Below are 121,541 nucleotides of genomic sequence, written 5' to 3'. Positions count from 1 at the left end.
AGTGACGACACCAAGTGGAAGTGAGATGGATAGACTAGTATGACGGAGGATCATGCGACCACCACATTTCCCGATCTGAGCTCACAGATAGTGACGATGATGTCTGGACCCCCACCGGCCGGAAGTGAACTCAGTGCGGCTGGGTGGGAAGAAGAGACTGAGGAGGAATAAAAGGCAGTAGGAGTGACATCCACACACCATCCTGAGGAAGCCTATTAATAGGCGAAACAGTGGAGGGGGACCCTTTGAACGTCTGCAGTATGTAAGCTACCCACTAGTTTGCCGCCAAACCATTTCTACTGACTGTACCTTCCTTGGTAATTATCATTTGGAGGAAAACCATCTCTAATACGGTGAGAATCCGTTACATGTTTATTTGGATTATCTACATTTATTCGGGGAAGATACCTTCTTCATTCTATTTCCTATTTGGATTATAAATTCTGGAGAACAGAGTAAAACGCTCAATAGCGTGTCTGCCTCCTTTGATACACCTGTATGTTCTTTGTTACATGTTATTAGTGAGTGTGTCCTAATATACTGGTACTAGCAGATTTTCTTACATTTTTATATTGTTTTACTATGTATTTTAATAACTTCACACAATTTTAGTAATAGAACTTGCTTTATTATATCTGGGTCACACATGGGACCTATAGGAGGCACCAGAGGATGTCTCTCTTTTTTTATATGGATTCCTGAGTTTGGTCTCAAGGAAGGCACCACAACTAAGTGACAAGTTTTTTATATTTTGTATTGCTAAGAGTGCCAGGCTTAGGCTTTGGAGATGTTTTTCCCAGCCAGATTCATTATATTGATCCTATTGAACACATATATACTTAAGGAGGAAGGGCAAATATTTACCAACCGCCCATGATGCTGCTTGGGACTACAATCCATGATAATTGTCTGTAATTTCAAAGTACTCAGCACCAAAAATAATACTCTTACATGGTGACCCCTGGATCTAACACCTAAACATTTCATGAATAAAAGTCACTTGTAGATACCTATATTATAAGCGAGAAAGCGTGTCTGTCTGTTTGTCCAATTATTTGTCCGTTATGCACGACCAGAGTTTTTGACCTAGCTCCACTAAATTTGGCATGGTGGTGTAGTTTGACCAGGATTAGGGTTTTGCTCATGTTTGAAGTTCGTCAGGGCCACATACTGTCACAATCCCTAAAAATGGGGACATGCTTAAATTCCACATGTTCTATGGCTGGCTCCAGTAGAAATTGGCAGTCTGAGAATGCAACAAAAGTATCATTTTAACCTCTGCCTGAGCAAACTTGATGACTCATGCAAGTTCTTTATAGATTGTAAGCTTGCGAGCAGGGCCTTCCTACCTATGTATCTGTCTGTTATTACCCAGTTTTGTTCTATTAATGTTCCCATCGTAAAGTGAAATGGAAAATGCTGCGCTATATAAGAAACTGTTAATAATTCATAAAATAATAAATAATATTATACCCAGAGCCTATGTGTTTGTATGTAAGGGTGTAACTAGAACTTTGTGGGCCACATAACAAGATATTACAAGAGCCCCCCAGAGGTAAAAAAAAACACATACATTTTCCCCCACACAGAGCAAATTTATGTTATGCCACACAAACCCCATTCAAGTTATGCCACACACAGCCTATGCAGGTTATGCCACACAGTAGTACCTCTTATATACCTTATGCCATGCAGTAGTAATGCCCCTTACACTACAGTAATACCCCTCATACATTATACCACACAGTAATGCTCTTTACAGATTATAACACCTTATTTCACACAATAGTAGTGCCTCTTACACATTGTGTCACTCCAACAGCCTCTCGCCTCCCCCTGTGTGCCGTCAGCAACCAGCAGGTGTGGATTTGGGGCTTGGGTCATCAGCTAATTACAGCTGGCACACCAGCAGGCAGACAGGTAGCGTGGTACAATTTGAATTTAGTGCTGGTCTGCGAGCTTCAATTGCCTCATGACTGGCAGCACTGTCTATCCATGATGGCCTGCCAGTGCACCAGCTGTGAATAAACTAAAATGAAAATGGTCACTTAATCAGAGAATGTATTTAGGTGTATGTATATCTTATCTATACATAAATATATATATATATAATTTTCTTGTATATAGTGGGCATATATATATATATTGTCGAAGTCAGAAAATATTTAAATACACTACAAAATAACTCATATACCAGACATTAACATTAACTGGCATATTCTCATGACATATTTCAAAAAGCCATAACCTTCATTCAGCGCTGGTTGCTGTATATATTTGTATGTTATTTCCTCAAACGGACTGACTATCCCTTTATTACCAGCTGCTTTGTGACAACGCGTCCATCCCCCCCTTATTTACCTTCCAATGTCTACATTCCCTAACACATAAATAAAGAGTCAAACTAGGGTCCAGTTTAATCAGTAGCTAACCTATCAGTAATTTAGATTATCACTAGATAAACTTTTCTTCAGAAGGACCTGTCATTTAATACACAGGATAATGAGGTCACGTGTTACTGCACTAGGCTTTTATTCTGAAGTGCACTGCAGCTTATTCAGAACACAGGGCTTGCCAGCCTCAAGCCAACAACACACAGAGAATTCTGCTGATGATGATGTACAATTGAATCACCTCTCGGTGCACTGCATCCCTTTATGTTTTATCCAACAACCATCATAACTTCCCTCTGCAAATAATACATTCTCAGAATCTCCCATGGATTATGTTTTATCTGCGTTATACTACATTCCAGGTAAGGTAAATTATTGAAGCTTTGAATGATGCTGCTGTCTCAGTGACACATTATATGTGAGCTTAGTGCTAAATGGGAATTTGTACAGGTTGGTTTGTTAGATACAGTATCAGTTTAGTAGAGTATTTTTCAAGGGTTGCACTAATTTGTTTTTGTAATAATGATGGTTTGTGAATATGCTGATCATGGCACCATTTGTAGCCTGTATTAGGAACCTGCTAATTCATTTTTAGACAATACTGTAGGTACAATAATAGTGGTTAGGGTAATCACACAGGAATACTGGAAGTGCCTGTTTATATTCATTTTACATTTCTAAAATACCTAGAAAACAAATAACACAAATGCATTATTTTGTATTATACTATATGTTTATTCTGTACTACTTCTGTGCCCTTTTAGCTAAAAAGTTTTATAAAAAAAAATAGATATCTAGAGTGCATAATATGGTGGTGACGTACATACTAACCAATACATAAATGTGTTTGGGCATATATAATAATAATAATCAAAGTGCTTTACATTTGTATTAAATGCAAAATAAGCAAAGAGAGACATTAGTGAAGTGACTTAGTGAAATGCTGAGTCTGTTTTTGAAGGATTCTAGAGGGGGGGGCGGGGGCGGGGGCATCAGAGGGAAACCCAGGAGAGAGGAAAGAGTAGTGGTGAACCACCAAGGGAGCAGTTGAACAAAAACAAATCTCTCACCATATAATTAATAAGTTATTTGCTGCAGTCACTGCTGACTGCTGTCATTACTCAGCATCCCACCTTGGTAGTCCCTCAACAGGGCCTTGAGCTGAAGAGTCCTGGAATGTGTGAAAGTACAGTAGCAGCACAGGCTCAGCAACAGAGTGTAGAAGATAGGCAAATGCAGGGGGGGTGTCTGTCTGCCTGGAAACCCCCCTCCCCAGCCCACACCATGACCACAATAGAAATAGTAGTATAATAGAATTTTACTAGTGCTACATGTTCTTCTCAGTATCACAAATGAAATAATTAGCACCACCTGTGGATCTTTTAACATGTATCAGCCAGTAATAAATAACTTGTGCATCAACTAGGAGATCTGGAAAACATTTACTGTTACTTAGGGATGTGCTGTTATAGAGCCCAATATGTATATATATGTCCAGGGCAGTGCTAGGTTATTCTGCTGCTCCCAGACTCCTGGACTTGTTCTAATACTCTGGGATGGTGCTCACATCTAAAATAAATACATTCAGCTCAGGCAGAATGGCCCTACTGCTGCATCTAATGGCTTACTGTGATCCCTGGTTCTGTACATGCTGGAATTATGACACACAATATACTTTTACAAAGAAAAATGGTAGTTGCTCAGATCAGCTTAATTGCATAACACAGGTGCTTGTAAAGGGTGGGGTTTACGTCTGAACACAGAAAAAAAGAGAGATTTGCCCTCCAGCGCACTGCAGCAAGAACAATACTTAAATCCTACATAATAATAGAGATTTAGAGGTATTGGTTACACATATTTGCAAATATATGAATAAGCGCCAGGCCAATCGTCAAGGCTCCTCTATACTGGTGTCCCTAATATTAAGGGGCTCACGTCCGAGAAGCAAGGCACCCCAAAAAAATTCCAACCAAGGGCCATCCCCAGGGCATCACACGAAAAAGGGAAAAAGGTGATAGTGAAGTATGTAGAAAAGATGTGTAAAGATAAATCAATAAGTGTTAATGAAATGATAAAGAATTAAAATGACATATATAATGTACAAACAAATAGAGAAGTGATAAAAGTATTCTATGTGAATTAAGTGGTGATGCCATGAGAAAGGCCCAGTCAGAACCCCCCGGGGGCCCCACTCCCAAACGCTCACCCCAAAATAATTATTGCTACATAATGGTAGCACCCACTCTGGGTCATATAATTACAATTGATGTACTGCATGATAACAGTACATATGTGAGCTGAGAGCTAACTTACCTTGGAGGTACCCCAAAAAACCTCCACATGGCACTATAAGCATCAGCACCTCCTCCTAATGCTGACTGCCTTCATGCCTCTCCAAATTTACAAAGAAAAATGGTAGTTGCTCAGATCAGCTTAATTGCATAACACAGGTGCTTGTAAAGGGTGGGGTTTACTCTGAACACAGAAAAAAAGAGAGATTTGCCCTCCAGCACACTGCAGCAAAAACAATACTTAAATCCTACATAATAATAGAGATTTAGAGGTATTGGTTACACATATTTGCAAATATATGAATAAGCGCCAGGCCAATCGTCAAGGCTCCTCTATACTGGCGTCCCTAATATTAAGGGGCTCACGTCCGAGAAGCAAGGCACCCCAAAAAAATTCCAACCAAGGGCCATCCCCAGGGCATCACACGAAAAAGGGAAAAAGGTGATAGTGAATTATGTAGAAAAGATGTGTAAAGATAAATCAATAAGTGTTAATGAAATGATAAAGAATTAAAATGACATATATAATGTACAAACAAATAGAGAAGTGATAAAAGTATTCTACTTTGTATGACACATATTACAGCTGGTTAAGTGCTCTACCCTCTTCATGGACTGGTCACACTAACTCTAAAATCAAACATTTGGAAACCGCCCTCTAGAAATCCTGTGTTTGCCACTGTACATGGGGACACATGTCACATAGGGAGAGATTGCACAGAGATTGCAAAAGTCTTACAGGCATTTATGATGCTTTACAAAAAACAGATACTTTCTAAGCCGTAGGCTGCTATAGTCAGTGTTAGATTCAAAGTGTTAGATTATAAGTGTAATTACAATTTGATAACTAAGACAGAGTTACGCTGGAGTTATACTGGAGGTAAACTGAAAGAGAACATCCTGAAAGACAGAACTCCTTCTGAAGGACATCATACAACATACTTATCTTAATTAGGAAATTCACCATCACTAACTGCTGTATGTATATCCAGGAAACACCTTACTGCTTGGACATTGCAAGTACTTCCCAATCTATGTGCTACTCTTATTGATTGCTTTTATTGTTCAAAACACCTCTGATTGGATCGGTTCTGTACAATGTAATTTTTGCCTTCATACTACAGAAAACCCTGTTTGCATTGCTTTTTTGAATTGCATCACATCTATCCACTTTAAACATTCCTTATTTTAGCAATTAATTCCTGCACGCACTACTCATACACTTCTATTTATATTTCACTTTTGTAGCTGTGTTCATACATTAGCAGCACTGTTCTTTTACCTGTATTTTTGAACATTTAACAGCAATCTCCTTGACTCCCTGAAGAGACTAGCAATCTCCCTGACTCCCTGAAGAGACTACCAATCTCCCTGACTCCCTGAAGAGACTAGCAATCTCCCTGACTCCCTGAAGAGACTAGCAATCTCCCTGACTCCCTGAAGAGACTAGCAATCTCCCTGACTCCCTGAAGAGACTACCAATCTCCCTGACTCCCTGAAGAGACTAGCAATCTCCCTGACTCCCTGAAGAGACTAGCAATCTCCCTGACTCCCTGAAGAGACTAGCAATCTCCCTGACTCCCTGAAGAGACTACCAATCTCCCTGACTCCCTGAAGAGACTACCAATCTCCCTGACTCCCTGATGATACTAGTAATCTCCCTGATTGCACCTTACCCACATTATGAAGCTGTTATAGTAAAAAAAAAAACAGAGATATACACATTCAAATGGGATCATTAGTATAATTTCCCTGCATTGGTTATACTAATGCACAATGATCCCTATGGCTACAGGCATTTTTTGAAAAGTATCAGTGTGTTTTCATCAACACGTAGATCTTACTAACTGCTTCGGGGCTCATTTACATTTAGATGTAAGTCAGATTTATGACACGCCTCTCAGATGTAGCAGTACACCTCCACATTACCGCCGCGCTCATACAGTAGGTGCTGCTTTCACAATCTCCCTGAAATGCTTTTCCAAAAGTAGGCAAGTATGTTATTACCTCATCCACACTATGAACACCTTAACATCAACCACCCCCCTTATTCAGTGTCTACATAATCCTCTGCTTTACCTACTCTTTCCACCCTTTTCCCCTCCCTCTTGTCTCACCCACTTGCTGTTCACCATTTTTTCTCTCCCCAGTCACCATTCCAACCCACTACTTCTCTCCCCCATCTTTCCTGTTCCTCCACTGACTCTCAACCACCTCCCTCCATGGACTTGCTACTCCACAACTAAGCCCCATTTCCTACTGTCTCTGCCTGAGATGCAGTCAGGAAGCCGACGGTCGAAATGCAGACCGCCGACTTCCCGACTGTCAAATCCTGGCAAGGTACTAATGACAGGTGTCGAAATCCCGACCATTGGACCTACGACGGAAGCCCAACTCCCGGCAGGTAAGCCAGGCACGGTCAGCCACGTGGGGGGGGCGGGTTAGGTTTCAGGGCTCCCCCCTGACTTAGGGCTAGGGGAAGGGGGGGTTAGGGTTAAGCACCCCCGAGGAGACTTAGGTTTAGGCTGCGGGGATGGGGGGGTTAGGTTTAGGCACTTAGAGGGGGTTAGGGTTAGGTGCTAGGAGGATTAGGGTTAGGCACCCCTAAAGGAGGGTTAGGGGGGAGAATAAGGTTAGTTATACTTACCTTTTTAGCTGTCGGGATCTTCACTCCTGCCGGGCTTCCGCTGTCAGGATTTGAACCATGCGGCCGACGGTATTACATACTGATTCCCTCTGCCTGTCACTTCCAGGGCTGCCAAGACAATTCCTGGGCCCGAGTACAGCAACATCCTGGGGGCCCCCCTGGAGGCCACAGCATGTTGGGCATGGCTGTACCGCTTTGTGGATGGGTCTGGCATGTGAGAAGCACCCATTTACAGGAGCATGACATAGCTCCCAGCAGCTGGGACTAAAGTATTCACTATTAGGATGGCGGGACAGTCCCATAATAGCTGCATTTTTAGCTGGATGTATTTAGATGCTATAATGTAACTGACAAAAATGAAAGTGCAACAACTTTATGTTATACATTTCTCATGTAAATAACACATAAATAAAATCTATTTTTTTGTTATAGAGATAGATGAACGAAGAACTTAATTTTGACATAACATTAGGTCATCTGGAAACACACAGATTCCGCAGGATATATCCTAACAGGGATGTAATGGGTATGCCGGCGGACAGAATGCTGGGCGTCGATATACCGATGCCGGAATTTCTATGCCTGGCAAAATGCTGACGCTGCTATCCTGAAGTGGATCAGGATATCGGCATCTTGACCGTCCGAGTCTCGAACAATGGATCCGGGTAAGTATGCGTGGTTAGTCCGGGGAAGTCAGAGTTAGGATTAGGGACCCCCAGGGTGAAATTAAGATTAGGCACTCCCCCCGAGGAGGTTTAGGCTATGGGGAGGGGGGGTTAGTGTTAGGCACCATCAGGGGGAGGTTAGGGTTAGCCACCCCCCCGAGAGTGTTAGGTTTAGGGTGCAGGAAGGGGGGGTTATTCAGCCGCCGGTATTTCATACACAACCCATCCTAACCCACTGCTCCATGCTCCTTCCTCACTATCTACCCCATCTGTGTCACCCCTTTCTGTCTGTCCCTCCCGTTTAGAATTACAAAAAAAAATGGATTCCGCACAGAAATTAAATGATAAATAATGAATAATGAAAATCAACTAATTAATATCTAGATACTGACTGTATCATTTAGCTATTGTTGGTGGTGCTCCCAAAGCCCAATGATACATAAGTTTAGACAAAAAAAGAAGAAAAAAGAGATGGCTTGTTGCTGGGGCACTCTTAACGACTAATATCCAGTTAAAATATAATCTTTAATTGTATATTTAGTAAAAGTAATAAGTACACCACATAGAGCACAAACATTAAATAGACATAATACATAAATCTCCTATCATAGGCAAATATATTTTGAAAAAATAGATTAGGGATTATATCACCAATCTAGTCAAAAAAATTTGGCGAAATATTATAACATACAAATTAAACACCACATAATTATATATCAATCATATGGTGACCCATCACAAGTACTAATTCGAGCACAACTTATTAAGCTCAAAAATTGGTCCATCGTGTGTGTTTAGGTCCCAATAGTTCTTTTTTACCTACAGCACCAGGTATTCCCAGGTGGTCTCCCATCCAAGTACTAACCAGGCCATTACTTTATAGTAGGGGTGAGCGGGTTCGGATTTCTGAAATCCGAACCCCCCCGAGCCCCCCCGATCCGAGTCCGATCCGAGTCAGGCTCGACTTTTCCCGCCTGACTCGGATTCTGAAATCGAGGCAAAACGTCATCTTCCCGCCTTCCGAGTCTCGCGGGTTTTGGATCCTATATAAGGTACCCACGTCGGCGCCATTTTCTCACTCGGCTGTGGACAGTGAAGAGGGAGGGTGGGAGTTAGGGCTGTGTAGTGTAGTGTAGTGTAGTGCTGCTGTTGTCCACTACTTCAAAGTCCATAGGGGCTGGCTGTGTTGTGCTGTGCTGCTGTTGTTAATAGGGGCTGTGCCCACTACTTCAAAGTCCATAGGGGCTGGCTGGGGACTGTGTTGTGCAGGTCAGTTCTCCATAGGGGCTGTGTCCACTCCAAAGTCCTGTGCAGTGTCCCAGTCCTAAAGAGGTGCTGTAGTGTTGTCCAGGGGGTGCTCTGTCCATCAGGGGTGCTCCCCCCAAGTGCTAAAAAAATAATATATTTTCTGTGTTTGTGAATTGTGTGCGCAGTAGCCGCACGTGCATCAACAAAGTAGTGCCAAGCGTGCGCCTGTGTCATAAGTAAAGGGCCGGCTGGCTTGACCGTTAAAGGGTGCTGTAACCCCCGAAAGTACACTCCAGTCCAAACCAAAAAAAAATTATTTTCTGTGTTTGTGAATTGTGTGCGCAGTAGCCGCACGTGCATCAACAAGTAGTGCCAAGCGTGCGCCTGTGTCATAAGTAAAGGGCCGGCTGGCTTGACCGTTAAAGGGTGCTGTAACCCCCGAAAGTACACTCCAGTCCAAACCAAAAAAAAAAATTATTTTCTGTGTTTGTGAATTGTGTGCGCAGTAGCTGCACATGCATCAACAAAGTAGTGCCAAGCGTGCGCCTGTGTCATAAGTAAAGGGCCAGCTGGCTTGACCGTTAAGGGTGCTGTAACCCCTGAAAGTACACTCCAGTCCAAACCAAAAAAAAAATTATTTTCTGTGTTTGTTGAATTGTGTGCGCAGTAGCCGCACGTGCATCAACAAAGTAGTGCCAAGCGTGCGCCTGTGTCATAAGTAAAGGGCCGGCTGGCTTGACCGTTAAGGGTGCTCTAACCCCCGAAAGTACACTCCAGTCCAAACCAAAAAAAAAATTATTTTCTGTGTTTGTGAATTGTGTGCGCAGTAGCCGCACGTGCATCAACAAAGTAGTGCCAAGCGTGCGCCTGTGTCATAAGTTAAAGGGCCGGCTGGCTTGACCATTAAAGGGTGCTGTAACCCCCAAAGTACACTCCAGTCCAAACCAAAAAAAAAATTATTTTCTGTGTTTGTGAATTGTGTGCGCAGTAGCCGCATGTGCATCAACAAAGTAGTGCCAAGCGTGCGCCTGTGTCATAAGTAAAGGGCCAGCTGGCTTGACCGTTAAAGGGTGCTGTAACCCCCAAAGTACACTCCAGTCCAAACCAAAAAAAAATTTATTTTCTGTGTTTGTGAATTGTGTGCGCAGAAGCCGCACGTGCATCAACAAAGTAGTGCCCAAGCGTGCGCCTGTGTCATAAGTAGAAGGGCCGGCTGGCTTGACCGTTAAAGGGTGCTGTAACCCCCAAAAGTACACTCCAGTCCAAACCAAAAAAAAAATTATTTTCTGTGTTTGTGAATTGTGTGCGCAGTAGCCGCACGTGCATCAACAAAGTAGTGCCAAGCGTGCGCCTGTGTCATAAGTAAAGGGCCGGCTGGCTTGACCGTTAAAGGGTGCTGTAACCCCCAAAGTACACTCCAGTCCAAACCGAAAAAAAATTATTTTCTGTGTTTGTGAATTGTGTGCGCAGTAGCCGCACGTGCATCAACAAAGTAGTGCCAAGTGTGCGCCTGTGTCATAAGTAAAGGGCCGGCTGGCTTGACCGTTAAAGGGTGCTGTAACCCCCGAAAGTACACTCCAGTCCAAACCAAAAAAAAAATTATTTTCTGTGTTTGTGAATTGTGTGCGCAGTAGCCGCACGTGCATCAACAAAGTAGTGCCAAGCGTGCGCCTGTGTCATAAGTAAAGGGCCGGCTGGCTTGACCGTTAAAGGGTTCTGTAACCCCCAAAGTACACTCCAAACCAAAAAAATATATATTTTCTGTGTTTGTGACTTGTGTGCACTGTGGCTGCACGTGCATCAACAAAGGAGCAGCGCCAAGCGTGCGCCTGTGTCCCATAAGTAAAGAGCCAGCTGGCTCATTTCTTAAAGGGTGGTGTAACCCACAAAGTGCACTACTCTCCAGCAAAAATAAAAAAATATTTTCTGTGTTTGTGTGCGCTTTAGCCACACGTATATATATCAATATAACATAAATGGAGGACCAAACTTTCTCTGATAAAAATAAAATAGGGAAAGATCAAGAACCACTTCCTACTAGTGCTGTTGCTGCTGCTGGGAGTTGTTCATCATCCCAGAGAGGAAGTAGGAACATCACTACTTTTACTAAACAATTGACCCTCCAACAGTCCCTAGCGATGAGGATGAAGTACGACAGCAGTCATCCTGAAGCAAAACGTATAACTGAGGCCTTGACTGCTATGTTGGTGTTAGACGTGCGTCCGGTATCCGACATTAGTGCAGTGGGATTTAGACAATTGATGGAGGTAGTGTGTCCTCGGTTCCAAATCCCGTCTAGATTCCACCTGCATCCTCAAAGCAGCAGCGACAAGCGTGCGTCTGTCTGTTAAAGGGTGGTGACACCCTCAAAGTGTGCTACACAAACAATTAAAATATTGTTCTTTTTTTTTCTGTCTTTGTGAAATGTGTGGGCTGTAGCCGCACCTGCATCCTTAAAGCAGCAGCGACAAGCGTGCGTCTGTCTGTTAAAGGGTGGTGACACCCTCAAAGTGTGCTACACAAACAATTAAAATATTGTTCTTTTTTTTTCTGTCTTTGTGAATTGTGTGGGCTGTAGCCGCACTTGCATCCTCAAAGCAGCAGCGACAAGCGTGCGTCTGTCTGTTAAAGGGTGTTGTAACTCTCAAAGTGCTCCAAAAAATCAAAAAAATTTTTTTAATGTGTTTGTGACTTGTGTGCGATGTAGCCACACTTGCATCCTCAAAGCAGCAGCGACAAGCGTGCGTCTGTCTGTTAAAGGGTGGTGACACCCTCAAAGTGTGCTACACAAACAATAAAAATATTCTTCTTCTTTTTTCTGTCTTTGTGAATTGTGTGGGCTGTAGCCGCACCTGCATCCTTAAAGCAGCAGCGACAAGCGTGCGTCTGTCTGTTAAAGGGTGGTGACACCCTCAAAGTGTGCTACACAAACAATTAAAATATTGTTCTTTTTTCTGTCTTTGTGAATTGTGTGGGCTGTAGCCGCACCTGCATCCTTAAAGCAGCTGCGACAAGCGTGCGTCTGTCTGTTAAAGGGTGGTGACACCCTCAAAGTGTGCTACACAAACAATTAAAATATTGTTCTTTTTTTTTCGGTCTTTGTGAAATGTGTGGGCTGTATCCGCACCTGCATCCTTAAAGCAGCAGCGACAAGCGTGCGTCTGTCTGTTAAAGGGTGGTGACACCCTCAAAGTGTGCTACACAAACAATAAAAATATTCTTCTTCTTTTATCTGTCTATGTGAATTGTGTGGGCTGTAGCTGCACCTGCATCCTTAAAGCAGCAGCGACAAGCGTGCGTCTGTCTGTTAAAGGGTGGTGACACCCTCAAAGTGTGCTACACAAACAATTAAAATATTGTTCTTTTTTTTTCTGTCTTTGTGAATTGTGTGGGCTGTAGCCGCACTTGCATCCTCAAAGCAGCAGCGACAAGCGTGCGTCTGTCTGTTAAAGGGTGTTGTAACTCTCAAAGTGCTCCAAAAAATCAAAAAATTTTTTTTAATGTGTTTGTGACTTGTGTGCGATGTAGCCACACTTGCATCCTCAAAGCAGCAGCGACAAGCGTGCGTCTGTCTGTTAAAGGGTGGTGACACCCTCAAAGTGTGCTACACAAACAATAAAAATATTCTTCTTCTTTTTTCTGTCTTTGTGAATTGTGTGGGCTGTAGCCGCACCTGCATCCTTAAAGCAGCAGCGACAAGCGTGCGTCTGTCTGTTAAAGGGTGGTGACACCCTCAAAGTGTGCTACACAAACAATTAAAATATTGTTCTTTTTTCTGTCTTTGTGAATTGTGTGGGCTGTAGCCGCACCTGCATCCTTAAAGCAGCTGCGACAAGCGTGCGTCTGTCTGTTAAAGGGTGGTGACACCCTCAAAGTGTGCTACACAAACAATTAAAATATTGTTCTTTTTTTTTCGGTCTTTGTGAAATGTGTGGGCTGTATCCGCACCTGCATCCTTAAAGCAGCAGCGACAAGCGTGCGTCTGTCTGTTAAAGGGTGGTGACACCCTCAAAGTGTGCTACACAAACAATAAAAATATTCTTCTTCTTTTATCTGTCTATGTGAATTGTGTGGGCTGTAGCTGCACCTGCATCCTTAAAGCAGCAGCGACAAGCGTGCGTCTGTCTGTTAAAGGGTGGTGACACCCTCAAAGTGTTCTACACAAACAATTAAAATATTGTTCTTTTTTTCGGTCTTTGTGAAATGTGTGGGCTGTAGCCGCACCTGCATCCTTAAAGCAGCAGCGACAAGCGTGCGTCTGTCTGTTAAAGGGTGGTGTAACTCTCAAAGTGCTCCAAAAAATAAAAAACTATTTTTTTTATGTGTTTGTGACTTGTGTGCGATGTAGCCGCACTTGCATCCTCAAAGCAGCAACGACAAGCGTGCGTCTGTCTGTTAAAGGGTGGTGACACCCTCAAAGTGTGCTACACAAACAATAAAAATATTCTTCTTTTTTCTGTCTTTGTGAATTGTGTGGGCTATAGCCGCACCTGCATCCTTAAAGCAGCAGCGACAAGCGTGCGTCTGTCTGTTAAAGGGTGGTGACACCCTCAAAGTGTGCTACACAAACAATTAAAATATTGTTCTTTTTTTTTCGGTCTTTGTGAAATGTGTGGGCTGTAGCCGCACCTGCATCCTTAAAGCAGCAGCGACAAGCGTGCGTCTGTCTGTTAAAGGGTGGTGACACCCTCAAAGTGTGCTACACAAAGAATAAAAATATTCTTCTTCTTTTTTCTGTCTTTGTGAATTGTGTGGGCTGTAGCCGCACTTGCATCCTCAAAGCAGCAGCGACAAGCGTGCGTCTGTCTGTTAGAGGGTGGTGTAACCCTCAAAGTGTGCTCCACAAACAATAAAAATATTCTTTTTTTTTTTCTGTGTTTGTGAATTGTGTGGGCTGTAGCCGCACTTGAATCCTCAAAGCAGCAGCGACAAGCGTGCGTCTGTCTGTTAAAGGATTACATCGGTGACAGCATCCAAGTAGGCATGTCAGACAGTCCGTACCTGTACTGGCAGGAAAAAGAAGCAATTTGGAGGTCCCTGTACAAACTGGCTCTATTTTACCTGAGTTGCCCCCCCTCCAGTGTGTACTCCGAAAGAGTGTTTAGTGCAGCCGGGAACCTTGTTAGCGAAAGGCGTAGGAGGTTGCTTCCACAAAATGTGGAGAAGATGATGTTCATAAAATGAATGATCAACTCTTCCAGGGAGACCAGCCTCCAGAACGTACAGAGGGACCTGTGGTTCCAGCAGGAACGAATTAATACTCTGTGAGGATGAGGATGTACATAACACTGAAGAGGGTGAGGAATCTGTGGATGAGGAGGATGAGGACGACTTCTTGCCTCCGTAGAGCCAGTTTGTGCAGGGACAGATTAATTGCCAGCTTGTTTTGTGGGGGCCCAAACGAACCAATCATTTCAGCCACAGTTGTGTGGCAGACCCTGGCGCTGAAATGATTGGTTTGTTAAAGTGTGCATGTCCTGTTTATACAACATAAGGGTGGGTGGGAGGGCCCAAGGACAATTCCATCTTGCACCTCTTTTTTTTCTTTGCATTATGTACAGTTTGGGGCCTAGTTTTTCAATGCCATCCTGTCTGCCACTGCAGTTTCACGCCTAGATGGGTCACGTGTTTGTGCCGCCCACTCGTGTCGCTTAGCATAGTCATCCAGCTACCTCGGTGCAACCTTTTGGACATAAAAACACTATTGTGAGGTGTGAGGTATTCAGAATAGACTGGAAATGAGTGGAAATTAAGGTTATTGAGGTTAATAATAGCATAGGAGCAGAAAAACCTACAAATTCTGTGATTTTAGCTGTTTTTATGCTTTTTTTCAAAAAAATACAGATCCAAAACACAAAACCCAGAACCCAAAACACGGAAGGGTGGTTTTGGCAAAACCAATCCAGATCCAAAACACGAAGAAAGATCCAGATCCAAAACCAAAACACAAAACACGAAAAGTGGCCGGTGCACACCCCTACTTTATAGCTTCCAAGATCAGACGAGATTGGGCAAATCAAGCAAGGTATGGCTGTAGGTATATTCAGGGAAATGGTGTCCACACCTACACATGGTGCGAGCAAAAAAATGTAGGACTATTGCGATTGATTAGTCCATATAGTGGAATACAGTATTTAAAGAAGATTATGCATCAACATACTTACTTCCTTATTAATGTCAACATATACATATATTCATAGTCTACATTTGAGAATGGGAAATATATAAGGGAGAAAGTAAAGGCTATAGCTCAAGATTGATTGAAATAAAATAAAATATATATATATATCACACATCTGTGTGTTTCATCCTTGTTAGCTGAGCCTAATGAACTCCCTTAATTTGTTAAAAATTAACAGCTATCACATGAAATCCCAGTGCTCATAGTATTTTGAGAATTTTGTAATTGATTAATTCATGTAATAGCATATATTATTTAACAAGGACTGTATATCAACATACTCCCTTAAGTAATATATCAAACATCTGTGTGCTTAATCCTGGTTAAATAAACATCATATCCTTCCTTGATTGCTCAAGAATATTTGTGCTCATAATAATTCAGACAATGTAATTGCTATCTGGGTCACACCATACAAGTTCACTAGATATTAAATCTAAATGGATAATAAAATAATGCAATATTATTTATCATGAAAGATCTTATATGTATCTTACACACAAGGCAATATTCAAGCAGCATATCATAACAGATAAGGCTATATACAATCCTATAGTCTGCTATTGTGCACATCATATCTGACACAAAAATAATAAGTATGTTGTATCATACCCTCAATCATATATGTAACAGATAATATGCGGTCACCCTGTGCCTGCTCTTGGTGTGCAATGAAATAATTAGACCTTTTGTAAATCATAGTGCACAGCCACACAGTGCCCCCAGTATTGGCAGGCAGAGCCGCCCACCAGCACACGTCACCTCCAGGAAGTGTATTAAAACTAGGGGTGTGCACCGGCCACTTTTCGTGTTTTGTGTTTTGGTTTTGGATCTGGATCTTTCTTCGTGTTTTGGATCTGGATTGGTTTTGCCAAAACCACCCTTCCGTGTTTTGGGTTCTGGGTTTTGGATCTGTATTTTTTTGAAAAAAAGCATAAAAACAGCTAAAATCACAGAATTTGTAGGTTTTTCTGCTCCTATGCTATTATTAACCTCAATAACCTTAATTTCCACTCATTTTCAGTATATTCTGAACACCTCACACCTCACAATAGTGTTTTTATGTCCAAAAGGTTGCACCGAGGTAGCTGGATGACTATGCTAAGCGACACGAGTGGGCGGCACAAACACGTGACCCATCTAGGCGTGATACTGCAGTGGCAGACAGGATGGCAGTTTGAAAAACTAGGCCCCAAACTGTACATAATGCAAAGAAAAAAAAGAGGTGCAAGATGGAATTGTCCTTGGGCCCTCCCACCCACCCTTATGTTGTATAAACAGGACATGCACACTTTAACAAACCAATCATTTCAGCGCCAGGGTCTGCCACACAACTGTGGCTGAAATGATTGGTTCGTTTGGGCCCCCACAAAACAAGCTGGCAATTAATCTGTCCCTGCACAAACTGGCTCTACGGAGGCAAGATGTCATCCTCATCCTCCTCATCCACCGATTCCTCACCCTCTTCAGTGTGTACATCCTCATCCTCACAGAGTATTATCTCGTCCCCACTGGAATCCACCACCACAGGTCCCTCTGTACGTTCTGGAGGCTGGTCTCCCTGGAAGAGCTGATAATTCATTTTGATGAACATCATCTTCTCCACATTCTGTGGAAGCAACCTCCTACGCCTTTCTCTAACAAGGTTCCCGGCTGCACTAAACACTCTTTCGGAGTACATACTGGAGGGGGGGCAACTCAGGTAAAATAGAGCCAGTTTGTACAGGGGCCTCCAAATTGCCTCTTTTTCCTGCCAGTACAGGTATGGACTGTCTGACATGCCTACTTGGATGCTGTCACCGATGTAATCCTCCACCATTCTGTCAATGGTGACAGTATCATATGCAGTGACAGTAGACATGTCAGAAATTGTTGCCAGGTCCTTCAGTCCGGACCAGATGTCCAAACTTGGTCCTGCCTGCCCTGCATCACCGCCAGCGGGTTGCTTAGGATACCTACGTTTTTTCCTGGCAGCCCCAGTTGCCGGAGAAAATGAAGAAGGAGCTGTTGACGTGTCACGTTCCGCTTCAGCTGACAGTGTGTTCACCAGCAGGTCTTTGCACCTCTGCAGGCTTGTGTCGGCCGGAAAGAGAGACACCACATAGGCTTTAAACCTAGGATCGAGCACGGTGGCCAAAATGTAGTGGTCTGATTTCAACAGATTGACCACCCTGGAATCCTGGCAAAGCGAATGAAGGGCTTCATCCACAAGTCCCACATGCCGAGCGGAATCGCTCCATCTTAGCTCCTCCTTCACTTTCTCCAGCTGCTTCTGCAAAAGCCTGATGAGGGGAATGACCTGACTCAAGCTGGCAGTGTCTGAACTGACTTCACGTGTGGCAAGTTCGAAGGGCTGGAGAACCTTGCACAACACGGAAATCATTCTCCACTGCGCTTGAGTCAGGTGCATACCCCCTCCTTTGCCTATGTCATAGGTGGATGTATAGAGTTGTATGGCCTTTTGCTGCTCCTCCATCCTCTGAAGCATATAGAGGGTTGAGTTCCACCGCGTCACAACCTCTTGCTTCAGGTGATGGCGGGGCAGGTTCAAGAGTGTTTGCTGGCGCTCCAGTCTTCGGCACGCAGTCGCTGAATGGCGAAAGTGGGCAGAAATTTTTCGGGCCACCCAAAGCGTCTCCTGCACGCCCCTGTCGCTTTTCAGAAAATTCTGCACCACCAAGTTTATTGTGTGAGCAAAACATGGGACGTGCTGGAATTTGCCCAGATGTAATGCCCGCACAATATTGGTGGCGTTGTCAGATATCACAAATCCCCAGGAGAGTCTAAGTGGGGTAAGCCACTGGGCGATGATTTCCCTCAGTTTCTCTAAGAGGTTGTCGGCGGTGTGCCTCTTACTGAAACCGGTGATACACAGCGTAGCCTGCCTTGGAACGAGCTGGTGTTTCTGAGATGCTGCTACTGGTGACGCTGCTGCTGTTGCTGCGTAAGGTGATACATCTACCCAGTGGGCTGTCACAGTCATATAGTCCTTAGTCTGCCCTGTTCCACTTGTCCACATGTCCGTGGTTAAGTGGACATTGTGTACAACGGCATTTTTCAGGACACTGAGGACACTCTTTCTGACGTTTCTGTACAGCCTCGGTATCGCCTGCCTAGTGAAGTGGAATCTAGACGGGATTTGGAACCGGGGACACACTACCTCCATCAATTGTCTAAATCCCACTGCACTAATGGCGGATACCGGATGCACGTCTAACACCAACATAGCAGTCAAGGCCTCAGTTATACCTTTTGCTTCAGGATGACTGCTGTCGTACTTCATCCTCCTCGCTAAGGACTGTTGGAGGGTCAATTGTTTAGTAAAAGTAGTGGTGTTCCTACTTCCTCTCTGGGATGATGAACGACTCCCAGCAGCAGCAACAGCAGCAGCGGCAGCAGTAGGCGTAGCAATGCAGGATCCTCCGGAGGAATCCCGGATAGGAGAGTCAGTCATGCCAGTGACATGGCCTGCAGGACTACTTCCGATCCTGACTAAGGAGGAAATTGACGAGGAGGGAGTTGACGGTGTGGTTTGCAGGCGCTTGGATACAACAGGACAACGGGATTTAGGTGTCCCTGGACTGCTTACGGTCTTAGCCAAAGTTTCTGAACTTGACAGTAACTTTTTATGAACGCGCTGCAGGTGCCGTATAAGGGAGGATGTTCCTAGGTGGTTGACGTCCCTACCCCTACTTATTTCACCTTTACATATGGTACATATGGCAAGACAGTTGTTGTCCGGATTTGGATAGAAATATTGCCAGACCAAAGAGGTGGAATGTTTGGTCTTCTGCCCAGGCATGACCGTGATGGGCTTTTTCATCCCACGGACAACAACTGTCTCCCCCGGAGCCTGATTTAAACAAACCACATCACCATCAGAATCCTCCTCGCCAACTTCCTCCTCAGCGCCAGCTACACCAGTATCCTCATCCTGTTGTACTTCAACAGTGACATCTTCAATTTGCATATCAGCAAGTGGACTGTGGGTGCTCCTTTCAGCACTTGCAGGGGACGTGCAAATGGTGGAAAGAGCCACCTCTTCCCGTCCAGTGCTGGGAAGGTCAGGCATCGCAACCACCACCACACTTGGACTCTCCTTGGGGATTTGTGATATCTTCTTAGAAAGCACAGTTCTTCGCTGTGCTTTTGCCAGCTTAACTCGTTTGATTTTTTTAGTGGGAGGAGGGCTTCCATCGTCATGTGAAGCTGAACCACTAGTCATGAACATACAAGGGATCGACCTTAGCCGTTCCTTGCCACTCCGTGTCGTAAATGGCATATTGGCAAGTTTACGTTTCTCTTCAGCTGATTTAAATGTTTTTTTCAAGGTCATTTTCCTGAACTTTGTCATTTGGGATTGTATGTGCCCTCTATTATGACATTGGGCATCGGCCTTGGCAGACGACGTTGATGGCATGTTATCGTCTATGTCATGACTAGTGGCAGCAGCTTCAGCACTAGGAGGAAGTGGTTCTTGATCTTTCTCTATTTTATTTTTATCGGAGAAAGTTTGGTCCTCCATTTATGTTATATCGATTTGATATATACGTGCGGCTAAACACAGAAAATATTTTTTTATTTTTGCTGGAGAGTAGTGCACTTTGTGGGTTACACCACCCTTTAAGAAATGAGCCAGCCGGCTCTTTACTTATGGGACACAGGCGCACGCTTGACGCTGCTCCTTTGTTGATGCACGTGCGGCTACTGCGCACACAATTCACAAACACAGAAAATATATATTTTTTTGGTTTGGAGTGTACTTTGGGGGTTATAGCACCCTTTAACGGTCAAGCCAGCCGGCCCTTTACTTATGACACAGGCGCACGCTTGGCACTACTTTGTTGATGCACGTGCGGCTACTGCGCACACAATTCACAACCACAGAAATTTTTATTTTTTTTGGTTTGGACTGGAGTGTACTTTGGGGGTTACAGCACCCTTTAACGGTCAAGCCAGCCGGCCCTTTACTTAAGAGACAGGCGCACGCTTGGCACTACTTTGTTGATGCACGTGCGGCTACTGCGCACACAATTCACAAACACAGAAAAAATATTTTGTTAGTTGGTTTGTAGTGTACTTTGGGGGTTACAGCACCCTTTAACGGTCAAGCCAGCCGGCCCTTTACTTATGACACAGGCGCACGCTTGGCACTACTTTGTTGATGCACGTGCGGCTACTGAGCACACAATTCACAAACACAGAAAAAATATTATTTTTTTAGCACTTGGGGGGAGCACCCCTGATGGACAGAGCACCCCCTGGACAACACTACAGCACCCCTTTAGGACTGGGACACTGCACAGGACTTTGGAGTGGACACAGCCCCTATGGAGAACTGACTGCACAACACAGTCCAGCCAGCCCCTATGGACTTTGAAGTAGTGGACACAGCCCCTATTAACAGCAGCACAGCACAACACAGCCAGCCCCTATGGACTTTGAAGTAGTGGACACAGCCCCTATGGACAACAGCAGCACAGCGCAGCACAGCACAGCACAACACTACTCTGCACTACACTACACTACACTACACAGCCCAGCCAGCCCTAACTCCCACCCTCCCTCTTCACTGTCCACTGCCGAGTGAGAAAATGGCGCCGACGCGGGTACCTTATATAGGATCCAAAACCCGCGAGACCCGGAAGGCGTGATGATGACGTTTTGCCTCGATTTCAGATCAGAGTCAGGCGGGAAAAGTCGAGCCTGACTCGGATCGGCCTCGGATCGGGGGGACTCGGGGGGGTTCGGATTTCAGAAATCCGAACCCACTCACCCCTAATTAAAACATTGGTACATCGAGTACAATCGGAAGTGATCGCAGCGCTTGTGGTTGCCTTATCCTACCGCAAGCACTGCGAGGACTTCAGTGTAAAAAACAGGCATGAGACGTGTACTATGACGCTGCGTGTTAATTATGCACGCCTCTACAATGGTGTTGAAACACTCGGGGACGCCTGCGTTCACACCTCCACTCCCCCGTTATTAGTGTCCTGCCCCTGTTACCACCCACAAACGGCCTCTCCTGTCACTCATTTCACTGGGCTGCCTTTGCTGGGTGAGCATGCGGCCTGCGATCGCACAGAGTAGTTCGCGCATGCGCAGAACGAAGCATGTGCGTACGCAAACCATCGGGCCACTTGCGAGCGCACAGCGCTAGCGAGAGACACTGAATGAGGTCCTAAATCCCTATCATTTGTATTGTGCCAAATTTCAAGTAGTTTTTTTCTATTTAGTAGAGTGATCATTTTTCTTTTCGTTGTCCTCAGGTCTGAAATATTTTTTTAGCCAGGAGAAAAGACAACAGCACATATCTGCCCCAGAGGACGGAGGAGATAAAGAATGCATCGCTCCCCTATTCCACACTGTGGAAGAGACTCCGCAGCCCATCCCCACTCGGATTACTGGGACGGTCCCTGAATGGATAGAGGGCAGCCTGCTCCGCAATGGTCCCGGCAAATTTGAGTTTGGAAATGACAAGTGAGATCAGATTACATTTTATGTTGTTCCCTTACAGTCTGACATGAAATGTTCCAGTATTTGAATCATCCAATAAATGATCAATTTAAGGGAAAGTATACAGATACATTTGCCATTCATTATGCACCAAGTTGAAATGACAGTAGAGTATTTTTTTTTCTATATATAATATCATTAATGTACACACTGTAGGACTGATCCAGAGCTGAAAGCAAGTCGGTTAGAATTGCTCCCGCATTGCGATAACGGTAATAACGTCATATGCAGAGATGTGCACATCTATGATAGTGGACAGCCCCTATCCATACTCTACAATGATACCTGTCATCATCAGCCTTGGTGCAATAAATTTGAATGTAAATAGGTGTATTTATGCTTCCAGCCAACTCTGCATAGCCTGTAATACTGTACCATTCACACATCCTGACCAATGGCTGAGGGAGAACTCTCCATTATGCCATAGTTGCTGACTTTCTGGCTGTTCCTTCCGGGAGGGGGGGTGTGGCTGGCAAAAGAGGGTGTGGCCGGATGGGTGACATGTCTGTAGGCATGACAGGGGTGGGGTCACACGATTGCGACATTTTGGCCATGCCCCACTACACAATGCCGATAATACAGGCATTGTGAAGCAGGGGTCGGGGCCAAACTGACGCAATTCAGTATGAATCGCGTCACTGCCGCTCCCCCTGCTGCGGGGGTTTAACAGTTATTTGCGGGGGGGGGGGGCGGGGGGGATCGGTGGCTGCCGGGAGGCTCGCCTGCCTTTCCGGGGGGCCAGGAGTTGCACTCGTGTATCGGTAGGCTCCAGGCTGAATCGGGAGGGTAGGCAACCGTGCATTATGCCCCTTCAGATACATGTGGAGATGGGACTGAAATACGTACAACTCAGCATCTCTTGCACCGGTGTGCGATTGTTCCGGAGCATGCGCAGTGCGATAACACACAAGGGGCCTGAATCAGCTTCAGATGGAATAACGAAGATGCTCGAAGCAGCTTAGTTATTCTGCCTGTGCTGATATGGTAGTGCAGCAGGAGATGATCACGCCTCCTGCTGCATTACGTTGTCTAACACAGCATCAGATACTCTGTGACCCATCGGCCGGCTAAGATGACCCATGGGGTCACACAGCCGGCTGTCGCAGCTGCGAGGAAGAGGCCACAAAAATCTCCATCATACAATGGAGATCCTGGCCTGTTTCCCCCCCCAACGGCGGCAAAACGCCTCCGTTTCAGGAAATGGAGGCCATCGCTGCCCCCTCCCCGCCCCCAAACTGCAGCAGACTGTCATCACAGTTTAGGTGCGGGTTCACAGACCCGTTCTGCACATGCGCAGAACGAGTGTGGCACCTGTGCAGATTCCCATACATCGGGGATCTGCGTTCAGCAGATCACTGCTGAATTAGGCCCAAGATAAGGTAAGCCAGGTGGTGGGCGCGGGCAGCCGTGGGGGGGAGGGTTAGGTTAGGGGCTCCCGGGGGGGACTTAGGGTTAGGCACCCACTGGGAAGGTTAGGGTTAGGCTAGGGAAAGGAGGGGTTAGGCACCCCTCCGGGAAACTTAGCTTTAGGCTGCGGGAACAGGGGAGTTTGGGTTAGGCACCAGGAGGAGGAGGATAGGGTTAGGCACCCCTAAGGGACAGTTAGGGTTACGGGGGGAAAAGATTAGGGTTAGATAGTCTACTTATCGATTGGGATTTTCGATGCCTGCCGGTCTTCTGCTGTCGGGATTTGAACCGCCGGGCATACATCCGGCAGTCATTCATACTGATCCCCTCCCAACCATACTGCAGATATAAACTGGCTGCATGCAACTACTGCAAAGTACCATGATGCATGCGCCGTGCGACTTACACGCATATGCCATTTACTGATAATCCCTAAAATCCGTAAACATTGGCATTACGTACAACCCTGAGTCATGCCCACAGTCATTTGATTTAATGTGGCAATTAGTTTAAAAGGCAAATAAGTTTGGTTTTGTCTTTAAACTACTGTAATTGCTGCTTTAAACCTGTTCACCGGAATCGCGCCAGTTTCCCCAAATAGACGGCTATTACATTTGCCTGTGTAAGCTGCTTGTGTTTCCCATGTATAAATGCATTTCACATTGCTATGGCATTGTGACGTGTAGTATTTCTTTACTGGAACATTTATTTAGGGAGCAGCTGGGAGTTCTGCAGTTTATGCTGGTTTCACAATAAGTTTAGTTAAGTACGGGGATTTATTTGGTATGTAATAATTATGTCGACATTCAGACTGTAGAAGAATGTTGACAGTCAAAATGTTGAAATTACATTCTAGTGTAAGATTCAGAGTTAGGCTGCTGTTAGGGTAGAGTTAGTGCTTAAAAAGTGTAAAAACGCTGTGTTGACCTGCACAATGGTGACATAATGATCATGTCAACATGTCATATTGACATAATGTCGACATTTTGTATCACACTTATTTATTTACCATATAGGTAAACTAACACCATATCTAGAGTAACGTAGAAAGTACTTTATTACTTTTTTTCTGCCTTTGCTACTTTGTATAGTTATTTATCACCTACTGTATTTTTCTCAGTAAATGAAGATAGAGAAACTAGTCGCATGCATTGCTCAGGTGTGATTTTGGCCCATTCTTCCACACAGCGCCATGGGCATGTTATGGGAGCGCCATGGGCATGTTATGGGAGCGTCATTGGCGTGTTATGGGAGCATCATGGGCATGTCATGGGTGTGTTATGGGAGCATCAAGGGCGTGTTAAGGGAGCGTCATGGGCGTATTATCGGTGTGTCATGAGCGTGTTATGGGTGCCTCATAGGGCGTATTATGGGAGCATCATGGGCGTGTTATGGGTGCGTCATGGGGGTGTTGTGGGAGCGTCATGGGAGCGTAAGGGCGTATTATGGGAGCATCATGGGTGTGTTATGGGTGCGTCATGGGCGTGTTATGGGTGCGTCATGGGGGTGTTGTGGGAGCGTCATGGGGGTGTTGTGGGAGCGTCATGGGCATGCTATGGGTGCATCATAGACATGACAGTGAAAGCAGCTGCATTCCCAAATACACAGCAGCAGCCATAGAGGCCATTTTCAGATGGAGAAACTGCACCTGCCAAAGGGCTGGTGCAAGTGTTGATGGTGCGCCGATGATCAAGAATCACCGGTGGTGTTTGTGTGCAGAGATGCAGAAAGTGGGCGTCTCAGTGCTTGCTTATTCAGAGGTGGAGACGTAGCAGTCTCCACCTCTGAATCAGGCCCTATAATATCAACAACACTAAAGCATGAAGTGCAGCTGGAGGGGTCACTACTCAGCCAATCAGAATCAGCTAGTTTGTGTTGCTGGTGTCAGCATTATCGTGTGTCAGTACACCCTGAATCCTATAGATATGCATAACGATATTGTATGCCTCCTAAGGAGTGTATCTGAGGATGCATCCACGTCTTAATGGGTCACCTTTCTAGGAGGCGTGCTACACTTATGTGATCACACCCATACTGGTCTTAGGTTTGCCTGACCCCATTCTACCTCACCAGGTGTAAGGGGATGCCAGTCTTAGGTCTACAGTAAAGGGGTAGACAATACAAGTTAGACAGGCAATAGGTCAACACAGAAATGGTCGTAACATTTTTTTTTGTTAGGGTTATAGTTAGGCACTTACTGAAGGGTTAGACACTTACCCTGACGGTTAGGCACTTTCCGGAGGGTTAGGGTCAGGCACCTACCCTGATGGTTAGGGTTAGGCACCAGGAGTTAGGGTTAGGCACCAAGGGGAGGGTTAGGGTTAGAGTGAAGATTAAGGCTAGAAAAAAAACCAACACATGTGTTGACAATTTCTGTGTCGACCATATGTGTATCAACCTAATGACCCTGTTGACCTTCTGTACCTGTCGATCTTCTTAAAAGTTGACCTTTAGTGTGTTGACCTTCAAACCATGTCGACCTTCAGACCCTGTCGACCTATTGACTGTCTAACTTGTATTGTCTCCCTAAACATTGTCTACCTTTTTATTGTAGACCACACCCATCTAAAGTATCTGCAAATCTAGTGATGGATGCAATTTGTTATGCGAAACGTCCTGCTCGAAATGGGGCCCATTGTTTGTATTCTATAGACTGATAGCTGAGAAACAGATATACCCGATCATACTGCATCTGATCTGAGACTGACTGCAATATCCATGTCTGTATTGGCAGGTATAACCATTGGTTTGATGGTATGGCCCTCATGCATAAATTCACAATTGAAAATGGAAATGTGACTTACATGAGCAGGTTCCTACAGAGCGACTCCTACAAGTCTAATGAAAGTCATAACAGGATCGTAGTCTCAGAGTTTGGAACTGTAGCCATGCCTGACCCCTGTAAGACCATGTTTCAGCGCTTTGTGTCTACGTTCCAGTTACCAAGTAAGTGGTTTTTAATGGTATTTTATAATTTATTAAAATGTCTTAGCATTAATTGACTATATGTTTTCTTGTCAAACCTAAATTAGATCTTCTGTTGCTCTCTGGAACTCGGGGTGGGGTTACCGGTTACTGGTGTCTCTCAGAATACCTGAAATAAAGAACATATAATCAGAATATTGCAGGAGAGAAACCTTTACTATGAATTAATCACATTTACTCCCTAGGAGCACCACCACCAACAATCCCTTCATGTATAGACTGGAATGACTATATCTAGATATACACAGATACATTGGTTTTCTCACAGTTTTTTTTATACGATTGTTTGTCCTGTGCAGAATCATTTCCTTTTGGTGATTATTAATACATAAGGGCCTAAAGCTTTTATCAGGTATAATGATGAGCAACGATGTAGTCATAGCATCCATGCAATAGGTTAGCAATAGGAATTACAAGGCAAATCAGTATAGAACCCACAATTAGGGACCTTGGTAAACATTTTGTATTATTACTATTATTATTATTATTATTACTTATTTATATGGCACCACAAGAGGTCAGCAGCAGCTTACAAAATGCATAAACAGAAACAGTAGGAACAAAGAAATAACACAGTGACATACAATACAAAGCATAGCAGATCATGGACACGGTTTATAAACATTGCTACAGCAGTTATAAGATTTACACACCTCAACATTTATGTTCTTGAAGTCGGGACAAAGACAGGTCATGGGGTATTGCCATGTCGCATAGGGCATATTGTCATAATAATTACATTGCATACAGACTAGGGATGTGCGCTGACCCCCGTGTTTTGGTTATGGTTTGGGATCTGTATCTCTTTGGTGTTTTGGATATGGATTTTGGTTTTACCAAAACCGCCCTTGCGAGTTTTGGTTTTGGATCTGTATTTTTTTCCAAAAATTGATAAAAACTGCTAAAATCACATAATGTGGGCTTTTTTTTGATCCTACAGTATTATTAACCTCAATTACATTACTTTCCACTCGTTTCCAGTCAATTTTGACCACCTCACAGCTCACAATATTGTTTTCATCCGGTTTATGCCCAAAATTTGCACCAAGCTAGCTGGCTGACTAAGATAAGCGGCAGCAGTGGGCGGCACAAACACGTGGCAGTTCAACTTCCAACATGGCACATAAGGAAACATATGTTTTCATGAATCAAGAGGCCTGAGGTAGATGGAGTATGTATGTAGTTGAAGGAAGGGAAATGAAGGGTTGATTGGTAGTAAATTTAAATTAATTTTTTTTATTCCGAAGCAAATTTATGAGGGAGGAGGGGAGAGCATGGGTTAACAATATGTCCCATGTTTTGCCCACAAAATCAACTTGGTGGTTCAGAATATTTTTTAAATTAAACGGGCATGCAGGAGATGTCTGTGGCCATAAAAATTTCTGGACATTTTTGGCATTCAGCAACCGCATGTCAAAGATTGCAGCAGCTGTGGCAGTTCAACTTCCAACATGGCACATCAGAAAACATATGTTTATATTATTCAAGAGGCCTGACGGAGTTGGCGTATGTATGTAGTTGAAGGCGGGGAAAGGAAGATTTGATTAGTAATAAATTTAATACATTTTTTTTATTCCGAAGAAAATGTATGAGGGAGGAGGCATTTGCAAAAAATATTTAAATCATTCTCATCAGTCCTTGCCCCAGAAGAATCCTTGAGCGCTATGCCTGCTGCTGCAGGGAGTGGATTTTCATCCCAGAAGGGGACCAGGAAGACTAGGAAGACTACTAGTAGTACTTTAAAATGTTTTTACTGTTAAACAATCCTTTGCAAGGGGGAGCAAGTATGACAACAGTCACCCAGTTGCACAGCGGATCACTGACACCATAACATATATGCTGGTATTAGATGTGCGTCCAATATCCGCCAATAATGCAGTGGGTTTTAGACAGTTAATTGAGGTCCTGTGTCCCCGCTACCAAATCCCATCTATATTCCACTTCATTAGAAAAGCAACTCCCATCCTGGCAGCAGCCCCTTGATGAACAACACAGCAGCCCTTTATGGACAACAAAGCACCTCTGCAGAGTGTGGATGGACCACCTGCAGAGTCACAAATACGTGGATGATAAACTGGCAGTGTCACCAAACAATAATAGCGTAGCTAACACACACAAAAAAACTGAAAAAAATATTTAATTTTTTTGGAGTGATAATTTTATTTAACTTTTATTTTTTTTACACTGGGGAAAAGCACCCCCCTGGACAACACAGCACCCCTTTATGAACTGCAGCCCTAGATCCTTGATGGACAGGACAACACAGCAGCACCCCTTTATGGACAACACAGCAGCAGTCCTTTATGTACTGCATCCCCAGCCCCTTGCTTGACAGGACAACAGTGACACAGCAAAACCCCTTTATGTACTGATTACTGAAGTCCCCCTTTATGTACTGCAGCCCCAGACCCTTTATGGACAACACAGCAGCAGCCCTTTATGTACTGCAGCCCCAGCCCCTTGTTTGAGAGGACAACAATGCCACAGCAGCATCCCTTTATGTACTGACTACTGAAGCCCCCCCCTTTATGTACTGGAGCCCCAGACCCTTTATGGACAACACAGCAGCAGGACTTTATGTACTGCAGCCCCAGTCCCTTGTTTGAGAGGACAACAGTGACACAGCAGCATCCCTTTATGTACTGACTACTGAAGCCCCCCCTTTATGTACTGGAGCCCCAGACCCTTTAAGGACAACACAGCAGCAGCCCTTTATGTACTGCAGCCCTAGCCTCTTGATTGACCGGACAACAAAGTGACACAGCAGCACGTGCAGAGACAGTGCAGCATGTCTGTCCTTTACACTCTCCACAGCCGGAGTGAAAATGGCGCCAATCAGCGGGAGGATGACGCGTTTTTCACATAAGAAACAATCTCCTGTTGTTCCTTTGACAACTCTGGCAAGGATTCGGCCAACGGTTTCATCCATTCCTCGATGGCCCTATCCACCCAGGCTGTAGCCATCGCCGGCCGAGTAGCTGCCCCCGAGATTGAAAAAATCATTTTGAGGCAGCCCTCTAGCCTCTTATCAGTAGGGTGTTTAAGGGAACAAGCTGATGGTACCGGCAAAGTGGAAGTTTTCATCAAATGCGCCACATGCGCATCAACTGACGGTGGAACCTCCCACCTAGAACACTGCTGTGAACAAAACGGATATAAAGCCGTAATCATTTTAGCAATATGAAACCTTTTATCCGGAACTTTCCATGCCTGCCCCAAAAGTTCTGATAAATGCTCCGACCCGGGAAACTCTTTCTTCTGCAGCGGCTCTGCCTCATCAATATTCAAAATCGCTTTGACTGCCCTAATTAAGAAAGGGACATCAGCCACTGGAAAAAGATCTCCCTCCTCTCCGGAGAGAGACCCCTGAGAGGATACCTCCTCATCTTCTTCAGAGGAAAAATCAGAGTCCGTATCCTGATTTCCCTGCGTAGCCAAATGCCTTCTAGCCCTTGGCTGAATAGACTTGGCCATCTGAGGCTGCTGCTGAAAAGCCACTGATGATGAAGGTCCTACCTGCGCATGCGCATACATATCCATCCAAGATAGCATCATAGGAGGCATAAACATGGCCGGCTGTAATGGTTGCTGAAATCTCATCACCGGGGCAGCTGGAACTGCCAACCTTTCGGCCACCTGGGCCATGATCTGGGAAAAAGAAGCCCAAGGGGGTTGTTGTCCAGATGGTGGCAAATTTGATTGCTGAGGAGACGCTCTAAAACAATGAGCACATAGCCCATTTTGTGCAAAGTCCTGAGGGGACAAGCCCGCCTTACAGGCTATACACGATATTAACAGAGGGAACTCTGCCACCTGTCTCTCAGGTTCTTTTGACATAATTTCTAAGTCTGGAACTGCACATGCATGTGACCCCCCCCCCCCACACACACACACACACACACACCAGCTGCAGAGGGAAAGAAACAGTAATAAAAATGTCAGTAACACATACACACAGTTTCAATAAGTCACAAGCAATGCATATATAACTTAGCAGAGCTTATGCCATTGTTAGGCTCCCCTGAACTACGAACAGCCCAAAGCCTAGTAGCATATATGGAGCTTCTGTATAACTGATCCCAAGGGAGAAGTATACAGGGAGACTGACCCAATACTTCCTGAGCAACAGCCATGGAGAGCACCCAGAGTGGTCTGTAGCTGACTCAAATAGCTGGAAGGCTGGGCGGAGCAACCCAAAGGCGGGGACCTCGGAAGGGCCGTAGTTCGGGTTGGGGGAGGGGCCACCGGGGAAGCGTACCTCCAATATGCTGCATGGACCACCCAGCAACTGACATGGCCGCCGCCGCCGCCCCCCCCGGCTGTCAGAACCTTAACTCCCGGTGGTCTTGTGAAAGCAGACCCAGGTAAACTGGCTGCCCACACAGCAATCCCCGGCCAGTCTCCATGCCGGAGGACGGACCGCTCGCGACGGTGGGGGTAGGTGAAGCAGGAGACCTGTGGTTACCACAACGGGGAACACGTGCCGCCTGCTTTAAAGCAATTAAAAAAAAAAAAACTTGGTCTTCGGCACTGCCCCGCAGTCCCACTGCTAACTACGGTGCCTTCTCGCACCAAACAGTACACTGATGCCCTGTGACCAGGGGCGGGGTATATGGGGAGGACCTGGTGCATCCTGGGAGCCGAGAGCTTGGATTAACTGTTTGGTGCCTGGATGAAGCCATATACCGCAAAGTGATGGCTGTGGACCCCATGGACCCCAAAGAAGAAAGAACTCACAATAAGCAGCCGGGAGTTGGCAGTCACGTGTTAGGTGCCCTTATGGGGAGTAAGGAATAGAAGAAATTGTAAAGAGAAGCACATGAGGGAAGAGGTTCCTGCTCGTGAGAGCTTACATTCTAAATTACATAACTCCTAACATTGGGGGCCAGTGGGTCGGGACCCTTGGCATGCCTAAGGTGTGCTTACGCCAGGAAAGGGGGTGGGGCCTACGGAAAAGGTGCAGAGCCTTGCGGAACCTCAGTTTCAGTCACTGTGTGGGTGTTCCCAGCACTTTCCGCGATGCTGGGTTGCCCCCAGGCTCTCTCTGCTCTGTGAATAGATGTTGTGCGCATGTGCATATTCACTCGATGCTTACCCGCTGCTTTGCCATGCAGAGCAGCGGTGTGTGCTCACCCCAACTGCCCCCCCCCGCACACTGCGGGACACTGATGTGTTTGCTGCTATTTAAAGTGTCTTGATCATACAAATTCGTCCCACACCTTTTGCTGTCTTACATCCCCACAGCATAACACTAACTGGATGCTTCACAGTAGGTGTTGTGCACTCAGGTAGCAAATGGTCTCCAATTCTTCTGTGGACATATTTCATTCCATCAATACCAAATATGGATATTTTGGTTTCGTCACTCCAGATGACACTGTTTCATTGTTCTTCTGACCAATTAATATGCTTTTTAGCCCATTCTAATCTTTGTTTGAGAGATAAAAGCGGCTTTTTCCTTGGAATTCTGGCGATTAATCTAAAATATTGAATTCTGCGTCCTGGCACTGATGTTTACGCCACATTCACGTAAATCATTTTGAATTGCCTCAGACTATTTTCTACTGTCACTCAAGCACAGTTTTTTCATTCTTCTATCTCAGCATGGTGTTGTGGATCTTTTCCTACCTTTACTAGTTTTGTTTTGAATCGACTGAGGCCCTGATTCAGAGCCGGACGCCCTGACAGAGCGCTCGCTCTGAATCAGGGCCGTCCTTCTTGATTTTTAGAGCGGCCTCCTGGCCGCTCGTATAGCTGTGGGTGACCACCCACAGCTATAGCGAGTGGCCAGGAAGATGGTTGCAATGGTCAAGACCATCGCGACCATCGGGCTTGCGAGGAGACCCTTGTGGTAGGGTCTCGTTGCCGCAAGCCCTGGGGTGCTGTCGGCTCAAACATCACTTGTGATGTCAGTGGGGCCGGCCCCAGACGGTAGGCGTTCTCATGGGAACGCCTCCATCTGGGCAGCCACGCCCCCAGCACGCCCACCAAAGGGGGGCGTGCTGTCACTCAACATCTACAGCACGCCCCCTTTGGTATGAGATCCGGAGCGACGGTTTGCCCGTCGCTATCCGGGTCTCGCGCATGCGCACAACGGAGCCGGCTCCGTCGTTCGCATGCGCACTGGGCCACCATCGACCCGCTTGCGAGCGATCAGCGCTCGCGAGTGGGTCTGAATCAGGCCCTGAGTCTGTTGATACTTATTCCACAGTTTCAAAATGCCTCCTTTGGTTACCTTCTTTACATAAAATAGTCAACTCTTTTTACTTTGCTTGTCATTTAAATAAGATACACAGCTTACATCAAGAAATTAAAGTAAAAAAAATATAAAAAACAGCGACCAACTTAGTGATCATCAAACAACACATTTTTTAAAAAGTTTCCACAATTTTGGTCACTAGTGTATATTGGGCAGGATGTATCAAAGGGAGAACTGCAGTCAAATCCCGAAAATGCGAGTTTGACTGCATTTCTCATATGCACCAAGCTCCAGAATGTGATGCACTCTGGGGTTTGGTTGTAGTGGGTAATGAAATCTCCTGATTGGCGTTACCCAATAGAAGCCTATGGGCTTCTATCGGGAGAGCAATGTAAGAGGGATCCAATCCCTGCACACCCCGCAGAAGGACATCAGATGTGCTTCTGGGTCACAAACCCGGCAGTCAATCCATTGCAAAGGGCCACTCTTACCGAGAGAGCGGTCCTTTGCGGTGTTCTTCATCCATACCGGCGTTGATAATGCCAGCATGCATGCGAAGGGTGGCAGGATGCATCACATCCCATATGCATTGCTTCATGCATCACACCCTGACATAATTTGGTGGTTTACTTCACTCTGTACCTGAGGTCTTTGAAACTGTTCCATCTGCAAGAACTGTTTAGGGACGTCACATAGGACATATGGTATCAGGGGAGCGCCATTAGAAGACAGTATTATGGTTTTAAAAGGTTTTAGCTTAAACAAGACATAAAAAAAAATACTCTTACAGCAAAATAAATGCTATGATATTTATACAGATCTAATTTGCCTATTTTACTTGGTATAATGTCCATCTAAAATGTTAAAATTTACTGAATATTGTTATTTTAGAACCAACTGACAATGGGAGTATAAACTTCATGAAATACAAAAAGGATTATTACGTCAGCACAGAGACAAACCTGATGTATAAAGTGGATCCAGTGATGTTAAAAACTGGAGAAAAGGTGATTTTGTTTTGTCATATTTCATTAAAATACCAGTTTCATGTTTAAAATGGGAAGACTATGACCTTAATATCGGCAGACAGGGAGTAAACATATTAACTCACTGATATTTGAGAATAAAGCCGGGTACACACTATACAAATATTGGGCCAGTCAGCCGATAATTGTATGATGTACAGTATATGCAGGAGCGTTAGCCGATAAACAGCTTGAAACGGTCCTGCAGTGGTCAGGTCGGGAGGACGGGATCTGATGTGCTGTACATGCTATCTTGTTCCCGACCTCCCAATCCCATTGTAGACATCTGACATTATTACCGATCCCAACTGCGATTACACACGCAATCAACAGATTGTTTCGTACTGTGCATGCGTATACACCGCAGTGTGCGCGTGTGAACCGGCCACTGCTTTCGAGGCTGCGATCGCAGTGACTACGCAGACTGATTGCAGAGTGATTGACAGGAAGTGCCATTTGTGGAAGGTGACGGGGGGGTGGTCAGCCCCCCGGCGTTTGAACGCCAGGGGCATGTATAAATTATCCACTATAATGCCTTATGCAGCCTGAGCACTCATAAAGTGCGATGAAGTTAGCAAGTAAGGTCAGAGCTTGTGCAAGTGTGCGTGAGGCTGCAATATTACTTGATTGTATCGATGGTTTCGCAGTCTTGCTAAACTTTACGGATGTGTGTAAGGTAAAGTGGGCATCCTTATGTTGTGCTGCAACGGCATAGCAATCGCAATGGATTAGCATACTATTGCAGTGAGACTGCGTGCGTAATCGCTGTTGCAATCACAGTTGCGATCAATAGTGAATCAGGCCCACTGATCTACAAATTGCTCAGTATGTACGGGTGCCCTGTAGGCTCACAGCATTTATCGGATCTGCAGTATTTATCTACTGGTGTGTATGTGGCTTAAGAATGATTAATATTTGCCACATTCTTAAGGCTCAAATAAATATGAATAGGAATAAAATTAATTTTTTATGGTCCCTGATCTGAACTTAAATAAACTGGTGGCCTTTATCAATTTAATACACAATCCCACAATCCCAATGAAGACATGCTGGCAAATCACTCAACTTTTGGGGGATATATAAGAAAATTGTCTATGGGGAGATAAGATGTTGCCCATGGCAAGCAATTACATTCTATTTGGTTGCTACGGGCCACAGTATAGGGAGATTTATACAACCATTTAAACATGACAAGGGGAAGTTTCGCCATAGCAACTGCATGCCTCCTATCATATTATAAGATGTACTAGATAAATAATAGCTAAATGCCAGAGCCGTAACTAGACTTTTTGGTGCCCTGTGCCAGAGATAGCATTGGCGTCCGCCCTCCCATTTTTTAAATAGGGACATAAGAAGTGCACCTGAAAAGGGGCCATGGCCTCATGGGGAAGGGCCAGGGAAGAGATAGCGGAGGCCAGGAGATGCAGGGGATAAAAGAAGAGGAAGCTACAAGTAAGAATGATAATAAACAGGAAAATTGGCAGGCAAGAACAGTGCCACCTGCCCACGGTGCCCTGTGCTATGGCACAGGTCGCACCACCCTAGTTACGGTCCTGCTAAATGCTGATTGGTTGCTCTGGGAAACACCTCCACTTTTCTCTTTAGAAGGTGTGATACACAGTAGGAATGGCCATCGGAGGGGTGTCCATCAATGGGTCCATCGGTGGTTACCATCAATAGCACAAAAAACCATCTATAGTGAACCATCGATGGTTTGCACCCCTTGATGGCCACCACTTCAGCGGGGAATGGCAGGCCGCAGGCCAGTCAAAACAGGGGTGGGGCTTAGCCAAGAGATGGAGTTAAGGGCCTTGCTAGAAGCGATCGCTCGCACGATGTGTATGTAAATTGTGTAGGCAGTGCTATCGTAACAGCAATGCATTAGCACGCCCAGTATTTCTTAGAGAGCGATTACATAGTGTATGTAGACACCCACCAGCCTGTTTTAAGACGTCCACTTGTGCACGTCATGTCCAGGAAGTGTATGCAACCATCGGTACTTCGGATGCTATCGCAGCATTTGAGGTTGACCATACCCTGCTGCAAGCACTACGAGCACTTCAGTGTAAAAACAAGCCAGGTGACGTCTACTATGATGCTGTCCTATAATTATGCACACCTCTAAAAAGCCGTTGAGATGCTCAGGCACGCCTGCGTTTGCACCTCCACTCCCCCGTTTATAATGGCCAGCCCGTTACCACCTACAAACGGCTTCCCCTGTCACTCACTCTGCTGGGCTGTCTATGTGCAGCGAGCAAATGCATTGTGTACTTTTGCTAAGGTATGCACATGTGCACAATGCATACACACTGCATACCATCGGCAGCAGCGAGAGTATGCATCTGAGCGAGTGGGTCTGAATCAGGGCCTAAGCTATGTCCCGTTCAGAAAAAAAAAATCATCTGTCACTCATCCATTGATGGCAGAGATGGCACCATTGGCACTCTGCCATCAGTGGTAAAGGTATTGACCATCGGCCATAAACCATCAATGATTTTGAATCATCGATGGTCGATGGCCATCCTTAATACACAGTACCGTACACATCACAGTTCTTTATAAATGTTCCCAGTTGTGTTCCTGCAGACTGATTATGATGTTGTGAAATGGTAATCTTAGATGGGCAGGGTTCTTTACTATTGTATTGCCAGATGGCACACTGTGCATGCCAACTGCTTTCACTCTGGCAGGAATAAGGACTTGTCATTTATTGCTTAACCTCTGCATTGTGATCAGTGCTATAATCTCTGTCCATATGAACAACGCTTAGAAGTCCTTTCTGTCTAAGAGGGACGTCACAGAACATGGTATGATGGGAGAAGTACCCATGTTAGGGAGATGAGACTAGATAGAGGAGAGAGCAGTGTTCACAATAAAAAACATCTGCATAGATCTCTTTTATGTTTTTCATAGTTTTTCATCATTCTTAGGATGAGGATTATGGTTAGGTTTATGGCTAGGCATTTGGCAGATGGTTAGGGATCTATTCATCATTACATGATTATCACTTGTGATAATTATGTTTTAAACTCGCTGCGAGTTTAAAAACTGTTCGGAGGCATTCATCGTGCCTCACTGCCTAAAGTATCACTTCCGAAAAGCGGTTCCTACAGTCAGGGATTGTGCATTCAAAAGACAATATATTTTTTTCAGTAACGCCGTGGGTGCCGCTTGGGGGGTTTCTGACTGGCGCATGCGCGGATGCACTACAAGTGCCGGTCAGAAGCCGAAAGAGGGAGAGTGCACTTTGGCAACCAGGTGATTTAACAGTCACTCTCCCTCTTCAGCAAACCTACTGTTCATCATGCATGCAGATGGTGACTGTACCTACTTCCTCATGATAAAAAGGGGAAGCAGGCCCAGGCATTTACCGTAAAATAGCTGCCAGATTAATACATATCCCCCGCAGTCTCCAATCCCTTGTTATATAATAAAAGCTGAAATCTCAGCAGTCTTTCTATTATCTTTTATATATATCCTCCATCACGTTCCCAGTGCTGTCTGATTTGTTACCACTATACTGACCCTTTATAAATCACATTTTGCAACCAATATCCATTTATTTCAGAATTACTGTGCGCACTTTCCATATGCTGCTATTATTGTAACCTCATGTGCTGTGTATGGGACAGACTTTAGGAGATTATTATATAAAGTAGGTTATTATTATCATTATTATTGTTTTGTAATACAGTGCTGCACAGACAATAGGGAAATCAGGGCATTGGGCAACACATGGCATTGCTCTCTCACAGCATTGGGATCACGAGTTTAATTCTCCTTCAGGGCCCTATCTGTATGGAGATTGTGTGTTCTCCCTATACGAGATTCATTCTCTCTCTCTATCTCTCTCTCTCTCTCTCTCTCTCTCTCTCTCTCTCAACCCCTCCCCCGTAGGACAGGGACGGATGTGAATGACAAATATTCTCGCAGTATAACGCTGCGTAATATGGTGGCATTATACATAGTAACTGTAATGATAATACTACCTGAAACAGGGACATACAAGGTTATCAGAATCCAGAAAGCAACGAATAGGGAGTGCCCTACCCATGAGACAGCTTATAATGTAATAAATTACTTTAATATGTGTTGTTCACACCCGTATGCAACTTGTAGCATTCAGCATAACATCTAGCTGTATATATTTCTTATCCTTGTACTGTACAAAACTGCTGTTCTCAGAGTAGAGATGTAATCAATGTAAGAGCACAAAGCTGAGCTCTGTCATATCTAAAGGCATCAATAATAATCTCTGCCTAGATTATCTAATGGGCTTGATAAAACATCTCAGAAAGGAGCCGGATAGAGGAAGCAGTGTATCTAGAATAGTAAGAGAACATGTACAGACATTACATTAAAAACTTCAGAAGATCCATTGGCTTAAAATCACCAGTCAGTTCCAAAAACAGTCAAAAATAACCCGACTCCTTCCTTGGCTGCTACTATACCTTCTGATTGCAGGTTACCTGGCATGATTATATTGCTGTGAATGCGGCGACAGCTCATCCTCATTACGACCCCAGTGGGACAGCATATAATATGGGAAATTCCTATGGGAAACAAGGTAAGAGGTTTATTTTTACATAAACTACCAGCAATAATGAGAAAAAAAAGCAGCTACAGAAATTCAAGCACATATACTGTATACATATATACTGTATATACAGTATATTTATGTACACACACATATATATATATATATATATATATATAATGGCTCCCTTTATCCTTCGGTTTGACAGAAGTATACATAAGTACAGATTAGTATAATCTGCACAGTTCAGCGCCCTATGCTTGAGCCTACATTACCTAATGGATGATTCGGCCTTGCCTTTATACGGATCCACTAACTAGCCTTGATGTCAGATTTCTGTGGTTATACAATTATACATTTGTGTTATTGTTACTGTATATTGTGATTCCTTGTAATCGCTGTCTTTATGGTATTTGTTGGTTAAAAAATTGCTAAATATATTTATGGTTAAAATGGTTAGCTATACTTTACAACAAATGTTTACTGCATGTATTAAAGCATTTACCAACTCTATGCACAATAGTTAGTTAATACATTTTATTTCACTTACACACAATGGGCCTCAATTAGAGTGGGTTATACATCAGTTTCATTGTGTGCGTACCAACTGTTGATAGTAATGTTCATTAGCCTTCAGATTATGGTCTGTTTACTAAGCAGTGTTAGGAGACAGAGTGAAAACTGATAAGGTACCAGCCAATCAGCTCCTAACTGTCACCTCAGTTGAGAGCGGATTTGCTGGCACCTTATCACTTTTCACTCTGTCTCCTAACACTGCTTAGTAAGTAGACCCCTATATTATAATAAATAATTGCCGTTTATTACGGCTTACAGATATGTTATTTCTATTTAGACTACTGCAGTAAGAAGATTCCCATTGGAGTTTTTATTCGATGTAGGGGTTCATGTATTTGCTTCCATTTTGCATAGAACATGTGAATTTAGCATGCATCATTAACACTGTCAAGGCACTATTTTCTTCATTACATTATATTGTGGTCAAATATGGTAATGTGACTTTCCCATTGACCATTAGCATGGTAAAGTTTGAACTACAGTATATGCAATCTTGGGGGCATAAGTATATACATTTGTACACCTGACGTACAGCTTACTTAGAAATACTGCTGGCTTTGGACAAACAAGGAGCTTAAGACATGTGCAACTCAACATACGCAAACTTTTTTGTGACAGAATCTTTACAAATACTTTTAAAATTCCTCAAACTCTAACGGGTAGATGTACTAAGCCTTGGGGGCCTATTCATCATGTTAATTATCGGGGTCCTAACAGACCCCGATAATTAACATCCTAACTCGCCGCGGCTGCCGGAGCAATTCATCATTGCTCCAGCGCGGTGACAGCTAATGCGAAATCAGCTGACCCCCCGATCGACTTCACTGCTCCTTTCCGGAGCAGTGAATCCATTCACTGCTCCTATCGGAGTAGTGACAGCAGTGCGCATGCGTGACCTACAGGTCACGCATGCGCACATGAGCCCCAACGTCCGGTGAAAGGAGCCGGACAGCGGCGGAGAGATCCGAAAGGATCCCTCTTCGCAACTCGGACCTTCTTTCCATAGGGAAGGAATGGGTTGTGTTGCCGGAGCATTCACCATCTGAAGATGGTGAATGCTCTCGCAGTCAAGCTCCGAAAATATAATATTTTCGGAGCTTGATGAATACTCTCCCCATACTAGTGTATGGGGACAGCGGGCCATTCCGCGAGAGGAAGGTAAGTAGGAGATATCTTTTATACTAGTGTATGGGTACAGTGGGCCATTCCGCGAGAGGAAGGTAAGTAGGAGATATCTGCGATATCTCCTGCTTTACCATCTTGATGAATGGCCCGATAACTTAATTTTCACAATTGCAGGTGAAAATTTGCATTTTCACCTGCTTTTGTAAAAATGAAGGGATGATGAATAGGACCCTTGGGGAGAGATAAAGTATAGAGATATAAAATACCAACCAATCAGCTCCTGTCATTTTTTAAACACAGTCTGTAAAATGATAGGAGCTGATTGTTTGGTCCTTTATCTTTCTCAAAGGCTTAGTACATCTCCCCTTACATGACCCAGCCATTTTGTGTGTCCCTATTCCAGTCTATCACTACACTAGTAACAATTCCTGCTTCATGCCTCAGTGATGCCACCATTTTCTAGTGAATGGAAAGGCTGCATCTTCAGCTGTTTGTGTAGCTCACAAAATGGTTACTGCCACTGTATGTAATGGTTAACTTTAATGCTTTGTTATTATAGTGGATATTATGTACATTTTGCATAAGGATACATAAGGCAACATTCTTATTTCATTATGCTTATTTATGTATAGGCACATTTTACAACATTATTAAGGTGCCTGCCCAGGAATCAGAGGATGAAGACACACTGCAAGGTGCACAAGTAATCTGCTCCATACCAGCAAAGGACAAATGGAACCCATCTTATTACCATAGCTTTGGTAAGTTCCTTTCTAATGTTACAATATTGTGCATTTAAACTTAGTGACTACAGTGGCTATATATACACATTATGCATCATCTGTGCCTGTAAGCAAATCATTGCAGTAAAATGTGTCTGTATATCTGCATTCATTTCAACTAGATGCAGTATGTAATGTTAGTCTACTTTTTACAACCAGTCTGCAGCCATGGAGAAAATGATACACCGCTGCCACATGTACTCTATGTGTATTCTCTCTGTTATTATCATATTAAAGATACATTGTGAGTAAATGTATACAACCTGGTACAGCTACTACCTCAGTAGTAACACTGGAGGTCATCATACACAATGTTCTATGGTACCAGCCATAATCATGGACAATTCACAGCTATCCCTTATCAATAATAAAAAAGGACATCTGTGAGTACAGGCAAAGGTCCAGTAATGAGGTAGAGCGTTTATAATGTCAGAGCACTAACCACTAAAGAGACCCCAGGTTACCAACACTCCTTAATGTCAAGGATGAACCCACCCTTACCTGCCCGTTAAGTGGTATACACTTACATCAGTTCAGTGCCTCCACCCAAGTATCGATAGTATAGGCCTACTTGGGAAAACCCTATTACATCAGACTACAAACATTAGATGTTATCTCCTGCATATAATTATATCATATTGGGATTCCTCTCCTTATCCCTTTATTAACCATCTCAAAAAGATGGTCACTCAATCTGCCATTTTTGCATCCATTCTTGTGCTTTAAGAAAGCACAACATTAAAACAGGAACAAATACACTGGCGCGCGGGATGCCAACGGTCTAAATACCAACCCCGAAATCCCGACAGCACTGGGATCCCGCCACTAGTATCCCAAGCAACGACATCCCAAAGGTAAGTATCGCCAGAAAGGGCAGGGTTAGGGTGCGGGGCTAAGGTTAAGTTCTAGGGAGAGGGTTAGGCACCGGGGAGGGTGGGTTAGGATTAGGGTGCGGGGAGGGGCGGTTAGGTTTAAGCACTAGGGGGGAAGTTAGGTTTAGGCACCGGGGAAGGTTAGGTAAAGGGTTGGGGAGGGGGAGGTTAGGCTTAGGCACTAGGGGGGAGGAGGGACGGATTTACATCTAGGCAACCTAGGCAGTCGCCTAGGGCCCAGTGGGTACCAAGGGGCCTGTGGCTGGGCCCCCCCAGAATCTGGCCCTGCAGAGAACATGCAGCTGAGCAGTCATCTCCTGACATTCAATAACGCTGCTCAGCGGGCGCGGGCACGCTGTGACGTGATGTCACATGACCATGCCTGCCAGGAGCTGAGCAGCAGTGCCGGATTATAGGGAGGTCGACAGGGGTGGTCGTCCCAGGGCCCCCACACAGTGTCCCCGGCACTATCCCCAAAATGAACAGTGGGGTTTTTTTTTTTCAATGGACTTAGAGCCGCGTGCAGCGACCCGCGATTAAGCCCCGCCCCTCTCTGTTTTCAGCTCCGCCCCCTTCTGCTGCTGCTGGCCTGCTGCCTCTGAAGTAAGTAGTAATTTACATATGTATATATATATCTGTGTGTGTATATATGTGGGTATATATATATATATATATATATATATACAGTCAGGTCCATAAATATTGGGACATTGACAGAATTTTCATATTTTGGCCTCTATTCACCACCACAATTATTTTGAAATGAAACAAACAAGATGTGCTTTAACTGCAGACTTTCAGTTTTAATTTGAGGGTAATTACATCCAAATCAGGTGAACGGTGTAGGAATTACAACGGTTTGTATATGTGCCTCCCACTTTTTAAGGGGCCAAAAGTAATGGGATAAACTAAACAATCCTAAATCTAACTTTCACTTTTTAATACTTTGTTGCAAATCCTTTGCAGGCAATTACAGCCTGAAGTCTGGAACGCATAACATCACCAGACGCTGGGTTTCATCCCTGGTGATGCTCTGCCAGGCCTCTACTGCAAATGTCTTCAGTTCCTGCTTGTTCTTGGGGCATTTTCCCTTCACTTTTGTCTTCATCAAGTGAAATGCATGCTCAATCGGATTCAGGTCAGGGGATTGACTTGGCCATTGCATAACATTCCACTTTTTAGCCTTAAAAAACTCTTTGGTTGCTTTTGCAGTATGCTTCGGGTCATTGTCCATCTGCACTGTAAAGCACCGTCCAATGAGTTCTGAAGCATTTGACTGAATATGAGCATATAATATTGCCCGAAACACTTCAGAATTCATTCTGCTGCTTTTGTCAGCAGTCATATCATCAATAAATACAAGGGAACCAGTTCCATTGGCAGCCATACATGCCCACGCCATGACACTACCACCACCATGCTTCACTGATGAGGTGGTATGTTTTGGATCATGAGCAGTTCCTTTCTTTCTTTTCTCTTCCCATCACTCTGGTACAAGTTGATCTTTGTCTCATCTGTCCATAGGATGTTGTTCCAGAACTGTAATGGCTTTTTTAGATGTTGTTTGGCAAACTCTAATCTGGTCTTCCTGTTTTTGTGGCTCACCAATGGTTTACATATTGTGGTAAACCCTCTATATTCACTCTTGTGAAGTCTTCTCTTGATTGTTGACTTTGACACATATACATCTACTTCCTGGAGAGTGTTCTTGATTTGGCCAACTGTTGTGAAGGGGTTTTTCTTCACCAGGGAAATAATTCTTTTGTCATCCACCACAGTTGTTTTTCGTGGTCTTCCGGGTCTGTTGGTGTTGCTGAGCTCTCCGATGCGTTCTTTCTTTTTAAGAATGTTCCAAACAGTTGATTTGGCCACACCTAATGTTTTTGCTATCTCTCTGATGGGTTTGTTTTGATTTTTCAGCCTAATGATGGCTTGCTTCACTGATAGTGACAGCTCTTTGGATCTCATATTGAGAGTTGACAGCAACTGATTCCAAATGCAAATGTCACACCTAGAATCAACTCCAGACCTTTTACCTGCTTAATTGATAATGAAATAACGAGGTATAGCCCACACCTGTCCATGAAATAGCTTTTGAGTTGATAGTCCCATTACTTTTGTCCCCTTAAAAAGTGGGAGGCACATATCGAAACTGTTGTAATTCCTACACCGTTCACCCGATTTGGATGTAATTACCCTCAAATTAAATCTGAAAGTCTGCAGTTAAAGCACATCTTGTTTGTTTCATTTCAAAACCATTGTGGTGGTGAATAGAGGCCAAAATCTGAAAATTCTGTCAATGTCCCAATATTTATGGACCTGACTGTATATATGTATATATATATATATATATATGACATACACACATCTTGCAGACAGCCCAATGTGTCCTCATACACCTTTCCTTTTTTTCTACATTTGGCACAAGATGCCGTCACGGCTAAGATGCACCACGACGAGTAGCAATTAGATAGATCCCAAATTTTTTTCTCCTGAAAAAGTATTCATATCAAGTATCAGATTAAAGAAGCAAATTTTAAGAAAAATCACAAGGCATGGATAATACACAAATTCAAAGGCATGGCACATTTGGTGGCATGGCATGATTTTAGGAAAGGTGTATGTGGGCACATGTATGTGTGTGTGTGCATATTATATATATATGTATATATATATATATATATATATATATATTATCCTTGTATTTAATCTGACTCCTTGAAAAACTCACACCCCCTGCCATCTCTCAGCACCCCATAATGTCTGATAACCTGTTTGTTATCCCACAGTGCAATCATCATGTCTAATGTATACAATATCTAGTACAATCTCTGGTAGCATGCTCTGTGATTATTCTACACTAATGTACTCACCTCCCTTGTTCTATCCCACCACTACTCCCCAGTGGTCCCCTTCTTTCATCACCCTCTTTCGCTATACTTGTTTCCCCCTTTACAATTAACTCTTCCCCCATTTTTGCCACTCTCTTTACCTCTCTTTTTTTTGGTCCTCACCCTCATTTGCTCCCTCTTTAACATCTTCACCTCACTCATGGCAGACTGTCTAGTATCGCCTATGGCTAGCAGGGAGGGGAGAAAAGTGCTGTTCTGTGAGAGGTGAGGGGAGAGGGGTCTGTGCTGTACGGGGAGAGCGGCCTGAGCTGAGAGGGGTCAGTGATGTGAGGAAGAAGGGGTCTGTGCTGAGAGGGGTCAGTTATGGGAGGAAAGAGGGGGTCTGTGCTGAGGGGAAGGGTGGGCCTATGCTGAGAGGGGTCAATGATTTGAGGAGAGGGGGTCTGGGCTGAGAGGGGTCAGTGATGTGAGAGGAGGGGGGTCTGTACTGAGAGTGGAGAGGGGTCAGTGATGTGAGGAAACAGGGGTCAGTGATGTGAGGAAAGAGGGGGTCTGTGCTGTGAGGGGCGGGGGGGTCTGTGCTTGGGAGGGGTTGGGTTAGACTGCTGGGGGGAAGATTAGGGTTAGGCTGCGAGGGGGAGGATTAGGGTTAGGCTGCGGGGAGGGAGGGTTAGGTTTAGGGGTAGAGATAGGATACTTACCATCGGTGTCCTAACTTTGTCGGGATGCCGGCATCGGAATTCTGAGAGCCGGCATTCCATATCCAACCCATACATACATAGCCGACGTTTGAAGGCCGCAGTTGACCTTTCGTTCAAGGTGCTGTACAGGGGCATGAATCAGATGTTAAAATGTGGTTTATTTTTTAGGCGGGTGTGTATTTATTTATTAGGCTGGTGTGTATTTGTTAGGCGGGTGTGTATTTGTTAGCATGTTGACAATTTTTGCCTTGTATAATTGAGTTGCTGTTTTTGGTAGATTTGGGATACTTTCTTTTCAGTGTTGTTACATGATATGTTAGTACTGTAGTATTTATAATATTTAAATTTATTGCTCTGCAATGTTTATCTAAAGAGCTGATGAGCCACAGATTGCAATAGTGGTGGGAGGGAGGCCCCAAAATTGGTATCTTGCCTAGGGCCGAATGAGGTCTAAATCCGGCTCTGGGGGTGCGGTTGTTTATTCACCGGGGAGAGAGGGTTAGGGTAGGGGATAGACTTCCCTTGTGTCCTTATGGGTGTCAGTATTCTGACCAGCGGAATCCCAACAATCCATACCTAACCCGCCTGCAACACTCTCATAACGTGCCCATAAGATGGACCATCTCCGTGCATCCACATAGCCACCTCCATGTCATTGCCCAGGAACGTCCAATACATTATGAAGACATATTTGAGACTTGTGCGTCTCAATTGCAACTCCGACTCTGTACGCCCGGACTCTGAACACATGGGCAGAGCAACTTACACACATGTGCAGGAGAAAATGATCTCAACTATTGACATTGCGTTACCACAAAACATGAGAGCTCTAAATATAGTAAGAGACCTGCCTTAGGAGAGTGTGAGGCCAGACAGTAAGGCATAGTTGTGATTTTTTAGATAAATTACTCCAGAGGGCCTCATTTATCAACAAGTATTATCATTCACAACGAATGAAAAAACTTGTTGCGTATGATAATGGTGCTCCAGCCAATCAGCTCCCAACTGTCATCTGTTGGGATTTGATTGGCTGGAGCACCATTTATCATACGCAATGAGTTTTTTTCACTCGTTGTGAATAATAAAGCTTGTTGATAAATAAGGCCCTCTGTTAGTTACAGTATGTTACTGTGGAAAACATTTTTTCCATACTTACTTACTAGGCCATGTATCACTACTCTCAATATGACAGCTTGAAATGAAAGCCTCTGTTGACCTTATACTGTCCAACCTTACTATATATTACTATACATTACTATACATTATTATGGAGATGAAAAACATTTACTTCTTCTTTTTGCTTCTCTATATTTCTTAGGGATGACAGAAAACTTTGTTGTGTTTATAGAACAGCCAATAAAAATGAATGTGATGAAAATGATTATTGGCAAAATAACTGGCACCCCTATATCTGACTGCTTGAGTTGGGATCCAAGATATGACACAATATTCCATGTGGCAAATAAACACACAGGAGAGGTAAAGCTGCCTTTATACCGCAGGGAGGGTGAGTGTCCAGAATTTCTAGGGATGTTATGGCTGAAGGTTAGCTTTTGCTATTGGAATGATGGTGTGGGTACGACTTGCGTGCAGACATTGTGCAGATGAGGGCAAGCGATCTCTTGGAATATTCCTTAGATTAAGTAGCACCAAGAACAGATCAGATGTCATCTCAAGGTGTTTGGCAGAGCTAACTGCTTTTTCAGCTAGTCCATTGACTGTAGGTATTGAAGACTGCTGGTTGATTGTTTAATGTCTCATTGTCTTGTGAAACTCTGAAACTCATTGCTCATGAACTGCATGGTATTGTCTGTAAGGGGTTGCTGGGGTATACCATGCACAGATGCCATTTCAATTTTTTGATGACCATGGAACTGATGAGGCTGGGCACATAGTCCATCTCAAACCATCCAGAATAGGAATCCACTAGCACCAGGCAGGGCTGTCTCTACCTATAGGCTAAATGGGCAGTTGCCCAAGGGCCCCAGGATTCCAAGGGCCCGTGGCCGATAGCACCCCTACCCTCATCGCATAGCTACAACCACTGATATTCCTGCATGGGGAGGAGGCAGTCAGGGGGGGAAATAGCGGCGGTGCAGCTGGTGCATCGCACTGGGGCCCACTGTGGTGCAGGGTCCCATAGCAGTCACTGCACCCCCTCTAGTGTGCCCCGGGCCCCAAGTGTAGGGCAGACCACAGTAAGAGCGGTCTGCCCTACACAGTTTACAAACACACAGCCACCAGTGGTGGCTGTGTGTTTATTATAGCAGCCAATGAGAGTTAACAGACTCTCATTGGCTGCTGTGTCGTCCACAGAGGGAGCTGGCTGGAGCTCACTCATGAGCTCCGCCTTCCGGCTCCCCCCACAGCGGGTGATGGGAGAGACGTTTTGACATCTCTCAATCCTATAGTGCAGAGTGAGAGTGGGCCCGGAGGAGTGGACAGCGGCGGTCATCTGCAGGAGCGGGGATCAGGTAAGTTGTTTTTTTTGTGTTTTTTTTGTGTGTATGTAACAGGGCACGGAGACTCGCAGAGCATAGAGGGGCGTTACTGGGGGCACTATATAGGGGGGGCACTACTGGGGGCACTGTATGGGGATGGTGGCTGCTACTGGGGGCACTGTATGGGGAGGGTGGTGGCCACGACTGGGGCACTACTACTGGAGGCAATGCATAGGGGGATTACTACTGGGGGCAATGCATAGGGGGATTACTACTGGGGTCACTGTAAAGGGGGACTACTACTTGGAAACCTTGGAGGGCATGAGGGATAACAAACAGGTGACCATGCAAGAAAATGCCATCAGAAAGTGTGAGTTCATCATGGATGGCAAAGAAGAAGCACGTGTCACAAGGCAACTCTCTTGGAGAGGAAGTCATCCTTCAGTGTTTCCTGATAAAATCAGGATGGCAGGGTCCATTATCATATCAATATAATAGGTATCATATAAATTGCTTACATGGGGCCTGATTCAGAGTTATAAGCTGTGGCTGTGCAACCATATGCTAATGCCACAAGGAGGCATCTGGTGTCAATAGACTCTGCGTGGACAGTGGTCATCTGAGAAACCTTAAAATTATTCAGGATGGCCGGTGTTTTCACGCAGCTGAAGCTGTGTACAAGGACGCAAACACTGGCTTCTGCACGCTCTAGAATACAAGGTCTGACAAGCCCCCGTTTTCTGGGACGCTGCCTGACAAACATGCCACGGCGTCTGGGCACTGCAAGTGATCTCGCAGAAGGAGATCTGCATTTGCGCAGTATAGATCCACCGAGGTGGCTGCTTATGAAAATCTGCCAAGGGGGCAAAAATTTTACTTCTTTTCTAACAGCTTTATCAAAATGAAGAATCAATGGAGTAATAAAGGGATATTAGATAAAATATGGAAAGGGAATTTTTAGATCTGTAATTAGAATTTGCTGTTATTTTGAAAAAATGTTTACAAAAAAATGAATATTACCTTTCTACTCCACTGTTATATATTAGATTGCAATATGATATGCTACAAAAATAACTATTTAGTTTTGTTAACGTTATGAAATGACTGGAAATATTGCTTTTTTTGTTGCAGCTGCACGCCGTAACTTACCACACTGGCGCTGTTGCGATGTTTCACCAAATCAATGCCTATGAAGATCAGGGTTGCATCGTGCTCGACCTCTGCTGTCAGGATGATGGGGACAATATACATCTATTTCAGCTGCACAATCTGCGCAAATCTGGGAAAGCTCTGGATGAGGTATTGCATTACTCAGCATGTACAACATATTGGGGCATATTCAATTAGGTGCGAAAAGTCGTACTTTTTGAATGCCGGACTTTTTTCGCCAACATCGGAAAAAGTATCGCGCTCGTCCCCGATTATCCCCGTATTCAATTAGAAATTGGCGAAAACGGGACCCGGCAAATTCGGACCTGGCAAATAGTGCTGTCAGATTTTGGGAAATCCGCCTAACAACCCCCAATAGATGCACTGAGATTGGGGATCACTATAGATACCCCCGAATAGGCCTGCTGAAGGTATTTGGGGTACAAAAGTCTCCCTGCACGCAGAGAGCTCTCATGCTGCATAGGCAATCACAGTGGCTAATTTATGCATGCCCATGAAACAGCATTAAACGGAGAGACACGCCTGCGTTCTTCCGACCACCCCCTATTCACACTCCCAAACGGTGACAGCCTGTCAATCACTTTGTGATGAGTTCCTCTGTGCATCCATAATCGTAATGTAATCACTGCGCACGTGCAGTGTGGCTTATATGCATGCGCATTGGCAAACAGTCACTCTATTTGTGTCTGTAATCTCCATTGTGTAAGCTCCTGAATCAGACCCTCATTTTCCGATTAAAGTTAATGTCATGTTTCATGGAGATACCTTACCAATGCTAGTGTGATGTAGCATGTATGATTCTGGTTTCAGCTCCGTTTCAACATGCCCGATCCATCTCTGCTCCAATTACGGAGATCCCGAGCAAAAGAGAATCTTACTCAGGAGTGACCAATTATGTACATGAAAGAGTAAATCCCATAAGGTTTTAGAATGCAACCTGGAATTAGTCAAGATTAAGTTGGTTCAGAAAGCTGTAATTCCATCACTAAAATAATTACTCTCTCTAAAAAGTGACTAATTGTGGTGCCCCATAAAAAATGGTGTAACCACTCTGTTCACTGCAAACTTCCCCAGATCCCTGCTGGTTATTCCCAATCCCACCATTTTTTTTTAATATTGAGGAAAGAGCCCCGCTGGTGTCCTGTAGCCCCTATAGGGATGTATTTATTAATAGTGGTATCTACAAGGTTTTTTTTCATAGGACTGTATTTTAGCATAGGGTGAACTTTTCATGAGCCCTGTAGTCTGGTGGCTGTGCAGAACGGGCATACTGGACCCTGTTCTGGCCGGCAACAGTAAAACACGCAAAATAGCAGCTGCTGGTGATTGGCGACAAGCATTGCTTGGAGGAATTCCCTAGGGGCCGGCTGTCTTCGGGGTACAGCAACCAGTGAGGAGTCACGGACCCAGGAGCCCAGCAGGGAGAGGTGGTCCAGCCCGTGGTACGCTGGATAAAAGAGCAGCTGCAGCGAGAGACCAATGGGTGCTGATGCTGTTACTGCTGTATTGGAGTTGTGCTGATAGGACCAAGGGAGAAGATCCTGGGGATATCCCTTCGGCTGCCAGACAATGAGGACCTGTGTCTGCCGGATGAAGTGCAGATGCCGGCCGTAGAATTGTGATTGTAAACTGGACTTGGAGGATCAGAAGGAGGAGACTGCAGCTGCGGATCACTTGTGAGAATCCCTGCGGATGGAACAGAGGGCACAAGCAGCAAGAGGACCCTCAATTGAGGAGATGGCAGTAAATAAATAGACAATGAAACAGTCAACAGTGTCTAGGTAGACACCAACTGGTAGACAGGCAATAGGTCGACAGATACAAAAGGTCGACATCAGAATGGTTGAAACAAAGATGCTTGCCGCATTTTTTTATTTTGTTAGGCACTAGAAGGGACGGTTAGGGTTAGGTACTTACCCCAATGGTTAGACACTTAACCTGATGGTTAGGGTTAGGCACCAGGAGTGAGGGTTAGGGTTAGGCACCAAGGGGAGGGTTAGAGTGAAGACTAGGGTGAGAAAACATTACAAAAAAAACCTTTCAACTATTTTTGTGTCGACCATTCCATTGTCAACCTTTTGTACCTATCACTCTTCATCCATGTCGACCTTTTGTGTGTGTCGACCTTTTGTACCTGTCGACCTATTGCCTGTCTACCAGTTTGTGTTGATCTTTTGATTGTCTATCTAAATAGTGTAGATCTTTTAAACCACAGCCAGTTTAAGGACCCGGACATACTCCTCTCTTCTTTTAGCGTGTCTCTGACACTGCCGGTTTGCAGAGGAGCTGTAGAGAGGAGGCGGGGCTCCCGGGGGAAGATCCCAGTGATGAATGCAGCAGTGACCAATGGGTAAACGCCTGCTGGAGGGAAGTACAACCCAGTGGTACTCGGGAGCTACTCCGGTAGTGCAGCTGGTACCCCTGCTACTGGACCTACAATGACCCGGTGTCATCGAAGCTGCATGGTGCGCCGAAGTCCTGGGGCAGTGGAGGAAGTGGCCGCTGGTATGGAGGACAGAGGAGATCCACGGTGGTGAGTATTGCAGTGTTACTATTGTCCTAAGAGGAAGGGAAGTTCTCAATGCTCTTAGGGAAGTGAGTAGTGCCGAGCCAAGGGCAACCCCTTTGTCAGCTAAGGGCAACCCCTATGTCAGTACTTTCTTTTAGTCTAACTTCAGGAAAGCATGGCATAAAAGTGCTGCCCATATTAGATTGTAGGTATATCCTCTGGCTGCCTAGAGAGTAAAAAGGAGTTTAGTGGTTCCTTCACCTCTAGAAAAGTGAATCCCTAGGCTCAGGGGAAGTTAAAGATCCCTGGTCTCTCTGATGCTGGCTGTCCTGTTTTATAGCTCAGTGGCTATAGGTGCCCATACACGGTGTGATATAGCAGCCGATCCGACGGATTGGTATAATATCGCTACTATATCGTACCGTGTGTGGGCATGATATCGGCCGGTGCGCGCTCCCATGGGATCGTACTCTAAATCGCACCTCTAGATCTTACTGCAGGTTCACTTGATCTGGGGATGCAATGTACGATCCCATACAGCGCTATGCGGGTGGGGGAGGGGGGTGCCTGCATATCGGGCGGTCGGCCACCCGATCGCTCTGTGTGTGGGGACCGCCCGATATGTCGGCCGTTGTTTTCCCCTCGTAAGGTGCATATCGCACTGTGTATGGGCACCTTAAGTGTCAACATACTGTAGGAGGTGCACTCCCACCCTATTGCATATTCTGGATAATTGTATGTAATTGGCTGATCTTATGAGCACCATATCCTATAGAAATGCTTGCTGAGTGTTCAGTATATGCTGTCAATACTTGCTAGCTGTTTCAAACAGTATGACGCTTTTGGGCCTGTGTTTCCTGTTAGAAGTGTATGTTAGGCTATTGTTTTTTGAAGCTTAAAACTGTTTTTGGTACCCCACATAGTTTTGCTATTGCATTTTGAGGTCTGGGAGATTGTAAGAGACTGTCATTGCAATTTTAACTCTGTGTAGCTATTTGAAAACCTGTTACTGTCTGCTTAAATAGGATGGTGCTATTCATCTTGTGGCTGTTGAAAAGCACTGTTTGGCTATTTTACCCTCATTCATGTCTGCATGCTAATTGCTGTGGCCGGAGACAGGCATTTAATGCTAACATGCATGGTGATGCTTATACATGTATGTTTCACTTTGGGCAAACTCTTCCTGTTAATGAGTTATGTTGAGATTCACGGTGATGATTGCAAATGTATAATTTACATTGAACTGTTTCTGTCTTCTGAGTTATGCTACAGTTCATGGTTCTGCTGGCAAATGTATGGTTGCATTGGGCTAGTTCTTGTTAGCTCAGCTGGTTATAATTGCAAGCTCGCCAGTGACTGCCTCCAGTATTTAACCCAGTGCAACATAGACATTTCTCCATTACTCCACATAAAGGCTTGTTTATTCAGCATCTGCACCTGTTGGATATATTTGCATGCTCGCCAGTGACTGTCTGCAGTGTTTAACACAGTGCACTACTACTCGATATCGACCAGGTTGGCCTGCATGCAGGGGGGATGGTCAATATCGATATCCGTGCCTGCGCATCGACCATCGCTTGGTCGTTGGAGGAGTTAAAAAAAAGGACGATATAAACGATCAAATGATATCGTTATAGTTTATATCGTCCTTTTTATCTGACCGTGTGTATGCACCAATACTTGCCAACTCTCCCTGATTGTCAGGGAGACTCCCTGAAATAGTAGCAATCTCCCTGACTCCCTGATTGCACCTTACCCCCATTATGTAGCTGTTATATACTTGGGAAAAAATAAATCAGAAATATATATATTCACATGGGATCATCAGTGCCTGCATTGGTTATAAGGCACAATGATCCCTATGGCTACATGCATTTTCACATAAGGTATCTCGTGGCCACTTATATGGAACTACTTGTAAAACACAATACATGAGCAAGCCCTGAAAAGTATCAGTGTGTTTCATCAACATGTAGATTCTACTAGCCCACTTTACCGCCGCGCTCATAGGTAGTGCTGTCACAATCTCCTGAAATGCTATTTCAAAGTATGCAGGTATGATTCAAAGTGTTACACTTGTGTTTTCTTTACCAGCTGAGGTTATAGCTAGATTTGCAGTCCACAAGAAATTTCAGGTAGTTTCAGGAATCCTGTGAGGTTCGTTTCACTAAGGTCCCATCTTAAATAAGATTGCATAATAGTACTGAATTGCTATCCTGCATATTGTATATTTGTTTCCTTTCATTGCTTCATTTTAGTCAGAGCTGTATTTGAGTAACCGCCTGCTGTTAGTGTAATTCCACGTATCCACTAGCAGATATTAATGAGCGAGTGCACGATTATGACATCGTAATCGTGCAATCACTCATTAATTGTGCACAAATCGTGCATCATAATGTCGGAAACGACCAGCGATGCGCGCTCCCGCTGGTCGTTTTCGACATCAATCATCGGCTGAACATGCAGGTCAATCTGCCGATAACGACAGATTGGTCGTGTTCAGGGATGATGGAGGGTGCCTACACTGAATGACTAATCATTCAGTGTAGGCACTGCAGGGGCTGGGGAACGATGGTATGATTACGATGTCGTAATCGTACTGTCGTTCCGCTATCTATTAGTGCATACGCACCTTAAGGGTTTCATTGATACTCACCAATCACATTTTTGTCATCTGTAAATCTTTTTTCCTTTTTCCTTCTGCAATAACAAGAAAAACAAGTCTGGTCGTGTTTGCTCGCAATGGGAAATTCTTTGTTAAGGGCCTGGTTCAGAGATGTACATTAATACATACATGCTTACCCTCCCGGTTTTCGCGGGAGGCTCACGATTTTTCGGGTAACCCCCCGCACTCCCGGAAGGGTAGGCACTTCTCCCGTATTCTGCCCACTTCCTAGTGAAGTGGGCAGAATGCGTGAGAATTTCTGCAGCGATTGCGGGTCCTCATGTAAGGGGCGTGGCTTAATGACGCAATTCTTTGTGATTCACGTCATTTAGCCCCTTCCCCTATGTAAATGTGCCAATCACTGCTATTTACCACGAGGGGTGCGTGGATTAATGACGCGATCCATCAGGCCCCGCCTCCGCCACAACTCATTTGCTTCTCCTCCCCTGACATCTCCCGGGCGGATAAATTAAAAGTTATTTGCATATGCATATTGGGTCCTTTGATCTCGCTTGCAGATCCCCAAAAGCTGCAGCATGATTGACAAGTTGCTGTGGTTGGGGGGCAGAGCAGGGACATGCCTGGTCACCATTCCCGTGAGCTTCAGCTCCCGCTGCTTAACCAAAGGAGCAACAATTGGGACCATCGGTTGCGATGGTGATCCCAGTCTGTGACGTTGTTGTAGTGCTGGGATCGCAAATGCAGCAAGGAAGTGTCTGACAGCTCCTTCTGCATTTTGCATCTGAAATGGACGGAATTCCTCAGCCGCTTGTGTTCGACTCTGCAAATTCATCCATCTCTGAATCAGGGTCTCAGAGTATTAACCAATTCACACCTGAAACCTGGTACTTAGCGGCAAGTGCAAAATAGCCCTACATTAGTTTGCAAGAGTATCAAATGACAAAATGCCAAGGGTCTTGTCCGCTTACAGTCTACAGAGAACAAGAAAAACTGGGGGAAGCTGGTGCTTGTAGTGTAGTCATTATAGAAATCACTTAAATGCTGATAAGCTAGAGGGCGATCTAATAGAACGAGGGGGGGGGGGGTTCCAGAAAAGAGGAGTCCTGGAGAACTCCTGTAGCTGTATCATTACTTAGCCGCAGCAGCAAGTCAGGGTATCTCCATGTTACATGTATGATCATTTACATTTGGGTTTTACTGATCATTTTAGCAGTTTATATATCACTGAAGCATTTACTAAAGTGAATTTATATATTTTTTTAACAGGTCTATAGTATGGCTGCAAAGTCTTTTCCTCGCAGATTTGTGCTTCCTCTGAATATAACCAGTGAGACGCCACCAGGTATAAACATCAATCCTCTCACGTATACAGCAGCCACTGCCGTGCAAAGAGCTGATGGGACGGTAAGATCACATGTGAGGTCTTTAGGCAAGAGTCACAATTGGCTTCACGTTTAAATACCACAAATCACGGTTTGCGTTGATATTTAAAATGGGAAATGTCCTGTCTTATAAAATAACACTAAGGGAGTGATTCTGAGTGGGATGCAGGGAAACCATAGCGTTTTCCCTCTGCGCTGTAAAAACGGCTGGAAAACATCCGTCAGTCGTTTTGCTCATGCGCAGTACAGGGGAAATGGCGCCGCTGACGTTTTCCCGGTGACCTGCTCATGCGCTATAGACTCTGGGCACACTCTAGTGCCCAGAGTCTATAAGTGCGGCGCTGCCCTCGTTGCGCTCAGTGCACTGCCAGCCGCCGTCCTGAGAGGATGGGGCCCGTGACTAAGACTGCTCATCTCTTGAAACGCCCCTGCGCAAAGGGCACTGATTTAAACACTGGAGATGTGAAGAATGAGGACATGGTTGGTAGTGGTTGGTGTGGGAAGTGAGTCAGAATCAGTTTGAAATGGACGACCTTGGCAAGAGAGCGCAATTTTCTCCAGAGGTGCTCAGCACAGCGAGTGCACTCAGGGTTGGATTGGCCGACAGGTGTACTGGGTAAATCCCTGGTGAGCCCCACTGCCCTCCTTTAAGGGTGGAGCAGGAGCATTAATAAACCTGGGTGCTTGAATTGTTTCTATGGAAACTATACCAAGATGAACCCTCCTGCCAATCAATGTGGGTGGTCCTGACACACTCCTGTTCACTCCTGTATAAAGGGATCCTGTTCTTTACATGTCATCTGTAATGGTTGGCCAAGTCCCTCTGTGGTGCTGGCCACACCCCCTCTAGTGGCTGACCACACCCTTTAAGCTTGGGCCCCTATCACTGCATTCCCTGGTGGGCACTTCATGCCCCAGTCCAACACTGAGTGCACATTTGAAGAAGTGGATCAGAGTAGAGTGTAATTGTCAGTGTGGACCAATGATCCCTTTAGCCTTTTTCTTTTTAATGTATATCACTTATGTATGTGCTTGAATTGTACAGATGTGGAACAGATTTTCTGAAATATATATCAGCCATAATATTAAAACCATATTTAACACAATCTTTTAGTCAATGTTAAAAAAATCAATGAATGATATACTGTAGGTCGTAAATTAAAAAAAAAAAAATTGTACACAAATTGCACCATATATTGGAGTAGAAACATTGTTGGTACCATAAACACAATATTACCAGTATAAGATACAATGTTTAATTGAGTTCTGTGAATTCACAACAATTATCAAACAATTGGATCCTTTATCACAACTCCTAATAAAAGTCTAATTGACAATATCAGAGGAGATCCTTGGCCTTAAATACTAATAAAGAGAAATCTTCCCCAGATAGTATTTTCCAAAATGGAATGTGGCAACAGTACTGTTCATATACCCAATATGTAGATCTGTAGGATTACTCTCATCAAATATTTTTCAATTATGGAATATGGGACCAAGGACCTGATTCAGACCCGGTCGCTAAGTTGCGCTCGCTCGCAGCGATTTTTTCGCCCTTCTGCGCATGCGTATAATTCGCAGTGCAAGTGTGCGTGCGCAAGCCAGTCTTTGCAATCTGATTTTGGTTGCTCGTAAGCCACTATCAGGTCGCTACTTTGAGTGCCAGACAGTGCCGTTTGTGGGTGGTAACAGGGGAAGGTGCTCGTGAACGGGGGAGTGGTGATACGAATGCAGGCGTGTCAGGCGCCATAATGTTTAAAGGGCGTGCATAATTAGCAATGTAGCATCATTGTACACGTCACCTGCGTGTATTTCAGCCCTCACTGATCGCAGTGCTTGCGGCGGGGAAAGGCAACCTCAAGAGCTGCGAGCAGCTCAGATGGCTCTCGATATTACCGATTTATTCTACAGTTCCCAGAGATGACGTGTGTTGCGAGTGACAAGGGGGCGTCTTTATACACTTGCGAGTGCACTTTGCCATATCTCGCTAAGACATAGAGGGCTTCCTTACGCAACGCAGTGTGAGCGCTTAATTAAAATATTCGGCCCTTCTTTGCCAGCCAACGACCGGAACTTTTGCGAGCGGGTCTGAATGAGCTCCCAAATCTGGTAGCTGTGCCACTAATGGCTCCACACAGGTGAGTGAGGATGTCAATCCGATGATGTGCGGTGCTGGAGAGAAAATCCCCGCTGTATGGTGCAACATGCGCTGTGAGTGTCCTGTTAATAACCACCCGGTAACTACTGACCTTCTGCGTATGGCGCTGATTTAAATCTTGTAGCAGCATAGTCGTTAACTCCTGTATTGAATAGAGATCGCTTTCCAGCTCCCAGTACAGTAGCACCGATTGGCGGCAGTAGGTATCCAGAGAAAGACAGCTGGAGCAATATGAGTAGGGCAGCATTCATTCTCTCTTATCAGAAGACAGTAGTACTACATGGCTCGAACTTGTTTTTCCAGCACATTTCACAGATGCTCTGTCAGATTGAGATCTGGGGAATTTGGAGGCCAAGTCAACACCTTGAACTCTTTTTCATGTTTCTCAAACCATTTGTGAAGAATGTTTGAGTTGTGTCAGGGCGCATTATCCTGCTGAAAGAGGCCACTGCCAGCAGGGAATACCATTGCCTAAAAACAGTGTGTTTGGTCTGCAACAATGTTTAGGTACAGTAGGTGGTACATTTCAAAGTAACATCCACAGTACTGGCAGGACGCAAGGTTTCCCAGACGAAATTTGGCAGAACATCACACTACCTCCACCGGCTTGCCTTCTTCCCATAATGCTCCCTGGTGCCATGGCTTCCCCAGGTAAATGATTCTCACACACCCAGCCGTCTACTTGATGTAAAAAACAAACAAACACCTGATTCATCAGACCAGACCACCTTCTCTCATTGCTCCATGGTCCAGTTCTGAAACTCATGTGCTCATTGTAGGCTTTTCAGCAGTGGACAGGGGTCAGCATAGGCTCTCTGATCGGTCTGCGGCTACGCAGCCCCATACGCAGCAAACTGAGATGCACTGTGTGTTCTGACACCTTTCTATCATATATAATGAATATATAATGGATGTTTACTATAATGAAGGAAGAAACAACAGCACCAGTTCTTGACCTTCAGTTATAAATTATATTAATATTTTATTATTTATTGTATTTTGAATTGGTGCTTCCCGCTATAGTTGAATACCAAGTATTGAAAAGCTGAGATAGTGATATGGTGCACTGGTCACACAAATTAATGACATATAACTTTTATTAATTCACATAAAAAATTATGATACTTGCTTAGAACACACGGTATCTATATAAAATGGTGGTATCCATAAATTGGTGACAATTTACTGTAACAATAAAATCGAATATATTTTTTTATATACGGTACGAGTGACCACACAGAATCTACATAGGCAAACGCAGGGGGGGGGGGGAGTTCCGGCTGCCTGGAAACCCCCCTTCCTAGCCCACACCATGACCACAAAATAAATCATATATAATACTATTTTGCTAGTGCTACATGTGTCCCTAAGTATCACAAATGGAATAATTAGCACCACCTGTGGATTTTTAACATGTGTCAGCCAGTAATGAATATACTGTACATGTGCACCAACTAGGGTTGCACTGCTATAGACAATCTATAGGGTTAATTATTAATACCGTTATCCAGTGCATAAGGAGACCAATATGTACATACCAGTATATGTCCAGGGTAGTGCTAGGTTCTTCTGCTGCTCCCCAGACTCCTGTTTTGATCCCATGCTCTGGAAATGTGCCCACATCTAACGACTTACAGTGACTGTTGGTCCTATATATGTTGGAATTATGACATACACTACACCTTGTATGACACATATTAAAGATGGTTAAGTGCTAAGTATTCCCTCTTCATGGACTGGCCACACTCACTGTAAAATCAATATAATTTTATTGTAACGGTATAGGAAATAAAGTGCATATACCTTAAACAGTTAAAAGACAATATATAGGATAAGAAAGGAAAAATAATCATAAATAAATAAATATGTTTAAATACTGTGCAGACTATCAGCTGGATGTCATTTTTGAAAGGACACAGTGAAGCCAATGAGCTAGAGTAGACAAAGTGCAACATTGTATAATCTTATTGCAATGTCCTTATACAGTTGCCAATTGTAAATAAATGGGTTGGGTATGATATCCCGGCGGCTGAGTGAAATACAGACGCCGGAAGCCCGATAAGCCGAAATCCTGACAGGAGAAGGTAAGTAGGCTAAACCTATCCCTGTCCCCCCCCACCCCCTAACCCTCCCTTGGTGGTGCCTAACCCTAAGTCCCCTAGGGGGTGCCAAAACCTAACGCCCCCTCCCCGCAGCCTATCCCCAACACTCCCGGGGGGGTGCCTAACCCTAAGTCCTCCCAGGGGTGCTAAAACCTAACCATCCCCCCCCACGGCTAACGCTAACCTGTCCCCACTTACCTTCGTTCGGGATGCCGGCTGTCGGTTTTTCGGGGTTGGGCTAAAGATAAGCGTCGGTATTCAGACGCCTATCTTTAATCCTGAGTCGGGATTTCGGGATGCTGGCCGTTGGTAAAATGACTACATCCCAAATAAACACTGTATGATGTGACAAGAATATACAGATAATCAATAAAAGCATCTCAGTACACAACATACAAATATCAGCGTATACACCATATACTGTAAGCTTATTTGCTTATCCTCCTGGTTTGTCTATAAAACAGTCCCCAAACCCTATATTATATTTCACTAATTTTCTTTCTCTACTTTTTATGGATAATGTGTGTTCTAATCAAGTGTTATATTTTTATATGTGAATTAATAAAAGTTAGATTTTATTAATTTGTGTGACCAGTGCACCATATCATTATCTCTGCTTTTCAATACATTTCCATCATAGCCAGCATTCCAGAAATTTGTGCTTCTGTTGGACCAAATCAAATCAGATGAGCTAGCCTTCACTCCCCACATGCATCAATGAGCCTTAGGTCCTTCCTTGGACTACTTTCGGTAGGTACTAACCACTGCATTCTGGGAACACGCCACGGAAACCTGCATTTTGGAGATGCTCTGACCCAGTTACCTATCCATCACAATTTGGCCCTTATCAAAGTCGATCAGACCCTTACACTTGTCCATTTTTCCAGCTTCCAGCAAATCAACTACAAGAACTGACTGTACACTTACTGCCTAATATATTATACCCCTTGACAGGTGCCATTGTAATGAGTTAATCAATGTTATTAACGGCACCTGTCAATGGTTTTAAGGTTTGGCTGATGAGTGTGTCCCTGAGGAAAGATTAATAAACCTGAAACGTCAGACTCGTTATTGGGGTCTAATGTACAGGTATTTAAACCTGTCTATGGCATTTGTCTGAGTGACCTACTGTGAGCTAGTTGGCTGGTGGCAAGAGGTGATCTCTGTTAGCTGGTGGTAGGGCCGTGGTGAAGATCCTGTAATGTTTGATTGTTGGTCTCAATGTCATTCTGATGAATAAACCATGTGGATTGAACCGGAATACTTAGTGTGTGCATCCCTTGTATGGTGTCCTTGCCAGAAGTGGTGTCAGAAGGGGATGCTAAGGGAAGCCCATTTCCACTTCCCAACTCACCAAGAAAACAACATGGAGGAAGTATTGAGAGCTCTCGTGAATGTAGCAGCTGTGCAGCAAGAGAAACAAGCCCAGGTTGCCACGCCTGTATTTGTTTGTGGGTGTGGGCGGGGCAGAGTAAATGTCTGTTTGAGCAGTGGAAGGTGTGTATGCAAAGCTGGCCGGCCTGAGGAGACCTCCTGACATGTGAATAAGAGCTTCCCTGACTGAGAATCGAACCTGGGTATGGGCAGAGAGATGCCGGATCATACCCACTATACCACAAGGGACTTCAGTGTTGTAGATGGTATGATGTATGTAGCAGAGGAAGAGTGTAGCAGTAGATTTACCAGGCTGGACTGGGTTGTTACTTGATAATAATAAAAGCACTCTTCTTACTTGATTCTATAGTCCAAGATACTTGAGTGGCAGATCTTGGAAGGAGTATTACCAGGCTTGGACTGGGTTTTCTCTGTAGTCTGGGAGCACTCTAAGGATGATAGGACTGGATACAGATTGAACACCGGAATGGATACTAACTGTGGTATAGTCTGGCACTGATATACATGAATGGAATAACATGGAGATTTAGTGCAGTAAATACAAACGGAACTGCATCAGCAGGGTAACAAACGAATGTAACCGGAGCACAGTTAGCTTCACTCAGTAGGACTTAGCTAGACATTGTACTGGCAATGAATGAGAGCCAGAGGCTGGAATATATACCCCAAGTATAGCCAGGATTGGACGAGTAGCATCAGATGGTCCTGGCTGACTTAGACTGGTTAGAGATTGACCGGATTGATCATGTAACCGGGAGAGCAGTACTCCGGGGCTGGCTGAATGCGAGCTGCGAAGTCTGCATCTCACTTCGATGGCAGCGGAGGCACAAACCGAGTTCAGGGGTAACAATCCCAGGTGCTACTGGTCGCAGAGGCTCAGGAGGAAAACTCCAGACTCTTACAGGAGTAGTTAGCCCATGTCCCTATAGAACCTGCCTTGTCTACGAGACAAACACAATTAGCTGAGGAAATGGTATGGATGTTTTCTTCCCCTTTCCAGGAGTACTACTTTAATTGAACATGACATTGTCACCCCACCGGGGGTAGTGGTAAAACAGAAGCCATACTGCATCCCTGAGGCTAGGCCAGTGGCGGTAAGGAAATAATTGGAAAACATGGTCCAGCTGGGTGTGAATGAATATTCGAATTATGCTAGTTACAAAGCCCAATGGTAGTAACGACGGTTGAACAGCATCTCCCAGTTCAATACCTACCCAATGCCATGGCTAGACAAGCTTGTAGAAAGTCTAGCTGGTAGTAAGTATTTAACAACCCTCGATCTCACAAATTCCCCTTACTCTCTCAGATAGAAAAAATACTGCATTCTCCATTCCTAATGGCCTCTTCAAGTATGAGGTGGTGACCTTCGGTTTACATGGGGCACCTGCCACTTTCCAACGAGCTATAAACAAATTGTTGAAACCCCATACTGCCTATGCGTCTGCATACTTAGACAACATAATCATGCACTCCCAAGACTGGGAGTCACATCAGCCCAAAGTTGAGGCCGTGTTAGCCTCAGTAAGGTCTGCAGGCTTCATGGCCAACCCCAAGAACTAGCTGACCAGTGGCTAAAGAGGTGATCTCTGTTAGCTAGTATTAGGGCCATGGAGATGTTCCCGTAATGTTCAATTGTTGGTTTCCATGTCATTCTGATGAATAAACTAGGTGGATTGGACATGATAACTTAGTGTGTGCATATATATTATTTCTCCCAAATTTCCTGTTACTGGTGGGTAATTCTTCTTTTTGGCACCGTCCCTCCATCCCACCTGTGGGCTTCAGTGTCTCCCAGGGAATGGAAATGGTGGGAGGACACTCTCTCTCACCTGCTGCTCTGCATAGGGAGAGGCTAGGGGTAGCCCAGCAGCTTTGGAAGTGCTGGACATGCCCCCAATGTGATGCGTGGCTATCCCCCCCAATGTGGTGTGCAATGGGGGCATGAGGCATGACCACTCCCCCTTTGAGAGGTATGATTAAATGCACATTTGAGACATGAGTGGATGGCAGCAAAGTGGAAGTATAATATAACATAATGGGGTAAATGCATTAGATAGTAGCATCGCAAAGTAGGACTTATCTACTGATAAGATGTATGAACATCTCATCTGCCAGAGTGTGGAAGTGAAAACGCCCCCCTCCGGCGATCCCTGCCTGAGTACACAGCGCATCAGCCTAGTGCTGATGCGCTGTGTCTTACTTCCTGGCTGGCTTCACTGGGCATTCGTGAGATCACGCATGCAGCCCCCGGAGCTGGCAGCCACTTCAGCAGGGACAGTGCTGTCCCTGCTGTGATGGTAGGGCAATGACAGCTGCAGTTGTCGATATCAATAGCTGCAGCTGTCGGAACGGTCAGCAGCTCTGACCGTTCATACATAAACATCGGCGCTGCTACTATCGACAACACTGAACCCCACAATAATACTTGGGGGAGAAACAGTATCAGCGCACTCCTGCCCCATATCGGCGGTTCATTCATCTACCTCAGTGGATCATTGTGCACAGAATATAAGATGCAGCTGAGCTGACTTTAAAATAAGATCATACAATCATACATGTGTCCTTTGAATGTGTCATATCCCCTGTTTGTACACACCTTTACACTTCTGTTTGTTTCTGATGCTCAAAAGGAGAGAGATCTATATGGGGCTTGACATAATTAATTGGGGCATTATTTTTTTTACAATGACATGTTGGAAGGTATATTGATACTTAGAGAACAGCTGAAATGACAAAATGTAACACATTGTTTTTGTTAAAATGTTGTTTATTTTGACACTGAAAAAGCGTATGTACAGGTATATTTCTTGTTTTTATTTTTTTATTTTTAGAAAGTGGTCACCAGGCATAATGTTTTTATCTAGGTGTGGTGCACTCATGAAAACCTATATGATGAGGAGACATTTGAAGAGATCCGAGGTCTGGACTTTCCAGCAATCAACTATTCCAAGTACAACGCCAAGAGATACCGCTATTTCTATGGATGTGGATTACAGCATCTCGTAGGGAGTTGTCTTGTCAAAATGGATGTTGTAACCAAGGGTCTAAGAGTAAGTCAGTCAGTTGTAGCTGATATTTTCTTTACATGGCTTAAAACTTACTGTTGTGATCTGGTTCACAGATAAATTTAGTAAATTGCTTGCCCCAATGGTTGGAATATTCATGTAACAAAACCGTGAACTGAAACAAATACAAATTCACATTACAGTAAAAAAAATTCCCAATATTTACACGGAATGCTGACTGCCTAACTCATTTGTGGAGGGGTGACGGGGGGTGGTGCTAAAAGCCTGCTGCCGTGCAGGTGTCCTTGGTCACTTACCTCAAACCAAAACTTTATGTATATTCAAGGCAGTGAATGGGTACATCTATATACAGATCACACTGTAAACCAAGAATATGTAAAATAACACATTAAATGGTATATACACCTATGCAGGGCTCATGCTCGACCCCAAGTGGTCTAGGGGGCTCCAACCTTACCTGCCCTGTGGCCCTCAGCAGTAACCAGGCCAAGCTCAATCACCTGGCCAGCCTCTGGACAGTTCACTTAAGGGTCAACATTTTCTGGGCTTCCTGGCATCTTCACCTGGGGAGCAGTGGCCAGTGTGTGCTGTTTTGCGTGGCACACTGCTCCCACAGGCATCCGGGCCTCTTCACCGACCCAATGCGTCAGCTCCAACCTTACCTGCACTGTGGTCCTCGGTGGTACCAGGCTAGGCTCAACCACCTGGCCAGCCTCTGGACAGTTCACTTAAGGGTCAACACTTTCAGGGCTTCCCGGCATCTTCACCTGGGGAGCAGTGGCCAGTGTGTGCTCTTTTGCATTGCACACTGCTCCCACAGGCATTCGGGCCTCTTCACTGACCCCACGCGTCGGCGCTTTACCTGGCAGACGGCAGCCTGGTTAAGCTCTTTTTGCTTGGCTGCTGCCCTCCAGGGCTTCCAGTGGTATCTTCTGTCTTCTTTCTTTGAGAGCTCTTCTCTGCTCTCTCTCAGCCACTGGACTGCCTTCCCGCGCCTTGTTCCAGCTGTTATAAGCCAGCACAAGGGGGCTGACCTGCTGGGGCGTGAGCCAGGCCTGGCTCGTGGCCATTGCCAAACTGGGCACACTGCGGGGGATTGGCGGGTAATGCATCCCTATGGAAAATACTTGCAGGTGCGGGATTTTTGATATTCTCGCACCCAACTGAATATGCCCCATGGAGAGGAATTGTACCTGAAGCCATTAATATCATTCAAGGCTTAGCTGGGACTCTCCAAAATAGACTCCTGCCACATGGACCCCTCCATGGAACAGGAGGAGAGATTCAACCCTGTTGCAACAGAGTAGGAGGAGGTGTCAGGAACAGTGGTGTATTCTTTTAGGGGCATTTGCAGCCCTTGTAGATGGGAAGCCTGGAGATACAGGTACTTAGGTAATCAGGTGTGTTTGTTCACTAGTGTACCACAACTTTGGGGGATATGTATCAAGCCTCCTAAAGAGCAAAGAAGTGGACAAGTGGAGAACTTGCCAATAACAACCAGTCAGGTTCTAGCCAGTATTTATCTAGTGCATTCTATAAAATCATAAGTAGAAGCTGCTATGGGCAACTTCTCCAGTTGTCCAATCTTAAGGAGGCTTCATACATCTCCGACTTGGTCCCTTGTTTGCAGGTGATGAGTCACAAAGTGTGAATTATGTTGGTGCGTAGACAGACAAGAGACATCATATAGCAAGTGTGTGCCTATAGTGGGGTAGTGACCATGGGATGGTGGAGGTGGGAGCAATGTTTCCCGAATATTGGGTAATGACTTGGGGCATGAACTGGCCAGTTATCCTGTGCGGATTTTAGATGAATATCATAGACTAGATGCAATGGACTTTGGCATCTATATCTAGCAGCATACAGTATGTTGCTTCGTGTATACTTAAAAAAAATCCTTACAAAGTGTGGGTGCTTCTATGCCAAAAATCTAATATTGTACAGTATATACTGTATAGTGTGGTACAATACAAATAAACAAAAAGTAAAATAAAATATTTATACTGTACAGACCCTTATTTGTGAAGGTAGATCCACTGTCCTGAATACATACCTCTTGCAATAGCATGAAGTTTTCCATAAGCGCTCAATAGTGTAATACAGAGGCTGATCCAGAGATGGGCGCTATTGTGGCAGATGTTGCAGCGGATGTGCGACAATATGTAAATGACACATGAGGCGTCTTGTGTAAAAAGACGCCTCCTGCCGGCTTCTCTGATCTGCTGATGCATCCAAAGACACAGCATCGGATCAACTACGGGAACATCGGGCCCTCAGGTTACTCATGATGTCCAGGTAAAATCATGCTGTCAGGGCCTGTGAAATTGCACCAAGGACGCAGCCACTGGCTTTGGCATGCCCAGAAATTGTGGCCAACACACCCCCATTTTCTGGAACACTTACTGTTGCTACCCCGTTGCCACCCACAAACAACAGCACCATGTCCATCATGTGCGGCTTTTGGGGCACTGTGACTGACATCACTGAAACCTATGTAGAATGTACGAACATCTCTGAATTTTAATTCGTTCATCAATAGTAATCATATATCAAACAGTGATTGTGTGCCCGGGCTCATACCAAAAATCTGATACAGTATATATGTGCTTATCTGATATCCATCGTACAGAATACTGTATTCTTGGATGTTGGTAGACGTTATGTGTCAAGTTCTCCACTTCGATTGTATAAGCCTTTTTAACCTTAATAGCATATATCATGTAGTGTGATACTGTATATAAAAGGTACTTATTACAATAAGAAATACACTCACATTGTAAAACATGATATAGAGCTTACAGTATCTGAGAATTGGCTTTGTCCTGGTATATGTTATTAGTCCATTTCCCTTTTGCCCCCAAACAAATAGAAGATGGATGCTGGCAATTTCAGGATAGCCAATGCGCAAATACAGTACTGACGCGTTTTGTCCTGGGGACTTTATCAAAGGTTATTGTCCCCATCTTCAGGACAATAGCCCTCGATAAAGTCCCCAGGAAAAAACATGTCAGGTGTCCTTCAAGTACTGGAATTTTGTGTTGGATATCCTGTCTCTATACTTATTTAACAACTTGCCTGGCATGGTTTTATCTTTTCCGACCACACCAGACAGTGCGTTATCCGAGGGGTGACACCAAATTGCCGACTTTTCCCCAGTGACAGGAGCTGGGCGCTGCACAGTAGCATGATGTGCAGCACTCGGCTCCTGACACAGTGAGGGAGCCGGCACTGCACACAGACTGGTCCGGACCCCCGGAGTGACAAAAACGGGGGTTTTGGACACAAGGCCATGCTAGGCCACGCACCGTGCTCACTACAACCCCCCCCACAATGGTTGTCACCATGGGGAGGGGCGCCACTGCTCCCCCTCATCTCCTAAACTGTACTTGATGCCTGAAGCTGCTGTGAAATTGAAAGTCGCGATGGTCACAATGTTACCGATGTTCCAATGGTTGTGATGCGATGTTCCGATGTTTGGGGGGGAAAAACGTTTTTTGTTTTTTTTTACAAATATTAACAATTTTGAATAGATTCAAACACAAGTGCTTCACCTAAGTTACTCATAAAAACCCCTGATGATTTCTGAGTGTTTTTTTAGAAAAAAAATGTCAGTAAAGTGGTTAAAAGTTAGCAGGTGTTGTTACAAAGTCTTCTCGTTCTCTGAAATAAATCCTACTCTGTAAGTAAGATGCAGGATGGTAAATGCTGATTGTGACTTTGTGTTGTTCATATCTTTTTATTAATGTAAATATGGTTTTGTTTCAAAGGTTTGGCAAGAAGATGGTTTCTACCCCTCTGAGCCAGTATTTGTTCCCAGCCCAGATTCCAGTGATGAAGATGATGGTGTGATCCTTTCAGCTGTTGTCTCTCCCCGTCCGGTAGGTTACCTATTAGTTTATATCAGCAAGCTAATATGATGAATGTTATTACTGACATTGCTATGAGTCTACATGCTGTGGGGTACAGAGGGTCTGATTCAGAGATTTACACTAATGCTTTTGCAGCTGCGATCTCTTACGGATTGTTGCTAAAATATGCTAATGCCTTGCAAAGCATATCCAGGCATAGGGACGCTCACTGCTGCCTTCTCGTATCCATCCGACAATGTGCAACAACGTAAACATCGGTAACATTGATGCACATCGACCAGAGCATGTAAGTCAAAGTCTGACCAGCAGCAAACACTGCGTCTCTCCTAACACACAGACAGATGTTAGACAATAAAGGTCATTGTCGCTACCTGAGAGATTTATATTTATATTTGTTTGACTGCTGTACCATTTTTTAATCATTTCACTATACAGCTTATTTCTAAAAGTATTGATGCTTAGTTTTTTGAGTGCTGGTAAAAAAAAACCTCCAGATTCCATAGTTACACCAAATTGTGCAATCAACTAATTCTGTATTAATGTAATTTACCCATTAACAACTTAAAGTACATAAACCATAGACATCAGATTGACATTTAAATTTGTTTATTAAAAGCTCATCTTCTGTCAGCTGTCAGTTTTTTTAAAAATTTACAGTTTATTAAAATGGTTGGTTAGGAAATAAAAAATGGAAGTGATGCCAACACTAGCAGCGCTAGCAGAATCGTACGGGACATGGCGCCGAGATGGGCTTTTAGCACGACTGCAGCAAAGATGCATAAGGATACATCTGTATGTAAAAATGAAGGAAAAAGATGAAAAATATAGAGTAATGCATTCAAAATCACAAATGGACACCCGTTTTATTAAGACTTTATAGACGGGATGCATCATCGCTAAAAATATGGTCACACCTCCGAAAAGTCTGTTTTGGGGGTTTGACCACATTTTCCATATGCACAGCTTGGACCAAATATGCAACGCCAAGTACACCGCAAACTACAGCTCTTACCGGGAGAGCAGGCCTTTGCTAAAATCATCATGCATTACGGGGCTCTACTAGACGTTGGTATGCTTAATGCATCCCTTCCTATATGTCTACAACACTATGATAGTCACTATGTATATCGGTAAGTGTCATAGGGCTCTATTTACTACAATCCGTATTTGTAATGCAGATTGTAGTGTGATATTACCGACTGAATTTGCATTGCGAATTCAGGCAATATCACAGGGATTTACTACAAATCCCTTGCAGGGACAGAGCTTGCGATAAAACTGTGACCTTGCGAATCCCCTCCACACACTTATCACGGTATTTTCGCAAAAAATACCGTGACAAGTGCCGACGCATGCGCCAACCGTCCGTAGGTAAGCCCCGCCCCGCCCCAGCACTAAGCCTCACCCCCACGATCACGGACCCCCCCGCGATTCCCCCTCCCCCTGTGACCCCCCTCCCTTAATTACACTTACCTGCAGTGATCGGTGCTCAGGTGATGTCCTCCGTGGCTCCGGTCAGCTGACATCCCATACTGCACTGGGACCTGGTCAGGTGACGACCAGGTCCCAGTGCATGCTGGGAGACCAGCAGACCGGAGGGAGGACATCACCCGGAGCCCCGATCACCGGTCCCTGGACTCAAGTAAGTTTTTTCTTTTTACTATTTTTTTTTCTTTTTTTTTTTAGCAGAGATCAGCGTGTGGTCTGTTTAGACCACACAGCTGAACACTGGGGCCGGCTCCGGGCTCTGCTCTGCCCGTTAGAGTCTGGTAACCAGGGGAGACCCTGGATAACGCCACCTCCAGGTGGCGTTATTTTCACAGGGCTTTCCCCGGTATCTTTTCACAGTTTATTGTTAGTAACTTTGGCCAGATCACATTTCCCATTACAATTATGGGAAATGCGATCTGCTTACTAAAAATAAGTGATAATTAGGGCTTGGAGTAGAATTTTACGAATTCTACTCCAATTGCCCTGTAATAACTATAGATGAAACTAAAATAATGTGAAAAGGGTGTGAAAACACCCTTTTTCACTTTATTTTAGTAAAAATAATGTTAATAAATAGAGCCCCTAGACCGTAAAGCTTATGTGATTTCACTCCACAATACTTGATACATTTGATGCTCCCTCTCCAAGAAAAACATGTAAAATGGTTCCCCACAGGTTACTACAGAAAAACGCCTCCCTATACTATAGAAGAACGTCATCTGGAGATGGTGTTATCCAATCAGGGAACTTGGTAAATATGCCAGCACTGCAGCCCCCAGAGAAACCTATGGGAACTGCATTTGCGGACGAAAATGGAGGGACCTAAATTGTACTATCTGGGGGAGCTTTAAATCCACAAATTCGGCCATATAAATGGGATTAGCAATCTCATATAGGTGATTTATATTGATATGGGGTTGGAAATAAATATGGCGTTGAATTTGTGATTTTTAATTTATTTATTTTCAATTTATTACACTATATTTCCCTTTTATACTCTTCCTTCTTGTTACATAAGTGCCAAATCTTTGAAGGCTATTTCCCGTGAAAGAATAAGAAACTGATTTAGGTTTTGATGGATCGTGTATTTGTGTTTCTAGTTGCTGGTAAGATTTAATTAGACCTGGTGTTGGTGTCATTTTATGAGCGCCAGGTACGTAAACCAGACTATTCTGTCTACAATTGCAGTTTTTCCAGCGAGTGAAGGGTTAATCACTTCTAAAAATAATAGTAAAGAAAACAGTAATTAATCACTTTTGTTTTTTTCTAGGACAAAACCACTTTTCTACTAATTTTAGATGCCAAAAACTTCACAGAAATCTGCCGAGCTGAAGTTCCTCTACATATGCCTTATGGGTTCCATGGAATCTTCCTGCCCCAGAAATAATTCACTCACTTCTAAAGGACCTAATGTAACATCTGACATCATAGCAGTTCCCAAGCATTACATCGGAAACTTCATTTATATAACTGTGATTCCTGCTGTCACCAACCTTTGGGTATTTAATAAATAAATATATATATATATATATATATATATATATATATATTAGGGGTGTGCACTGGCCACTTTTCGTGTTTTGTGTTTTGGTTTTGGATCTGGATCTTTCTTCGTGTTTTGGATCTGGATTGGTTTTGCCAAAACCACCCTTCCGTGTTTTGGGTTCTGGGTTTTGTGTTTTGGATCTGTATTGTTTTGAAAAAAAGCATAAAAACAGCTAAAATCACAGAATTTGTAGGTTTTTCTGCTCCTATGCTATTATTAACCTCAATAACCTTAATTTCCACTCATTTCCAGTCTATTCTGAACACCTCACACCTCACAATAGTGTTTTTATGTCCAAAAGGTTGCACCGAGGTAGCTGGATGACTATGCTAAGCGACACGAGTGGGCGGCACAAACACGTGACCCATCTAGGAGTGACACTGCAGTGGCAGACAGGATGGCAGTTTGAAAAACTAGGCCCCAAACTGTACATAATGCAAAGAAAAAAAAGAGGTGCAAGATGGAATTGTCCTTGGGCCCTCCCACCCACCCTTATGTTGTATAAACAGGACATGCACACTTTAACAAACCAATCATTTCAGCGCCAGGGTCTGCCACACAACTGTGGCTGAAATTATTGGTTCGTTTGGGCCCCCACAAAACAAGCTGGCAATTAATCTGTCCCTGCACAAACTGGCTCTACGGAGGCAAGATGTCATCCTCATCCTCCTCATCCACCGATTCCTCACCCTCTTCAGTGTGTACATCCTCATCCTCACAGAGTATTAATTCATCCCCGCTGGAACCACAGGTCCCTCTGTACGTTCTGGAGGCTGGTCTCCCTGGAAGAGTTGATAATTCATTTTATGAACATCATCTTCTCCACATTTTGTGGAAGCAACCTCCTACGCCTTTCGCTGACAAGGTTCCCGGCTGCACTAAACACTCTTTCGGAGTACACGCTGGAGGGGGGGCAACTCAGGTAAAATAGAGCCAGTTTGTACAGGGACCTCCAAATTGCTTCTTTTTCCTGCCAGTACAGGTACGGACTGTCTGACATGCCTACTTGGATGCTGTCACCGATGTAATCCTTTAACAGACAGACGCACGCTTGTCGCTGCTGCTTTGAGGATGCAAGTGCGGCTGCAGCCCACACAATTCACAAAGACAGAAAAAAAAAAAAGAATATTTTTATTGTTTGTGGAGCGCACTTTGAGGGTTACACCACCCTTTAACAGACAGACGCACGCTTGTCGCTGCTGCTTTAAGGATGCAGGTGCGGCTACAGCCCACACATTTCACAAAGACCGAAAAAAAAAGAACAATATTTTAATTGTTTGTGTAGCACACTTTGAGGGTGTCACCACCCTTTAACAGACAGACGCACGCTTGTCGCTGCTGCTTTGAGGATGCAAGTGCGGCTACATCGCACACAAGTCACAAACACATTAAAAAAATAGTTTTTTATTTTTTGGAGCACTTTGAGAGTTACACCACCCTTTAACAGACAGACGCACGCTTGTCGCTGCTGCTTTAAGGATGCAGGTGCGGCTACAGCCCACACATTTCACAAAGACCGAAAAAAAAAGAACAATATTTTAATTGTTTGTGTAGCACACTTTGAGGGTGTCACCACCCTTTAACAGACAGACGCACGCTTGTCGCTGCTGCTTTAAGGATGCAGGTGCGGCTACAGCCCACACATTTCACAAAGACCGAAAAAAAAAGAACAATATTTTTATTGTTTGTGTAGCGCACTTTGAGGGTGTCACCACCCTTTAACAGACAGACGCACGCTTGTCGCTGCTGCTTTGAGGATGCAGGTGGAATCTAGACGGGATTTGGAACCGGGGACACACTACCTCCATCAATTGTCTAAATCCCACTGCACTAATGGCAGATACCGGACGCACATCTAACACCAACATAACAGTCAAGGCCTCAGTTATACGTTTTGCTTCAGGATGACTGCTGTCGTACTTCATCCTCATCGCTAGGGACTGTTGGAGGGTCAATTGTTTAGTAAAAGTAGTGATGTTCCTACTTCCTCTCTGGGATGATGAACAACTCCCAGCAGCAGCAATAGCACTAGGAGGAAGTGGTTCTTGATCTTTCCCTATTTTATTTTTATCGGAGAAAGTTTGGTCCTCCATTTATGTTATATTGATATATACGTGCGGCTAAAGCGCACACAAACACAGAAAATATTTTTTTATTTTTGCTGGAGAGTAGTGCACTTTGTGGGTTACACCACCCTTTAAGAAATGAGCCAGCCGGCTCTTTACTTATGGGACACAGGCGCACGCTTGGCGCTGCTCCTTTGTTGATGCACGTGCAGCCACAGTGCACACGAGTCACAAACACAGAAAATATATATTTTTTTGGTTTGGAGTGTACTTTGGGGGTTACAGCACCCTTTAATGGTCAAGCCAGCCGGCCCTTTACTTATGACACAGGCGCACGCTTGGCACTACTTTGTTGATGCACGTGCGGCTACTGCGCACACAATTCACAAACACAGAAAATTATTTTTTTTTTGGTTTGGACTGGAGTGTACTTTGGGGGTTACAGCACCCTTTAATGGTCAAGCCAGCCGGCCCTTTACTTATGACACAGGCGCACGCTTGGCACTACTTTGTTGATGCACGTGCGGCTACTGCGCACACAATTCACAAACACAGAAAATATATATTTTTTTGGTTTGGACTGGAGTCTACTTTGGGGGTTACAGCACCCTTTAACGGTCAAGCCAGCCGGCCCTTTACTTATGACACAGGCGCATGGCTTGGCACTACTTTGTTGATGCACGTGCGGCTACTGCGCACACAATTCACAAACACAGAAAATATATATTTTTTTGGTTTGGACTGGAGTGTACTTTGGGGGTTACAGCACCCTTTAATGGTCAAGCCAGCCGGCCCTTTACTTATGACACAGGCGCACGCTTGGCACTACTTTGTTGATGCACGTGCGGCTACTGCGCACACAATTCACAAACACAGAAAATATTTTTTTTTTTTTTAGCACTTGGGGGGAGCACCCCTGATGGACAGAGCACCCCCTGGACAACACTACAGCACCCCTTTAGGACTGGGACACTGCACAGGACTTTGGAGTGGACACAGCCCCTATGGAGAACTGACTGCACAACACAGTCCAGCCAGCCCCTATGGACTTTGAAGTAGTGGACACAGCCCCTATTAACAACAGCAGCACAGCACAACACAGCCAGCCCCTATGGACTTTGAAGTAGTGGACAACAGCAGCACTACACTACACTACACTACACAGCCCAGCCAGCCCTAACTCCCACCCTCCCTCTTCACTGTCCACAGCCGAGTGAGAAAATGGCGCCGACGCGGGTACCTTATATAGGATCCAAAACCCGCGAGACTCGGAAGGCGGGATGATGACGTTTTGCCTCGATTTCAGATCCGAGTCAGGCGGGAAAAGTCGAGCCTGACTCGGATCGGACTCGGATCGGGTGGCTCGGGGGGGTTCGGATTTCAGAAATCCGAACCCGCTCACCCCTAATATATATATATATATATATATATATATATATATATATACTGTACCCTTTATTTGCCTCTACATACAAGTTTCTGAAAACTTCTGAGACTTGTAGTTCCTAATAGAAACTACCTCTACCTTGTAATAATGATATTACTGTGGTTAGTAATGGGAGCCCTGTGTTTGTTTTCTTTTTAATTTTAAATAATATGTTTAAGGTATGGTTTTAGAAATATATATTTATTAATTTTTGCTATGTGAATCATAATTAGGGATGTGCAGGCTCGGATAGGTTCGAGTTTGCACGTGGAGTTCGGATTTTTCCCTCCAAAAAAACGGAACTCAGAAAGAGGCAAAACGTCATCTTACATGGACGAACATCATCATTCCTGGACAAAAGTCCAGGAATGATGATGTTCGTCCATGTAAGATGACGTTTTGCCTCTTTCTGAGTTCCGTTTTTTAGGAGGGAAAAATCCGAACTCCACGTGCAAACTCGAACCTATCCGAGCCTGCACATCCCTAATCATAATATTGACATATTGGCTCTATTTCATGATACGATTTATACTAAGGCCTGAATTCAATTTGAAGTGTTAAGTCCGGATCTGCGTTAAGTTTCCACCAATGACATCATTATCGCCTGTTTTGGTTTTACCCCGTTCTCAATTTGAAAGACTTTCTGCCTAGGCGGAAAGTCAATGCAATGTAATAGGCGGTAAAGTATCGCCTATGAATGGCAGGCGGAAAAAAGTGCAGAATTGGGGTTTTGGGGTGCAACATTGCGAGAACCCCCATGCCGCCTTCAGACAGTCCCCCAAAGGTAATCTGTGTCAAAATTAAAAAAAAAAAAAACTTAAGGACACCCCAAAAATTGACGTTGAAAAAGGGAGCGAAAAAAAAAATGTTTGGTTACAAACTTAAAAACTAGCGAACTTGACTCTGGGGGGGTCCCCAAGTATGCCCCAAATGTTTTTTTGATTGCAGGTGTTTGTGGCAGGTGGATTTTCCACGATTTTTTCAACTTCACTTTTTCAACTTTAAATATGCTGACCCCCATTTTCAAGTCCTCCAAATTTGCTGGTATAACTTATTTTCTGGAAAAAATACTCCTAAATACTATTCTGCATCAGGTATAGAAAAGCGCTATTTAGCAGCTATTGAGCCCATTTAAAAAAAAAAAAACCTTCAGCAAGCCAATTCGGGGGGTACCATAGTGAACCCCCATGTCAGAGCATCATTTGGGGGGTGACAGGCTGATTTCCCCAAAAATGACAGTACTTTCCGCTTGTTACAGTATCACCGGGTGCCATTTACGCGTACTTTGAAATTGAATGCGGGGTAAAGCGTGCACGCGCGCAATACTTTAACGCCTGCAAAACAGGCGAAGTCGGCTCAAATTGAATACAGCTCTTAGTCTGTTATAAATACTTTTTTATAAGACTAATTTATAAGATAATTTTTTTATGATAGAGAATACCGAAGTGTTGGGTTTTTTATCATGCACTAACATGTGACCGGATACATTTGAACTTATATCCTTTCAAAATGTAACAAACAGCTGTAATCTAAGATTTACGCTGTTTGTCAAACCGCATACACACTAGACAATGCCGACCAGCGACGAACGCTGGTGGTGGGGGGAGCGGGGCCATGATGCATTCAACGGTATGGCATCACTCATGATATCCCCAGATTGCTCTGCATGTACAGCCGACTGGGGATATCGTTAGCGAACCGCGGGAGTGCGCATCGTTGGTCATTCGGACCATACACACTAGATGATCTGAACGATATATCGTTGAACGATATAATTATCATTCATATTGTTCACTTTTATCGTCTAGTGTGTATGCGGCATCACTGTATAGCTCTCACCATCTTTAGATGGCCAGAGTGATACGGACCCCATTGCTGGCAATAGGGACCCGGCAGCAGTCTATCCATAGCCTTCCAGACACTGCCAGGTCCCCAGCGGGTGAAACTGTCATGCACATTCGTAGATCAACCGCCGCGCATGCGCATGACATAAAAGCCCATCACTAACAGCGTTATGGTGCATACGCACGGTCAGATTTTTCTTCAGATCTGAACGATAGCGATTTTAAACAATCGTTCAATCGTTCATATCTGAAGGAAAATCTGACATATCTGACATTTTTGTCAGATGAACGATGAACCATGCGCGTTACCGATGGTCAGATAACAATATCTGACATCTGATGTGTTTGCAGTCAGACTTGGACGATTCCATTAATTTTAATGCAGTCAAAAATCGTTCAATCGTTCAAATCATTCAAATCTTTTTTTAAATCGTTCAAATCATTCTTCTGACAGATCTGAAAAATCTGACAAATCTGACCGTGTGTATGCTCCATTAGGCTGAAGGTTGCTGCTGTGTTGTCCATAAAGGGGCTTACTATCTTCCAAAAAAAAATCAAATCAAATCAAAAATCAAAGAACTATGGCCCTCATTCAGAGCCGCACGTTAACAACAGTACGCTCGTTGCGTTCCGATGTTGACTAACCGCGCATGCGTCGGGGTTACACCGCGCATGCGCGTACGGCAAATTGCGAGCTTTTTTTCTCTCGTTCCTAAAATAGCGTACAGGAAGTGACATGTCAAATGTGATTGACAGAACAGGGCGTTTTTGGGTGTTGACGGGGGTGGAGATGACAAAACGCAGGCGTGGCGAAGCGTTTTTGGGGCGTACATACATTAGCAGATGCGAACGTCAAATGTGTTCGGACCGTCTCATACGTCACTGAAACATCCGCTTTCCCTTCAAAATGCTCGCACAGCTTAGGGTCAGGATTACTCGACCACATTGGCGATGGCCTTCTCCTCCGTCCCGGGACTCCACGATGGTGCTGCGATTAATCGTGGCTGGTCAGTAAAGTAATTAGTGTTGGATTGAAATCCGGCTTGGTATGTGTTTGGAAAGCAGTTTATTGGGATAGCACAAAAGCGTACGCAGGTGGAAATCAGAGCTGCTAATGTCATGATTACACAATCAATTAGCGTACATTTTTGGGGTTTTATTTTGGCCACAATTTGTTGGTTATGGCCTATTGTAACAATAATGTCATCATCTTTTAATTAGCTCCCCTTTTTTTTGGTTTACTGTGGAATTTGCATCGCTATGTGTTTTTTTAAACGTTCCTTAAAGAGGCCTTTTTTTTAACATAAGAGGGTCAGTTTTTGCGTTTAAGGCCAGGATTAAATGTAACCCATTTGTACAATAATCTCACAATACAATGTCTGTTTTTTTGGTAAAATTTATTGTTTACACACAAACAAATTGGCATAATATTGTATTGCCTTTTTTTGTGGCCAAGATATTTGAACTAAAAAAAAAAAAACATAACTACTAACATAATCGTAAATACAAAATTTAAAAACATTTCACAAGAAAGGAGAGGGAAGTTTTGACCAGAAAGGAATATGAGCCAAGCACAGAAGGAAAGTGGGAAAAGTCGCCATTGCTGTCACCGTTTTCTCGGCCGTTTGGATGGGTGAGGGTGGGCGCCAGACCGGGTCCGGGATGCCATCGGGCTGGCCTGTCCAGAGGCAGATGTTGTGGCCTCTGGACTAGGCACAGGGCTAGGCACATTTGGAGGATTGGCTGATGTTGTGCCAGAGGTGGAGGATCCAGATGTTCCGGCAGGAAGGGAGGTCGGCTCCACCATGTGCTGGCGAACGAGCTGCTCCAGGGCATCGGCGATGCGGATGTTGGCCCTGGTATTTTCCGCCAGGGCCTGAGCAATGGTCACGTTGGCCGCAGCATTTTGCTCCAGGGCCTCAGCCACCCGTATCAGACTGGCGTCCATCCTCTGCAGAATCTCCGTATGGCAATCCGATTTAAAATTGAGTTCTGTGAGGAGGCCCACTGCCTGCGAGGGGGCACGCCCTGGACTGGCTTCTGCAGGGTCCTCAGCCGGATGTACTGGTTCCTCCCCTGCAGAGTCAGCAGAAATTCTGCGGCCAAGGCTCCCCTCTGGAGCAGACTCATCCGCCTCTGTCTCTGTTAGGAAATTGGAGAAAAGACTCACATTAGAATCTACATATTGGCACAATAGCATTTCTGAGATGGTGACATCACAAGACTTACCTTGGCCAACATGAGGAGCCGCAAAGTCTGGCATGTCCGTATCCATGTTGGACACGCCAAACACCTCCACAGCCTGCACACACCCCTGTGCCATCTCTTCTAAGTCTGTCAACTCCAATGACACAGGGGTGGGACCCCCACCTGTCCCCCTTGCATGCCTAGCCCTGTCGGCAAGTTTTTGCTTTAGACGATATTTGAAGTCTGCCCATCTGTGGAATGAATTTGGAACCATTATCCTTTTTTTAACAATGGGGTTTGTTTATAGGATGGGAAAGTGTTTACTTACCGCCGTTTGACATCCCGGGCTAGACGGACATAATCACCCACCCTATTGACAGCAACGGCGACCTCCTCCCACATTCTCCACTTCTGGCTTTGGCTCATATTCCTGGCTGCCTGGGGCAGGATGTCAACGCACTTCTGGATCAAAACCTCCATCTCCTTGCTTGTGAAATGTGGCTGCCTTTTTTTTTTTGCAGCTTTGGCGGGTTGACTGGGGCCAGCAGTCTCTTCCATGTCATCCTCCTCACCTATTTGGGTAAATATGCAGATTTAGCCACTTCACAACTTGCACAATATTATGTTTTAAAATACTCATTGACACAAAATGCATGAAGGCCTTACCGCCGCAATTTTGACCATTGTTTCCCTGGTTTGAAGCCATGTCTCTGCTTCCAGCATGAAATCATCCAGAAATTCTATGTGATTTTGTGACGTATTTATACATGCGTCGTTAGATTGCGGCCGCATCATTGATTGTGCGTCCCTATGATTCATCCTTAATTTGTGCGGGAAAAAAAACACTATTTATGGCTTGGTGTGTGTGGATTCGAGGTGGGGTTGTTGGAGTGTTGTCGCTGAAGTGGTTTGGATTTGGTTGGTTGGTTGCGTTTGGAGGAATTTGGAGAGTTGTTTTTTTGTTTGTTTTTGCTACATTTCTTTTGTTTTTCCGTTCGCATTTTTTTCATTTTTTCAACATCCTTTCCTGATTTGGTAAGTTTTGTGCATTCAAATTTGTGGCCAATTGTTGTATTCTTCTGTTTTGTGGTTAGTTAATTTGTTTAACACTCATTTCATATTTGTTAGTTTTTTTTTGTTTTCGGACCCAAAGAAGTTTTTTGAGGACATCTTATATATTCGAGTTGGGTAAGTCCATTTTTTGTCTTGCATTTGCGAATGAATTACCGCATTTTGGACTGTTGGTGTAGTGACTTGCATTTGCGAATAATTTACCGCATTTTGGACTGTTGGTGTAGTGACTTGCATTTGCGAATAATTTACCGCATTTTGGACTGTTGGTGTAGTGACTTGCATTTGCAAATGAATTACCGCATTTTGGACTGTTGGTGTAGTGACTTGCATTTGCGAATAATTTACCGCATTTTGGACTGTTGGTGTAGTGACTTGCATTTGCGAATAATTTACCGCATTTTGGACGGCTTATTCATCATATAATCCAGTTTTGCTTTTCCCTTTTCCATTTTTTGGGTCCATTTGAACCCTATTTGACGTACGGTGTGCAATGTAGTTTTCAGCGATGGCCAAATGTGTTTTTCCGTTATTTTCTGTGTTGGCTTGCAACAATTTTTTACCTAAAAAAAAACCCTTTACATTTTTGACGTCTCATTGTTGCCTTTTTTACAGTTTATACATATCATGACAATACCCCGGCATGTAAGCAGCTATGGATGGTATCAGAAAGCTAAGTTTTTTTTTCTTACTTTTGGGGTGGGTCAAAAGCCTTACATAGTGAACTTTGAATTTCAGATAGATCTGGGGCGAATTGTTCTGCCCCTGCTCCCGGAAGACGACCAACCTCAAACTCGTCCCAGGCGTAGGCATCGTAGGCATGCAAGGCCCCAGATATTTCGAACACGTGTCACCCTTTTTGGAATGCCCGATGATGAGGTTTTAAGACGCTACCGTCTACCTCCCAAAATCATCATAGACACTCTCTCATTAATAGAAAGTGATCTTGAGCGGCAAATTGACAGTCCAACAGCAATACCACCACTGACGCAATTTATGGCGGTGTTACATTTCTGTGCCTCAGGATCGTTTCAAACAACGGTCGGAATAGTGGCGGGCATCTCCCAATCCTCCTTTTCCCGGATCCTGAGGGCAGTGATGGAGGCACTTTTCAAGCACCTCCATCATTTTATTCAAATGCCTTTGGATATGGGTGCCCTTAGTGTGGCCAAGGCCAATTTTTACCAAATAGCTGGCTTCCCACACATCATAGGGGTTGTGGATGGTACTCACATACCACTTCAGCCTCCAGCACGGCTGGAGGCCATATTTAGAAACAGGAAACACTATCACTCCCTGAATGTAATGGTGGTATGTGATGCCTCCCTCCAGATCCTGTCCCTGAATGCTAAATTACCCGGAAGTGCTCATGACTCCTTCGTCATCCGGCAATCAGGGATATGGCAGAAATTAACCAACCTACAAGCTGGTGATGCGTGGCTTCTGGGTAAGTGGAGACCTTTAGTACATAACAATGTTAAGCTTGATACACAGTGTTCCTGATGTGGTCTATTTTTGTTCACAGGAGACAGTGGATACCCTTGCATGTCCTGGCTGCTCACTCCTTATTTGGCTCCCACACCAGGGCCACAAAGTGCGTATAATTCCGCACTTACAGCCACCAGGCAAGTGGTGGAGCGCTGTATCGGCCTTTTAAAAGGCCGATTCAGATGCCTCCACCGCTCTGGTGGCGAGCTCATGTATGTGCCGGATATGGTGTCTAAAATTGTGGTCCTGTGTGGGATATTTCACAACATTGCCATAAGGAGTGGTGTCCCAATGCAGCCAGAGGATGCCTTACCTGAGGATGGCCCCCCCGAGGTTGGTCGAAGGTCAGTATGTGGGGGGGCCATACGCGATGATGTGGTGGCCAGATTTTTTAGGTAAGTTTGTTCAAAACTCCAGTGTTTATACCTAATGTGTTTTTTTTTTGGGGCAAACATCTAATTATTTTTTTTTTTTCGCACCATCTTCTGTTTGTTCACATAATCTTTGGCACTCCAACGCTCACTACTTCCTGCTACCCTTACCAAACCTGGATCTGGTCCTTTTGGGCATATATTCTGGAACCCATATCGCAACGCCATGTTTGTGGAATCATGTTGGCATGGTCCTTCGTCAACCAGTTCTTGATTTTGTGTTTTTATTTATTTTTTTCTTGGTATGTGTTGTATTTGAATTTATCACTGTGTATTTTTTTGGGGAGTGACCACTTTGTTTGCTCTGTTATGTGGTGAATAAATGTTTGAAGAGTGAAATGGTCTTCCTTTTTTGGGACGTTAACAGCAAGTGTAACCAGGTTAACACAAGTTACATTTGACTAAGGGGTAAACCAGTACTGACGCCAGATGAGCAAAACTGAAATATGTTTTCAGCTTTCAAATCCACACCAAAAGGAAGCCTGGCCCAACCTTGGGATTTGTAAGATTGGCCTAAGCAGCTTGCGCACCAAGTAGGAACCTGGAAAATGTAGAAATCTGAAATTGACACTACACCCAAAAAGGGAAATTACATTGTTACTGTTATGTGTTTCTGGTGTCTGTTTGACATACAAAGACAAAACACAATCTAACTTTTACAAAAGGGAAATCCTTGCAGGAACTTATGTCAGGCTAAACTATCTTGGTTTTGGTTTTAAAAAATGATCCACAACGTATATTTGTCATTAAAATTTTATTGGGAAAATACAACCAAAAAAAACAATCTAATGCCGAAGGAGGCCAGACAGTCGGTCGAGGGCCACCAGAAGGCCGATTACATGGTGGCGCATCTGCCCCACAACATCCGCCACCTCTTGGCGACGCCTCTGTTCCTCTGTGGGTGAGAAAAGTGTGTGGGTTAATACAACAATAGGGACTCCACAGAAAAACATTATTTAAAAAACAAATCACTCCTAAACCCAAAAACATAAATAAAAAGTGTGGGCTGGCAAAAATACAAGGCCTAGGTACAAATTCCCACAGGTATGATATGTGTATGCTTAAATCACCAGGAAGAGGTAAAGGCAAACCTTCACAATCAACAAAAGTCAAGCCACAAAAACACGAAGAAAGGCACGACACATGATTACATACAAACAGTTTGTGCTTTAAAAAAAAATATTAAAAAACATACCGGGAAACAAATCGGGAGCTCCGACAAAACCTCCATGATCCTCCTCGGAGGATCCGTCATTCCCCAAAGAATGGGGCGGAGTTATGCTGGACTCCGGGGAGGGGGTAATTGGAAGAGGGGTGGGTGGAGGAGAGGGGGAAGTGGGACGGAGGGGAAGGAGTCCCGACATTTCCGGGAGAGGGTCTGGGAAGGATGGGGAGGAGTGGGGAATAGGGGAAAGATTTGGGGTGGAGTGTTGGCTGGGGGTTGGGGAGAGTGGGCGGGAACGCCGACGTTGACGGCGGAGTCTTGGCTGTCCCCCTAAAATATGTCAAATAAATTGCGTTTAGTTTATGGACAAATCCGGCCAAACAAACAAACAAAAAAAAAAAAAAAAAAAATAGCAGTAGAATTAAAAATTCATAAAAAGAGGGAAAACATGCAGACGCAGATATGAGTACAAAAAAAAAATAGAACAGACAGGAAAACATGCACACGCAGATATGAGTACAAATAATAAATTGAACAGACAGGAAAACATGCAGACGCAGATATGAGTACAAATAATAAATAGAACAGACAGGAAAACATGCAGACGCAGATATGAGTACAAATAATAAATAGAACAGACAGGAAAACATGCACACGCAGATATGAGTACAAATAATAAATTGAACAGACAGGAAAACATGCAGACGCAGATATGAGTACAAATAATAAATTGAACAGACAGGAAAACATGCAGACGCAGATATGAGTACAAAAAAAAAATAGAACAGACAGGAAAACATGCAGACGCAGATATGAGTACAAATAATAAATTGAACAGACAGGAAAACATGCAGACGCAGATATGAGTACAAATAATAAATTGAACAGACAGGAAAACATGCAGACGCAGATATGAGTACAAATAATAAATTGAACAGACAGGAAAACATGCAGACGCAGATATGAGTACAAAAAAAAAATAGAACAGACAGGAAAACATGCAGACGCAGATATGAGTACAAATAATAAATTGAACAGACAGGAAAACATGCAGACGCAGATATGAGTACAAATAATAAATTGAACAGACAGGAAAACATGCAGACGCAGATATGAGTACAAATAATAAATTGAACAGACAGGAAAACATGCACACGCAGTTTGCCCCACAAACACAAACATTAAAACCACAATACATAACACTTACTTGCCAGGATCTGCATGCGAAAGCATGCCAGCAAGCGGGGCGTTCGCCGTTGCAGGTCGGACCACCTGCGCTCCAGCTGGCCGATGTTGCGGCGTGATCCAAAGGACCGCAGGCGGGACCGTACCTCCGCATACGCGGAGCGCTTCTGCCGGTTGGTCATGGTTTCTGGCTGGCTGGTGATCCGGCGATCCATGACCTCCGTAAGCACCAGCAGCTCACGCCTGGTGAATGCGGAGGCTCTCATGATGGCAATGGTGTTTTTCTTAAAAATCATTTTTGATAAAGTGTGTAAAAATTTTCTGATTGGCTAATGTATTTTGGAAATTAACAGGAGCAATTTTATTGGTTAGTGTATGAGTCATGTGTTCGACAGGGCCAGAAATCTCTGGAGAGTTAGGATAGGCTTGATGCAGTGACATGCGTAAGCAAATTTAAATAAAGAAATGAACCCAGGGAAATATGCGGGGATACACAGCAATAGTACAATTGTTTAATTGTGGTTCACATGTTTTTTAAACAATACAAGCGAATGTTTCATCCGTACGTATTCTGCGGGTAAACACAAACACAGACAAGAGTAAAGTTTCTTTCATTGTGTTGAAAAAAAACAAACAATTAAGCTAATTGATACATTGATTGGCATGATACGATTGATGGAGGTAGGCAGAATAAAGGAGCAGGTAATCGACATCTGACAAGGCCACTTCCTGTTTATACTTGTGCGTGCGTTCCTTTCAAGCCATTTCGGGGATGTACGCTCGCTATTTCGTACGCTCGTTAGTTAGAGGAGGGGTCGTCAGAGTTCTGGGAGGAATTTTAGATGCGAACGAAAATACGAGCGAGCCATTGAATTTAAATATTTTTGTACGTACGCCTAACGTACGTGCGCCCGCTTGCGAGTGGGTCTGAATGAGGGCCTATAAGTGTACAGGTTGATGGTATCAGGAGAATGTCAAATTTGCATAAAATAACTCATTTTTTTACTGATACTGTACTTAGGAATGTTACTATTTTTCTTTTTAATTAAAATGATTACAAATATAGATACCAAAATATAGACACCATGCTTAAAGGGCTCATAACCCTGGGTTTGAAAATGATTGCGGGCCCATTGTGAGAAACAGAGGAGCTGTGACCAGTGCTGTGTGGGTGTGGCTAGTGCCACGTGGGTGTGACCAGTGCTGTGTAGGTGTGGCCAGTGCCATGTGGGTGTGACCAGTGCTGTGTAGGTGTGGCCAGTGCCATGTGGGTGTGACCAGTGCTCTGTAGATGTGGCCAGTGCCATGTGGGTGTGATCAGTGCTCTTTAGGTGTGGCCAGTGCCATGTGGGTGTGACCAGTGCTCTGTAGGTGTGGCCAGTGCCATGTGGGTGTGACCAGTGCTCTGTAGGTGTGGCCAGTGCCATGTGGGTGTGACCAGTGCTCTGTAGATGTGGCCAGTGCCATGTGGGTGTGACCAGTGCTCTGTAGATGTGGCCAGTGCCATGTGGGTGTGACCAGTGCTCTGTAGGTGTGGCCAGTGCCATGTGGGTGTGACCAGTGCTCTCTAAGTGTAGACAGTTCCATGTGGGCTTGTACACCCATTATACTATCAGCCCCAATGTCTCCCTTAATAAGGAAAAGGAGAAACATTGCATCATATTTGGAAGAAAATAGGAATACAATATTAATAAATATTTATTTATGGCCAACTGCCTTTTCACCTTGGTGGCTGGTCATCACTGTCATGACAATGGGCATATTTTTATGTGGAGGCCTGTAGCTGTAGTTCCATTCGCCTCATTGTTAATGTGGCCCTGCCATACTTTCACATTATCTGGAACACGCTTTTGTAGTTATGCAATAAATGTAACGCTACACTAGCACTTTATTTGTCATGGATAATCTATACTTTAGCCAATCAAAGTAAAATGTACCTGCTCTCATGTAAATACCCATAAGTTTACCAGTGGTTTTACTATATCAATCCCCTTAGCTTTTAACCCATACTCTAAATAAATAACGACTCAGACAATGGAATTGCTATTAACCACTTGCCTGGCATGGACGTAAGCTTCTGTCCACACCAGGCAGTTCTTTATCCGTACTGGACATAAAATTTCGTCCAGACAGATAAACATGCAAAGCAGGACCCCCTACCCAACGCCTGCAAAACTGAGTAGCCGCTGTGGAAAAGTAAGTTTAACCTCTCCCTAATGCCCCTGACATATCTGGTTCCTGTATCTGGTCTCTAATTGAACGTCGTGATGGTCGCAATGTTTCCGATGTTCCGATGGTGGTTCCGATGTTCAGTTATTTTAAAAAATGATTTTTTTTTTTTACAAGTCTTAAAAAAAAAAAATCTTTTTTAACATTTTTTATTATGAAACCATTTTGGATAAGTTAAAATGGATGTTCCTCACCTAATTCACTCATAAAAAAAAAAAAACAATTTTGGAGCAGTTTTTGGGAAAAAAAATCGTCAATTAAGCGGTTAAAGAGGTCATAGCCAATTTTATTGATCGACTTTTAAGTGGTAATTAAGGGTGGCAAGAAAAGGCAGTGCTTACCCTGAGCCACAGCCCCATATTGATATTTAACTTCGTAAATGGGGCTAGAAAATAAATCCCGCCCCGACGCAACTGAGTTGAGCGGTACCACACCCCTTTAGTTGGCTTGGCACTGGCCCATGCTTAAGATGCTGACCAGGTCGACCCTTGAGGTAGCGGCAATCCCGCGACAGCAGAATGTTAGTATTGTCTATAGGTGCAGGGTAAGCAGTGTGGACCCCCATGACCACCGTACGCCCTGCACCCATTATAGATACGTCCATGGTGGCAGCTGAGATTGTACTTTGTTCTAATGAAAATGACTGAATTATATGGAAATAGTAACGATAATAAAATTGACTAAAGCAAGAAAAATATTAACCTGAATTTTTGGTAAAGAATAAAATGCAGAAAGACTGCGCACTGCAATATAGGATTTATCGCCCATGCCCCTGCACATTACACCATTGCTCTATATTCTATTTTGTCTATATTTTCAGCCATTCCAGTGAGGGAAGGGTCAAACTATTATAAAAATAGTAGTAAAGAATAAACACATTAAGTAATTCTTATCATGTTTTCTTTCTAGGACAAAACAACATTCCTACTTATTTTATCTACCATAAACTTCACACAAATCTGACGAGCTAAAGTTCCTGTATACTGTATATACCTAATAGGTTCCATGACATCTCCCTGCCTCAGAAGTAACCCATTTACATCCTACTGTAGGACCTACTGTACACATCTGTGATCAATGCTGTTCCCAAACATTCCATCAAATAAAGTTAAAACAGTTCCACCTATTGGAAATGTTTGTACAGATGGTGGTTTAGCAGAGTTAATGTACACACCAGAGGAATGTGTGATTGACCTAAGGATATGTCCAGTGTATCTTAACCAGGCAGTGTAGTTTATTGAGCGGGGTTCAGATAGATCGCCAGCCAATGACTGTCTCTTGGATGTGGTTGCGGGTACTGCAATAGCGGTATTGCGGGTAATAGGTCTCAGAAGCTGAGACAAAGACGTCCATCTCCCACTTTGTCACTCATACACAGTGGCAAGATAGCGCCGCACATGCATAGCAGTAGGGTCCAGTGGTTATCTTGGTAGGGGAATAAAGTGTCATCCCCAGAGGAGCCATATTGGAGACTGTGCAGTAGCGCTCTCCTATTCTAATATTTAGCCTGTTAGGTGGCAAGCACACATCAGACAAGAAGTTAGATGCAATACAACTACAAGCGAGTAGGGATGGAGATTGGAAGCCAATGGTTAGTAACCGTCAATGTTCCTGATCCAATTACAGAACTTTTTTAATCGATTTCCTGTTATTCAATGGTTCCTAGGTGCTAGAAACAGCTTTTCGATGCCCATTCGGTGGCGACCTGTTTCTGTGCAGCTGCAGACACCCAGAAGTGGGGTCTGCAGCTCAGCTAAAGTGCACATGTGTGAAGCTCTGACTGCTTCTGCACATGCACACAGTAATACCATCTATCAAATGATAGAAGCTATGTGGTGACTGTCTTGCCTTTAAAAGCCATAACTGGCAAATGTTCTAGAATTACAAGTCACATGATTCTGACAACCAGTTCAAGAGTCTGGAACATGCAGTCCCTAAGTAACTGAAGAGTCACATGGCGGCTTATTCTACGTTAGATATTCCAGAATCCATATAAGAAGAACACTTATATAGACTTTATTTTGAAGGAAATATTGAGAATTGTGACCATCAGATTGTGAAAGAAACCTTTATATGCACGTGCAACTGTTCTGAAATGTGAGTTAGGGTACACCCATTTGATTATCGCTCCATCTATTTTCACTGCATGATGGTGAACCCCACCATAAGATAAAGTACACACTGGTGACGTGACCCCATTGATAAAGATACCTTGATAAGAGGTCACCATAACACGATTACGTGAGTACGGTACGGATGTCACATATATCTTTGGAATTAAGGGGAGAGGTCAAGCTGCATTGATATATACGTGGGACTTATCTTGACATACTACACCATCGTATTTATCTTTTCTTCTCTTTTTATTGTCAACGAGAACTCATAAGAAGAACGCTTATATTTGATCATCACATTGAATACCATCCATTCTCATTAAGGACTTCCTTTATTTGGTACCACTACTCCATCTGTCGGTGTGCGCAGAGGTTGGGTTTGTCTATTTGCTTTCCACTCAGTATAAACACTTAAGGTGGCTACACATTTGGCGATTTTTTAGACAATTTGCCCAATTCCGACGAATCGTGATGACAAATGCCCAAATCGTGAGTTTCTACTCACAATCACAACGCCGGTGCATGTACCCGCTGGTCGTACATCGCATCTTTCTACTCACGATCACAATGTCGATGCGCGTACCTGCTGGTCGTACATCGCATCTTCAGATCTGCCATGCTGTAGGGCAGATTTGCTGATCTCAGTCACAATACACTGGAATAGTTAGGAGGCACGATAGATCGTTTGTCACATTGGACAGTTTTTAACACCAAATCGTGCCCACGACTGCCGCGGAGCTGCTGGGGAGAGTTCAAGGAGAAGTTAGACACATCGTCGGATCATGAGCAAATCGCAAAGTGTGTAGGCACTTTTAATATCCACAGCGGCATTAACTGCAATAAAAAGGTTTTCTAGACTTTGGAAATGCATTAGCACAATTACAGTAACATAGGAGGATCAAAGTATCGAGGTACTGAGCCCAATTGCTCTTTGAACCCCATTTATGCACAGACAGAGTAAAACACTTAGGCGTACAGTATCTCCCTGTTTTAGTGCATAACCAACCTTTTAATTCTACTAATTGGAGCCAAAGTTGATGTTCCTGACTAAGGCAGCTTTCTTTAGTGCCCACACACACAGTGTACATTATTTGTTGTAATATGTCTGTATGAAATTTTATGTTGTATACCGCTATTAGTTTTAACATCCATTGTTATTTATTCCATAATTATTACTTCATAAATTATTTATAATAAATAATTTGTATTTTGGCCCTGATTCAGAGGCGCTCGCTCTGAATCAGGACGTCCCTATTTTTTTTTGGACCAGCCTCCAGGCCGCTGGCACAGCTGTGGGTGACCACCCACAGCATGTGCGTGCGGCCTGGCGATGGTCGCGATTATCGCGATCAACGGGCTTGCGAGGAGACCCTGTGGTAGGGTCTCAGGTCTCGCAAGCCCGAGTGGACTTCCTGCTCTAATAGAGCAGGAAGTCCACTACTGACATCACCAGTGATGTCAGTAGGGCCGCCCACAAATGTCCCGTTTGTGCAGCCACCGCCCCTCCCCGCCTACAAAACGGGGCGAGCAGTCGATCAACATCAAAAGCCGCCCCGTCTTGTAGTGAGCCCCGGAGCGAGTGATTTCTCACTCGCTTCAGGGCTCGCGCACGTGCGTTGTGTGCGCAATGGCCCACCATCGACCCACTTGCGAGTGCTGTGCGTTCGCGAGCAGGTCTGAATCAGGCCCTTTATCCGCAATTGCATCTTCCAATTATTTTTTAAACGGGCTATAGAATGCTCTAAAAAAAAGCTTTTTTTGTAGGGTGTGAAGACATTTTATTAAAGTTGCTCTGAGGTGTGAAAACATATCCATATCATGCAAATTCTCTGACTGTGATTGTTCGGTCACAGACATGCATCTTGGGATTTTTCAAAACAGAAAATCAGAAGAGAGAGACTTTAGCAATATATAGCAAGTTCTTGAAGCTTGATCTTATGGTTTAGAGACATACAGTATGCCACTTGAGTGGGACAGTGACATCTAAAGCTGGGCATCCACTAAACAATTTTCTGTCAGATATCTGTCCAATCTGGCTGGTTGGAATAAAAACCTGGTAATGTATGGGAGCAAATGGCAGTTGATCATATGGTTTTATGGTGCATACCAGGGGCGGATTGGGTCTGAAAACCAGCCCGGGAAATTTCTGGATGCAGCCCTAATGAGGGCGGGGTCTGTTGAGGGGTGTGGTCTTTTGAGGGGCGGAGTCTGGTGAGAGGGCAGGATGCTCTCTTCTTGGAAGCAAGTATGTGTATACAGTGATCGCGCTGCCTGGAAAAAAAATGTGGGTCCCAGGGACCCCTCACTTTAAAGAATTGGGGTCCTACTCCACATTTTCTGGGTCCCCATCACAATTTTTGCTTTTAAACTCCCAATATGCTATGAGATCACACCAGGCAATATTGTTGTCCATGCTAATGGAATAATCTGCAGCAGTCATTATAAGCAAAGAAACGAAGGACAGTGAGCTTCCAAAATATAAGTACATTTTTAAGCATGCAAAACATTTTCACAGATAGAATGACTTAAAGTTATACAGCATAGCCTTCAAATCCATGCCAGTAGCCGAGGTTTTCTACATATATTACTTTTAAAGAAACCTTTGCATCCCTCACAGGTGAAAAACCAGATAATTTGGGGTATCTCTTCTGCATCCCATTAGTGTCATCATTGGGATCTCCCCAGCCCCCCGGCCGCTGAGAGGTGGGGGCAGCAGATACTCTTTACCCGGGCCCGCCAAGGACCAGGATCCTGCAGCCTCTCTCCCCAGCACACGATCGCACTCGCACCCCCTCCAGATCTAGCATACCATTATTTTTTTTATGATTTGTAAGGAGGCAGCCTGGCCACACACCACCCCCAGTACCGAGGTCCGCCAGCAACGTTGGAAGCTCTGCAGACACCATTTCCATAACAGCACCCAAATCAATAAAGCATATGAAATGAGCACAGACTATAAGCCCTTCCGAGTGATTTTTAAAAGACACTGTCATTTTATCCTAAATACTTTTCTTAACAAGTACATTATTATACAGTGAGAAAAAACTTGTTGTATGTAAAGGTTTTTGTAGTGCAACACCACACTGAAAATTTAATAAAAGGGTACTGTAAGTGAATTGCTGTGGGAACAGAGGGCCTGATTCAGATCCGCTCGCAAGCGCATTGCGCTCGCAAGTGGGTCGATGGTGGCCCAGTGTTCACGCTTAGTGTGCGCACTACATGTGCGCGAGCCCCGGAGCGAGCGCAAAAAGCGCTCGCTCCGGGACTCATTGCAAAAGGGGCGGCTGTTGATGTTGATCGACAGCTCGCCCCATTTGTAGGCGTGGCCGGGGGGTGGCTTCACAAACAGAGGCGTTCCCATGCGAACGCCTGCCATTTGTGGGCGGCACCAGTGATGTCAGTGGGAGAGCTTCCAGCTCGATTTGAGCCAGAAGCTCTCTGGGGCTTGCGGCCAAGAGACCCTACCACAAGGGTCTCATCGCAAGCGCGAGCGCCTCTGAATCAGGCCCAGAGACTGATCATCAGGGTGAGTGCAAAATGTATGAAGTGTGTGTGACTAATAATGTGTTTTATGTGTCAGTGGTATTTGTGCCATAACTGTGTGTGTGGGGGGCTGTATGATTGGGGGCTGCTGCCCCTACAATGTGTCGTGTATGGGGATCCTACATGTCTTGTGGGGTATTAGATGGCTCTGGGAGAAGAGGACACTGTGTAACCTAAAGTGAGAGTATGTGAGGCCCCCTGGGGGGGTAAAGTTACCTGTTGAAGTCCATTTCTGGTCGCCCAGTGCTCCGTCTGGAGTGAGGCTAATGGAAGCAAAGTGCCCTAGCCCCTACTAACATGTGACACCCGAGTGGAGTGTATCACAAAGGTCTCATCGGCGTCCTGAGTGCGGCTGACGGGAGTGGATAGGGCGGAAAGCCATTGCCCCTACTAACGTGACACCTGGGAGGAGTGTATCACAGAGGCCTCAGGCGGCGTCCTGAGTGTGGCCGATGGGAATGGAGAGGGTGGAGGCAAGAGCCGTAGCCCCTACTAACGCGACACCCGGGAGGAGTGTATCACCGAGGTCTCAGGCGGCGTCCTGAGAGCAGCCGACGGGAGTGGAAAGCTAGGGCCACTCCTACCTTGTCATACCCGAGAGGAGGGAAGGATGGAGGTATCAGGTGGCGATTGGGTGAGGAGTCGCTGCCGCCAGTGTGATTGGTTAGGGAGACAATAGAGCGTCCTCCAGGACCTGGACACTTTTAAAATCTGAGTCCCTCTCTGTCTGTAGCGTGTAAAAACGTGCTATAGCGCGTATTTTGCGAACACTGTGTATATAAAGTAAATATATATATATAAACGACAGTCTTAATCCACGGCACTCAACCATCTGGGGTGCCCTTGGCATGTGACCACACCAGCTACATAAAAAATATCATACAAACAAGTGAGTGCCGAGTTTGTATGATGTTTTTTATATATATATATATATATATATATATATATATGTGATGTACTGACTGGTTTGTACAGTGCTGCACCACTAGCACCAGGTTCAGGTGTGTTCGGATTGCTTCGGTGGCCGATTTCCCCATGTTCAGATAGGACACACCGTGACAGAGAGGCAAGCCTGAATTCCCCTTTTGCAGACACAATGACCAGTCAGGAGGGAAGGTGCAACGTGATTTAATTATTTGTTAATAATTAACAACAAATGACAGGAGATATTTACCATTTACATGTGGAATTAAATTAATTACACTATTCAATGACAAGGTATTTATTTATTACCTCCCCGTCATCTACCGGTGACCCCAGCTGGCAAGCATGTGAAACCAACAAGAACCACAATTCCTGCAGAACTTTACCAAAAAAAAACAAATGAGAGACCTAAATATGAAACCTGCTGGTCTAGCTTGAATCCATGGTGCTCCGGCAGTCTATAGCTGTGAAATACAATCTGTGTTAACGCTCCCTTTTTGCTGAGAAAAACGTGGGAAAAACACATGCAGGTTAGGCTTATATCAGTAGTGCACCAGCAGCCTATAGTTTAAACAATACAGTCTGTGTTAATGTTCCCTTTTTGCTGAGGAATACGTGGGAAAAACACGTGCAGGTTAGGCTTATATCAGTAGTGCACCAGCAGCCTATAGCTTAAAAATACAGTTCATCAGCTGAAAACGGCTAACAGTTTATGCAGATAGCAGTAGTTTACCGGCAACTTGCAGTAATTTACACAGTCTTTGGGCCTTCAGAAAATAAGGATAGCTGAGGCTATGCTGGTAGCAGTAGTTCACCGGCAACTTGCAATAATGTAACACAGTCCCTGACCCTTGAGAAAATAGGGACAACAGTCTTCCTAATTGCCTATGCCACAAATTGCTATCACCAGAATTGCCAGCCGGGGTTACACAGGGATAAATAAAGAAGTAATATACATTACATCAGCATGAATGGACTTTGAAATGGTTACTGGGCCAAATAGTGTATAAGAGACAATTTACATCAACACCAATACGGGTAAATACTCAAACATTTCATGCAAGCAAAATATTAATCAGTTTTGACAATAATAACACTGCGAGCAGTGAACAGCTTTACAGAGTATTATAACAGATAAAGGGCCACGGAGGGCCACTATCAACCACTTAATTGACACAAATGGTCAACACTAAATAGAGGCAAATACACATCAATAGCATTGCATTTAGTTTAATAATAAACATTAGGACAACCCACGGTGGCATCGGACATGAGCCAACACCCATAGATCACGTCCCCTCCTGGACATGAGCCAGAGGTTCACAGGAAAGAAAATGACCACCAATACAATTCTTGGGGGACAGAAGAGGTGACCTATCTTTTACTTTCCCCCTATTTCAACATTACACACACACTTTACCTAATTTAAGACACTATGACCCCTTTCTACACCCAGTTGTGTGGGATTCTAACCCCCGGTCCCAGCTTTTACACAAAACCTAGTCTCCCAGCCTAATCATGGTTAGCCACAAGGTAAAGGATAATGCAATAGACCCAAGGGACCCAGATAGGATAGGTGTACAGAGGGGCAGGGCCTTACTGGAGGGAAGATAGGAGCTGTGGAGGGACAGAGTATAGGGAGTTTCTGGCATGATCTCACCCCTGGCAGTGGCTGTTCAGCCTCCCAGGATGTCCAGGAAAACTCTGGGATGCACAGCACCGCACCAGAGCTCCCAGCTGCAGACCTCCAGCAGGTATTTTACAAGGAGCAACAGGTGCAAAATCCCTTTCCACATGGTTTCTGTCCAGCAAACAAACAGCAGCAGGAGGGGTTCTGAGGCACTCTTCCTCTAGGGCTGTCTTTTCTTCTGCCTGTGCGGGTGCCAGCAGGGTTTTCGTCACTGGCGGGACCTTTTCCTCAGCTGGGGCTTCATCTGCGAAGATGGAGCGATGAGACCTCCTTCCCAGGCAGCTCCTCTTCTCTCCCAGCATGCACAGACTTACACATGCAGCGACTCCTGGTAACAGGCACTTAGGAAGGCAGTCCTTTATTCAGAGGGGGCTTCTTCCAAAGCAGGGTGCTCTATGCAAATCCCCAGGCAAGCTTCCTCCAGGGACTCACATCCAGCATCAGAGCACCTCTTCTGGCAGATTGGAAAGGTAGCCTTCCACGCTAATGTAAAGTCTGGTAATTGTAATCCAGGGCAAACATAAAAGTTATAGCATCCTTATTTTTATAGCTCCAAGGGCACTCCAATGAAAGTCCTTACAGACAGCACCAGGTGCAGTATTTGTAATCCAGGATAAATGAGAGGGGTTACTGCATCCCTATTTGTACAGATCCAGGGACACTCCACAGCAACTCCTTACAGACAGCATACCAGGTGCAGTATTTGTAATCCAGGGTAAATGAGAGGGGTTTCTGCACCCCTATTTTATAAATCCAGGGGCACTCCACAGATAAATCCTCCCTGACTCCTTTTACAGAAATTCCTCCCAGACTCAGCACTGTAGAGATGGCTAGTGAGTGTCTCAACACACTGACTCGAATCATTCAGATGAGTGAATGATTCTAGTCATTCAGTGTTTGGTGAGTGGAGACACCCACCTCCCCTAGCCTCTCTGTCAGTGGTAGCTAGTGAATGGCAGCTCCGCCCCCTACACTGCTGATCCGACCTGATCACACTTCTCCACTGTGTCAGATCGGCAGTGTAGGGGGCGGAGCTGTCAGCGACTCACTCTGAGTCCTGCAGCTCCTGCCAGGGCTCAGGGAAGTGCACTAACTCTCCTGAGTCAGTGCAGAGGTTTGAACTGGGCTGCGGGGGGCGGAGCTGTCAGTGACTCACTGAGTCACACAGCCAGAGCCAGGACTCGTGGAGTTCACTGACTCAGGAGAGTCAGTGAGAACCCTGAGCTGTAGTGCTGGGCTGCGGGGGGGCGGAGCTGTCAGCGACTCACTCTGAGTCGCTGGCTCCCCTGCTGGCTCCAGCGCTTGCTCTATCTAAAGAGCCGTGTTTCGAGACACTGTCTCGAGACACTTCACTGAGTTGAGCCATGAAGCTCAGCTCAGTGCAGTGAATCGATCTGCCCATCCCTACAGCACTGACAGCCCTGAGGAGGGTATTTTATAAGCTTTCCCTCACTCTCTTCCCTGTCGGTCTGGCATCTATGAGTGGACAGGGGGGACTCAGCAACAGGCCGCCTACAGGGATCTCTGCCTTGACACTAGGGCTGCCTATCAATGGGACAGGATTTTCCCTCCAAAAATGGGTTGCTGACCAAGGGGCACTTTCTACCTCCCTGTCTGCACATGCTCAGTAAGGTCTAACTATGGGGGTATCACATATATATATATATATATATATATATATATATATATATATATAATTAAATATACATATTTATATACAAGTATATATGAAAATAAAAAGATATATTTATATATTACATATATATGTGATATATATTACTTTTCATATATATAACTATCTATATAGATATATATATCAATATATATATATATATACAGTCAGGTCCATAAATATTGGGACATTGACAGAATTTTCATATTTTGTCCTCTATTCACCATCACAATGGCTTTGAAATGAAACAAACAAGATGTGATTTAACTGCAGACTTTCAGATTTAATTTGAGGGTAATTACATCCAAATCAGATGAACGGTGTAGGAATTACAACGGTTTCTATATGTGCCTCCCACTTTTTAAGGGGCCAAAAGTAATGGGACAAACTAAACAATCCTAAATCTAACTTTCACTTTTTAATACTTTGTTGCAAATCCTTTGCAGGCAATTACAGCCTGAAGTCTGGAATGCATAGACATCACCAGACGCTGGGTTTCATCCCTGGTGATGCTCTGCCAGGCCTCTACTACAAATGTCTTCAGTTCCTGCTTGTTCTTGGGGCATTTTCCCTTCAGTTTTGTCTTCATCAAGTGAAATGCATGCTGAATCGGATTCAGGTCAGGGAATTGACTTGGCCATTGCATAACATTCCACTTTTTAGCCTTAAAAAACTCTTTGGCTGCTTTTGCAGTATGCTTCGGATCATTGTCCATCTGCACTGTGAAACGCTGTCCAATGAGTTCTGAAGCATTTTACTGAATATGAGCATATATTGCCCGAAACACTTCAGAATTCATTCTGCTGCTTTTGTCAGCAGTCACATCATCAATAAATACAAGGGAACCAGTTCCATTGGCAGCCATACATGCCCACGCCATGACACTACCACCACCATGCTTCACTGATGAGGTGGTATGTTTTGGATCATGAGCAGTTCCTTTCCTTCTCTTCTCTTCCCATCACTCTGGTACAAGTTGATCTTTGTCTCATCTGTCCATAGGATGTTGCTCCAGAACTGTAATGGCTTTTTTAGATGTTGTTTGGCAAACTCTAATCTGGTCTTCCTGTTTTTGTGGCTCACCAATGGTTTACATCTTGTGGTGAACCCTCTATATTCACTCTTGTGAAGTCTTCTCTTGATTGTTGACTTTGACACATGTACATCTACTTCCTGGAGAGTGTTCTTGATTTGGCCAACTGTTGTGAAGGGGTTTTTCTTCACCAGGGAAATAATTCATTTGTCATCCACCACAGTTGTTTTCCGTGGTCTTCCGGGTCTTTTGGTGTTGCTGAGCTCTCCGGTGCATTCTTTCTTTTTAAGAATGTTCCAAACAGTTGATTTGGCCACACCTAATGTTTTTGCTATCTCTCTGATGGGTTTGTTTTGATTTTTCAGCCTAATGATGGCTTGCTTCACTGATAGTGACAGCTCTTTGGATCTCATATTGAGAGTTGACAGCAACTGATTCCAAATGCAAATGTCACACCTAGAATCAACTCCAGACCTTTTACCTGCTTAATTGATAATGAAATAACGAGGGAATAGCCCACACCTGTCCATGAAATAGCTTTTGAGTTGATAGTCCCATTACGTTTGGCCCCTTAAAAAGTGGGAGGCACATATTGAAACTGTTGTAATTCCTACACCGTTCACCCGATTTGGATGTAATTACCCTCAAATTAAATCTGAAAGTCTGCAGTTAAAGCACATCTTGCTTGTTTCATCTCAAAACCATTGTGGTGGTGAATAGAGGCCAAAATCTGAAAATTCTGTCAATGTCCCAATATTTATGGACCTGACTGTAGATAGATAGATAGATAGATAGATAGATAGATAGATATGTGTGTATATATATATATATATATATATATATCATCTAAATGATCCAAAATATTGCAGACTTTATATAAATTAATATTATTTTCAATTATTTGCCACCCAGCCTCCTCGCCTGCTGTTTTTGTCTAGTATCTACGTCTGCTGTCTGTGGGCCTGATTCAGAGCGCTCGCTCTGAATCAGGGCCATCCTTCTTGTGTTTCAGAGCGGCCTCCTGGCCACTCGCATAGCTGTGGGCAGAGCCGTAACTAGACTTTTTGGTGCCCTGTGCCAGAAGGAGCATTGGCGCCCCCCATCATTTTTCAAAGGGACATAATGCACCTAAAAAAGGGCCATGGCTTCATGGGGAAGGGCCAGGGAAGAGATAGGGGAGGCCAGGAGATGCTGGGGATGAAATAAGAGGAAGCTACAATTGAGAATGATAATAAACAGAAATGTGACAGGCCCAAACAGCGCCCCCTGACCTGTGGTGCCCTGTGCGATGGCAATGGCCGCACTAGCCTAGCTACGGTCCTGGCTGTGGGTGACCACCCACAGCTATAGCGAGCGGCCAGGAAGATGGTCGCGATGGTCGAGACCATTTTGACCATTGAGCTTGCGACGAGACCCTTGTGGTAGGGTCTCGTTGCCGCAAGCCCAGAGTGCTTTTGGCTCTACCAGAGCCGAAAGCACTCCCTCTGACATCACTTGTGATGTCAGTGGGGCCGGCCCCAGACGGTAGGTGATCCCATGGGAACGCCTCCATCTGGGCAGCCATGCCCCCGGCCCGCCCACCAAAGGGGCAATGCTGTCACTCAACATCGACAGCACGCCCCCTTTGGTACGAGGACCCGGAGCGACGGTTTGCCCGTCGCTATCCGGGTCTCGCGCATGTGCACGATGGAGCCGGCTGGGCATGCACAGCAGCTCCACCGTCAGCCATATTTTTGTGCACATTGCAGCTGCCCGCTCCGATCGCGGCAGCGGGTCAGCTGGAGTTCAGACTCCAGGAAGAGGAGGCCGCGCAGGAGCTGAGTTTAGGTAAGGGTGGGGGGGTCAGGCTGGTGAAGGGCTGGGCGGCCGCCGTGCTGCTGCGCTGATCAGCTCCCTGATCGGATCTGATTGCGGCAGCGCCACAGTGGAGAGCCGGAGGGAGATAGTCACTGAAGGGTGCGGGGTGGGCTGGGTGGCTGCTGGCCACCAAGGAGACCGGCCCAGCGGGAACTAGCCCAGCGTCCCAATCTGCCCCTGGTGCATACACACGGTCAGATATGTTAGATGAACATTTGAAGAATTGAACGCTTTTTGCCCGTATTAAAATGAATGGAATCGTCCAAATCTGACTGCAAACACATCAGATGTCAGGCATCGTTATCTGACAAACGGGAACGCGCATCGTTCATCGTTCATCTGACAAATGTCAGATATGTCAGAGTTTCCTTCAGATATGAACGATTGAACGATTTTTAAAATCGTTATCGTTCAGATCTGAAGAAAAATCTGACCGTCTGTATGCACCATAAAACACTGGAAGAAGGACAAAAAAAATTGTTCAAATTGGTTAAATTTGTGTGTTTTAACCAATTTGTCTGAACAACCATTTTTGCATATTTCCAGTGTTTGTGAGCAAATGGACGATTGTCATTTGCTCCCATACATTACCAGGTTTTCATTCCAACCAGCCAGATTGGACAGATCTCTGACAGAAAATTGTATAGTGGATGCCCAGCTTAAGACCTAACATGAGGGGACTTACTGCTTCTATTGAACTCCTAACTGTCATGTGCTTGAAAAATTCAATTTAGGAACTGATTAGTTGGAGCACTATTGAAAATTAGTAACGAGTGATAACTAGAATATCACTGAGATTTTTTTCCTTAGACTGTGAGGAACGCGACCTCACACACGAAGCTGTTCTTGATTCCATTCACATGTGAACATTAACCTAGAGTGCACCCCCTACCCTACTAGTACCTATACATTTTGACTACATCCCATACACACATATATAGTTTCTCATTATGCTTTAGGGGCCTATGTATCAAAGCTTGATGAGAGATAAAATTGTGAGATATAAATCACCAACCAATCAGCTTCTAACTAATACCCCTTTTACACCGGAGCTAAAACCCGGATTTTTGAAGGGTTAACCCGGGCAGCTCCCTGGTGTAAAAGGGGAGAGAGTTGGATTGCCGGGTCGAGTGACCCGGCAATCCAACCCAGGTAACTAGCAGGGTTTAACATGGGCGTAGCCCGTGAAACCCTGCTGTGAGAACAGCGCACTCCGGTTCACGATGACCTGGAGTGCGCTGCTAGCCGGCCGATTTGTCCGGCTTCAGTGGCGCTTGGAGATGACGTCATCTCCAAGCGATCACTTTCACTCCGTAAAAGCCGGGTCTATGCAGACCCGACTGCGGTGTGAGCGGCGCTGACTCGGGAATATCCCGAGTCGGCGCCGACAAAATTCCGGGTCTGATCCGGATAGGAACTTTGTTCCAACTCCGGGTGAGACCCGGAATTTAGGTGGAAAAGGGGTATAACACATTTGAAAAGATCCATCTAATAATCCACAGGTGGATTATAGGCTGTGTTTGAAAAATGTCAGGAGTTGATTGTTTAATACTTTTTCTCTCACAATTTTATCTCTCATCAAGCTCTGATATATAGGCCCCTTAGGCTGCACTTTACAATAGTGATAATTATTTTCATTTATATAGCCCCACCATATGTACAGCGCTGTCCCAAAAATGTTTATCATTCACATCAGTCCCTGCCCAATTGATAATTACAGTCTATATCACAGGTTCTCAACTCGGTCCTCAGGACTACAAACAGTGAATATTTTCCAGGTCTCCTCACAGAATTGCAAGTGAGATAATTAGCTCCTCCTGTGGATCTTTTAAAATGTGTCAGTGAGTAATGAATACACCTGTGCACCTGCTGGGTAACCTGGAAAACGTGACCTGTGTGGTTTCCTGAGAACCGTTTGAGAACCACTTGTCTATATTACCTGATGAACAACTATACACACACATACTCTAGATTAATCAGCAGCCAATTATCCTATTAGCATGTTGTCTGAATAGCCCCTTGTTAAACTTGGGCAGGTTATTCCAAATACAAGATAATAAGGGCAGGTGTTACTGCACAAGGCTTTTATTCTGAGGGGCACAGCAGCATTCAGAACACAGGGCTTATCAGCCTGAAACTACAACAGACCTAGGAATCTGCTGATGTCCAATTCAATCAACTTTGAGTACACAGCATCTTTTTTTTTTTAACCAACAAACTTTAAAACCTCACTGAGCAATCAAAACGTTCTGAAAATCTGCAATGGATTCTATTGTGTCAGCATTTCACTACATTCCAGGTAACACACATTGATTCTTTATATAATGTTGAAATGTTGCTATTTTTGTGAATGTACTACTCAGGGGCCTGTTTATCAAGCTATATTTTCATAAAATTATGTAGAAACTGCAGTATTTTATGAATTGTAGCTATGTACTAAAAGCACAACACCGGAGATTTCACAAATATCTCTGGCAGAGTACTAATTAGCATTGTAGATTGCTGTCCCCATTATTATCAATGGTTACAACAATCTCCGCTCTATGTACCAAACTCCGAAAAAGTGAAGCTTTTTGGAGTTTAGCTCTGTTATACCCCTTTTTCCATTGCTGCAATAATCCTGGTAATTGTTGGGCCTACACGAGTCATGGCTCAGTTGAAAAGGGTCCCTGAAAAATAACCCGGGAATCCAACCAAGATGGCTACCAGGGTCGGACCCAGGATGGGTAATGGTGCAGTGTAAATGGTGTAACCTGGGTTATCTGACTTGGGTCATGCCTACAATGAGCTGATTGGTGGCTGTGGAGCAGTCACCTCCCACTTTTTATGACCTCACAAGTTTCATTCCCTTGTGGGAATGTGTACATGCGCAGAGACCGGCTTCCCATAGAGAAGACTCCTATGTAATGCTGGGGATATAACTTGCAGGACAGTGGTTCCTGCAAACTCTTTCCCTGCAAGTTCCCTTTTTTACGTAGCAGGGATAATTTCATTTTGAATAAAAATATTCACTGCAATACGGTTCCTTAATAGTCAGTTCTGCGACTATCATACATGGGTCCTTAAACGAGAAGTTGTACAGGAGGTTTTATTTACTTACACTATCAGTTTAGCACAGTATTTATCAAAGGATTGTAATATATTTTTCAACTTAGAAAGTTTGTGAATCAAACAATCTGTAGCCTCTATGTAGCACTGAACTCCCGGCCATGCAGCAGTCGGCATATCATACCAATCCCCTCTAACTAAAGGCAGTAAGTACTATTCTAGTGGATCTGGTAATCAGATACAAATGTGACCACATACATCTATCCTCCATGCGCTGTTAGTTTCATTACACATAACGTGTGACTCTGTAGCACCAGGTGTCTTTTCATGCCACTTTTCCCCTTTAAAATGCATGTTTGTTGCAGATTGATGCGATTAGTTCATACAAGCAACTTCTGCTGATTAAGATATGCAGCATGTCTATATTCTGTGTAACTATATGGTTGGGTTCAGAACAACACTCAGACTTTTTCATATGCAAAAATACGATGTATTAGGAGCAATATTCCGGAGTGCAACCCCCTTTCTCAAACCTACAACCCTCACTGTGGCAAACAGACATAGAACACTTATAAATACCCACATCGGTATATGTGTTGTGCGTGCTGCCATCACTGCTCACTCACCAGCAGGAAACACCAAGCTGACTCCCTTCAGGGTCCTGCGTTCCAGTGTTGCCTATAACAGGCTTGCGTTCCAGGGCAGCCTATGTAATGCTTCTCCAGGCGCTGCCGACCTGCCAGGCTCATGGATATCTCGGAGCTGTCAGACAGGATCTATTTCTGGAGGGAATATTACCATACATGCCCTCCTTCTGAAGAAACTGGGAGTTAAGGCTTATGGGCTGTCTGTTTTTATGCTGCTACTTTGGGACAGACTTACACTGAAGTGATTATCTCCTTTTTGTTCTGGAAATTATCCATATCCCTGGGAGCTTCTCACGTCAGACCTGTTTGAATACAAACCAACAGCGGTTGCTGGCCATTCAGGCGCTGACACTCCGGGTGTCAGCCGACTTAATCCAGGAGCTTCAAACATGGACTGTGTAACAAGAAGCTGACCAAGGCTGAGGTGAGCCACAGAACTAGACTAGTAGTATTCCACGGCATCCTCAATTATTTTTATACTCCGGCAGCATCAGGGGCGGATTGGGAAATGAAAGTGGCCCTGGAAAAAAACATGAAAGCCCTCTGTGTGCGCGCTGAAGGTGCGCGTCAAAAGTGGGTGTGGCCTTGTGGAAAGGGGTGTGGCCTAATGCGAAACACCATACCTGCAATCCACTCCCCCTGTTTCAGTCATAGTCATATTGGGGGCATGCCTACGGCTCCAGGAGCTGATGGCCATGCCCACAGTCCCTCTCTCCAGTGAATAAGCACTGCGAGCATGCGAATGAGCATTTTCTTATATGATTTCTCTGCAACGGGGAATCTCTGAAGAAATTGATCCTCCCTGGACAGGCAGTGTCTTGAGTTGGTATTTGCTATTCATGCACGAGATCCCATGGTCTGGAAGCCGCCTGTATGTGTCCCAATAAAACCAATGTCATTATCATGCAACAGAGGTTCAACCAAATAATAAATGTGGGTTTACCATATCAAACAATTTTATATTAAAAAAATATATTTGCTCCTTTGGTACCATTTGCATCAGTAATATGGTTCATTAGAATTATCTTACTGAAGATTACTGTGCCCCAGTGATTTTTCTTATAATAGTTAACAGTCCTACCATCCTATACTGTGTGTGTCTCCAGCACCATCGCCTTAGTGTGTCTCCAGCCTATCCCCTCATGTGTTTCTTCAGCGCTATCTCCCTGCTCCTCTCCGGCACCATCCACCCACCGTGCCATCCTCCTGCGTCTCCTCAGTGACGTCCTCCTGCCCTAGCACAGAATAGCCCTTCTTTCTCACACACAGATCATCTCCCCTTAGCACAGAATAACTCCCCGTCCCCACAGACAGATCATCATTTCCCCCGCCCTTTGTATAGCAGACCCCCCCTCCCCCAGAGAGATAATCTCCCCCACCCCTAGTGTAGCAGACCCCATCCCCAGACAGATCATCTCTCCCACCCTTAGTATAGCAGACCCCCCCTTCCCCTAATAGATAATCATCTCCCTCACCCCTAGTATAGCAGACCCCCCCCCTCCCCAGACAGATCATCATCTCCCCCACCCATAGTATAGCAGAGCACCCCCTCCCCACAGACAGATCATCTCCCCCGCCCCTAATATATCAGACCCCTGACTGAGGCAATTCCAAAGAAGATCGGCGGTAAGGTAGGGACAGTTAGTACGGACACAGGCAGACCTCCATCTGGACCGGGCTCTGACCTTCCTCCCAATTAGTCACATAAGACTATAAACATCAATGTTATGTTTTATGTTATATGTTTATTATGCTTAATTTATTTACATAGCGCTCTTTCCTATTTTTATATCAGACCCCCCCTCCCCCACAGACAGATCATCTCTCCAGCCCCACCCCTAGTATATCAGACCCCCCCCTCCCCCACAGACAATCACCACCCCCTAGACTGCAGCCAGACCCGATTGTCTCCACTCCGCCCCCTCCCCAGGCTGTGAAATGAAACTTAAACTTGACACTTCACAGCCTGGGGAGGGGAGAGTGGAGAGGATGTGATCAGGCTGAAAGACTGCTCTAACCGGCCGGCGGCCCCAATCCCCGCCACAACTTGCCCTCACCGCGGCCACGCTGTCACCCGCGGTCCTGCGCCACTTCACCTCGTTCCGACGGTACGCTGGGTGGAGCCTTGATAGGATGCTGGCCGCTGGCCTCTCTTCTCGCGAGAGAGGCTAAGGCGCGGCCAGGCAGTACTGATAGGCAGCCAGGCTGCTTGTGTAAAACACAGGAACCGGCTCGGTGACGCGAATCGGGGGGCGGGGCATCAAAAAACAAGCTGCCCCACAACCAATTGGCCCACCTGTATTTTCCCCGCAAAAAGTAATGCCCAATCCACCCCTGGGCAGCATACAAAGAATCATTCTATATACTGGATTTGACATTTAAAACATCTCCTGTTAGGTGAGATCCCACATTAACAGGATTTTGTTTTCTATTTCCATATACCATCTGCAAAGATATACCTCAGAAGTGATACATTGGGGGCAGGAGCGGAGTACGGTATAGGGGGTCCTGCTACTGGGGGCAATGCAGCATAAGGAGGACTACTAAGGGGACAATGCAGTATAAGGGGAACTACTACTGAGGGCAATGCAGCATAGGGGGGCAATACTACTGGGGGCAATGCAGCATAGGGGGAGGAATACTACTGGGGGCAATGTAGCATAGGGGGAGGAATACTACTGGGGGCAATGCAGCATAGGGGGGGCAATACTAGGGGCAATGCAGCATAAGGGGGGGGGAGGGATATACTGGGGGCAATTCAGCATAGGGGGAGGAATACTACTGGGGGCAATGCAGCATAGGGGGGGAATAGTACTGGGGGCAATGCAGCATCATGGGGACTACTACTGGGGGCAATGCAACATAGGGGGGACTACTACAGGGGGCACTGCATATGGGTGCCACTACTGGGGGCACTGCATATGTAGCACTACTGTGAGGTGGTCTAAATTCACTGTAAATGATTGTAAATTAATGTTAGAGGTTAATACTCTAGGAACAAAAAAGCCCAAATTTGTGATTTTTAGCTATTTTTGTAAAAAAAATCCAAAGCCAGTCACTTCAGGTTTGGCAAATCCAAAGCTGGACGACGAATCAGATCCAAATCCAGCGAAAATGGTTCGGCGCACATCTCTAATTACTATACTTACTGAGTGCTGGCTACATTTTGTTACTAATGTGTTTCCAAATATAATTGCATTATAACAGTAGTATTTATTCAGTCTTCCCCGTGTGTGTTTAAACTAACTCCTGGGAGCACAGTTGATTTTTATTTTTTTTCTTGTTAGTCATGTAAAATAACTGCTATTTACTTATCTAGTTTGAAGCAGCCATAACAAGTTCTAACTCGCAGCCTGCCCTCGCACATAGCTGTCCTATCACTTTGCTGAATGACCACACATACTGTACCTGTGATTTCAGATATAGCTGTGATTTCAGATATAGCAACTTATGTACATTTTCTCTCTAGAGTAGTGCACTACTTCCAGAGCTCATTAATGCTTTATCTTGCATGTAGTTAGTATCATCTCATTGGGACATCTGAATAGTCATCCTCTCATGGATAAATATATCTCCAGGTGTTATTAGTAGCTATTCCCCTTCCAGAATGTCCTCCAAGCTGGTAACTAGGCTTCCCAAACGTTCTATACCTCCCCTATTTCTTTACTCAATAGGGCAAATATGAGCTCTGTTTAAGATACCATGGGATTTGTTAATACAAATATCTATGTATGTATAGTATAGTATAGTCCTCCCGCCTGACTGAAACTATGAATGTTCCTGGAGTGGGATATAATCAGTAATCCACCTGAAATTCTCTGCTGCCACTTTCCCGTTAATATTTATCACTACCTCCTTCATGCTGCTGTCACTTCTGAGGGGTAGACTTGAACCATGCCGCCCACTGCAGAGATTATCCCGTATGACTGTGTGCTTACAGCATGCTGCCCAACCCCTCCTCTGCGCTACATACGGCTCCACTGATGCTGCACCGCCCTGCTGTTTCCCTGTCTGCTTATCACAAAACACCCGCGCCCTCTCTCTCACCGGGTCTCCATTTCCTCCGATAGCCCGGCATGTCCCCTTTCCACTGACACAGCTCCAGAGCTGTGCTGATTGCGGTGGCTTTCTTCCTCTGTCCCTGCCCAGTACTCAGTTGCTGAACCAACTGCTGGGACCACTGCTTTCCCAGCCGTCAGCGATGTTCCGCCACCAGTCAGTGGTAAACTTCCTCCGCCAATGATGTCTCCTCTCCGGCTCTACACTCCTGCGCCCGGAAACCTACTATGGCTCCGCTGCCCAGGCCACAGGGAGGTGGGCATCCAAGGAGGGGAACTCCAGACAGTCAGCTGCTGTGCTGCTGACAGCTGTTATATCCCTCCTTCTAACAGGACTCTTTTCCTGATGGGAACCAATTCACTCCTACATGTATCACTCCACCCAGGAGTTAAAGTGGGCTGGAACTAAGTTCCATCACTTCTGATGGTAGGTGGAACTAGTTCCATGTCCCCGCACAGAAGTCCCCATGACAGAGAGCCACCAAGCCTCCTCTTTCCGGCTCCAGGGTCTGCCTCCCCCTCTCCATGCAGCGCTGATAAGTGGAAAGGGTGGGGGGGGTGACACTGTAGAGCAGGGGTGGCCAAACTTGGTCCTCGAGATCTACCAACAGTTAACGTTTTCCAGGTCTCATCACAGAATCACAAGTGAAATAATTAGCTCCACCTGTGGATCTTTCAAAATGTAGTCATTACTGACACACACCTGTGCACCTGCTGGGCGACCTGAAAAATGTGAACTGTTGGTAGATCTCGAGGACCGAGTTTGGCCACACCTGCTGTAGAGATACACGGGGATGACGCTGGAGAGACGTAGGAGGATAAAAATAATTACACTGCTTTTAAGTGACCTAACATTGTAGTCTCAGCAGATCGCATGGGATCTAAAAATGCATCTAAAATGTATTCGCCACTCATAGCCAAGAAAGCTTCTGGGGGCCTAGGTGGTCCCAGGACCCTAGACATTCACTTTACAGTTTCCTATACACTCACAGCAAGGTAGTGTTGCACAGATGCGTGTTCCCCAAAATATTGTAGTAATTTCTTACATGCACTTTAATGCTTTATTCAAGCAATCATATTCCTCCAACATATAGTATAATACTGTTTCGGAAATAAAATATTTAAATGATGCCAAGTATTGTGCTCACATATAGATTGTCAAAATGTGCATATATCACCATATCCTAGGCATTTCTTTTGTTGAAGCTTTGTATTTCTTCAGTATTCATTTTAAGATCTCAAAGAAAACTATAATAGTGCAATATTGTTTTTGAAGCAATAAAACACATTTTATTTAACATCACTCACATTGAAAAATAAAACATCAGGCATATATCACCATATCCGTGGTAGCAGCAGATAGAATGTTATCCTTCAACTGGAAAACATAAAGGTTGGAGTCCCCAAGTCCCGGAAACCTGTTTGCTCCAATCCTCAGAAAAAGGAGACTGCCACCGATATGTCCTGTAGAAAACCTCAGCTTAACGCGTTTCAGACACTGAATGGTCCTTCTTCAGAAGCGTGAGGTTGAACTAAAATGAACTCCTATAAATACCCCCCTTCATTAACCAATTATTACAGCCAAAGGACTAAACCGGAAGCGCGCTCCGTCTTCCAATTCCGGAAGTACGTCATCGGCCGCAGTGTCCATGTGATTAAAGTCCCCACTAGACCGGAGGGGAATCCAGCGTGCCATTCTCTTCATTTTCCGGAAGTGCATCACCGGATATGACGATTCGCCTGCCAGCACTGTTGGTCAATCGTGGTTACTTCCGCGTTCCATTTCACCGGAAGTCATTTAGGCACACAAAACTGAGTCCATAAAAATACATAACATAACAGAAACTAGAATTAGTGTATTTAAAAAAGGGGTAAACGAGACTATTAGAAAGATATAAATATGTGATTTAATAGAGAAATATATTATAAAAGTACATCACAAAAAAACCTAATAAATACATCATAAAAAAGGAGTACATCATAAGAACCATTTTTTCTCAAAATCACTGTTATGGCCCTGGGGGATCAGCGTCTGGAGCTTATAGATCCATTTAATTTCTGTTTTGGCTAAACGGATTTCAGTATCATTATTCCGCCAAGTTGATTGTATTTGCTCAATCCCCCAGAACCCTTTGATACAACATGAATTACAATTGTGTGTTTTTTTTTTTTTTTTTTATGTGCAGAAAGGGTATGTGTTTCTAAATCTTTATTTATATTATAGGAATGCTCAGCTAATCTAATTCTCAAGTTCCTGCTGGTTTTCCCAATATAAAGTAATCCACATTTACATTCTATAGCATAGATTACATTTTTGGAATTGCATGTAATGAAGTCTTTTATAGGGTATGTAGTACCATTTACTTGAAAATCCTTTATTTTGCTATCTCCACTCACAGTTCTGCACATTTTGCAAAACCCACAACGATGGACTCCTTGGCTCCTAATAATTCTTTTAGGGGTTTCTACAGCACTACGAACCAATTTGTCTTTAATTGATGGGGCTCGTCGATGTATAAATGATGGTTTGGTTCCTAACTCTTTACCTAAAACTAGATCTTGTTTCAGAATCCACCAGTTTCTTTTAAAAACCACCTCAGTTTCTCTATGTTGTGTATTAAAATTACAAATAAAAGACCATTTCATATTATTATTTTTGGGGATTTTTGTCATTATTATCCCATATTAAATTATTCCTTTCAACTAATTCTACTTGACAGCGTGCTTCTTCTATTCATTTCGTACTGCAACCCTTATCCAAGAATCTCACTCATTTTCTCAATTTCATCTTTAGACACCTCCGATTCTGTACAATTGCGTTTTAAACGTAAAATTGGCAATAAGGTATACCATCCAAACTATTATGATGTTGGCTGGACCTGACGATAAAAGTATTGGAATCTATTTCCTTCCTATATAATTTAGTGTGTAGGCTATATATATATATATATATATATATATATATATATATATATATATATATATATATATATATATATATATATATATATATATATATATATATATATATATATATATATATCTCTAAGAACAATATCTGTTCTTGACTTCTAGAAAAGGTTAAATTTAATATTAAACTGATTGATATTTAAAAATTCGAAAAAAGTTAAAGTTCTTCCTCAGTCTTATTCCATATGAACAGCACATCATTTAAAAAAAACACAATTGTAATTCATGTTGTATCAAAAGTTGGTGGGCACTGGCCACTTTTCGTGTTTTGGATCTGGATCTTTCTTCGTGTTTTGGATCTGCATTGGTTTTGCCAAAACCACCCTTCGGTGTTTTGGGTTCTGGGTTTTGTGTTTTGGATCTGTAATTTTTTATTTTTTTTTAAAACAGCTAAAATCACAGAATGTGTTGATTTTTCTGCTCCTATGCTATTATTAACCTAAACTTAATTTCCAGTCTATTCTGAACACCTCACACCTCACAATAGTGTTTTTATGTCCAAAAGGTTGCACCGAGGTAGATGGTTGACTATGCTAAGCGGCACAAACAGGTGGCCCATCTAGGAGTGACACTGCAGTGGCAGAAAAACTAGGCCGCAAACAGTACATAATGCAAAGAAAAAAGAGGTGCAAGATGGAATTGTCCCACTGCACTAATGGCGGATACCGGACGCACGTCTAACACCAACATAGCAGTCAAGGCCTCAGTTATACATTTTGCTTCAGGATGACTGCTGTCGTACTTCATCCTCCTCGCTAAGGACTGTTGGAGGGTCAATTGTTTAATAAAAGTAGTGGTGTTCCTACTTCCTCTCTGGGATGATGAACAACTCCCAGCAGCAGCAACAGCACTAGGAGGAAGTGGTTCTTGATCTTTCCCTATTTTATTTTTATCGGAGAAAGTTTGGTCCCCCATTTATGTTATATTGATATATACGTGCGGCTAAAGCGCACACAAACACAGAAAATAATTTTTTATTTTTGTTGGAGACTAGTGCCCTTTGGGGGTTACAGCACCCTTTAATAAACAAGCCAGCTGGCCCTTTACTTATGGGACGCAGGCGCACACTTGGCACTACTTTGTTGATGCACGTGCAGCCACAGTGCACACAATTCACAAACACAGAAAAAATATATATATATTTTCTTGCACTTGGGGGGAGCACCCCTGATGGACAGAGCACCCCCTGGACAACACTACAGCACCCCTTTAGGACTGGGACACTGCACAGGACTTTGGAGTAGACACAGCCCCTATGGACAACTGACTGCACAACACAGTCCAGCCAGCCCCTATGGACTTTGGAGGAGTGGACACAGCCCCTATGGACAACAGCAGCACAGCACAACACTACAATACACAGCCCAGCCAGCCCTAACTCCCACCCTCCCTCTTCACTGTCCACAGCCGAGTAAGAAAATGGCGCAGACGCGGGTATCTTTATATAGGATCCAAAACCTGCGAGACCCGGATGACGTTTTGTCTCGATTTCAGATCCGAGTTAGACGGGAAAAGTCGAGCCTGACTCGGATCAGCCTCAGATCGCGGGGGTTCGGATTTCAGAAATCCGAACCCGCTCATCCCTAATCAAAAGGTTCTGGGGGATTGAGCAAATACAATTAACTTGGCAGAATGATACTGAAATCCGTTTCGCCAAAACAGAAATGAAATGGATCTATAAGCTCCAGACGCTTATACCCCCCCCCCCCCCCCCTCAGGACCATAACAGTGATTTTGAGATAAAATGGTTCTTATGATGTATGATGCGGAAGTAACCACGATTGACCAACAGTGCTGGCAGGCGAATCGTCATATCCGGTGACGCACTTCTGGAAAATGAAGAGAATGGCACGCTGGATTCCCCTCCGGTCTAGTGGGGACTTTAATTACATGGACACTGCGGCCGATGACTTACTTCCGGAATTGGAAGACGGAGCGTGCGTCAGCGCGCTTCCGGTTTAGTCCTTTGGCTGTAATAATTGGTTAATGAAGGGGGGTATTTATAGGAGTTCATTTTAGTTCATCCTCATGCTTCTGAAGGACCATTTAGTGTCTGAAACGCGTTAAGCTGAGGTTTTCTACAGGACATATCGGTGGTGGTGTGGCAGTCTCCTTTTCTGATGATTGGAGCAAACCGGTTTCTGGGATTTGAACTCCAACCTTTATATTTTCCAGTTGAAGGGATAACATTCTATCTGCTGCTACCACTGATATGGTGATATATGCCTGATGTATTTTTCAATGTGAGTGTGGTGTTTAAATGTGTTTTATTGCTTCAAAAACAATATTGCACTATTATAGTCTTCTTTCTTTGAGATCCTAAAACGAATACTGAAGAAATACAAAGCTTCAACAAAAGAAATGCCTAGGATATGGTGATGTATGCACATTTTGACAATCTATATGTGAGCACAATACTTGGCATCATTTAAATATTTTATTTCTGAAACCGTATTATACTATATTTTTTTTTCTTATTTTTTTCTTTGGGTCAATATCCCTTGGAGGAATATGATTGCTCGAATAAAGCATTAAAGTGCATGTAAGAAATTATTACAATATTTTGGGGAACACTTATCTGTGTGCCGGTGTGCAACACTACCTTGCTTTGATTGTTGTTTGAAGCTTGGTGAAGGCTTTTTTTTTTTTTTGTGTTGCACAGGCTGCTGGGTATTATGTTTGCGCACTTTGGATCTTATCCTTTACCAAATTGTCTAAGTTTCCTATACACAAGTGTGTAAAGAACAGTTTTCACACTTGTTCTGGCCTCAGACTAGCTCCGCCTAGTGTGGGGCGCTGGAGGAGGCAGCGTAGAAGAGTTCCAGGACCACTTTAAACCCTGACTCCGCCCATGTTAAACATGGACTACCTGACTGCAGCTCCTGCCTGCCAGTTCTGGCACTTTCTCGTATAATGCACACTACTTAAACTAGGTGTGCACCGGCCACTTTTCGTGTTTTGTGTTTTGGTTTTGGATCTGGATCTTTCTTCGTGTTTTGGATCTGGATTGGTTTTGCCAAAACCACCCTTCCGTGTTTTGGGTTCTGGGTTTTGTGTTTTGGATCTGTATTTTTTTTTTAAAAAGCATAAAAACAGCTAAAATCACAGAATTTGTTGGTTTCTCTGCTCCTATGCTATTATTAACCTCAATAACCTTAATTTCCACTCATTTCCAGTCTATTCTGAACACCTCACACCTCACAATAGTGTTTTCATGTCCAAAAGGTTGCACCGAGGTAGCTGGATGACTATGCTAAGCGACACGAGTGGGCGGCACAAACACGTGACCCATCTAGGAGTGACACTGCAGTGGCAGACAGGATGGCAGTTAGAAAAACTAGGCCCCAAACTGTACATAATGCAAAGAAAAAAAGAAGTGCAAGATGGAATTGTCCTTGGGCCCTCCCACCCACCCTTATGTTGTATAAACAGGACATGCACACTTTAACAAATCAATCATTTCAGCGCCAGGGTCTGCCACACAACTGTGGCTGAAATGATTGGTTCGTTTGGGCCCCCACAAAACAAGCTGGCAATTAATGTGTCCCTGCACAAACTGGCTCTACGGAGGCAAGATGTCATCCTCATCCACCAATTCCTCACCCTCTTCAGTGTGTACATCCTCATCCTCACAAAGTATTAACTCGTCCCCACTTGAATCCACCACCACAGGTCCCTCTGTACCTTCTGGAGGCTGGTCTCCCTGGAAGAGCTGATAATTCATTTTGATGAACATCATCTTCTCCACATTCTGTGGAAGCAACCTCCTACGCCTTTCGCTGACAAGGTTCCCGGCTGCACTAAACACTCTTTCGGAGTACACACTGGAGGGGGGGCAACTCAGGTAAAATAGAGCCAGCTTGTACAGGGGCCTCCAAATTGCCTCTTTTTCCTGCCAGTACAGGTATGGACTGTCTGACATGCCTACTTGGATGCAGTCACCAATGTAATCCTCCACCATTCTGTCAATGGTGACAGTATCATATGCAGTGACAGTAGACATGTCAGAAATTGTTGCCAGGTCCTTCAGTCCGGACCAGATGTCCAAACTTGGTCCTGCCTGCCCTGCATCACCGCCAGCGGGTTGCTTAGGATACCTAAGTTTTTTCCTGGCAGCCCCAGTTGCGGGAGAAAATGAAGGAGCCGTTGACGTGTCACGTTCCGCTTCAGCTGACAGTGTGTTCACCAGCAGGTCTTTGCACCTCTGCAGGCTTGTGTCGGCCGGAAAGAGAGACACCACATAGGCTTTAAACCTAGGATCAAGCACGGTGGCCAAAATGTAGTGGTCTGATTTCAACAGATTGACCACCCTGGAATCCTGGCAAAGCGAATGAAGGGCTTCATCCACAAGTCCCACATGCCGAGCGGAATCGCTCCGTCTTAGCTCCTCCTTCACTTTCTCCAGCTGCTTCTGCAAAAGCCTGATGAGGGGAATGACCTGACTCAAGCTGGCTGTGTCTGAACTGACTTCACGTGTGGCAAGTTCGAAGGGCTGGAGAACCTTGCACAACACGGAAATCATTCTCCACTGCGCTTGAGTCAGGTGCATACCCCCTCCTTTGCCTATGTCATAGGTGGATGTATAGGCTTGTATGGCCTTTTGCTGCTCCTCCATCCTCTGAAGCATATAGAGGGTTGAGTTCCACCGCGTCACAACCTCTTGCTTCAGGTGATGGCGGGGCAGGTTCAAGAGTGTTTGCTGGCGCTCCAGTCTTCGGCACGCAGTCGCTGAATGGCGAAAGTGGCCAGAAATTTTTCGGGCCACCCAAAGCGTCTCCTGCACGCCCCTGTCGCTTTTCAGAAAATTCTGCACCACCAAGTTTATTGTGTGAGCAAAACATGGGACGTGCTGGAATTTGCCCAGATGTAATGCCCGCACAATATTGGTGGCGTTGTCAGATATCACAAATCCCCAGGAGAGTAAGTGGGGTAAGCCACTGGGCGATGATTTCCCTCAGTTTCTCTAAGAGGTTGTCGGCGGTGTGCCTCTTACTGAAACCGGTGATACACAGCGTAGCCTGCCTTGTAACGAGCTGGCGTTTCTGAGATGCTGCTACTGGTGACGCTGCTGCTGTTGCTGCGTAAGGTGATACATCTACCCAGTGGGCTGTCACAGTCATATAGTCCTTAGTCTGCCCTGTTCCACATGTCCGTGGTTAAGTGGACATTGTGTACAACGGCATTTTTCAGGACACTGAGGACACTTTTTCTGAAGTTTCTGTACAGTCTCGGTATCGCCTGCCTAGTGAAGTGGAATCTAGACGGGATTTGGAACCGGGGACACACTACCTCCATCAATTGTCTAAATCCCACTGCACTAATGGCGGATACCGGACGCACGTCTAACACCAACATAGCAGTCAAGGCCTCAGTTATACGTTTTGCTTCAGGATGACTGCTGTCGTACTTCATCCTCCTCGCTAAGGACTGTTGGAGGGTCAATTGTTTAGTAAAAGTAGTGGTGTTCCTACTTCCTCTCTGGGATGATGAACGACTCCCAGCAACAGCAGCAGCGGCAGCAGTAGGCGTAGCAATGCAGGATCCTCCAGAGGAATCCCGGATAGGAGAGTCAGTCATGCCAGTGACATGGCCTGCAGGACTACTTCCGATCCTGACTAAGGAGGAAATTGACGAGGAGGGAGTTGACGGTGTGGTTTGCAGGCGCTTGGATACAACAGGACAACGGGATTTAGGTGTCCCTGGACTGCTTACGGTCTTAGCCAAAGTTTCTGAACTTGACAGTAACTTTTTATGAACGCGCTGCAGGTGCCGTATAAGGGAGGATGTTCCTAGGTGGTTGACGTCCCTACCCCTACTTATTTCACCTTTACATATGGTACATATGGCAAGACAGTTGTTGTCCGGATTTGGATAGAAATATTGCCAGACCAAAGAGGTGGAATGTTTGGTCTTCTGCCCAGGCATGACCGTGATGGGCTTTTTCATCCCACGGACAACAACTGTCTCCCCCGGAGCCTGATTTAAACAAACCACATCACCATCAGAATCCTCCTCGCCAACTTCCTCCTCAGCGCCAGCTACACCAGTATCCTCATCCTGTTGTACTTCAACAGTGACATCTTCAATTTGCATATCAGCAAGTCGACTGTGGGTGCTCCTTTCAGCACTTGCAGGGGGCGTGCAAATGGTGGAAAGAGCCACCTCTTCCCGTCCAGTGCTGGGAAGGTCAGGCATCGCAACCACCACCACACTTGGACTCTCCTTGGGGATTTGTGATATCTTCTTAGAAAGCACAGTTCTTTGCTGTGCTTTTGCCAGCTTAACTCTTTTGATTTTTTTAGTGGGAGGAGGGCTTCCATCGTCATGTGAAGCTGAACCACTAGTCATGAACATACTAGGGATCGACCTTAGCCGTTCCTTGCCACTCCGTGTCGTAAATGGCATATTGGCAAGTTTACGTTTCTCTTCAGCTGATTTAAATGTCTTTTTCAAGGTCATTTTCCTGAACTTTGCCATTTGGGATTGTATGTGCCCTCTACTATGACATTGGGCATCGGCCTTGGCAGACGACGTTGATGGCATGTTATCGTCTATGTCATGACTAGTGGCAGCAGCTTCAGCACTAGGAGGAAGTGGTTCTTGATCTTTCTCTATTTTATTTTTATCGGAGAAAGTTTGGTCCTCCATTTATGTTATATCGATTTGATATATACGTGCGGCTAAACACAGAAAATAATTTTTTTTTTGGTTTGGACTGGAGTGTACTTTCGGGGGTTACAGCACCCTTTAACGGTCAAGCCAGCCAGCCCTTTACTTATGACACAGGCGCACGCTTGGCACTACTTTGTTGATGCACGTGCGGCTACTGCGCACACAATTCACAAACACAGAAAATAATTTTTTTTTGGTTTGGACTGGAGTGTACTTTCGGGGGTTACAGCACCCTTTAACGGTCAAGCCAGCCGGCCCTTTACTTATGACACAGGCGCACGCTTGGCACTACTTTGTTGATGCACGTGCGGCTACTGCGCACACAATTCACAAACACAGAAAATATATTATTTTTTTAGCACTTGGGGGGAGCACCCCTGATGGACAGAGCACCCCCTGGACAACACTACAGCACTCCTTTAGGACTGGGACACTGCATAGGACTTTGGAGTGGACACAGCCCCTATGGAGAACTGACTGCACAACACAGTCCAGCCAGCCCCTATGGACTTTGAAGTAGTGGACACAGCCCCTATTAACAACAGCAGCACAGCACAGCCAGCCCCTATGGACTTTGAAGTAGTGGACAACAGCAGCACTACACTACACTACACTACACAGCCCTAACTCCCACCCTCCCTCTTCACTGTCCACAGCCGAGTGAGAAAATGGCGCCGACGCGGGTACCTTATATAGGATCCAAAACCCTCGAGACTCGGAAGGCGGGATGATGACGTTTTGCCTCGATTTCAGATCCGAGTCAGGCGGGAAAAGTCGAGCCTGACTCGGATCGGACTCGGATTGGGGGGGCTCGGAGGGGTTCGGATTTCAGAAATCCGAACCCGCTCACCCCTAACTTAAACATATACATAAACATGTACAGTATGAATTTGATGTACTTTGACATCTCCACACACATATACCTTATTTATTTAAGCAATGTTATGAAATGTATGTGAAAAGTATACATTAAACCAGGGTTACAGATGCATTAAACCAGGGTTACAGATGGTAAATATTATATAGATGGATGTGGCATTTACAAACAATTGTAAATGAGCCCCAAAGCAGTTAGTGAGATCTATTTGTTGATGAAAACATACTGATACTTTTCAGAAAATGCATGTAGCCATAGGGATCATTGTGCCTTATAACCAATGCATGGAAATGATACCTATAACCACATTTGAATGTTCAGATCTGTTTCCTTTTATATAACAACTTCAAAATGGTGGTACGGTGCAATCGGGGAGATTGCTACTATTTCAGGGACTCCCCCTTATAATCAGGGAGAGTTGGCAAGTATGACATACAGCTCAGGCAGGCAAAGCTGAGGATGAGGAGAAGATAGAAACTCTGTGCTGCTGTTGTATTACGGCTGACACCGGTACTTGCTCACGGTCTGTGAGTGACTGCTGCTGCTGCTTCAGGGCCAGGAGTGCAGCAGAGCCAATCAGAGCTAGCAGCAGCCTAGAGAGGGGAGGGAGGGGCTGAGGGTCACGTCTGAGGCAGTGAGAGCGCCTCTAACGAACTCAGCAGCATGAGCCATGAAGATTTTCACATGCAGAGACACGGCACACAGCAGCAGGGGCTGGCTGGCAACTTTGAGCCTGGGGGGCAAATGCAAGCAAGTGGCCCTAGCTTTCCACAAACATTCGGCAATGGAAAAATGGACATGAACCGGGCATTTGTAAATACAAGTGATACAAAGTTGCAAGCATTTGAAGCACTTATGGCTGCAAAAGTGTAACTGGGCTGCAATAGGCAATCTCATGTAGATGAAGCTCAGTGAGGACATGCTGACAGAACTGCAGCCACAGAGTTGGTTGTAAGTGTAAAAATGTCTGTTACCATGCGCATCTTTTGTGTAGGCCAAAGGGATCCTGAGCGCCGGCTTCCCATATACATCCTGATCTGACAATCCCTTCCACATTAATTAGAATTGTCCCACAACTGTGTTTTGTCCCATAAAAGATCCATTTACAGTTACGTCTCAGATCTATGGGGGCGGCCTGATACAAGTACTCGCTCTAATCCTGCTGATGCAGTCCCTTCTGTTTTCGTCTGTTTCTGTGCACTTACACTGCAGTGTCACTATGCTGCTAAGTACTGCTACTTCTTTCAGGGCCAGCAACAGAAATGTGACCATATACACCCATTTCCTGGCAGGTCTCCAGGTGCTCCCCATTAAGTAGCTTACATAGAGGCATATTTTTCAATTATCTGTTTTTAGATCAGATAATTATAATTTATTTTCACTGCAGTAACAAATTAAGTATAGCTGGGATGTATTAATAATGACATTCAGGAACTCTGAGTATTCCATTCCTGCGATATGTTAGACGTGAAGTGGTTGCTAATGTTCTGCTGACCATGCATGTGTAAGTGGCCATTGCCAAGGAGGGATCCTAAGGATCCTGTTGTGGCTACAATGGCATTAGCTACCATGGACAGCTCCAGAATGCACTTGGTAAATTCGGAAATTAAGCAATCCCCATAAAGTATGGGACCTGCATTTGAAGTGGAAAATGGGTGATCATAGCAGATATGTTATCTTCTGCAATCCCCCGTAGATACAGCCAGGTGATGCTTAATATTTGAGGGGTATAATGGAAATATTTGTAGGTAAATATGCCCCATGAAGAGTTACAAACCTGCTTACACTTGGGACAAAGTTTTGAGTGAAACATTCCCATGACACTCAATCCAGTTGGCAGACTCTCCCATGCAGCATTATGCGGGGCGAGGAGGGGCATATTCGCCAGTCGGGCACCAAATCACCCCGTGTGTAGGGACTGTCAGATATGTTAGCCCTGGGATCGTCTGTCACATCAGTGCCTTCACATCGTACAGTGTATAGGCACCCTAACCCTCCCCCCTCCCCCCCCCCCCCCAGTACCTAACCCTAACTATCCCCCCTAACCCCACTACTTACCGTCGGGATGCCAGCGCCGGGATTCTGACTGTCTAGTTTCAGGCGCCAGCATTCTGATAGCTGGGATTTCAACTACCTCCCGTTCACACACATAACAGCAATACTCCTACACTTGCCCACATTCCATCAATTCCCCTACATACACACATTACCACAGAAACTCTCCATACACCTACATTGCAATAATACCATAACCCTAACACATTACAGCTATATGTGTATGTATTTAAATACACATTGTGTGTGTGTGTATGTGTGTGTGTGTGTATATATATATATATATATATATATATATATATATATATTATATACACACACACACACATACAGTCAGGTGATTAAATATTGGGACATTGACATAATTTTCATATTTTGGCCTCTATTCACCACCACAATGGCTTAGAAATGAAACAAACAAGATGTGCTTTAACTGCAGACTTTCAGATTTAATTTGAGGGTAATTACATCCAAATCAGGTGAACGGTGTAGGAATTACAACGGTTTCTATATGTGCCTCCCACATTTTAAGGGGACAAAAGTAATGGGATAAACTAAACAATCCTAAATCTAACTTTCACTTTTTAATACTTTGTTGCAAATCCTTTGCAGGCAATTACAGCCTGAAGTCTGGAATGCATAGACATCACCAGACACTGGGTTTCATCCCTGGTGATGCTTTGCCAGGCCTCTACTGCAAATGTTTTCAGTTCCTGCTTGTTCTTGGGGCATTTTCCCTTCAGTTTTGTCTTCATCAAGTGAAATGCATGCTCAATCGGATTCAGGTCAGGGGATTGACTTGGCCATTGCATAACATTCCACTTTTTAGCCTTAAAAAACTCTTTGGTTGCTTTTGCAGTATGCTTCGGGTCATTGTCCATCTGCACTGTGAAGCGCCGCCCAATGATTTCTGAAGCATTTGAATGAATATGAGCATATAATATTGCCCGAAACACTTCAGAATTCATTCTGCTGCTTTTGTCAGCAGTCACATCATCAATAAATACAAGGGAACCAGTTCCATTGGCAGCCATACATGCCCACGCCATGACACTACCACCACCATGCTTCACTGATGAGGTGGTATGTTTTGGATCAAGAGCAGTTCCTTTCCTTCTCCATACTCTTCTTTCCATCACTCTGGTACAAGTTGATCTTTGTCTCATCTGTCCATAGGATGTTGTTCCAGAACTGTAATGGCTTTTTTAGATGTTTGGCAAACACTAATCTGGTCTTTCTGTTTTTGTGGCTCACCAATGGTTTACATCTTGTGGTGAACCCTCTATATTCACTCTTGTGAAGTCTTCTCTTGATTGTTGACTTTGACACATATACACCTACCTCCTGGAGAATGTTCTTGATTTGGCCAACTGTTGTGAATGGGGTTTTTCTTCACCAGGGAAATAATTCTTCTGTCATCCACCACAGTTGTTTTCTGTGGTCTTTTTTGGTGTTGCTGAGCTCTCTGGAAAATTCTTAAAAAGAGAGAACGCACCAAACAGTTGATTTGGCCACACCTAATGTTTTTGCTATCTCTTTGATGGGTTTGTTTTGATTTTTCAGCCTAATGATGGCTTGCTTCACTGATAGTGACAGCTCTTTGGATCTCATATTGAGAGCCGACAGCAACTGATTCCAAATGCAAATGTCACACCTAGAATCAACTCCAGACCTTTTACCTGCTTAATTGATAATGAAATAACAAGGGAATAGCCCATACCTGTCCATGAAATAGCTTTTGAGTTGATAGTCCCATTCCTTTTGGCCCCTTAAAAAGTGGGAGGCACATATAGAAACCGTTCACCTGATTTGGATGTAATTACCCTCAAGTTAAATCTGAAAGTCTGCAGTTAAAGCACATCTTGTTTGTTTTATTTCAAAGCCATTGTGGTGGTGAATAGAGGCCAAAATATGAAAATTCTGTCAATGTCCCAATATTTGTGTGTGTGTGTGTGTGTGTGTGTAATACCCTTAAATACAGTGATATGTTGGGGAATTGCGCTATGTAGGGTTTCCTTACCACTTCTCTGTCTCTGAATGGCCCAGATTCCGACCAGGAAGTCACCTTGTTTGGGGGAGGATACTGGGCAGGCCGACCGATGATGCTGCTTCCTCCCGGCAGTGACTGACCTCACCGGGGACACGCGGCTCCACACACTGCTCTCCTCTCCGAACTTGTGGCTCCTCACAGCACCACACAGTAAGCCCCGCTACCTTCCATCAGCGCTCTCCTCAGGCGAATAATTACCCAGCATCCCCCGGGTGTCCCCTTATATATCTACGGTCGCGTGCGGGTCCACTTCCGGCCGACCACACGTGCCGCTCTGCTTCTCTTGTCCATAGCCCTCTATGGGCTCTCTCTGTCCCCCCTCTGTGCAATGGCTGCATAAACTGTTCCTAGCGCGTGCCCATCAGTCTGTCCAGCTAGGGCAGCCGGCTCCCCTTGAGGGGGTAGTTTGCTCCAATGTTCCCCAGGAAGGGGTTAACAGGTTCAATTGTTCTCCCCTCAACAACATGGCTAATATTGTACATACATTAACTTTTCTATCATATTAAAGGACTATGCAATATA

The 121,541-nt window shown here is 44.6% G+C and overlaps 1 protein-coding gene across 1 annotated transcript; it reads left to right on the top strand.

Annotated features, from left to right (window-relative positions):
• Positions 1 to 2,704: 2,704 nt before the first annotated feature.
• On the top strand, positions 2,705 to 70,664 carry LOC148504760 (carotenoid-cleaving dioxygenase, mitochondrial-like). The gene is made up of 12 exons (XM_088448533.1): positions 2,705 to 2,755; positions 21,695 to 21,905; positions 26,083 to 26,313; positions 33,431 to 33,539; positions 38,022 to 38,124; positions 40,428 to 40,556; positions 46,321 to 46,481; positions 48,575 to 48,742; positions 55,015 to 55,152; positions 63,650 to 63,835; positions 67,579 to 67,689; positions 70,442 to 70,664. The coding sequence occupies exons 1-12, from the start codon at positions 2,719 to 2,721 to the stop codon at positions 70,556 to 70,558; spliced, it is 1,701 nt and encodes a 566-aa protein (XP_088304659.1). The 5' UTR covers positions 2,705 to 2,718; the 3' UTR covers positions 70,559 to 70,664.
• The last annotated feature ends 50,877 nt before the right edge of the window (positions 70,665 to 121,541 follow it).

This window comes from Taudactylus pleione, unplaced genomic scaffold (genome assembly GCF_031769625.1).
Source record: "Taudactylus pleione unplaced genomic scaffold, aTauple2 ptg000457l, whole genome shotgun sequence".
Lineage (NCBI taxonomy): Eukaryota > Metazoa > Chordata > Amphibia > Anura > Myobatrachidae > Taudactylus > Taudactylus pleione.
This window is presented reverse-complemented; position numbering and strand designations above follow the sequence as displayed.

What these genes read in the sequence shown, in the direction of transcription:
- LOC148504760 (XM_088448533.1), top strand. Translation starts at nt 2,719, where the DNA reads ATGGATTATGTTTTATCTGCGTTATACTACATTCCAG. An exon ending in TGTTAAAAACTGGAGAAAAG is followed by an intron (nt 33,540 to 38,021) that starts GTGATTTTGTTT and finishes TTCTGATTGCAG; the next exon opens with GTTACCTGGCATGATTATAT. An exon ending in AAATTCCTATGGGAAACAAG is followed by an intron (nt 38,125 to 40,427) that starts GTAAGAGGTTTA and finishes ATTTATGTATAG; the next exon opens with GCACATTTTACAACATTATT.